Raw genomic sequence first — 144,179 nt, 5'->3', positions numbered from 1 at the left:
AAAATATTCCCCTCTTCATCTAACCTGTGTTGGCACTGTACCAAAGCGGTCGGTACACAGCTCCATATCTGGTGGGACTGCGACTTAATACAACCCTTCTGGCGACAGATCTTTGCTATTTATGATGAGATTTATGGCAAATCCCTGACCCCCTCGCCAGAAATTGCCCTCCTCTCTATCCTACCAGGCTCACTGGCTACCCAGAAGAAAAGCTTGTTGCGCTTCTTCCTATTCGCGGCCCGCCAATTGATACCCCTCTTCTGGAAATTGACGACCCCCCCTCCTCTCCCCCATGGGTTTTGGTGCTTAATGATACCATGTGTATGGAGGAAATGCTGGCATTTGCCAATAACACTTATGATAAACACAAGCTATTGTGGTCAGCCTGGCTCCATCTCTCCTCCTCACTTCTACGAGATTTGTGTGCCCCTGTAGCGCTTCAAAGGAGTCATACTCAACTCTCCCTGGAGCACGCCCTGATACGGCTCTATAGCCCGCTCTGGGGCGGCAACCAGGGGGACCACACTGATAGAATGCTGTCAATAGGTCACCGTGTAAGCTCTTGATACCATGCCTGTCAACCGACCCCCCCCTCTATTCCCTTCTCCCCCCCCCCCCAATACCTTTACACACAGTGTCTCCCCCCCCCCCTTTTTTTTTTTCTCTCTCTCTCTTGCTCTGCTCTCTTTGCCTTCTCTCCTTCTCGCCCTTCTTTCATCTTTCTCTTCTTTTCCCGCTCTCTCCCTCTCATCTCCTTTATTCCCTGTATGGGTTTTTCGTTTAGACTTTAAGGAATTATTGTATTATCCCCTGCTTGGGGATGTCTCCTTTATAACTATGGTGGGATTTGTATTCCACCACTCCACAGATCACTCTAATTCCTATTTTGTTGTTTAATCCCGCCCATGCCATTGTTGAGGTTCTTACAATTTTTTTTGCTTTGTACTGTTCGATTTAATGCAAAACCTAATAAAGACAAATTTGCCTTTATGGACCTTGCTTTGTGCACTGGTGTGCAGTCATGTTGGGACAGGAAGGGACCATCCCCAAAATGTTCCCACAAAGTTTGGAGCATGAAATTGTCCAAAATGTCTTGGTATGCTGGCGCCTTAGGAGTTCCCTTCACTGGAAATAAGGGGTCAAGCCCAACCCCTGAAAAACAACCCCACACCATAATCCCCCCTCCACCAAACTTTACACTTGGCACAATGCAGTCAGGCAAGTACTGTTCTGGCAACTGCCAAACCTAGACACGTCCATCGGATTGCCAGACAGAGAAGCGTGATTCGTCACTCCAGAGAACACGTCTCCACTGCTCTAGAGACCAGTGGTGGTGTGCTTTACACCATTGCATCCTACGCTTTGCATTGCACTTGGAGATGTAAGGCTTGGATGCAGCTGCTCGGCCATGGAAACCCAGTCCATGAAGCTCTCTATGCACTGTTGTTGTGCTAATCTGAAGGCCACATGAAGTTTGGAGGTCTTTAGTTATTGACTCTACAGACAGTTGGCGACTTTTGCACACTGTGTGCTGCAGCATGTGCTGACCCCGCTCTATCATTTTACGGGGTCTACCACTTCGTGGCTGAGTTGCTGTTTCCAGTTGCTGCCACTTTGTTCTAATACTACTAACAACAGTTGACCATGGAATATTTAGAAGCAAGGAAATTTCATGGATGGACAAATTGCACAGGTGGCAACCTATCACGGTACCACGCTTGAATTCACTGAGCTCCTGAGAGTGATCCATTCTTTCACAAATGTTTGTAGAAGCAGTCTGCATGCTTAGGTGCTTGATTTTATACACCTGTGGCCATGGAAGTGATTGGAACACCTGTATCCAATGTCCCAATACTTTTGGCAATATAGTTTATATTAATAGAAAGAGCAATTTCTTTTTCGTTTATATTTTCTATTTGGCCTCATTCACACAGACATACTTAAGTGTACACCCAGACAGGGCTGCCAATAAAGCAGTATAGCAGGTCCTTCTGTTTGGAGCCCAGGCAGGAGGGCTGGCAGTACAGCCCTATCACTGAAATCAATCCCCTGTGGCTCTCCCTGCAACACAGTTAGCTTTTCCACCACTCCCTCCTGCCAGCTGTGCTGTAGGGGGAGTCACAGAGCTCGGTTCCAGATCAGGGGTCTGTTTAGACCCCGATATTTCACCAAGGCACCCCCAACAGTGCAGATAAAAAAATTAAAACAATTTGTAAAAAAAATAATAAAAGGATAATTGAGGGCTCATTCACATGTGCTTTGCTTTCTGAAGAGCAATCCAAACACCAATTTGACAGGTGGTGAGTAGGCGTTATATTGTCTCCTCACAACCTGCTTTAACCTCTACAGCCCCACACTAGCATGCCACAACACCACGCATTGCACGTGTTTACGGGGTGCTTCCATCATTCACTTGAATGGGTTGTGTTTGAGAAGGGGTATATTTCTTGCTGTGGCTAGGAAACAAAGCATTGTGTACACCCTCACCTGCTGCCTCTGCAGGTAAAACAGATAGCATTCCTGCAGTAAAATTCCTGCCTGTTCGGCCTTTTGTAATTATTTACTTAACCCCTTGAAGCTGAAGTAACACAAATATGCGGCCTCACAGAACTTGGCTTTTTTCTGTGGGGCCACATATTTGCATACCTGTCTTTGTGCTGGGAGTGCGCCACACAGCGCGCTCCCAGCACAAAGACTGGGGTGTAACTGAGAGCCCTGAGTCCAGTTCTAACAATCGGGACCCGGGACTCCTGAATCTGGGTCACATGATCGCTGTGATAGCCTCTGATAGTTACTGTACAGCCCGGCCCCCTTGGTTTATTTTTCTCTCTACGAATGGAAGAGAGAGATACTGCGGCAAAGCGGCCCCTGTGCGCAGGATCACGTTTATAAACGTCATCCTGTTTACAAAGTAGGGGGCGAGCGCAAGGCGCACTACCGCCCTACCTGCGGCACTGATCGCGGCTGCGGGAGATTCCCCCCCGGGAGGCCGGGGATTTCCGGCAAACACTGACAGGGAGCACAGCTGCATTGTTTTCAATGCAGCTCTCCTCCTTGTCAGTTTTCAGCACACTGTTCCAGATTGCTGAGTTCAGATTTCCAGAACAGTGTGTAACAGTGAAGTACACACCCCCTTGCCCCCTAGTAAAACACTCCCATCACACAGTTAACCCTTTGATTGCCTTTTAATGATAACCCCTTCCTCCCCAGTACCATTAATACAGTGTCAGTGCTTTTTTTTTTTTACACTGATGTCAGTGACCCCAAGTCAGTTCCCCTACAGTGTCAGAATGTCCACCGCAGTCCCGACATAAAGTCGATCACTGCCATAAGTCGCTGATCACCGCTGTTATACCAGAGTTCACATTAGTATAGCATCCCCAAAAATGCAGCATTAAGCGAGATCAGCCCGGCACCTGCCAGCACCTGCATTTAGCCCCTATGCTTGGCCCCCCCTTCACCCCCAGCAAGTGCAGTGTCAGTAGGTCACTGTCACTTGATACATTGCACACAAAACCGCAGTGTTCGCAGAATCAGGCCTGATCTCTGTTAGCACTTGCCGGTAAATTTTGATGACTCTCATATGCAGCAGAGTCCCAGTACTAGTGCCACGATACCTTTTGTTGAACTGGCAAGCACCAGTGGCCTAGTACATCCTGGTTTTTCACATACCAGCACTGCAGTATCACTTGGTGACGTGGCGAGTCCCATAAGTGCAATACAAACTGGTGTGGTGGCGAGCACAAGTATTGTCCCGCAACCACCAAGAATTCACACACAGGCCTGTAGAGCCCATGGTATTCTTCCGGATGTGCCTTCAAATCCCGATTGGCAGCCCACAAATTCGGCAGCTCCAGTACTTCCCCTATTCACTGCCCAACCCGGAATTCAGGTGGAAACAACAAATTTAACTACTCCCCTTGATTTTTGGAGCGGTTTTTCACAGAAGATCTGTATGCATTGATTGTGGATCAAAGCAATTTATATGCACAACAATTTATCGCTGCCAACCCAAATTCAAACCTTGCCAGACCATTCGCATGGAAACCCATTACGGTATCCGAATTTACATTTTTTTTGGACCTAACCCTCGACATGGGCATTACTAAAAAAAATTAATTGCTGTTGTATTGGTCCACAGACCTCATTCATCATATGCCTGTGTTCTGTGCTGTCATGGCCAGGCATAGATATGAGAGTATAATGCGATTTACGCATTTCAAAGACTAAACTGTTGTCCTTGGGGTGACCCTAAATTTGACCAGCTCCACAAATTCAGCCCCTCATAAATCGCCTTAAGCAAAAATTTGCAGATGTCTGTACTCCCCAGAAAAACATCTGTGTTGATGAGTCCCTCATTCGTTTTTTTGGCCGCCTTGCATTCAAACAATTTATCCCCAGCAAGTGTGCCAGATATGGGGTCAAGATGTAGAAGACCTGTGAGAAGGCAGCAGGCTATACATATAAGTTGTTGATTTACGAGGCAAAAGTTAGTCACGTGGAGCCCCCCGGATGCCCAGACTACATGGGAAGCAGTGGCAAGATAGTTTGGGACTTGGTGTCATCCTTTTTCCATATGGGGTACCACTTATACATGGACAATTTTTATTCAAGCATGCCACTATACCGCATTACAAATTATTATGCAAATTCTATATAACCATTTGCCGCCCGGCCAATGGCTGTTTGGCGGCTTCAAATGTGTTGCTGCATTCCGGGTGCACGCCATTTGGCGTGCTCCCGCACATGCGCAGTTTGCGCTAATGCAGAGCGGCGCAGCAGCGCGATCTGTCACCGGCCGTGTACCTCGGACACGGCCGATGACAGATCCGAGTACCGGCTCCCGTTGCTGGTACCATGTGACCTGCTGTGACCAATCACAGCAGGTCACATGACAGTTGTATACAATGTATGGCTTCATTCATGCCATCCATTGTATACTAGTGCCTAGCTGTGAATGGTCACAGCTAATCACATGCACATGTCATGTGATTAGCTGTGACCAAATCACAAAAAAAAAAAAAAAAAAGCTGAATGAATCGATTTCATTCAGGTAAATGCTTGCTTATAGCAAAGTAATTCTTTGCTATAAGCAAATTGTGTAAAAAAAAAATCACTTCCCCAAAGTAGTACAATGTTACTATGGTAACATTGTACTACTTTGGTCATAGTAAAATATGAAAAAAAAAATCTTAAAAAAAATAAAAAAAAATGTAATAAAAAATAAAAAAAAAATATATATATAATTTTTTTCATACTGTCACCAGTCAGTGTCTCTGTTCACCGCCATGCCAGTTATATGATGATGCTGTACTGCACTGGTGACAGTATGTAAAAAAAAAAAAAATAGTGAAAATAATTTTTTTAATTTTTTCATTTTCCGAAAAATTATGACAAAAAAAATACAACTTCAAAAAACTCGCCATGCCTCTTATGAAGTACGTCGGACTGTCTACTCTGCAAAAAGGGGTCATTTGGGGATATCTGTACTATTCTGACATTCTTGGACCTCAAGAAATTAGATTGGCCGTCAGTACTTCAGGATTGATCAATATTCAGATCTATACCATAGTTTGTGAACTCTATAACTTTCCTACAAACTAAATAATACATCCTAATTTGGGTTATTTTCACCAAAGACATGTAGCAGAATACATCTAGGCCTAAATTTATGAAGAACAATTATTTATTTGTAAACTTTTATAACAGAAACAAAAGAAAAATGTGGTTTTTTTTCAAAATTTTCGGTCTTTTTTTGTTAATTTAGCAAAAAATAAAAACCCCAGCGGTGATTAAATACCACCAAAAGAAAGCTCTAGTTGTGTGAAGAAAATGATAAAATTTTAGTTTGGGTACAGTGTTGTATGACCGCGCAATTGTCATTCAAAGTGTGAGGGCGCTGAAACCTGAAAAATGGCCTGGGCAGGAAGGTGTAAAATTGCATGGTATTGAAATGGTTAAGTGTCACAAAGATTAAATATTTTGTTTTTTAGTTTTACTCATGGATGGCATTGTGTGTCAGGGCTCTTTTGATCACTGAAAACAATCTTGGACACCTATGATAATTAGATTGGCCGGTGAGCCCAATTTAAGGAAAAACTACTAAAGGAGGGTGTTCCACATTATTAAGCAGAGCACCATTTTCAAGCAATATGGGGCAGAAAAAGGATCTCTCTGCTCCGAAAAGAGTGAAATAGTTTAATGCCTTGGACGAGGTATGAAAACATTAGATATTTCATGAAAACTTAAGTGTGATCATCGCACTATTAAGAGATTTGTGGCTGATTCAGAGCACAGACGGGTTTGTGCAGATAAAGGCACATTGAGGAAGATTTCTGCCAGATCCATGCATCAGATCAAGAGAGCAGCTGCTAAAATACGATTACATAGCAGCAAACAGATATTTGAAGCTGCTGGTGCCTCTGGAGTCCCACGGACATCAAGGTGTAGAGTCCTCCAGAGTCTTGCAACTGTGCATAAACCTTCTATTCGGCCACCAATAACCAATGCTCACAAGCAGAAACGGCTGCATTGGGCAGAAAAATACACGAAGACTAATTTTCAAACAGTCCTGTTCACTGGTGAGTGCCGTGCAACCCTGGATGGTCCAGATGGATAGAGTAGTGGATGGTTGGTGGACAGCCACCGTTCCAACAAGGCTGCGACGTCAGCAAGGCGGTGGTGGAGTCATGTTTTGGCCTGGAATCATGGGAACAGAGCTGGTCGGCCCCTTTAGGGTCCCCGAAGGTGTAAAGATGACCTCTGCAAAGTATGTGGAGTTTATGACTGACCACTTTCTTCCCTGGTACAGAAGGAAGAACTATGCTTTCCGTAATAAAATCATCTTCATGCATGACAATGCACCGTCTCATGCTGCAAATAATACCTCTGCATCAATGGCTGTTATTGGGATAAAAGGAGAGAAAGTCATGGTGTGGCCTCCATCCTCCCCTGACCTCAATCCTATTGAGAACCTTTGGAGCATCCTCAAGCAAAAGATCTATGAGGGTGGGAGGCAGTTTACATCCAAACAGCAGCTCTGGGAGGCTATTCTGACATCTTGCAAACAAATTCAAGCAGAAACTGTCCAAAAACTCACAAGTTCAATGGATGCAAGACTTGTGAAGCTGCTATCAAATAAGGGGTCCTATATTACAATGTAACGTAACCTGTTAAAATTTTTAAAAAGTTAAAATGTTGTTAAAAGTTTGATTGAAATAGCTTTTGATTTCAGTAAATATGCTGCAAACACAACAAATGACAATTTTTAGTTCTTTACAACCTATAAAGTGTTTTGAAACTTACTGGGCGTAATAATTTAGATCAGTGCATTGTAAGTTTTTTATGTTTAACAAAAATACTGTTATCATTAGGAGGTTTGTTCAATCAAATTTGAATTGTACTCTTAATAGTTGATAACATGAGAATTATGCTGACTGTTATTTACATCAATTATTTAGGTAAATGAGAAAAATATAATTTGCATAATAATTTGGAACACGGTGTATTTAGACGTTTGTACAATCTTGGAACTGGCGCATGTGGCACAGTGCGACCTAATGTGTGCCCACCATTAGAAGTGGGTGGATGCAGGACGGTATATTCTAATGGTGGGAATACCACACACTTTTTCTGGCAGAGATTTCTTCTCTTTTTTCATTCAGCTCACAGGCTGCATACAAAAAAAAAAGAAAAACGAACATATATACCCAATAAGGACCAGCGACGTACTGGTACACCACTGAACTTTTGTTATACCAGGATGATGCCTACAGCTGCAGGCATCATCCTGGTATTGTTTTTTTTAGTCGGCGATCGGCTTTCATGGAAAAGCAATCCTAGTGGCTAATTAGCTGCAGGATTGTTTTCACAAGCAGCAGGAGATGATGACCCCCACCCCCTGCTGCCTTCCATGGCCTTCTTGGGCAGTCCTGTGCCATCGGGGGAACCTGAGAATGCAGGCAGTGTTTCTGTCAGCTGACCATAGAGCTGATTGCAGACCAGAATGGTGCCACTCATCTCTATAGCCTAAGAAATCAGAAGCTACAAGCATTTCATCACTTCAGTTTCACAGGATATAAACAGAGCCATTTGTAATTTGGGAAAGCATCTGATCACACTGATTTTGGTTTGATTAGATAATGTAAGGGCAGAGGGGATATCTAGAGTCTGATAGACCCCAGATTTCTCAAAAAAGAATATATGACAATGCCCAATGAAATTATAGGGGATATTTGCATTCCCTGTTATAGCATTAAAAGTGATAAAAAAAATGAAAGAAATAGTTTAAAAATAATAACAAAAAAAAATCAGAAAAAAAAATCACCCCCTGCGCGCGAGCGTTGACCCTGTGTCGGTATGTAAATAGAGGTTTCACCATGCATGTGAGGTATTGCCGTGAACGTCAGATTAAGGGCAGTAATTCTAACACTAGACCTCCTCTGTAAATCTAAAATGGTAGTTTGTAAAGGCTTTTAAAACGTTGCCTATGGATATTAAAAACGTATGCAGTTTGTCACCATTGCACGAGGCATGCACAGTTTTAAAGCATGTCATGTTTGGTATCTATTTACTCAGCATACTATCATCTTTTATATTTTACCAAATAGTTGGCTAATATATTGTGTTTCTGTGCATTAAAAGTAAAAAAGTGTATTTTAAAAAAAACCCAAAACATTACGTTTGAAAAATCGCTGCGCGAATACTATGTGACATAAAAAATTGCAGCACCTACCATTTTATTCACTAGGGTGTTTGCTTTAAAAAAAAGTATAATGTTTGGGGGTTTAAATGAATTTCCTAGCAAAAAAATACAGATTTTTTTCATGTGGACAAAAACTGTCAGAAAAAGCTTGATCTTCAGGTGGTTAGAAGAGTGATATGTGGCATAAATTTCTAATGCTGAGCATAAAATGGCCCCACCCCCCAAAACGACCCCTTTTTGGAAAATAGACACCCCAAACTATTTGCTGAGAGGCATGTTGAATCAATAGAAGAATTTATTTTTTTACCACAAGTTTTTGGAAAATGAGAAAAAAAAAGTATTTTTTTTGTTTTTTTTACACAAAATTGTCACTTCAATGATTTATTGCTCACACATGCCATGAGTATATGTGGAATTACTCCCCAAAATACATTTTGCTACATCTCCCGAGAATGAGGGTACCACATGTGAGAGACGTTTTGGCAGTCTAGCCAAGTACAGGACCCCAAAATCCAATAAGCACCTTCAGGCTTTTAAAGGGCTTTATTTCCTCATTACACTTCCCGACTATCACAGTTTTGGAGGCCCCAAAATGCCAGGATAGCACCAAAACCCCCAAATTACCTCTTTTTGGAAAGTAGACACCCCAAGGAATTTGATAAGAAGCATGGTGAGTATTTTTCAGATCTCGTTTGTTGCCAAAAGTTTTTGGAAAATGAAGAAAAAAAACAAAAACATATTTTTTTTCTTTTTTTATATTTCAAAACCTTGTGAGAAAAAATGCAAAATACTCACCATGCCTCTTTTTAAATTCCTTGGGGTGTCTACTTTCCAAAAAGGATTCACTTGGGGGGGTTTAGTGCTATCCTGGCATTTCAGGGCCTTTGAAACTGTGATAGGTAGTGAGGAAGTGAAATGAGGAGGTTACGCAACTTCAGGCTTTCAAAGTGGTCATTGGAATTCAGGCTCCTGTATGTGGCTAGGCTCCCAAAAAGTCTCACACATGTGGTATCCCCATACTCGGTAGAAGTAGCAGAATGTATTTTGGGGTGTAATTCCACATATACCCATGACTTGTGTGAGAAAAATATTTAAATGAAAACTTTGTGTATAAAAAAAATGTTTGCCATTTTCCAGAAAGTTGTGGAAAAAAATAAATCTTCCATGGACTCAATATGCCTCTCAGCAGATAGCTTAGGGTGTCTACTTTCCGAAAAGTGGTCATTTGGGGGTGTTTGTGCTATCCTGGTATTTTAGCACCTCAAGAAATGTGATGGGCAGTCAGAACGTAAAAGCTGTGTAAATTCCATTATCTATACCATAGTTTGTAGACACTATAACTTTCACACAAAGCAATAAATATACACTTATTGGGATTTTTTTAACCAAAAACATGTAGCAGAATAAATTTCTCAAAACTTTTTTCGTTTATAGCGCCAAAAATAAAAAGCGCACAGGTGATCAAATACCACCAAAAGAAAGCTCTATTTGTGTGAAAAAAAGGACATAAATGTAATAAATGTAATTTATGTCCGCGTAATTGTCAGTTGAACTAGTGCAGTACTGTATAGCAAAAAAATGGCGGAAATTGCAGTAGCTATACCATAGTTTGTAGACGCTATAACTTTCACACAAAGCAATCAATATACAGTCAGGTCCATAAATATTGGGACATCGACACAATTCTAACATTTTTGGCTCTATAAACCACCACCATGGATTTGAAATGAAACGAACAAGAAGTGCTTTAACTGCAGACTGTCAGCTTTAATTTGAGGGTATTTACATCCAAATCAGGTGAACGGTGTAGGAATTACAACAGTTTGCATATGTGCCTCCCACTTGTTAAGGGACCAAAAGTAATGGGACAGAATGATAATCATAAATCAAACTTTCACTTTTTAATACTTGGTTGCAAATCCTTTGCAGTCAATTACAGCCTGAAGTCTGGAACGAATAGACATGACCAGACGCTAGGTTTCATCCCTGGTGATGCTCTGCCAGGCCTCTACTGCAACTGTCTTCAGTTCCTGCTTGTTCTTGGGGCATTTTCCCTTCAGTTTTGTCTTCAGCAAGTGAAATGCATGCTCAATCGGATTCAGGTCAGGTGATTGACTTGGCCATTGCATAACATTCCACTTCTTTCCCTTAAAAAACTCTTTGGTTGCTTTTGCAGTATGCTTTGGGTCATCGTCCATCTGCACTGTGAAGCGGCGTCCAATGAGTTCTGAAGCATTTGACTGATTATGAGCAGATAATATTGCCCGAAACACTTTAGAATTCATCCTGCTGCTTTTTTCAGCAGTCACATCATCAATAAATATACAGCCATACATGCCCACGCCATGACACTACCACCACCATGCTTCGTTGACGAGGTGGTATGCTTAGGATCATGAGCAGTTCCTTTCCTTCTCCATACTCTTCTCTTCCCATCACTCTGGTACAAGTTGATCTTGGTCTCATCTGTCCATAGGATGTTGTTCCAGAACTGTGAAGGCTTTTTTAGATGTCGTTTGGCAAACTCTAATCTGGCCTTCCCGTTTTTGAGGCTTACCAATGATTTACATCTTGTGGTAAACCCTCTGTATTCACTCTGGTGAAGTCTTCTCTTGATTATTGACTTTGACACACATACACCTACCTCCTGGAGAGTGTTCTTGATCTGGCCAACTGTTGTGAAGGGTGTTTTCTTCACCAGGGAAAGAATTCTTTGGTCACCCACCACAGTGTTTTTCCGTGGTCTTCCGGGTCTTTTGGTGTTGCAGAGCTCACCGGTGCGTTCCTTCTTTTTAAGAATGTTCCAAACAGTTGTTTTGGCCACGCGTAATGTTTTTGCTATCTCTCTGATGGGTTTGTTTTGTTTTTTCAGCCTAATGATGGCTTGCTTCACTGATAGTGACAGCTCTTTGGATCTCATCTTGAGAGTTGACAGCAACAGATTCCAAATGCAAAAAGCACACTTGAAATGAACTCTGGACCTTGTATCGGCTCATTGTAATTGGGATAATGAGGGAATAACACACACCTGGCCATGGAACAGCTGAGAAGTCAATTGTCCCATTACTTTTGGTCCCTTAACAAGTGGGAGGCACATATGCAAACTGTTGTAATTCCTACACCGTTCACCTGATTTGGATGTAAATACCCTCAAATTAAAGCTGACAGTCTGCAGTTAAAGCACATCTTGTTCGTTTCATTTCAAATCCATTGTGGTGGTGTATAGAGCCAAAAATGTTAGAATTGTGTCGATGTCCCAATATTTATGGACCTGACTGTACACTTATTAGGATTTTTTTTTCACCAAAAACATGTAGCAGAATACATTTTGGCCTAAATTACTAACTAAATAACTAACTTTGAATTTACTATATATATTACTATATATTATAGCCGAAAGTAAAAAATATCGATTTTCTTCAAAATTTTCGTTCTTTTTTTGTTTATAGTGTGAAAAATAAAAAGCGCACTGGTGATCAAATACCACCAAAAGAAAGTTCTATTTGTGTGAAAAAAAGGACATAAATTTTGTTTGGGTACAGCATTGCATGACCGCGCAATTATCAGTTGAATTAGTGCAGCGCCGAGTAGCAAAAAGAGGCCTGGTCATCAAGGGGGGTAAATCTTCTGGAGGGCAAGTGATTAAACAAATAAATATTTAAAAAAAGAAAGAAAGAAAAAATACCTAGATCAAGGTTTGATCTAGTTTAGTGCCAGGGTGTTTGGGTCAAGCTCAGGGTTAAAGGTCAAAAGATCAGGGCCAAAGGTCAGGATTTTTTTTCAATTGGTATCAGTGTGTTTTAGGTAAAACAAAAAACAAAATGCCAACTATTGTTTCTGGGATGTACTACGGGTACAAACAACAAATATCATACACATATATGGTATCGCTGCGATTGTCAAGAGCTGGAAAATGTATTTTGAGTTGTTCTTTGGTGGTAGGTTATGGTAGTAACAAGAAACACACAGCTAAATTTTTAAAAAATATATTTTTTTTTACTATTCTGGGCCAGTTTTCCTTTGACAATAAAAATAAATAAATAAATAAATAATCGGGAGATATCCATTACCATTTACCACCAAATGAAAGCCCAATTTGTCCTGAAAAAAACAAGATATAATTCACCTGGATATACAAAGCAGTTGTGATGATATATATGGTTTTACTAACACATGTCAACATTGCAAAACTGTGCTTAGGCATTAAGATTTGTCTTACCTTTAGAAGTGAAGGGGTTAAAGGTACTTTAAGTACATCTGTGTAAATGAGGCCTTAGTGAGGAAACTGGTTTCCTCCTACTGTTACACTAACCACCGTAAGGCTAGGTTCACATCTATGCAGTTTGTGTTTGAGCAGTTTCTGCATTGCGTTTTTTTTTTTTCATTTTTTTTGTTGCTAGGCAGATTTAACAATGCAAAAGCATCCAAAGCACTGCAAAAACGCAGCAAAAACGCACTACATGCATTTCTGCAGCATTTCCATTGAAGTTGATAGAACAAAGAACACAACTTTTTGCGTTTTAAAAAAAATTCCCTGACCCTTTCCAAAAAACACGCTGGGTGAAAACATTGAGATGTGAAAGTGTCCCATAGGAAATCATGTTAAATGGCCTGTACTGCGTTTCTGCAAAATGCTGTGGAAAATGCTTAGGTGTAAACCTAGGGTAAGACTTCAGATGGGCGATTACGAATGGACAGAGAATTCTTGCGGCAAGAATTAGCGGATTCTTGTGGTATTAACCACAGGTGTATGTACACTGCTGCAGCAGGAAGCATGTACAAATGAATGACAGGCTGACAGAGGTGACATCTGTTGCCGCTGTCAAAATAAATTCACACAGATGCAGCTGCTGTCAGCCTGTCATTCATTTGTATAGACTTCCTCACTGCAGCTGTTTACATATACAGGTGTACCTTGGTTTACAAACGCCTCGGTTAATGTAATTTTCGGTATACGAATGAAAATCCATTGAAAATAATGCCTTGGTTTACAAATTTTTTTCACAATATGAAGTGTATGTCAGTGCCGATTTTTAAATGCAATTGCTGCCTTTTTTTTTCTTCACTATAGCTTACAGGATTAGCTGTCACTTTCCCCAGAGTTAAAGGAAACTTTGTTTCTTTTAACAATAAACTAAAAGGAAATAAGTATAAATATAAAGTGCAGCGCTCTCCCTAAAACTGATTGCAATAAATTAAATTAATAGAATAGTGCACACTTAACTAAAATATTCTACATAAAATACACACTACTGAACATATGTAAAAAGATAGTGCATATACACATATGCACATAAACTAAGATAGTGCAAACCATGTGCTTCAAAGTGAAAATAAAGTGCAATTGGAGATAAAAATAAAGTGCAATGAAATCACTCCAATCATCTATTATGCATAATAAAAAATAAATGAATAAAATAAAATAAAAAATAAAAATAAAAAAAGTGTCCAAATGCATCAAAAACTAGCAATCTTCATGCATGTGTCACACGTGTCCACACTGTGTGAATCCAAACTTTGGCCGTGATGGCTCCTCACCTCCTTGCCCAGACCCCACAGGGTCAGCTCGCTCAACAACAGGACACCCTTTAGATGACTCGCCAGGTCCTTCCTCGCCTCTTACACTCTAATAACGATCTCCTCCTCAGTTAATATGCAAATGAAAACTCACATAGTGTAATCATTTAGAATCGTCTTGTAACAAGCCTTCAGTACCCCATCTGGTATCCGAACCAGACCAGGCCACATGCCCTCAACATGGGGGGGTGGGTTGGGGCAGGGGGGCTCCCCTCCCAAAGCACCTTGTCCCCATGTTGATGGGGACAAGGGCCTCTTCCCCACAACCCCCTTGTTAAAGGGGGCTTCCAGATTCTGATAAGCCCCCTGCCTGCAGACCCCCACAACCACCGGCCAGGGTTGTGTGGAGGAGGCCCTTGTCTCCATGAAAATAAGGACAAGGTGCTTTGAGGGGGAGCCCCCCCGCCCCAAAGCACTCCCCCATGTTGAGGGCATGTGGCCTGGTATGGTTCAGGAAGGGGGGGGAGCTTGGTTGTCCTCCCCCCTTTCCTGACCTGCTGGGCTGCATGCTTGATTAACCATTAGCCGCCCGGCCAATGGCCGTTTGGCGGCTTCAGATGTGCCTCTTCATTCCGGGTGCACGCCATTTGGCGTGCTCCCGCACATGCGCCGTTTGCGGTAATGCAGAGCGGCGCAGCAGCGGGATCTGTCACCGGCCGTGTACCTCGGACACGGCCGATGACAGATCCGAGTACCGGCTCCCGTTGCTGGTACCATGTGACCTGCTGTGACCAATCACAGCAGGTCACATGACAGTTGTATACAATGGATGGCTTCATTCATGATGCCATCCATTGTATACTAGTGCCTAGCTGTGAATGGTCACAGCTAATCACATGCACATGTCATGTGATGTGATTAGCTGTGACCAAATCACAGCTAAGCACAAAAAAAAAAAAAAAAAAAAAAAAAAAAGCTGAATGAATCGATTTCATTCAGGTAAATTCTTGCTTATAGCAAAGTAATTCTTTGCTATAAGCAAATTGTGTAAAAAAAAAAGAAAAAAAATACTGATCACTTCCCCAAAGTAGTACAGTGTTACTATGGTAACATTGTACTACTTTGGTCATAGTAAAATATGAAAAAAAATCTTAAAAAAAAATAAAAAAAAATGTAATAAAAAATTAAATATAATAAAAAAATAAAAAAAATATATATATTTTTTTTTTCATACTGTCACCAGTCAGTGTCCCTGTTAACCGCCATGCCAGTTATATGATGACGCTGTACTGCACTGGTGACAGTATGTAAAAAAAAAAAATAGTGAAAATAATTTTTTTAATTTTGCGAAAAATTATGACATAAAAATACAACTTCAAAAAACTCGCCATGCCTCTTATGAAGTACGTCGGACTGTCTACTCTGCAAAAAGGGGTCATTTGTGGGATATCTGTACTGTCCTGACATTCTTGGACCTCAAGAAATTAGATTGGCTGTCAGTACTTCAGGATTGATCAATTTTCAGATCTATACCATAGTTTGTGAACTCTATAACTTTCCTACAAACTAAAAAATACATCCTAATTTGGGTTATTTTCACCAAAGACATGTAGCAGAATACATCTCGGCCTAAATTTATGAAGAACAATTATTTATTTGTAAACTTTTATAACAGAAACAAAGAAAAATGTGTTTTTTTTTCAAAATTTTTGGTCTTTTTTTGTTAATTTAGCAAAAAATAAAAACCCCAGCGGTGATTAAATACCACCAAAAGAAAGCTCTAGTTGTGTGAAGAAAATGATAAAATTTTAGTTTGGGTACAGTGTTGTATGACCGCGCAATTGTCAAAGTGTGAGAGCGCTGAAACCTGAAAAATGGCCTGGGCAGGAAGGTGTAAAATTGCACGGTATTGAAATGGTTAAGGGTTTGGTATGGATTTTGGGGGCGACCCCCCTCCACGCCATTTTTTTTTACATTTTGGCTTGGGAGTTCCCCTCAAAATCCATACCATACCCAAAGGGCTTGGTATGGATGTGAGGGGGGACCCCACGCCATTTTTTAAATTAATTTTTAATTGCCGGCAATTCTTTCTTTTACATTCAACTTTCAGTGGGGAACCACGCCATGATCAGTGCATCACAGTTGCAACAGGCTTCTGCACTGTTTACATCCCAGCCCCAGATCTGTATAGAGGTACAGATCTGTATTGGGCTGGAGGAAGTAATCAATAGACTACAAGTACGGTGACATCACAACACTTGGATCTGTAAATGGATTACATGACTATGCAGGTACAGCCAGCTAATTTCAAACAACAGGATGATCCTGGGAGAAGCGAATCAGGCTATATTCAGTCAATGATGTCACAAATATCCCCGCCCCTTTGTTACCTGCAGCTGCAAGGTGGGGAATCGACCGCCTGAAGTTCATTGGACTGGTGGGAATGCCATCATGTTACAGCTTTCCGCGGGTTCAGGAGACTGGGTTTGGACCAAGTTCAGATCCAAACCCAGCTCATTCCTAATGCAGATTTCCACACAGCCCTGCATCACACTTGCCATCTGCATTCTAATGTGAACAGGGCACATGAAAAATAATTGTTTTTTTGTGTACCCTTGCAGACACCAGCGTTATTCTAGTACAGAAAAACACCAGCCTCACTCAACTGTGAAGCAGTCCTAACAGTAAGTTGTTTGTAAAGGAGGAGGAGGAGGCCCAGACAATGTAAGTGGACCTCCATTTTCATGGAAGGTTCACTTTAAATGGTTTGTCCTAACTCCCCCCCCCCCCCCACAAATCAGGGAAGGCCTGCTTTAAATGGTTTGTCCCAACCCTTATCCTAACTGCTGCTTCTACTGGACAACTTGGTCTATGATAAGCAGTTGACACATAACAGAATTACCGGCTGACTGAACAGGTAATACAGCTATGTTACATGGTAGACTGCTGTGTTACTACTACAGACAGACTGCATTTTCCTGTGTCATTTTTATTTTACCCAGAGATCTACATTTATTCTACATGGTCTGCATAGCTGGTGTGTATTCTCTGTCAGAAGATTGCATCTATCTTTCCCATATCAGATGGATGGGAGGTATTTCCTAGTAGACAATATGGGGGATATATGACACATATGCAGTTGGTCATTCTGTCTGACAGCTTGTCAGAGCCTGGAATCAAACCTAGGCCTTCTGCGGCGAGAGACAGTGTTTCTTCTCGCTGAGCCACCTGGAATGCTGGACAGCTCCCTTGACAATTCTTTGGATGATCCTGCCTTTGCCCTGTTTTGTCTTGAACCTTTAACTCCTTGCTCCTCCCATGAACTTCCTATAAAAGCCATGTCTCTGCACTTCCTGGTTGCCAGATTATTGTGCCTTACCAGCCAATATACCGCTTACTGTTCCTGCTGCTGTCTTCCTCTATGTTACCGACCTTTGGCTTGCTACTGACTACGATTCTGCCTCATCCTATCTACTACCATTGGTGACCGACCCTTGGCTTGTGACCGACTCCGCTTCTGTTTGATCCCTGAACTGTTTGATCCGCTTTTGGTTTCCAGCCTACTCATTCCCTGGTGGGGTGATCCTGAGATCTGCGACCTGGCATTCACACGCAGCCAAATCCATCTCCACCATTAGGAGCTCTGGGGAAGACCGGTGGATGCTTAGACCCCGCACCTCAGGTGAGCCTGCGTCATTCCCAGGGTGGGCCGCTGGTGTACCAATCCTGCTGGTTTCAGGTAAGCCTTACAACTGCTGTAGCAACTGGTGTCTGAACCTGACCCAGATCGTGACACAGCTTCATATCCATTTTTTGTACAACCCAACATGGTCAACCTTCTGAATGGACATTTTAATGCAGAACTAAACTCAACTATTTGCCATGCTGTCTCTACCCCCTCCCTCCTACACAAATGCGAACATAATGTATTTTATTTTTTACCGCTTACTTGATTTTTGTGTTGCAAAACAGCATTTCCTGGTGTCTATCCTAGGCTGGGCCCGCTGCCTCCTAGATTGCTACGGCACAGTTACCTCAGCAGACAGTGGGCTACTAAGCTGCAAGTTTGCAGCGCATTTCCGCACATCCACACAAATGCTGCTGGGCACTATATTGGCCATCTACCAAAAGGTGGTGGCATGCGTGAATGCACAGTCGGTCCCTTCCAGCTCCAAAATGTGTGGAAGGGGGTGGAGTGGTGGTGTTAATTCAGGAGCGGTTTAATTCCACTTTAACCACTTGCTGACCGCAGATAGCCGAATGACGGCTTCACTGCGGCCGGCCAGTTCTGGGAGGGCGTCATATGACGTCCTCCCAGAACGCGCCCTCCAGCGCACCCCCCCCCCCCGGCGATCTCCGCGATCGCTGTGTCGTACGGACACAGCTGATCACGTGATGTGGTAAAAGGACAATCACAGCAGCCTTTTATCACGCGATCAGCCGTGTCCAATGACACATTAGATCACCGGTAAATGCAGTTGACGGTTATCGGCTGCACTTTTCTCACACTGTCACAGCGTGATGAAAGTACTGCCGATAACCGGCAATTGTCAAAAGGAATCAGTGCCCAGCAATGCCACCTACCAGTGCTGCCCACCTGTGCCCAGCAGTGCCACCCACAAGTGTCCAGTGTCACCCACCTGTGTCCATCAGTGCCTAGTAGTGCCACCCACCAGTGCCGCCCAGCAGTGCCACCCATCAGGGCCCAGCAGTGCCACCCATCAGTGCTGCTGTCACGCACCTGATAGGGGACTGAATTGATGAGGTCGGCCTCACTTGTGTCACTAGCCCTGACCCCGCTGAGGTTGGAACAGAGGGAGTCTAGGGATCAGGGGGACAAGAGTGCCAGTGGTTGTTGCTTGTGGCTCTTGCAGACGATGACCTTGGTAGGCAGAGTATCCTCTGATTTGGGTACCGTAGTAGCAGACAGAGCAGGTTCTGGGTAATGCCCGATGTGCAGCAGAGCAATGTAGGTAGCCAGGACACAGGACAGGAGCAGGGTCATAGGATAGCCAGGGTCATCAACAGTCGGGCAGCGCGGTACAGAATCAGTAGGAAAAGCCAAAGTCAGGAGCAGAGCCGAAGTCAGGAACCAGGAGCAGGAGAGTAATCAGAGCCGGGTCAGCAACAAAGGAATCGTACAGGAGTAAGCAGGGCACAGGGGGGAGCTGAAGACCAGTTAGCACTGAACCAGAACAAAGACCCTCTTTAAATAGCCCATCTGGCACCAATCTTCGCTGTGCGTGCATGTGCGCAACCGCGCATTCCTGCGCGCATGCGCATAACCGGCAGCTCTTCTGTGGAATCTCTTTCGCGCATGCGCGTTCCCAATTCTCTTTGCCGGAAATCCCTTACATTGCCCCCCCTTAGGGGCAGCCTCCGAATGCCCACTAGGGCTCGTTTCTCAGGGTGAAGACGGAGATAGGCTTGAACTATCCGAGGAGCATGAACATTAGTGGATGGTTCCCAAGAGTTATCCTCTGGTCCATAACCTTTCCATTTCATGAAGAACTGGGTCTGTCCGCCTTTTTTTCTACAATTCAGGATAGCCTCAACCTCATACTCTTCATTCCCTTTGACCAGCAATGGCGCAGGCGCTTCCGAATTCTGGTTGGGAAACCCACTTGGGATGTGAGGTTTCAACAAGGAGCAATGGAATACTGGGGGAATCTTCAAGTTCTTGGGTAATTCTAATTCAAGGGCTACGGGGTTCACCTTTCTCTTGATATTAAATGGTCCCAGATATCTTGGACCAAGCTTCCTTGATGGACAACTTAATTTCAGATTGGCCGCGGACAGCCAGACTTTATCCCATTGTTTCAGTTCCAAGTTACCCCTTCTCTTCCTAGCAAAAAATGTTTTGTTGCTCGTCTGAGCTTCAGAGATTGTTCTTTGTAAAGGTTCCTGAGGAACTCCATCCTTTCTTGTACTGCCGGGACAGCGGCCTCCACCGGTATTTCTGAGAGAAAGGTGGGATGATATCCGTAGTTAGCGAAGAAAGGAGATTGCTTGGTAGCGGAATGAATGGAATTATTATAGGGGAATTCCGCTAATGGAAGGAGCGATGCCCAGTCATCTTGAGAGTATGAGGAGAAGCATCGGAGGTATTGCTCCAGAGTTTGGTTTGTCCTGTCTGTCCATTTGTTTGTGGGTGGTAAGCAGATGAGAAGCGTAACCCGATCTCTAATGCCTCACACAGAGCTCTCTAGAATTTGGATGTAAACTGCACTCCCCGATCCAACACATTATTCAGGGGCACGCCATGTAATCTTATTTCCTTGATGAAAACAGAGGCAGTTTCTGTGGCAGAAGGAGTCCCTTTCAGGGGGATGAAGTGAGCCATCTTGGACAGGCGATCGATCACTACGAAGATAGTGGTAAATCCTTCAGATGGTGGAAGTTTGACGATAAAATACATGGAGATCATGCTCCAAGGTTCTTCCAGTACGGGCAAGGATTCCAACAGGCCCCAGGTCTTAGCTTTATCAGATTTATTTCTCAGGCAGACTGTGCAAGATCTCACATAGTCCTGGCAATCTTTTACTGTGTTTGGCCACCAGAAAGAGCAAGAAACCAACTCAGAAGTCTTGTGAATCCCAAAATGACCTGCTAATGGATGGTCATGACATCTCTGGAGCATAAGAGTCCGGAGTTCTTCGGGCACGAAGATCTGTTCCTTGTGGAAATACAGACCGTCCCTTAGTTGCAGGTGCAAATTCATGGGAGGTGGATGACTATCCACGGCTTCTTTTATTTGTGTTACAAGGTCTGTCTGGAGGAGTAAGAAGTTTTTGGCCAGCAGGATTGTGTCGGGTTCAGACTGCACAACTGGGTTGGGAAACATATGGGAGAGTGCGTCAGGTTTACCATTCTTAGATCCAGGACGGTATGTCAGATGGAAGATGAAGCAAGAGAAAAATAGTGCCCATCTAGCTTGTCGTGGTCTGAGACATTTTGCCATTTTTAGGTACTCGAGATTCTTATGATCTGTGTAGATGAAAATGGGATGAGATGCTCCTTCCAGTAAATAGCGCCATTCTTCCAATGCTGCCTTAATGGCTAGTAACTCTGTCTCCCACATCATAGTTCTTTTCAGACACACTCAATTTCAGGGAGAAAAATGCGACGGGGTGCAGAAAGGATTTGAGTCCCTGTCTTTGGGATAATATGGCTCCAACCGCATTTTCCGAAGTGTCCACTTCAAGGACGAAGGAGAGAGCAGGATCCAGATGTTTCAGGATAGGTGCAGATGTGAACATAGCCTTTAATTGTTCAAAGGCTACTTGGGCTTTAGGAGTCCACTTAAAGGGGGTATGCTGTTGGGTAAGCTGTGTAACTGGTGCGATGATTCCAGAGAAGTTCTTGTTAAATTTCCTGTAGAAATTAGCAAAACCTATAAAGTGCTGCACTGCTTTCCTGTCTTCTGGGATGGGCCATTCTAAGATGGCGGACACCTTTTGGGGGTCCATAGAGATGCCCTCAGAAGTGATCACAAGCCCAATGAACTGGATGGATTGCCTCTCAAATTCGCATTTCTCGGCTTTTGCGTACAGGCGATGCTCGCGTAGTCTATCCAGAGTTTTCTTTACGTGGTCCCGATGGCTTTCTATGGAACTAGAGAAAACCAGGATGTTGTCTAGATAGACGATAAGGAATAGGTCCAGATAGTCTCGAAAGATATCATTCACTAGGTGTTAAAGCTGCTGGGGCATTACAGAGGCCAAAGGGCATTACCAGATATTCAAAGTGTCCGAATCGGGTTCGGAAGGCCGTCTTCCACTTATCACCTTCCCGAATTCTCACTATGTTGTAAGCGCCCCTTAGATCCAGTTTTGAGAAGAAGCATGCTCCTCGCAGCCTTTGAAATAATTTGGGGATCAGTGGAAGGGGGTAGCGATTCTTTACCGTTATTTTGTTTAGGTCACAGTAGTCGATACAGGGTCTGAGAGTGTGATCCTTCTTTTCCACAAAGAAGATACCGGCTCCTGCTGGCGATGTAGAAGGCCGAATAAAGCCTTTTTCCAAACTCTCATTTATATATTCCCGGAGGACCTCCAATTCGGCTTCGGATAAGGGATAGATTCTACCGAAAGGAATTTCAGCACCGGGCAGGAGCTCAATAGGACAGTCGTATGAGCGATAAGGAGGAAGGCAGTTGGCACTTTTCTTATTGAAGACATCCAGATATTCGTGATATACTGCAGGAACAAGTTTCATGGTTTCAGGATCAGAGTGAATGCCGAGAAGAGTAGTTGTCTCAATTGTCCATTTAGGGATACAGTGAGTCAGACAGTATTCTGAAGCAAAGAAGATTTCTCCAGACAACCAATTGATGGTTGGGTTGTGGGCTCTTAGCCAAGGCATGCCGAGAATAACTGGAAAAATCGGGGAAGTAATCATGTCTAAACATAGAAATTCCTGTTGTCCCGAAGGAGAGTAGCAGAATATTGGCACAGTTTCCTGTGTTACAGGGCCAGAACTGATACCAGATCCGTCTGCCAGATGAACTGCAAGTCTTTGTGCCTTGGTACAGAGTGGAATCTGGTTTTGCGTAGCGAAACGAACATCCATGAAGCAGCTACAGGCACCTGAGTCTATGATGGCTGGGACCGAGATTTTCCTTTCGGCCAGCTGTATCTGCAGATGAAAAGAGAGATGCGCCCGACTTGCACCTTGAGGGTGCATCATGTAGAAACAGCTGGGAGAGGACTTATGAGATTTGGCCGGGCAGGTGGCCACGAAATGACCTGCATCTCCGCAGTAAAGGCAGAGATTGGACCTCTGCCGGCGAAGGCGTTCCGCTGCGGATAACTGCGGTCTCCAGAAACTTCTCCTAGTTGGGTTGGTGGGCGATGCTGATAATGCCACATTTGTAGAGGGCCCTATTTCAGAGCATATCAAAATCTTCCCGTTAACCCTCTCGCTCTGCCTTTCCCGACTCCGACGGTCGATCTGAATCGCTAGGTCTATCAGACTCTACAACCTAGTTGGCACCCCCACTCGGGCCAGCTCGTCCTTCGGGTTCTCGGAAAGACCCAGGCGGAACTGATGGTGGAGGGCAGACTCGTTCCACTGGGTATCAGGGCTCCAGATGCAAAAATCAGCGACATAGTCTTCCACAGGTCTCTGGCCTTGCTGTAGCTTATTGAGCATTGTTTCAGCGGTTTGGCGCCGGAAGGGATCATCATAGATTTGTGCCATCGCTGTAAAGAATAAATCCACAGAGGCTAAGGCCGGATCATGTAACTCCCGGAGATGGTAGGCCCAGGACTGGGGTTCATTTCTGAGGAGTGTGATAATAAATTCCACTTTAATGTTAGATGACAAGAAGGTCCTGGGGAGCAGGGAAAAATATAACTCACAGGAGTTACGAAAAGTCCTGAACTTCCTGCGGTCCTCTGTAAAGAACTCAGGCGTAGGCACCCGGGGCTCCGGCAGAGCAAAGGCTTCAATGATCATACTGGTCTCTGTTTGAGTGACCGCATCAAAGGTAGTCATGAGATCTGTGTCTAGGAGGACATTAGAGTTGGTTCGCAGTTTACTCTCCAGGTGATCAAAGTTTTTCTGTAACTCATGTATCACGTTGAACAGGGTAGATACTGCTTCGCGAATGTCCCCCAGTTGTGAGGCCTCCCTTTCAGACTCCATCCCAGGCTGACTGGTACTGTCACGTACCTGATAGGAGACTGAATTGACGAGGTCGGCCTCACTTGTGTCACTAGCCCTGACCCCGCTGGAGGTTGGAACAGAGGGAGTCTAGGGATCAGGGGGACAAGAGCGCCAGTGGTTGTTGCTTGTGGCTCTTGCAGATGATGACCTTGGTAGGCTGAGTATCCTCCGATTTGGGTACCGTAGTAGCAGACAGAGCAGGTTCTGGGTAATGCCCGATGTGCAGCAGAGCAATGTAGGTAGCCAGGACACAGGACAGGAGCAGGGTCACAGGATAGCCAGGGTCATCAACAGTCGGGCAGCGCGGTACAGAATCAGTAGGAAAAGCCAAAGTCAGGAGCAGAGCCGAAGTCAGGGACCAGGAGCAGGAGAGTAATCGGAGTCGGGTCAGGAACAAGCCGGGTCAGCAACAAAGGAATCGTACAGGAGTAAGCAGGGCACAGGGGGGAGCTGAAGACCAGTCAGCATTGAACCAAAGCAGAGACCCTCTTTAAATAGCACATCTGGTACCAATCTTCACCATGCGTGTGCACGTGCGCGATCGCGCATTCCTGCGCGCATGCGCATAACCGGCAGCTCTTCTGTGGAATCTCTTTCGCACATGCGCGTTCCCGATCGTGATTCTCTTTGCCGGAAATCCCTTACAGCTGCCTTTCAGTGCCCATCATTGTTGCATATCAGTGCCAGCCTATCAGTGCCCATCAGTGCTGCCTATCCGTGCCGCCTCATCAACGCACATCAGTAAAGGAGAAAAATTTAAGTTTTACACTATGGGATGTCTGGTTTTGTTGTGATTTATGCTGAAAATATGAAATACTGCCTGTGGAGGAGAAGAGTTGCCTAACATTGATGCAGGTCTAGTGGAAAGTTATTGGTTACCACCAGCAACCACGGTTATAAGGGTAAAGAAATATCGGCCATCAGGACCGGATTGCATACTGGGATAGTCCCAAAAAGCGAGTGTGACTTACCTAGAGATAGGTAGTCATGAAATGATGGTGAGCTTACATCTATGTTCGGCACCAATGTGAACACAGTGAAGCACTTGTCATTTCAGTATGCAATACCACAGTTAAAGATACAGTACCGTTGCACCAATTATTCACATGTTGGGACTGAATATTAATATTTTATTTGTATTTTGCTCAGTGTTATCATTTTAAAGATTGCACAGTTTATTTTGTCAATTTGTGACCTTAGCACGGTCCAATTTTGAAATATATAAGATTTTGTGTTTAGAAATTCACATTTAGGACTGCTGCTATATAGATTTCTTATATATAGTTAATTCTTTCACATATACCGTATTTTCCGGCGTATAAGACGACTTTTTACCCCTTGAAAATCTTCTCAAAAGTCGGGGGTCGTCTTATACGCCGGTATATGGCATGCTGACACTTTTTATGGGGGCAGCACGCCGCCCCCCCTTCCAACGGAAGGGACGCTAAGTACAGGGGTGGGCAGGGGCTGCTGTTTCTTACCTGGCTCCGGTCCCACAACGATCAGTCCAGGAAGCGCGTCTGCTCCTTCATTCAGTTCGGCCACTGGATGTTCGCGCGGCTGCTCGGCTCACCGGTGATTGGCCGCCAGAACTGTAGCTCAGGAAAGGCACACAGGCGGCCATTCACCGGCGAGGAGGCGGAGCCGAGCGACCCCGCGAAAATCGAGTGAAGGAGCGGACGGTAAGTGTGCCGTGCAGAGGTGCTGCTGCAACCACATATGCTGGCTGCAGCAGCACCATACTGGAACAGGGGTCAGCAAGTGTCATTGGTGTCAGTGGGAGGAATAGTGCCCCATCATTGGTGTCACTGATACCAATAATGGGGCATTATTCCTCCCACTGACACCAACGATGGGGCACTATTCCCCCCCCCACTGACAACAACGATGGGGCACTATTCCACCCCCCACTGACACCAATGACGGAACACTATTCCACCCCCCCACTGACACCAATGATGGGATACTATTCCTCCCACTGACACCAATGTTGGGACACTATTCCTCCCACTGACACCAATGACGGGACACTATTCCTCCCACTGACACCAATGACGGGGCACTATTCCTCCCACTGACACCAATGACGGGGCACTATTCCTCCCACTGACACCAATGACGGGGCACTATTCCTCCCACTGACACCAATGACGGGGCACTATTCCTCCCACTGACACCAATGACGGGGCACTATTCCTCCCACTGACACCAATGACGGGGCACTATTCCTCCCACTGACACCAATGACGGGGCACTATTCCTCCCACTGACACCAATGACGGGGCACTATTCCTCCCACTGACACCAATGATGGGGCACGATTCCTCCCACTGACACCAATGATGGGGCGCTATTCCTCCCACTGACACCAATGATGGGGCACGATTCGTCGCTCTGACACCAATGATGGGGCCCTATTCCTCCCACTAATACCAATGTTGGGGCACTATTCCTCCCACTGACACCAATGATGGGGCACTATTCCTCCCACTGACACCAATGATGGGGCACTATTCCTCCCACTGACACCAATGATGGGGCACTATTCCTCCCACTGACACCAATGATGGGGCACTATTCCTCCCACTGACACCAATGATGGGGCACTATTCCTCCCACTGACACCAATGATGGGGCACTATTCCTCCCACTAATACCAATGATGGGGCACTATTCTTCCCACTAATACCAATGATGGGGCACTATTCCTCCCACTGACACCAATGATGGGGCACTATTCCTCCCACTAATACCAATGATGGGGCACTATTCCTCCCACTGACACCAATGATGGGGCACGATTCTTCCCACTGGTGTGCATTGGAAGAGGGGTAGTCTTATACGGCGAGTATAGCCCAAACACTATAGTTTAACAGGAAAAGTAGGGGGTCGTCTTATACGCCCAGTCGTCTTATACGCCGGAAAATACGGTATATACATTTTTTTCCTAGGTGCAACAGCACCCCTTTTTTCTTTCAAACATATACATATAAATGTTCTCTTATCTCATGAAGAGGATGAATGAAAGTTAACTAGATACTCCTTGGTTTGTTTATGGCAAAACTGCTCTCTTCACCATAAACAAGTACACTATAAATATTTAAAGACCCTTCCCAATCTAATCAGGATTTTACAATGCAGGTTGATTTGCACATAACCAGCCCTGAAACTCCCTCAGACTCTTCACATATTTACCCCAAAACAGGTTAACCCAACATAACAAAGGTAAGGTAATTACCTTGTGCATAAATTAACATAGTATCCTTTTAGTCACCTGGAGCCCCCCCAGAAGCACAGACTACCTGGCTAGATAGTTTTGGAGTTGGTGTTATCCTCCTTATCCCATATGGAGTATCATTTATACCTGAACAATATTTATTCAACCGTGCCACTATGTAGACATTTGTACAATCTTGGAAACGGCGACCTAATCGCCGGGGCTTCGCCCAATGGCTTGTAACCCAGCTTAGAAAGGGGGAAAAAGCCTGCTTGAGAACTCATGAATTGCTCACAGTGAAGTGCAAGGACAAACAGGATGTTTTCGTCCTGTCTTCCATTCATGCAGACAGGACCATCCAAATTGCCATGGCAGCTGGTGTTGTAGAGAAGTCCCTCTGTGTTCAGGACTATAACCTTAACATGGAAGGGGTGGACTTCAATGACCAGATGATGAAGCCAAACTTAGTTTCCCAAAAAGTCAGATGCTGGTACAAAAAAAGTGTCTGTTTATTCCAGTTGGCTCTATACAACGCTTTTGTGCTTTACAAAGCAACTGGGAGGTAGTGGATCCCTCCTAAAATTCCAGGAAGAGATCATCACCGCCCTTTTGTATCCAAAAAGTGCTGGTCAGGAATGGATTCACCATTGGCGGTGGGACTCACCTGCCGTGTGGGCTGTAGTACCAGGGCTGGCCAGCGGGTGCTCTCAGCAGCCAGAAGCTCACTCCTGCAATCAAGCCATCACCTGAGGCTGATTGCAGGAGGTGTATTTAAGGAATGGCCAGGCCTGCAGTCAGTGCCTTGGTGTATTGTTCCCATGAGCCCCTGTACCTGCATCCTGTCTGCTTCCTGCCTTATCCTGACTCTGCTTGAACTCTGCCTGCACCGACCTCGGCTACTCCTGACCAATCTTCTGCCTACTCCTTGTAACTTGTCTGCCCGTTAGCTACTGACTCGGCCCGCCTGACTACGTTGTGCTCCATATATATATATATATATATATATATATATATATATATATATATATAATCAGTTTAGGTTTGGGTTTGTTTCACCTTGTTGTATGTATTTGTGTTAGCTTTGGGTTTGGTTTGTTGCACTGCGTTTATGTTTGTGTTGTCCTTAATAAATTATCTTGTTTACATGCTATAGCTGAAGTCTGTGTTTCCCTGTGTCGGTCCACACGCCTCTGGTCATTCCCAAAGCCCTGACAGTGCTATGGCCCAAACCCCCAACCCAGATGCAGTTAGCCAGCTGCATGAGATTCATTTTCCCGATGCCATTCCCGGTACCCCAACCCAAAGGACACCCCAAAAAAGATGTCATGTCTGTAGCTGACCCAGAATTGGGCGTGACTTGCTTTTTTTGTCCCTCTGTCCTGGCCAACCTGGTCTCTGCCTCAAGGACTGCTTCCGTCACTACCATACACTAGTGGACTATTAGTATAGGGCACGGCACAGTTCAGGGCACATATTTGCACAGGGTCTTGAAAGATGTTAGGTAGTCAGGAAACTAGCTATCGCATTTTGAGAGACCCTACAATCTGATTAAGGTTAAACACTTCACAACCGCGCTATAGCCAAATGACGGCTACAGCGTGGTTGTCCAGTTCTGGGAGGGCATCATATGATGTCCTCCCAGAATGTGCCCTCCCTTTTTGGAAAGTAGACACCCCAAATTATTTGCTGAGAGGCATGTTGAGTCAATAGAAGAATTAATTTTTTTACCACAAGTTTTTGGAAAATGACTAAAAAAAATTTTTTTAACATAAAATTGTGAGAGACCCCAAAATCCAATAAGCACGTTCAGGCTTTTACAGAGCTTTATTTCCTCACTACACTTCCTGACTACCTATCACAGCTTCAGAGGCTCTGAAATGCCAGGATAGCACCCCCCCCCCAAATGACCCATTTTTGGAAAGTGGACACCCCAAGGAATTTGATAAGACGCATGGTGAGAATTTTGCAGATCTTGTTTGTTGCCACAAGTTTTTGGAAAATGAAGAAAGAAAACAAAAACGCATTTTTTTCCAAACCTTTTGAGAAAAAATTAGATGTGCAAAATACTCACCATGCCTCTTATTAAATTCCTTGGGGTGTCTACTTTCCAAAAAGGAGTCATTTGAGGGGGTTTGGTGCTATCCTGGTATCTCAGGGCCTCTAAAACTGTGATAGGTAATGAGGAAGTTACGCACCTTCAGGCTTTCAAAGTGGTCATTGGATTTTAGGCTCCTGTATGTGGCTAGGCTTCCAGAAAGTCTCACATAAGTGGTATCCCCATACTTGGTAGAAGTAGCAGCATGTATTTTGGTGTGTATACCCATGGCATGTGTGATTAATATATCATTTAAGAGACAACTTTGTGTAAAAAAAAATAGTTTAGGGTGTCTACTTTCCGAATAGGGGTCATTTGGGGGTGTTTGTACTGCCCTGGTATTTTAGTACCTCAAGAAATGTGATAAGTAGTCAGGAAGTAAACATTGTGTAAATTCCAGTATCTATACCACAGTTTGTAGATGCTAGAACTTTCACACAAACCAATGAATATGCAGTTATTGGGATTTTTTTCACCAAAGACATGTAGCAAAGTATATTTTGGCCTAAAGTTATGATGAAATTTGAGTTTATTGGATATTTTTTGACAGAAATTAGAAAATATTGTTTTTTTTTTTCCAAAATGTTCAGTCTTTTTTTGTTTATAATGCAAAAAAAACCCCCAAAAACCCAGAGGTGATCAAATACCACCAAAAGAAAGCTCAATTTGTGGGAAAAAGGACATAAATTTCATTTATGTACAGCATTGCATGACCGCACAATTGTCAAACTAGTGCAGCGCTGTATAGCAAAAAATGGCGTAAATTCCAATATCTATACCATAGTTTGTAGAAGCTATAACTTTCACACAAAACAATTAATTTACATGTATTGGGATTTTTTTTAGCAGAATACATTTTGGCCTACATTTATGACTACCTTTGAGTTTACTATATATTTTTTATAGCCAAAAGTAAAAAAATCTTTTTTTTTCAAAATTTTCTGTCTTTTTTTGTTTATAGTGCAAAAAATAAAAAGTGCACAGGTGATCAAATACCATTGAAAGAAAGCTCTATTTGTTGGAAAAAAAGGACATAAATTTCATTTATGTATAGTGTTGCATGACAGCACAGTTGGCAGTTAACGCAGCGCCGTAAAAAAAAAAATGGCCTGGTCAGGAAGGGGGGGGGGGGGGTAAATCCTCTGGAGGGCAAGTGGTTAAAACTGAATGCTGTCCTATAGGTCATTTATGTACCTCATGAAGCCTGACTGGAATACTCCCAAGACATTGCTAAAAGAGGCCTAGCCATTACTGCTCACCTCCACCATCACAGGGGTGAGTTTCCAGACACTGAGCTCAAAGCTACTGCATCAGGGGAGAGAGAGAGCATGTGAGGGAGTCTGATTCAGAGAAAAAGCTCACTCCTGTGAAGGTGGAGGTGAGCAGTAATGCCTAGGCCTCCCTTAGTAACATCCTGGGAGTATGCCAGTCAGTGAGGGAGGATGTAAAAGGCCTACACCAATAGCAAGGCCATTATTCAACTTTAGTCAGAGCTGCACAGTTTTTTTTATATCTACAGACATTACTTACCTGCATAGGTATTGTTTTTGCAAAGGTGAAGGTATTGTTAATAGCAATATAGCCCCAAGAATTTAAAGTAGAATTGAAAGCAAAATTTTTTTTTAAGTTTTTGGGCAAAGTAGGGTTATAACCCCCACTGAGGGGACGTCCCTTCACTTCCTGTCCCATAGCCAAAACCGGAAGTGAGAGAAAATCCCTCTGAAGACAGATAACCCCTGATCACCAGTACTAGTGTCCCCATTGGAAGATTTCCCCTCTATTTATGTTTGGGTGACCACGTAAAACTTGGACTTTTCATTTACTTTCAGTGAGAACATTCACCAGGTCCAATACAAAAGGCGAATCTCCCGAATGGGGACACAAGCAGCAATGAAATCAGGGCTTCTAGTCCCTCTATCAAAAACTAATACAGATTTGCCTTAGGTCATACCTCACATCTCCACTAACGATGCAATTACTGAATAAACGTGTCAGCCCTTTCCTCAGACATTAGCTTTGTATATACACCGCGCATAGGCAACCACCTGACACAGCTCTTACCCTGTGACTGGAATACACAGCCCACAACAAAAAGGACCGTCTCGGCTAACCTGCCCTTAGATGGGCGGATCCACTTCCTCCGCGCCTCCCGCCGTCAGCCTACCATTCCTACGCAGCGTGCTGACGAACGGTGGGCGTAGCTGAGACAGGAAGAAGCGTGTGTAAATTCGGAAGTCGGAGTCCAGCTGCAGGAGAGAGAGGATTATCCTTGGGAGGAACGGTAAGCGGTGATCAGCTGTGAGTATGGCAGTGGCGGTACATGTCTGGGACCCCAAATAATGTGTGTGATGGGCTGGAAGCGGTGTAGTTTATATTGGCTGTGATCATACATGTCCACAATAAATACATAACACAGGCATTGCTGGGTAACAAGGCACTGTGGTGTGGAGGGGCAGTCATTACATGTTAGGGGTGCTTAGCCTGTGGCCTCAAGCTATGTGATGGTGGGTTGACAAGCCCAGATCGCGGGGTGCCGCACCCGACTGCACCCCGCAGTCCTAGAGCATCAGAATGCATGGAGTCGGCAGTGGAGGAAACGAGTCGCCCAAGCCTATGCTTTCTTTGTAGCGCCGCCTCGTGTCCCAGATGGAGTGATACCAAGTGTACTTTGCTTAGGATGGTGGTGGGGAACCTATGGCACGTGTGTCCACAGATCCCTCTCTGTTGGCAACACGAGCCAAGTTGCCCCAGCAGCCGAGCATGGGCAAACCGCACACATAGGAGCCATGCGCATGCTCAGAAAGGAGTAGCGGTGCCAGACTCCTTAGCTCAGGGGTGGGCAAACTTTTTGACTTGAGGGCCGCAATGGGTTCATATAGTGGACCCCGGGGGCCGGACCAAGAGTAGATGAATGATGTGTATGTGTCATCCATAGTAAGTATAGTAATATTCCCCCATAGTAAGCATAGTAATTCATCCCCCACATAGTAATTCATCCCCCACATAGTAATTCATCCCCCACATAGTAATTCATCCCGCACATAGTAATTCATCCCCCACATAGTAATTCATCCCGCACATAGTAATTCATCCCGCACATAGTAATTCATCCCGCACATAGTAATTCATCCCCCACATAGTAATTCATCCCCCACATAGTAATTCATCCCCCATATTAAGTCCCCAAGTCCCCCCTGTGTCAATTCACTTACCTTTGCTCCGCGCGTTCCTTTCGCCGTTCCGGTGTAGCATGAAAATCTGTCCACTATGAGGATCTGTCCCCCTCGACGTATCTGCGCATGTGCCAGTTTCAGGCATTAGCAGCCGATCGGCGATCTCCGGCACATGCACAGATATGTCGAGGGGGACAGGTTTTCATGCTACACTGATCTTCAGGGCGGACTCTGAGAGGAGCCTAGCGGGAGCCTAGCTCCGCGGGCCGGATTAAAAGGTCCGCCGGGCCGTAGTTTGCCCATTGCTGCCTTAGCTGCTGCTCTTTCGAGCTTTCGCATTGCTGGTCGGTGTGCTGCCAAGGATATATATATATATATTGGACTGGCTGTGAGTTTTACTACATTCACTCTTATTAGCACAAGATTTTTAGCTTGTGGTCAGTGGAGGTTTGCCCCCCTCTGTGTGCTGGTGGTCGGTGAAGGTTTGCCCCCCCCCCCTCTGTGTGCTGGTGGTCGGTGGAGGTTTGCCCCCCCCCTCTGTGTGTGCTGGTGGTCGGTGGAGGTTTGCCCCCTCTGTGTGTGCTGGTGGTCGGTGGAGGTTTGCCCCCCCCCCCCTCTGTGTGTGCTGGTGGTCGGTGGAGGTTTGCCCCCCCCCCTCTGTGTGTGCTGGTGGTCGGTGGAGGTTTGCCCCCCCCCCTCTGTGTGTGCTGGTGGTCGGTGGAGGTTTGCCCCCCCCCCTCTGTGTGTGCTGGTGGTCGGTGGAGGTTTGCCCCCCCCCCCTCTGTGTGTGCTGGTGGTCGGTGGAGGTTTGCCCCCCCCTCTGTGTGTGCTGGTGGTCGGTGGAGGTTTGCCCCCCCCTCTGTGTGTGCTGGTGGTCGGTGGAGGTTTGCCCCCCCCCTCTGTGTGTGCTGGTGGTCGGTGGAGGTTTGCCCCCCCCCCCTCTGTGTGTGCTGGTGGTCGGTGAAGGTTTGCCCCCCCCCCTCTGTGTGTGCTGGTGGTCGGTGAAGGTTTGCCCCCCCCCCTCTGTGTGTGCTGGTGGTCGGTGAAGGTTTGCCCCCCCCCCTCTGTGTGTGCTGGTGGTCGGTGAAGGTTTGCCCCCCCCCCTCTGTGTGTGCTGGTGGTCGGTGAAGGTTTGCCCCCCCCCCCTGTGTGTGCTGGTGGTCGGTGAAGGTTTGCCCCCCCCCCCCTCTGTGTGTGCTGGTGGTCGGTGAAGGTTTGCCCCCCCCCCCCTCTGTGTGTGCTGGTGGTCGGTGAAGGTTTGCCCCCCCCCCCCTCTGTGTGTGCTGGTGGTCGGTGAAGGTTTGCCCCCCCCCCCTCTGTGTGTGCTGGTGGTCGGTGAAGGTTTGCCCCCCCCCCCTCTGTGTGTGCTGGTGGTCGGTGAAGGTTTGCCCCCCCCCCCCTGTGTGTGCTGGTGGTCGGTGAAGGTTTGCCCCCCCCCCCCTCTGTGTGTGCTGGTGGTCGGTGAAGGTTTGCCCCCCCCCCCCCCTCTGTGTGTGCTGGTGGTCGGTGAAGGTTTGCCCCCCCCCCCTCTGTGTGTGCTGGTGGTCGGTGAAGGTCTGCCCCCCCCCCTCTGTGTGTGCTGGTGGTCGGTGAAGGTTTGCCCCCCCCCCCCCTCTGTGTGTGCTGGTGGTCGGTGAAGGTTTGCCCCCCCCCCCCTCTGTGTGTGCTGGTGGTCGGTGAAGGTTTGCCCCCCCCCCCCTCTGTGTGTGCTGGTGGTCGGTGAAGGTTTGCCCCCCCCCCCCCTCTGTGTGTGCTGGTGGTCGGTGAAGGTTTGCCCCCCCCCTCTGTGTGTGCTGGTGGTCGGTGAAGGTTTGCCCCCCCCCCTCTGTGTGTGCTGGTGGTCGGTGAAGGTTTGCCCCCCCCCTCTGTGTGTGCTGGTGGTCGGTGAAGGTTTGCCCCCCCCTCTGTGTGTGCTGGTGGTCGGTGAAGGTTTGCCCCCCCCCTCTGTGTGTGCTGGTGGTCGGTGAAAGTTTGCCCCCCCCCTCTGTGTGTGCTGGTGGTCGGTGAAGGTTTGCCCCCCCCCTCTGTGTGTGCTGGTGGTCGGTGAAGGTTTGCCCCCCCCCTCTGTGTGTGCTGGTGGTCGGTGAAGGTTTGCCCCCCCCCTCTGTGTGTGCTGGTGGTCGGTGAAGGTTTGCCCCCCCCTCTGTGTGTGCTGGTGGTCGGTGAAGGTTTGCCCCCCCCCCTCTGTGTGTGCTGGTGGTCGGTGAAGGTTTGCCCCCCCCCCCTCTGTGTGTGCTGGTGGTCGGTGAAGGTTTGCCCCCCCCCTCTGTGTGTGCTGGTGGTCGGTGAAGGTTTGCCCCCCCCCCTCTGTGTGTGCTGGTGGTCGGTGAAGGTTTGCCCCCCCCCTCTGTGTGTGCTGGTGGTCGGTGAAGGTTTGCCCCCCCCCCCTCTGTGTGTGCTGGTGGTCGGTGAAGGTTTGCCCCCCCCCCCCTCTGTGCGTGCTGGTGGTCGGTGGAGGTTTGCCCCCCTCTGTGCGTGCTGGTGGTCGGTGGAGGTTTGCCCCCCTCTGTGCGTGCTGGTGGTCGGTGGAGGTTTGCCCCCCCCTCTGTGTGTGCTGGTGGTCGGTGAAGGTTTGCCCCCCCCTCTGTGTGTGCTGGTGGTCGGTGAAGGTTTGCCCCCCCCCCCTCTGTGTGTGCTGGTGGTCGGTGAAGGTTTGCCCCCCCCCCCTCTGTGTGTGCTGGTGGTCGGTGAAGGTTTGCCCCCCCCTCTGTGTGTGCTGTTGGTCGGTGAAGGTTTGCCCCCCCCTCTGTGTGTGCTGTTGGTCGGTGAAGGTTTGCCCCCCCCTCTGTGTGTGCTGGTGGTCGGTGAAGGTTTGCCCCCCCTCTGTGTGTGCTGGTGGTCGGTGAAGGTTTGCCCCCCCCCCCCTCTGTGTGTGCTGTTGGTCGGTGAAGGTTTGCCCCCCCCTCTGTGTGTGCTGTTGGTCGGTGAAGGTTTGCCCCCCCCTCTGTGTGTGCTGTTGGTCGGTGAAGGTTTGCCCCCCCCTCTGTGTGTGCTGTTGGTCGGTGAAGGTTTGCCCCCCCCTCTGTGTGTGCTGTTGGTCGGTGAAGGTTTGCCCTCCTCTGTGTGTGCTGGTGGTCGGTGGAGGTTTGCCCCCCTCTGTGCGTGCTGGTGGTCGGTGAAGGTTTGCCCCCCCCCTCTGTGCGTGCTGGTGGTCGGTGAAGGTTTGCCCCCCCCCTCTGTGTGTGCTGGTGGTCGGTGAAGGTTTGCCCCCCCCCCCCTCTGTGTGTGCTGGTGGTCGGTGAAGGTTTGCCCCCCCCCCCCCTCTGTGTGTGCTGGTGGTCGGTGAAGGTTTGCCCCCCCCCTCTGTGTGTGCTGGTGGTCGGTGAAGGTTTGCCCCCCCCCTCTGTGTGTGCTGGTGGTCGGTGAAGGTTTGCCCCCCCCCTCTGTGTGTGCTGGTGGTCGGTGAAGGTTTGCCCCCCCCCTCTGTGTGTGCTGGTGGTCGGTGAAGGTTTGCCCCCCCCCTCTGTGTGTGCTGGTGGTCGGTGAAGGTTTGCCCCCCCCCTCTGTGTGTGCTGGTGGTCGGTGAAGGTTTGCCCCCCCCCCTCTGTGTGTGCTGGTGGTCGGTGAAGGTTTGCCCCCCCCCCTCTGTGTGTGCTGGTGGTCGGTGAAGGTTTGCCCCCCCCCCTCTGTGTGTGCTGGTGGTCGGTGAAGGTTTGCCCCCCCCCCTCTGTGTGTGCTGGTGGTCGGTGAAGGTTTGCCCCCCCCCCTCTGTGTGTGCTGGTGGTCGGTGAAGGTTTGCCCCCCCCCCCTCTGTGTGTGCTGGTGGTCGGTGAAGGTTTGCCCCCCCCCCTCTGTGTGTGCTGGTGGTCGGTGAAGGTTTGCCCCCCCCCCTCTGTGTGTGCTGGTGGTCGGTGAAGGTTTGCCCCCCCCCCTCTGTGTGTGCTGGTGGTCGGTGAAGGTTTGCCCCCCCCCCTCTGTGTGTGCTGGTGGTCGGTGAAGGTTTGCCCCCCCCCTCTGTGTGTGCTGGTGGTCGGTGAAGGTTTGCCCCCCCCCCCTCTGTGTGTGCTGGTGGTCGGTGAAGGTTTGCCCCCCCTCTGTGTGTGCTGGTGGTCGGTGAAGGTTTGCCCCCCCTCTGTGTGTGCTGGTGGTCGGTGAAGGTTTGCCCCCCCTCTGTGCGTGCTGGTGGTCGGTGAAGGTTTGCCCCCCCTCTGTGCGTGCTGGTGGTCGGTGAAGGTTTGCCCCCCCTCTGTGCGTGCTGGTGGTCGGTGAAGGTTTGCCCCCCCCTCTGTGCGTGCTGTTGGTCTGTGAAGGTTTGCCCCCCCTCTGTGCGTGCTGGTGGTCGGTGGAGGTTTGCCCCCCTCTGTGCGTGCTGGTGGTCGGTGGAGGTTTGCCCCCCTCTGTGCGTGCTGGTGGTCGGTGGAGGTTTGCCCCCCTCTGTGCGTGCTGGTGGTCGGTGGAGGTTTGCCCCCCCCCTCTGTGCGTGCTGGTGGTCGGTGAAGGTTTGCCCCCCCCTCTGTGCGTGCTGGTGGTCGGTGAAGGTTTGCCCCCCTCTGTGTGTGCTGGTGGTCGGTGAAGGTTTGCCCCCCCCTCTGTGTGTGCTGGTGGTCGGTGAAGGTTTGCCCCCCCCCCTCTGTGTGTGCTGTTGGTCGGTGAAGGTTTGCCCCCCCTCTGTGTGTGCTGGTGGTCTGTGAAGGTTTGCCCCCCCCCCCTCTGTGTGTGCTGGTGGTCGGTGGAGGTTTGCCCTCCTCTGTGCGTGCTGGTGGTCGGTGGAGGTTTGCCCCCCTCTGTGCGTGCTGGTGGTCGGTGGAGGTTTGCCCCCCTCTGTGCGTGCTGGTGGTCGGTGGAGGTTTGCCCCCCTCTGTGCGTGCTGGTGGTCGGTGGAGGTTTGCCCCCCTCTGTGCGTGCTGGTGGTCGGTGGAGGTTTGCCCCCCTCTGTGCGTGCTGGTGGTCGGTGGAGGTTTGCCCCCCTCTGTGCGTGCTGGTGGTCGGTGGAGGTTTGCCCCCCTCTGTGCGTGCTGGTGGTCGGTGGAGGTTTGCCCCCCCCCTCTGTGCGTGCTGGTGGTCGGTGGAGGTTTGCCCCCCCCTCTGTGCGTGCTGGTGGTCGGTGGAGGTTTGCCCCCCCCTCTGTGCGTGCTGGTGGTCGGTGGAGGTTTGCCCCCCCCTCTGTGCGTGCTGGTGGTCGGTGGAGGTTTGCCCCCCCCTCTGTGCGTGCTGGTGGTCGGTGGAGGTTTGCCCCCCCCTCTGTGTGTGCTGGTGGTCAGTGGAATTTCTGTTATTGTGTTTTTCTTTTAAGACAAATGTTAACGTATGGGTTATTTTTTCTAAACTAATACCTCAGTATTCCGGTTTAATTGCAGTGTTGGCACTTTGCGATTAAATAAGTGGGTTTTGGGTTGGTTTAGGCACTCGGTCTCTAAAAGGTTCGTCATCACTGGCCTAGGACCTTTCTATCAGCCTAGTGATGCCTGCAGAAGCTAGAATAGAAAAAGGTCAGTTTGTTAAAGTGACATTAACCACTTGCCCTCCAGAGGATTTACCCCCGTTAATGACCAGGCCTCTTTTTTGCTACTCGGTGCTGCACTAATTCAACTGATAATTGTGTGGTCATGCAATGCTGTACCCAAAGGAAATTTTCATCCTTTTTTTTTTTTCACACAAATAGAGCTTTCTTTCGGTGGTATTTGATCACCTGTGCACCTTTTTAGTTTTCCCACTATAAACAAAAATAATACCGAATATTTTGAAGCAAAACAATATTTTTTACTTTCGGCTATAAAAAATATATAGTAACCTCAAAGTTGGTTATAAATTTAGGCCAAAATGTATTCTGCTACATGTTTTTGGTAAAAAAAAATCCCAATAAGTGTATATTGATTGCTTTTGTGTGAAAGTTATAGCGTCTACAAACAATGGTATAGATAATGGAATTTACACAGCTTTTACTTTCTGACTGCTCATCACATTTCTTGAGGTGCTAAAATACCAGAATAGTACAAACACCCCCAAATGACCCCTTTTCGGAAAGTACACACCCTAAGCTATCTGCTCAGAGGCATATTGAGTCCATGGAAGATTTTTTTTTTTTTTTCTCCCACAAGTTTCTGGAAAATGACAAAAAAAAAAAAATATATATAATTATTTTTTTACTCAAAGTTGTAATTTAAATGATATATATATTTTTTTTTCCTTCAAACACAATTAATAAAAAAAATGTTTTATTTCTTTAAAGCACAAAAACACAATATATTGGCCAATTATTTTGTAAAATATGAAAGATGATGGTATGCCAAGTAAATAGATACCAAACATGACATGCTTTAAAACTTTGCATGCCCCATGCAATGGCGACAAACTGCATACGTTTTTAATATCCATAGGCAACATTTTAAAAGCCTTTACAAGCTACCATTTTAGATTTACAGAGAAAGTCTAGTGTTAGAATTAGTGCCCTTGATTTGATGTTCACGGCGGTACCTCACATGCATGGTGCAGCCGCTGTTTACATACCGATATAGGGTCAATCTTGCGTACACAGGTGTGCGCGGGGCGGGCACAAGGGTGATTTTTTTTTTTTTTATCACTTTTAATGCTATCACAGGGAACGCAAATATTCCCTATAACTTCATCAGGCATTGTCATGTATTCTTTTTTGAGAAATCTGGGGTCTATCAGACTCTAGCTATCTCTTCTGCCCTTACATTATCTAATCAAGCCAAGATCGGTGCAATCAGATGCTTTCCCAATTTACAAATGGTGCTGTTTATATGCTGCGAAACTGAAGTGATGAAATGCTCGTAGCTTCCGATTTCTTAGGCTATAGAGATGATTGGCACCATTCTGGTCTCCAATCAGCTCTATGGTCAGCTGGCAGAAACACTGGCTGCATTCTCAGGTTCCCCCGATGGCACGGGACTGCCCGAGAAGTACCGTGGAAGGCAGCGGGGGGAGGGGGGGCATAATCTCCCACTGCTTGTAAAAGCAATCCTGAAGCTAATTAGCCACTAAGATTGCTTTTACATGAAAGAGGATCGCTGGCTGAAAAAAACTACACCAGAATGATGCTTGCAGCTGTAGGCATAATCCTGGTATAAGCATTCGAAGTCCAGTGATGTACCAGTACGTCGCTGGTCTTTGCTGGGTATATATGCTATGTTTTGTTTTTTTTTTTTTTTTTTTATGCAGCCTGTGTGCTGAATGGGGGAAAAAAAAGAGGGAAACTGTGCGGGATTCCCACCATTAGAATATACAAACCTTCATCCACCCACTTATGGTGGGCACACATTAGGTTGCACGGTGCCACATGCGCCAGTTCCAAGATTGTACAAATGTCTAAATAGTGGCACACTGCAAGCACATCTGGAAGGATATTAGGGGCTCTACAGGCCTGTGTGTGAATTCTTGGTGGTTGCGGGACACTTGTGCTCGCCTTCGCACCAGCTTGTACTGCACTTATGGACTCGCTATGTCACCAAGTGATACTGCAGTGCTGGTATGTGAAAGACCAGGATGTACTAGGCCGCTGGTGATCACCAGTTCACTGAAAGGTAGCGTGGCACTAGTACTGGCACTCTACTGCATATGAGAGTCATCAAAATTTACCGGCAAGTGCTAACAGAGATCAGGCCTGATTCTGCGAACACTGCGATTTTGTGTGCAATGTATAAAGTGACAGTGACCTACTGACACTGCACTTGTTGGGGGAGAAGGGGAGAGGGGTAAGCGTAGGGGATAAATGCAGGTGCTGGGATCAATCCTGCTAACACTGCATTTTTGGGGACACTATACTAATGTGAGCACTGGTATAGTGCTGATCTGATCAAAGATATTGATCCGTTCGGGTTAAATGTGATTACTGGTGTACTGGAGGGCAATATGACACTATCTGGGATGGGTGTGAAATCCAAGGGAGCGTGAATAAAGTATATATACGTGATATTGCGCACCCGTGCCGCCCTGTAGCAGTATTTCTGCTATAGGGCGCTCATAAAGCGGTTACAGAAGCGGTTTGTGTTACGGCGGTGCGTTATTTTAACTGACAATTAGCTGCACCAAAATTAAATTTACGTCTTTTTTTTTTTTTTTTTTTTTTCCCCTATGAATTGAGCTTTCTTTCAGTGGAATTTGATTGCCTGTTCTGTGTGGTGTGCTTTTTTTTTTTTTTTTGTCTTTTTTCTTTGCGCTATACAATAAAAGACCGACAATTTAGAGAAACAATATTTTGGACTTTTTGCTATAAAACATGTCCAGTATAAATCAAATTTAGGCCAACATGTTTTTTGCGACATGTCTTTTGCTAAAAAAAAATCCCAATACATGTAAATTAATTGGTTTACATGAAAGTTATAGCATCTACAAATGGTGGTATATATACTGGAATTATTTTTTTATACTAATGGCGTCGATCAGCAACTTGTGGCGGGACTGCAGTGGACATTCTGACACTGGGGGGAACTGACTTGGGGTCACTGACGTCCCCAGTGACACCAATACAGTGATCAGTGCAAAAAAAAAACACTGACTCTGTACTAATGGCACTGGGGAGGTATGGGTTAAGGCTGAGCTCATCCATCCGGATCAGTGTGCTCAAACTGACAGGGAGGAGAGCTGCATTGAAAACAATTGCCGGTCTCCTGCGGGTAATCACCAGCTGGGACTTGGTGATTGACACCCACAGTTGCGATTGGTGGCGCGGGTAGGGCGCTCGCGCACTCCCTCTACCTGAAATGCAAAATCACGTATATATATATACTGTGGCTGGTCTGCAAGCAGTTTGTTATTTTATTTTAAAAAAAAATGTCTAACATGTCATACTTGATCTGTGCATTGGTTTTGCACAGAGTAGCCCCGATCCTCCTCTTCCTGGGTAACCTGCTGGTGCTCTTGGCCCCTGCCTCCAAATCAAGCTACTTGCTATGGGGGCACCCAAGCAGGCTCGTTCCTGAGCCTCTGATCTGTGTGTTCACAAACAGTGTGGCTCAGCCGTGCCCCCCACTCTATCCCTATTGGCTCACTGGCTGTGATTGACAGCAGTGGGAGCCAATGGCAATAAGGAGGGACTGTCCCCGGAGAGCTGAGGCTCTTGTGCACATCACTGAATCGAGATGGGTATTGGGGGGGCTGGGGGGCAGCTGCACATGGATGGTCAGCGGGCTCAATTCACTACAAAACGCCGCACAAGAATAGAGTGAGAACAGCTGATGCAGTATTTTCCAAAAATGTTATGAATACTATAGTGTAAAAAAAAAAAAAAATCCACTAAATACAGCATGCACTTTTTTGAAGTGGTACAGTATTTTAGAATATAAATATACTATATTGCCAAAAGTATTGGGCTAGCCCTCCAAATCATTAGATTCAGGTGTTCCAATCACCTCCATGGCCATAGGTGTATAAAATTAAGCACCTAGGCGTGCAGACTGCTTCTACAAACATTTGTGAAAGAATGGGTCGCTCTCAGGAGCTCAGTGAATTCAAGCTTGGTACTGTAATAGGTTGCCACCTGTGCAATAGGTTCATCTGTGAAAATTCCTTGCTACTAAATTTTCCACAGCCAACTATTAGTGGTATTATAACAAAGTGGAAGCAACTGGGAACAAAAGCAACTCGGCCACGAAGTAGTAGGCCACGTAACATGACAGAGTGGGGTCAGCGCATGCTGAAAAGCACAGTGTGCAGAAGTGACCAATTGTCTGCAGAGTCAGTAGCTAAAGACCTCCAAACTTCTTGTTGCCTTCAGATAAGCACAACCACACTGCGTAGAAAGCTTCATGGAATGGGTTTCCATGGCCGAGCTGCTGCATCCAAGCCTTACATCACCAAGTGCAATGGTGTAAAGCATGCTGCCACTGGACTCTAGAGCAGTGCAGATGTGTTCTCTGGAGTGAAGAATCGTGCTTCTCTGTCTTGCAGTCCGATGGATGTGTCTGGGTTTGGCGGTTTCCAGAATGGTACTTGCCTGACTGCATTGTGTAACGTTTGGAGGGGGGATTATGGTGTGTGGTTGTTTTTCAGGGGTTGGGCTTGGCCCCTTAGTTCCAGTGAAGGAAACTCTTAAGGCGCCAGCATACCAAAACGTTTTGGACAATTTCATGTTTCCAACTTTGTGGGAACAATTTGATGGCCCCTTCCTGTTCCAATGTGACTGCATACCAGTGCACAAAGCAAAGTCCATTGAAGACATGGATGAGAGAGTTTGGGGTGGAGGAACTTGACTGGCCTGCATAGAGTCCTGACCTCAACCCGATAGAACACCTTTGGGGTGAATTAGAGCGGAGACTGCGAGTCAGGCCTTCTCGTCCAACATCTGTGCCTGACCTCACAAATGTGCTTCTGGAAGAATGGTCAAACATTCCCATAGACACACTCCTAATCCTTGAGAACAGCCTTCCCTGAAGAGTTGAAGCTGTTATAGCAGCAGAGGGTGGACCAACTCATTATTGAAACCTATGGACTAAGACTGAGATGCCATTAAAGTTCATGTGGGTGTAAAGGAAGGCATCCCAATACTTTTGGCAGTATAGTGTATGTGACTTTCTTTGCAATTTATAGCTATATGGTTATTAACCACTTGCCAACCACGCTATAGCTGAATGACAGCTACAGCATGGTTGTCCAGTTCTGGGAGGGCATCATATGACTTCCTTCCGCACACCTTTGGCGATCTCAGTGATAGCTGTGTCCTACAGACACAGCTGATCACGTGATGTGGTAAAAGGCCAATCACAGTGACCTTTTACCACGTGATCAGCTGTGTCCAACGACACCGCAGATCAGCGGGTAAATACAGTTGCCGGTTTTCAGCTGTACTTTCCTCACACTGATCATCAGTGCCTATCCATCCTCTGACAATTGCAGTGCCGCCCACAATTGCCTAGTAGTGCCTCCTATCAGTGCCCATCGTTGCATATCAGTGCAGCATCGTCAGTGCAGCCTCATCAACGCACATCAGTGAAGGAGAAAAATTACCTGTTTATCCATCACACTAACGACCTACTCAACGCCAAAGCCAAGGGCGACTACTCTGTCCTCCTTCTCCTGGACCTCTCTGCGGCCTTCGACACAGTTGACCACCCCCTCCTCCTTAATAAACTACTCTCCCTTGGCATCGGAGATACTGCTCTCTCTTGGTTCTCATCCTACCTATCCCGACGCTCCTTCAGTGTCACCTACAATGGTGCCACCTCCCCCTCCCTCCCCCTCTCTGTTGGGGTCCCCCAAGGCTCTGTCCTTGGACCCCTTCTCTTCTCCATCTACACCTCCTCCCTGGGCAAACTCATACAATCTCACGGCTTCAACTATCACCTCTATGCTGACAACACCCAAATCTACCTCTCCACCCCTCACCTCACCCCCACTATCTCCGCCCGCATCACTCACCTCCTAAATGACATCTCAGACTGGATGTCGCTACACTTCCTCAAGCTCAACCTCTCCAAAACCGAGCTTCTCGTCTTTCCCCCTGCCAACACCCCCCCCCATCCTATCCATCATCACCAACAACTCCACTATCACTTCCGCCCCGCAAGCCAAAGTCCTTGGCGTCATTCTTGACGCGAACCTCTCCCTCCAACCGCATGTCAAATCACTCACAAACACATGCAGGCTCCATCTTCGCAACATTGCCAAGATACGCTCCTTCCTCACCCCAGACACCACCAAACTTCTAGTACACTCCCTCATCATCTCACGCCTTGACTACTGCAACTCCCTCCTCACTGGCCTACCCAAGTGCAGGCTCTCCCCGCTCCAGACCATCCTGAACTCAGCTGCCAGACTCATCCACCTCACCACCCGCTCCACCTCTGCCACCCCCCTCTGCCTCTCCCTCCACTGGCTCCCGATTGCCCAACGCATCAAATTTAAACTCCTAACCCTGACCTACAAAGCCGTTCACAACACTGCCCCTGACTACCTCACCAACCTTATCACCAAGTACCACCCTACCCGTACCCTTCGCTCCTCACAGGACCTCCTTCTATCCTGCTCCCTGGTCTCCTCCTCCCATGCACGACTGCAGGACTTCTCCAGGTCCTCCCCCATCCTCTGGAACTCACTGCCCCAATCCATCAGACTGTCGCCTTCCCTATTCACATTCAGGCGCTCCCTCAAAACCCATCTCTTCAGGGAAGCCTACCCCACCCTCACCTAACGGCCATCCTCCCTCATTCCTCCCACCACTTCATCCCCCTCAGCCACTTCCTACTGTACCTTTTACCCCCTCCCTCCTAGATTGTAAGCTCGTAAGAGTAGGGCCCTCTTACCCCTCGTACATTGTTTGTTGTTGTTGTACTGTGCCATGTATTGTCCCCCCTATTGTACAGCGCTGAGCAAACCCTTTGGCGCTATATAAACTCGTAGTAATAATAATAATAATAGAAACAAAGACACTTTTTTGTGGGGTTTTTTTTTTTTTTTTGCTATTTTTTTTGTTTATAGCACAAAAAATAAAACACCCAGTGGCAAGTAAATACCACCAAAAGAAAGCTCTATTTGTGTGAGAATAATGCTAAAAATTTCATATGGGCAGTGTTGCATGACCGCACAATTGTCATTCGAAGTGCAACAACTCTGCATTCCCCGCTGACAGCAGAATGTAAACAAAACCAAAGTAAGTCCCCCAAAATCCAGCCCAAACCTGGAACCTAGAGGATTAGCTTGCACAACCAAACCATACATTTGCATACTGTTATGGCCTATTCACATCTGTAGGTATTCATTAAGTGTCCACTGGTCTGGTCTGCGCTGTTTTTTTACAATTTTGTTTTCTTAACTTCGTTGATATGTAACAAAAGGACATTTAATTTATACTCTACAGTGCATGTTGATGCCCTGTAGTGTGTTGCAGCATGCTGAATACAATAGCTGGCAGGGGAGATTCATCCACCCAGGCTGTTAAGTGTGTATGGGGAATCTACTGGGTTCTATTCTACAGAGGGCTGTAGGTACAGATTCACTTATAATTTTGTGCTGCAACACATTTCAATAGGCGGTCATAGTTCTGCTTTAATAATTAAAAAAGCTTTAAACAATCCCTCACTGATCTCTCTACTGTAATTCCGTGCTGTGTAAAGTAGTTTTTCCTCAAAGATTATAACAAAGAAGTTGAAGTAAAACTATAGGCAAAACTTTTTTCATTTTGGATAGAGTAAGGAAGGATTATAACCACTATCAGATTATTATTTTTTTTTTTTTTTTGCCATCTGTGTCCAATTGGGGAGATATACAGTCACTACTTGTCCCATAGCCAAAACCGGAAGTGAAAAAATCTCAACAGATTAAGGGAATTCCCTGGAGCCCTCCACGTCACCAGAAATATAGTCCCCATTGGAGAGTTACCTCACTATTACTTTTCTGGGGGCAACCCAAAATTTGGGGTTTCTATTACTTTCACTTTCGAAGATGATGGTAAATAGGACAGCTTGAAAATCTCCCCAACGTGGGCACAGATGGCAATAAAAGCTGAAAAGTGTTTTAATCCCTCTCCACTCTATTTAAAAAAAAAAAATGCTTTTAGTTATACTTTTCTGTTTTCAGTCTGTTTCTATTCCACCTAAATACACCTGTTTGTGTACAGTAGGAGCCAAATTTCTGCTCTCCATAGAAAATAAAAGGACAGAATATGATTTTACTGCCTCTGTTGTGAACTTTGAAGCTGACTGTACCCATAATGCCTATAGATCCAGAGATTAATGTTCTAAAGTGTTTTATTACCACTTGTTTAAAATTTACTTTATACCTTATAAGTAACTCATTCAGATAGCAGAGGAATGACAGAACAGACAGATATCAAACTTGGTGCTTTGGATAGGTGCAAGTACACACTATGGAAGTGTATGCTTTGTTCATTTTTCATTTCAGAGGTTTACATTCACTTTAATATATATGCCCAGTCAGAGAACGTGTAGATGGAGCTGAGGGTTACCCTGTGAAGTACACAGATTTTTAGGTTCAGTTATAATGTTCAGAACTTGCATTTATGTCGAAACTGGGGCAGTTTGTCAATTTAGAGACACATCTTTTAATTGTGTTAGTCAACAATGCCACTCATCGATGCAACCACCCAATAACATGCAGATTTAGAGCTGCACATGTCTAACCATAGAAGTGTTGCTGTGTTTGGTTTTTGCACAATTAACCCGTATAATGCCTCCTTTATTTGCTGATGCTATGCAGGTCTCCTCCTGACCTGTCAAAATATCTGCTTGCCGTAGGGCATGTCCGAGCAAGCAGATATTCTGACAGGAAGCTTCAATGAACTAGCACAACACTGCACAGTGCTGTGGTAGTTCATTGATAACTACAAGCCCACAGCCGCTAAGGCTGTCGGGACTTGCAGCTCATTCACGGAAGTCCGTGAATGAATGATGCGGCCGTGTGGGCAAAGCCTCGCACGGCTGCACGGTTTTCAAATTTGACAGTACTGAGAGAAGTCTCCCTGTACTATATGTCAGAGGGAAGGAGGGGGCTGCGGCAGGTGGCGGCTGTGGCTATGGGAACATGTTACATGTTCCACCCTAAAACTGGGTGGAACATGTAACTTGTTCCAACGGGTGAACTTATCCTTTAAGCTCCTAAAGTCGCTCCTGATATGTTTATCATTCAGGTCTTTCACCACTGTTTTTTGTTGCACATTTCTGGACTCGTTCTACCTTAACAATATATTTTTGTAAGTGAGGTCTCCAGAACTCCTATTCTAAATTAGGTCTAATTGAAGATCTATATATAGAAATCAGGACCACCTCTTTTCTACTGGTAACCCCTCTAGTGATGCATCCTAAAATAGTATTTGCTTTCCCCACTGCCTGGTCACACGGTTTGCTTATTTTGAAATAAGTACCCCCAAAATGTATTTCCTCTGTAGTGCTGGCCAACACTGTACCCCGAATGTTGTACTCTATCAAGGGGCTTAATTTTGCTTGGGTGCATTATTTTACATTTAGAAACCTTGAACTGCAGTTTCCACTGCTCTGACCAATCTTCTGGCAATGCAAAATCATGTTCCATGTTACAGACACCTCCAGAGATATCAACCCTATTGCACACTTTGTGTCGTCAGTAAAAATACATACTTCAGTTTAATTGTTTTGTAAGAGATAACTAAACAGGGCCTAGTACAGAGCTTTGTGGTACACCACTAGTGACTGGACTTTTTTATGAATTAATCCCATTAACAACCATGCTTCAGTATCTATCCTTTAGCCAACTGCATAACCAATTAACCACCTAAGGGTTAAAGTGGAACTACACTGCATCTGAGCATCACAAACTAAAAAATGCTACTTAATTTTTACTATTCAGAGCTTGCCCACCCACCCATCCATCCATTTTTTTTTTTTTCTTTTTTTGCTGAGAAATCATTGAAAAACACCCCCTAAAACTTCTTTCCATGGCCATCTTGAGTAAGGGCAGATGATTCATGTGGCATTTACTTCATGGAATCCACCTTCCCTTAGCTCAGGCGTGCGGTGTGCTTAGCTGAGAAAACCCCTCCAGAAGACTCCTGGGATGCATGACATTTGCCTAGGCAAAAAAAAAAAAATGGGAAGTCACTGAAGAAATGTAAATGAAAAGGTTAAAAGTAGTAAATCTATCATTTTCTATTTACTAATGCTAGCAGCATAAGGATTAAAAATATTTAAGTTCCAGCTTGTACAACATTATTTTTATCAGATCATTATGAGGAACAGCATCAAATGCTTTGCTGAAATCAAGATATGCTATGGCCACAGCACTTCCCTGGTCCAAAACATTAGTGATGTAGTAAAAAAAATTCAGTCAGATTAGTCTGACATGATCTGCCCTCAGTAAAGCCATGCTGCTTTGGGTCCAGCAAGTTGTGTGTTTTTAAGTGATCACTTATCCTTCTTTTTAGGAGGGATTCAATTTTTGCTACAACAGATGGTAAACTCATTGGTCTGCAATTCCCATCTTCTGTCTTGCTACCGTTCTTGTAGATGGGTACAATATTAGCTGTTCAGTCATGAGGAGCTTCTCCTGTTTAGAAGGGATTGAGTAAAAAGATCAGTTAATGGTCCAACAACTATATCTCCATTGATGTGTTTTTGTTTCCTTATATGTGAGTAATAAACTATTCTGAACAGTGGCATTAATATGTAAAATATTGTTTTACAGGAAGAAGACACGACTGCCTTCCAGGCTGACTTAGATTCCTGTGTTATGGTAAGGATGATCGCATGGGCTAGGCTTGCTTACAGTTTAATGGTACCTCTCTTGCAGCCTTACCATGTATTCTATTAATCATCTAAGTACATTATATCTAACCCAGTGGTTCTTAACCTTGTTGGAGGTACTGAACCCCACCAGTTTCATATGCGCATTCACCGAACCCTTCTTAATTGGTAAAATAAAATATGATTTTTAAAATTCAAAACATAGGTATATATTTAGGTATATATTTATACATAGGTGCACAAAATGAACAAAACCGTTAAGAACAAAACCATTAAAACATGATTTTCACACAAAACATAATAATGAATATTTACTGTACGAATCATATGAGTCGGGTGTGGGTCTTCACCTCCGCCGAACCCGCAAGACTGACTCACCGAACCCCTGGGGTTCGATCGAACCCAGGTTAAGAACCACTGATCTAACCATTCAGCATGATGTTACTTTTGCATGTGATCTCCATAATAACGAGACCTGTTCATGATTCAGTTTAAAGAACTTTTATCACTGAATAAGTTACATACTTAAAGTGGAGTTGCATCTGAGTACCACAAACCAAAAATGCTATATAATTCATTTTTAATATTCAAAACAAGCTCCTCTATCCATCTATGTCTCCATGATTTATTTTGCCGAGAAATCATTTTGAAAAACACTTCCTGGCATTTCTAGCAATGGTCATCTTGAGCAAGGGCAGGTGGTTCATGTAGCAGTTACTTGAATCCATCTGTCCTTTGCTCAGGCAGTGCATGAGCTGAGAACCCTCCCTCCCCTCCTGAAGACTCCTGGGATGTATGACATCGTTTGCCTAGGCATGGAAACCAGGAAGTAATTGAAGGAATGCAAAATAGAGTAATATATACTTTCCTGTCTGTTACTAATGCTAGCAGCTTAAGGATTAGAAATGGTCCATGTTGATTAAAAGAATAAAGTGTTACTAAACCCAGGATCCTGCATTCACTATACCTGGTCTTCCACAATACACAGAACATTGAAATGCAATTATTTTAGTAAATATAAACAGCTAATCACGTTTTCTCATCATAAGTTAGAACAGTCTTGTGACTTTTATCAGTGCCCAGCAGAGCACTGGTTTAAAGCTTGTAGGAGGAGTTTTCATTCTCCCTTGATTGTCCTATGAGGCTGCAGGACCCCTGACCCTCTGTCTGGACAGTGCTGATTGGCCCTTTGCTGATCACATGCACTCTCCCAAAGGGGGGGAAAAAAACTATGTAGCAGTACACACCAAACTAAACATGTGCAGCTTGCTCCAAGGCTCTGTTCTGTCAGCAGGTGGATTGGGGACTGTGGAAGAAGGGGATGATCAGAGAAGACAGGATCAAAGATCCTTTTTACACAATGTGGAGGATTAACTCCTTAGGTTCCACATTGAGTATAACCAGCATGCTTTACTGCCTATACAGACTGATTTTATTGCTGTGGGTTTAGTAACCCTTTAAAGTCCAACTGAAGGTGCTATGAGTGACTGCAGTGAAGGCAGTCTGCATACCCAGTAATAAGCTGCCCTTTCAGGTTTTGTTTTTTTTTTTTTTCTCCGGCTGTACTTTTCTGCTCTGATCGCCTAGGCAAATGATGTAGTGTTTGCTCCCAATGACTCTTGGGATATCATTGTCAGAAATCACAGGAATCTTTAGGCAGGTTTTTTTTTCTCTACTTGGAGCTCTGTGCTTGAGTTGGTGGAGGAGGGCGGAGAGATGTGCCCAGAGGGCGGAGAGATGTGCCCAGAGGGCGGGAATAAATGCTTCAGTGAAGAAGAGGGGGAGGGCGGGAGGCGTGTCTAGGGGCTTAGGATCAATGCTTGAGAGTGTGGAGGAGGGCAGAGAGGCATGTCCAGAGGCTCCTGTACACGGATGGAAGAGCAAGCTGGAACTTTCTTCCAATGATTAGCATCCACAGAGCACAGTGAGGAGGATTCAACTGGCACATCTACTGGCAAGGTGTGTGTCTGTGCTTGTGTGCGCGCATGTGTGTCTGTCTGTCTCTCTCTTTGGTAATATGGATGAGACACACTCATACAGACAGACACAAAGAAACCGGTGCTGCCTTCATCTGCCCATACATAAAATGGCTGCCCACACAGCACAGATGAATGCTGTACTAATAAATCATTCCGTAACAAAATACAGCTTCTTGTTAAAAAAACTCCCTAAAAGTAGTTGTAAAGGCTCAAGGTTTTTTTACCCCTATGCATGAAGGTAAAAAAACCTGTGTGCAGCAGCCCCCGTAATACTTATCTGAGCTCCATCATGATCCAGCATGTGTGCAAGAGCTTCAGCTCTCCAGGGACTCTCCCTCAATGGATGAGACAACAGCAGGAGCAATTTGTTCTTGCTTCTGTCAATCACAGCCAGTGAGCCAATGAGGGGGGCGGGGCCAAGCCACAGTTACATGTGTGAATACACAGAGCAGTTGCTCAAGATCGAGCCTGCTTTGGTGCCCCCATAGAAATCTGCTGCTCTGAGAGCATTTGGCAGGAGGGGAGGGGTCAGGAGCACCTGCGGGGAGACCCGAGAAAAGGAGGATTGGGGCTGTTCTGTGTAAAACCACTGCACAGAGAAGGTAAGTATAAGATGTTTGTTATTTAAAAAAAAAAAAAAAAAATCAGCCTTTGATATCGCTTAAATCTCATCAATAATATCTCTGGCTGCTGCTGGTTTGGTTTTTTTTTTTTTATTTTTATTTTTTCCTTTGGTTGAAGTTCCTCTTTAAGTGCTGCAGCAAAAGTTAAAATACCATGTGGTGACAGCATACTGAAGAGCCAGACCGCTGCTCTTGCACACAATGCAGTCAGGATCCCCAGTAGTCTGACATTCTCCCTGCACAGTGCCCCAATCATCTGCACTTCTCAGGGAGCAGGAACACTGTTGAACTGTGCAGAACTGTGGGGGATTTTGACTAATGTATATTATTGTTGACTGATGTGTGGGGCTATACTGAGCCTCTGAGAAACTGATGTGTATGGTTCTTCCAGGCTTCTGTGGTAGATCTGAAGTCCAAAGAGGAGAAGGATGCTGAGCTGGACCGAAAGATTGAAGCCCTGCGCAAGAAGAATGAAGCCTTGGTGAAGAGACATAAGGTAGATGATTAAGAGTTGCCGAACAAGTGTTGGGTGTGTACACATCCATTATTCATTACAATAATTCTTGCCATTGTGATTTTTATAGGCTTAGTTATTTAAAAGTGTTTTACGTATATGTGTGTCTGTATTTGTATGTATAATGTAAACACACTATATTGTAAAAAGTATTGGGACACTCCTCCAAATCATTGGATTCAGATATTCCAATCACCTTCATGGCAACAGATGTATAAAATCAAGCACCTAGGCATGCAGACTGCTTCTACAAACATTTGTGAAAGAATGGGTCGCTCTCAGGAGCTCAGTGAATTCAAGTGTGGTACCGTGATAGGTTGCCACCTGTGTAATAAGTTCATTGTGAAATTTCCTTGCTGCTAAATATTCCACTGTCAGCTGTTAGTGGTATTATAACAAGGTGGAAGCAACTGGGAACAACAGCAACTCCCATGTAAAATTACATTGGTCAAATGCGGGGTCAGTGCATGCTGAAGCACACAGTGCGCAGAAGTCGCCAACTGTCTGCAGAGTCAAACTTTGTGCGACCTTCAGTTTAGCACAACAGTGCATAGACTGCGTCAAGGAATGGGTTTCCATGGCCGAGCAACTGCATCCAAGCCTTACATCACCAAGTGCAATGCAAAGCATCGGATGCAGTGGTGTAGTTTTTCCAGGTATTTACCAAAACATATTCAAGCTATAGTTATATAATGGATATGGACTGAAAGTGAACACTCTCAGGTTTAATTTGAGGGTATGTGTATATTCAAATTGGAGGAAGAGTTAGGAATTACAGCTCTTAAGAGTAGCCACCCCCCCCTTTTTCAAGGGACCAAAAGTAATTGGACAATTGACTATAATCATAAATAAAGTGTTCATTTTTAATATTTTGTTGAGAATCCTTTACTGGCAATGACTGCCTGAAGTCTGGAACCCATGGACATTACCAAAGACTGGGTTTCCTCCTTTATGATGCTTTGCCAGGCTCTAACTGCAGTTGTTCTCTGTGGGTCTTTCTGCCTTTTAGTTTTGCCTTCAAGTGAAATGCATGCTCAATTGGGTTGAGATCAGGTGATTGACTCGGCCATTGCAGAATATTCCACTTCTTTTCCTTCAAAAGCTCCTGGGTTGCTTTTGCGGTGTGTTTTGAATCATTGACCATTGACCCAGTGCCACTGGAAGCCATGCATGCCCATGCCATCACACTGCCTCCACCATGTTTTACAGATTGTGTGCTTTGGATGATGGGCTGTTCAAAGCCTTCTCCACACTTTTTTCTTCCTGTTATTCTGGTATAGATTATTATTAGTTTCATCCGTACAAAGAATGCTTTTCCAGAACTGGTCTGGCTTTTCTAGATGTTTTTTGGCAAAGTCTAATCTGGCTATTCTATTCTTCAGGCTTATGAAGTATGCAAAATATGCACAATATATTATAAGTATAGCAAACTATGGCAGCAACCTCCCAGGCGACCCAAATTCTTGAAATTAACCTGGAAGTTTAATTTTACTTTAAACCATATTTTTCACTCCATAAGATGCACGTGACCAAGATGCACCTAGATTTTAGAGGACGAAAACAAGAAAAAAATATTCTGAACCAATGGACTGCGGACATAGTACAGGGGATGACCAGAGACTGCAAACCTGGGGGGGGGTACCCGCTCCCACTTTCGCGGAGTTATCCTCCTCCTCCCTCCTCGTAGTCTTCTGGGACACGCTACAGGTCCCAGAAGAATACAGGTGATCATTCACAAAGCGCAGTGCTTCTCGCGCATGCTCAATGGGCACCCAGCTGTGAAGCCGTGAATTGTCAGCCAGGTGCTCACAATGAAGATGCCGGGAAGAGAAGACAGCCAGTGAAAGCGGAACACTGCTGGACTGAGAAACGGGTAGGACCGAGGAGCAGGTTCTTTTGCACAGTAGAGCCGAGTGGCTGGCACGGTGTTTTAACATGGCGGTGGGAATACCGGGTCGGCCGCTCCATATTCGCTCCTTAAGACACAAACTTTTTCCCCCATTTTTTTTTTTTTTGGGGGGGGAAGAGTGTGCCTTATGGAGCGAAAAATACGATACATCTGAGTTGCGTACTGCTATTTAGGATTTGAATAAGAGAAGCTGAGAAACATCCGATTTAAAAGTGCTGTAAGGTCTCATTCACACCATAACATGCGGAAAAACTGCAAATGAAACCTACGTGCCAGTTTCCATCAGTGACATCCGTTTTCATGCAAGCCCCAGTGAGTTTTATATATACGTTGCAGATTCTTGTGCAGAAAAAATCCGCACATGATACCAGTGTTGCGTTGTGAACAGAACACATAGCGAAACATATTTATTCATTTTCTTTTTTGTGTCCTTGCAGAACATGTCCAGAAAAACTGGCATTTCTGCACCATGGTGCTATTTGCGGCCTTGGCTGTCAATCACCGGTGCATGGCTGGTGATTACTCGCCGGCACACGGTGATCGTCGAGCATTAACGTTGGAAGGAGAGAACTCTATGTAAACAATACAGTTCTCTCCCCTGTCAGCTCCTGCACACTGCTTTGTATGGCTGTGCATAGCAGTAAACCGCACACGGTTAACCCTTTGATTGCCCCACATGTTAACCCCTTCCTTCCCAGTGCCATTAGTACAGTGTCAGTGTTTTTTATTAGCCCTGATCACTGTATTGGTGTCACTGGGGATGTCAGTGACACCAAGTCACTTCTCCCTAGTGTCAGAATGCCCGCTGCAGTCCCGCTATAAGTCACTGACCACCGCCATTACTAGTAAAAAAAAAAAAAAAAAAAATCCCAGTGTATATACCGCCATTTGTGAACGCTATAACGTTCACATAAATCAATTAATTTACACGTATTGGGATTTTTTTTTTTTTTTTTTTTAGAAAACACATGTAGCAGAATACATTTTAGCCTAAATTTATGCCGAGATTTGAATTTAAATCTCTTTACTGGACATGTTTTGATAGCAAAAATTAAAAAATATTATTTTTAATAGTGCAAAAAATTAACGCAAAGGCGCTCAAATAGCACCGAAGGAAAGCTCTATTCGTGAGGGGAAACCCCCCCCCCCCCCCATAAATTTCATTTCGGTGCAGAGTTTCATGACTATGCAATTTTCAGTTAAAGTAACGCAAAAAATGACCTGGTCAGGAAGGGGGGTAAACCCTCTGGAGGGCAAGTGGTTAACACCCTTTTATAATCAACTGTCTGCTGGACAACTGTTTAATGAATAATTAGACTTGCCTGTAGTTGAATTCTTGTTAATTATGATTTTGTTTAAAATTTTGCTTTGCTCCTGAGGTGTGACGGAGAGCAAAAATATATTTTATTTTTGTGCTATGTTCAACTCAACAGTGTGTCAAGCAGTCTGCTTAATTAAATCTAGGAGTTTCTCCTATGCTCCGCAGGGGGTGGGAGATGAGGTTGATCTCAGCGGGAGACACAGACAGCAAGGTATCCTGTGGCTTTGAAAAGCCAGACGTGTCTTCACTGGGTGTTTGAGGTTTGGTTGAATTGCAGGAACAATATTTTTTTTTTTTTTTTGTTCTCCCCTATCTGGCTGAAAGGTTCAGACCTTTTCTGAGTTTACTTCTGTGATGAACACACAGGAGTTGAGGGCTGCAAGTTGGAAGATAAGCAGAACTGCTGAGAAAGATAGTCTTGTATGGGTTTTGAACTGCTGGGACTTGTAGTTTCATATTGTTTATGTGGCTTCCTGGACACTGGGACTCTGCTCTTCTCGCTGCTTCTGCAACTGTTGGCTGTGTGGTCTTGAAGCTGCGGCCAGGACAACACAGCCCTCCGAGCACCTGTGATGAGTAGGTGAAGTCCCTGAATTGCTGCCCTGTGCCTTGGACTTTACTGTACCAGTCTGTGGCCTGCGACTTGCTGTGTCTGGATGGATTTTTGCTTTTGACTCTGGACTTAACCCTGCTGTGCTTGGACCTTTTTGCCCTGCGTGCTGGACTTAACTCTTTGTCTGCTGGAGTCCTGCAATCCCTGTAGTGTGTTCAGCCCTGTGTTCCATATTTACCCCTTTGCCTACTAGAACTCTGCTTTCCTTGCCTTTCAATAAAAGCCTTGTGTGTATTCCTGCTCTCCTTGGATGTTCTTTTCCACCCACACCTCCATCACCGCCAGCTACAAAGCGGTTACCTATTTCTGGGAGGGCGTCATGACGTCCTCCCTGAACATGCGCACCCAGCTCTGTCAGTGATAGCGGTGTCCTATGGACACAGCTGATCACATGACTAGGTAAGAGGCCAATCGCAGCTGACTTTTACCACGTGATCAGCTGTCTCCAATGACACAGCTGATCACAAAGTAAATACAGTTGCCGGTTTTCGGCAGCACTTTCCTCATGCTGTCTCATTCAAAGTGCAACAGCACTGAAAGCTGAAAATTGGCCTGGGCAGGAAGGGGATAAAAGTGCTCGGTAGGCAAGTGGTTAAACTTGTGCTGTTTTGGAGATACTCACATTGGCTAGAGACAAAAACGTCATTGGCTCATGCGCAGTACGCTCTGCATTCGTGGCACACAATAGTGACTCCTGTGCGCATGCGTGGGAGGGACGTTATTGCGGGCTGGCCGTTTAAATGGCCAGAGTGCATGGACCCAGAATGAAGATTGAGCGAAGATGAAAGTGTCGAACAGTGATACCTCAGTACTGGAGGTCTGCATTTGAAAAGCAAGTAAATATTTACATATTATGGTACAAACCTGCGGGGGACCCATTTAAAAAACGAACGCAAACTTTTTCTACAGTGTACTAACACTTTAATGGCACTACCGCTAGCTGTTTACGACTGCTTTTTTACATTTGCTTACTGGAGACACAACAGACCTGTCAGGGTATAAGGTATGTTATTGCCAAGTCTTAATACAATGTCCATATAACCTTTACAGACTGTAAATTTATACAGCTTTACTTTCATTGCTGCACTTAGCACCAAAGCGTGTGTGTGTGTGTGTGTGTGTGTGTGTGTGTGTGTTGCAGTTTTGAAATGCAATAATGTGATTGGCTTGTTTTTTTTTTTTTCTCCTAGTTGATTGAGGAGGACCGGAAGAGAGCAGAGCAAGAAGGCAATGCTGTGACCACGCCAAGAAAAGTCAAAATTCCAGATGACGAGCCAGACAAAGCACGGAAAGAAAAGGAGAATTTCTCCATAACACTTGATGTATCTGCTGGGGTGAGACTCTTTTCCTGCTTCTTGATGTATTTACAGTGGATATAAAAAGTCTACATACCCCTGTTAAAATGTCAGGTTTCTGTGATGTAAAAAAATGAGACAGATAAATAATTTCAGAACTTTTTCCACCTTTTTTGATGTGACCTATAAACTGTACAACTCAATTGAATAACAAACTGAAATCTTTCAGGTGGAGGGAAGTAAAATTACAAAAACCTAAAATATGGTTGCATAAGTGTGCACACCCTTAAACTAATACTTTGTTGAAGCACCTTTTGGTTTTATTAGAGCACTCAGACTCATACCCAAAAATACTATCAGCAACACTGCAAATCTGTCAGATTGTGAGGGCATCTCCTGTACACAGCCCTCTTCAGATCACCCCATCGATTTTGGATCGGTTTCAGGTCTGGGCTCTGGCTGGGCCGTTCCAAAACTTCAATCTTCTGCTGGGGAAGCCATTCCTTTGATTTGGATGTATGCTTTGGGTCGTTGTCATGCTGAAAGATGAAGTTCCTCTTCATGTTCAGCTTTCTAGCAGAAGCCTGAAGATTTAGTGACAATATTGACTGGTATTGGACCTGTTCATAATTCCCTCTACCTTGACTGAGGCCCCAGTTCCAGCTGAAGAAAAACAGCCCCAAAGCATGATGCTGCCACCACCATGATTCACTGTGTGTATGATGTTCTTTTGGTGGTGTGCAGTGTTTTTGCGCCAAACATGTCTTTTGGCATTATGGCCAAAAACTTCTACCTTGGTTTCATCAGACCTTAACAAATTTTCCCACATGCTTTTGGGAGACTTTAGATGGGTTTTTTGCAAAATTTAGCCAGGCTTGGATGTTCTTCTTCATAAGAAAATTGCTTCCGTCTTGGCATGCCTAAAAGTTCCTGAGAGATGTACTGTATGAAAAGGAAAAAGATAGCTACTCTGAACCCTAATTAAGTATAAACCAGGGGTGTGGACATTTTTGAAAAACTACTTGTCCCTCATGACAATCTACTTGTCCGGATATAAAAAAAAAAAAAAGTCTGGGGCTTTTAAAAACAAAAAAAGATTGCTTTATGGTGCCTTTTAAACCTTTAATGTTTTAACACTGCGCTGTTTATCTCCTACTCGCCTGCCTGTCTCCAGCACCTCACTCAGGGACTAGCAGGAAGGAGTCTGATTGCTTGCTCATCAGGAAAAGGAAGAGTAGGGCTCTCTTAATGCTCAGCAGAAGCACACCTGCTGAGTGAGTAAATGAGGCAGCAGCTCCCAATGAGAACGAAAAGGATTTTTCTTTCCTGCAATCACGGGTTGCAGGAAAGAAAATCACTCGCTTTCCCCCATCAACACAGTCAGTGCTGATGGGGTAAATCCCTTCCATGGAGTGGAATGTGTTTTTGGTATTCAGAAAAATGGCAATGTACCTTTTTTTTTTTTTTTTTTGTATTGTTTTAGCATACTTGTTTTTCAACATATTACAGGAGAAAAGAATAGTAAGTGATAGTAAATCCCCTCGAGGCTCACACACCCCTACTCGTACCGAAACATCTCCAAAAAGCCCCACCCAAAGGACAAGTGGACGAACAGGATCTCACACAGGAGGAAGAAGCCCACATTTTGACAGACCGGGAGACCCTTTCAAAATTGATGGTGACACCACCCACCCAGCTGAAAGGCCGGCAAGAGGTAGGAGGAGCCAAGGTGCTGAAGGGCCAAGAAGCAGTCCACGGGTAGCTAAAGAAGACCCCCCGGTAGACCAGTGGGGAGCAATTCCTAGAGGTGGAAGAAGTCGAGGACGAGGTGGAGGCACACCAGGAAGAGGAGGTAGTCACAATGGAGGTGGTCACAGTGGAAACGCAGAGGGAACTGACAGAAAGGTCAAGGTATACCAATTTAATTTGTCATCTATTTCATTTTAAAATTTATAACTAAATGGATTTTAATAGATTTTTTTTTTTTTTTTTTTTTTTTCTTTAAACAGGAATGGGAGGAGAAAAGAAAGCAGAATATAGAAAAGATGAACGAGGAGATGGAAAAAATTGCAGAGTATGAAAGGAACCAAAGGGTGTGTATTTAGAATAAAGTATTTCTAAAACAAAGAAAAAAATAAATAAAAATGCTCACACATTGATAAATGAAAAAAAATGCATTTATTACTTTCAGCATTAAGGCCCACAAAGCAGTGCAACTGCAATCAGTGTGTAATGGGTGGCATGTGTTAGCTCTTCCTCTAGCCCCAAGTTTGTATGGAGCTATGATTATGGTGTCACAAGTAAAAAAAAAAAAAAAAAAAAAATATAATCAACTGCTAGCTTATTTCATTTGATACAAGCCTCCACAGTCAAGCTAGGAGACCGTGTGTTACATCTTGTAGCTGACAGAAAAGTTAAGCTTAATAAAGAGTCAAGTAAACCTGTAGAATTATAGTGGAAATAAAAAGTCTACAAACCCCTGTAGAAATTCTAGGTTTTGAGATGTAAAAAAAAATCAGACCAAGATCACTTTGGAATTTTTTTCCACCTTCCATGCGAGTGCAAAACAGCGCTGTGGTGGTTCATTGAGAACTACAAGCCGACGGCCGCAAATGATGTTGGTACTTGTAGTTCGTTCACAGAACTCCGAATGAATGACGCAGCCGTGTGGACGAAGCCCCACGCAGCCATGCTCATTTCAGAAAGTGACAGCTGGTATGGGGAACCTCTCACCGCACTGCTGTCACACAGGCAGCTGATCGCTGAGCAGCTGCAGGAGTGGGAACATGTTATCTATTGTACACCCCTTAAGGGTTAGGGACTGATGTGAATGTACAATATATATGTAAAGCGCTGTGTAAATTTGACTGCGCTATATAAGTACCTGTAATAAACAATATATTCTACCCTAAAAACAGGTGGAATTGGAACATGTTCCTGAAGGGGAACTTGCGCTTTAAACAATCACATTGAAGCTGATGTTAACTAGTAATCTGTACACATCTGCCATCAAATGAAAGTTTCTCTGATTAAACACCTGGTCACATCAAACCCGATTTTGAAATCGTACGATCTGCCGATTTCAGTTGCAATCTGACACCGATGTCTGTGCAAATCGCAACAAAAGTAATGCATGCACCACTGTAGAAATCAGTGCGGCTCCGACCAAGTCGGAACTGCATCGATATGACTACTCTAATAGCGGACAATAGGGTGCGACTTGGCATACGATTTGCAAATTGCATGCCAAGTCGCACCTGATGTGCTAAGAGGCCTATAGCAAAAGTAAATGAGCTGTAGGTATTTCTGGCAAGTACTGGTTATGTACTGCTTGTGAACACAATCTCCCTTATTCTTCATATGTCTGGGCTGTGGGGTTGGGTGGCAAGATGGAAGCCTTTTCATACTAACAAAAAACATCCAAGCCCCTTAAGTAGCCCCAAGCTACTTTGCAAAAACCTATATAAAGTCTGCCAAAAACATGTGGGGAAATATTATGGTCTGATGAGACCAAGAATGAAGTATTTGGCCATAATTCCGAAAAAAGTATGTTTGGTGCAAAACCAGCATTCTGCTATAAAACACCATGTACACAGTGAAGCATAAGGGTGGCAGCATTATGCTTTGGGCCTGTTTTTCTTTGGGCTCATTTACTAGTGTGTCAATACAGTGTGTTTATTCAGCATTTTTAAAGCCTCAATCTGCATTCAATGCATGTCATGAATATTACAATGGCACCATACAGTGCTGTTCACACAGGAGCAGTAGTGTTGTTGAGTCCTGTTAAAATTTAAGAGGCTCGTTCCTTTCATGAGGCATTGATGCTTGTCAGCCAGCTCCATTGATTTCAGTGGTAATGCTGTCACCGCACCTTAACACACCTATAGCAGTTATGGTGTGTTAGTTGAGCATTTATAAAGTGTTACATGAGTACTAGAGGAGATATCGTGGAGGCTCTTGTATCCTAGAATGCTCTAGGAAATGATAGAGAACTAGGACAAAGCAGCTCTAGCTGCTTCCTGCTTGTACAGAGCCACCGTGTGATAACACTGTTTGCTTCTGTGCAGCAAAAGCATCAACCAGCCAGCGCTACTGACAGTGCCAGGCAGGAGCAGAGACGGTGAGCATTTATTGCCAGTGACAAAACTTTTTGTTTCAGCAATGCTGAACTGGACCAAGCCAAGTCTCAAAGACATCAAAATATACAAATATTTCTTGCAGAGAAATCACAAAAATGTCTGTCACGTCTCAATGTAAATTTCCTCTACATCTCGGGTGCTCAACCCATGGGCCACATGTGGCCCTTGAAATCAAACTGAATGCAGGCGTTTTGGTTCCCTTTCAGAAAGTACACCACACCAGCAAGATATAATAAAGTCTATGGCAAAGCGCAGCTAACCTTCAGGAAAGCCACAGGTGCACAGTGCTGCACTCATGGTGTGGTAAACATGCAGTACACCAGTGTGAAAGCAGCCTTATAGGAGGCTTAGGATAGTAAGGGCTCATTTACATTTGCTCTTGGGGGGGGCAGTAAAACCCTATAGTTAAGGCGTGTTTTTACCACTTAAGTGGCCCTTGCGCCTCAAAAGGTTAAGTGCACCTGCTCTGCTTCATAAATCAATTCCACTTTAAGCACTTCTCACTAGCAAAGCAACATTTTCATGGGCATTTAACAAGCATTCTGGTAACTTTTAACACTTGATAAACACACTGAAAACACATCATGAACACACCATAAATGCTATATGTGTTTTTAATAAGTATTGCTTCATTCTTCATAATAAACGCACAGATGAACGAGCCATTCCACTGGAATTGGGGCTTACTCAAGGTGGAGAGACATATGAACAGTTCCAAATATTAATTTTGGCGCAAAACTTGCAGGCCTCTAAGTATGACTACGACCCAAATCCTATGTCAACTGTATAGCATCAAGCCTGTATATAGTAATTCTTGCCTAAGCTCATTTATACATTCTAAAGGTAACTATTTTGGCACTGGGATGATCTACTGAATGCCTGTACACAATGCAGTAAAATGAATTATTGCTTCCATTGTACTTGCTCACAAAAAAACTCAAAGGAAAAATTTCATTTCAGTGCAGTCCAAAAATATTTGTCAGAATAATCACAGTTTTAGGAGTGTTGGTATATATATATTTTTTTTTATTCTGCTCCATTACTAGCTATTATATTTGTGACAGACATTTATTGTAGCGCTCACCATTTATGCAGTGTTTTACAAACTGCACATTCACATCAGTCCCTGTCCTCAAACTTACCATTTACGGTTCCCATCTCAAATACACCCACAAGTTCCAATTAACCTAGCATGTCTTTTGGAGTGTAGGAAAAAACTAAGTAACCAAAGGAAACCCACACAAGCACAGATAGATTATGCAAGTTCCATGCTGATAGTGTTGTGGCTTTTTTTCTATTCCCAGCCAGCTTACACCTTTTTGGTTTAATCATTTTTTATATTTCACCTAGGATGGCGTAAGAGAAAAAAATCCAATTCGCAACTTTCTTGATGACCCTAGGAGGACCGGTCCTATTGCAGAGGTTGACAGAAAGGAGGGTAGTCGCAGGCACAACAGAAACTGGGGAGGTCCTGATTTCGAGAAGGTGAAAACTGGTATGGACCGAGAGAAGGAAAGTCATGTAAGTAGCTGAGGTTAATAGTTACTGGTAGGAATCTTCTGTTGCTTGGGTATTTCTTTTTTTTATGTTTAGTAAATTGCATTTCTGAGCAAGTGAGATATAGCTTAGAGCTGTGGAAAGTCTTTCATGCATTGCATGTGCCTGTTGGTAAAGCGAAGTTATTTAGAGACAAAGGTGTATGTTGAGAGTAAATCACACATGCAAGAGGGAGTAAACTCCTTGTGCAGTATCGCATACAATGTATTAATTCCTCAAAGACAAGCGGATACTCACAAGCGATTTAAACATAGCAGACACATAACATGAATCATTCTGCCTTGGGCAGTACATCCCATCATGGAACCATCTGGTCAGAAAGCTAATGCATTTTGGGAGTCAACTCTTAAAATGGCCACGGAACTTCAGCTGCCCTCCTTTCAGCTAATGAGCCAGTGGGCAGGGCCTGATGGTAGACACCCCTTACAACCCAAATGCTGTCCTCAACATCCTAGTCAAAAATATGGTGCAGAGCTGATGACACAATAATTGGTGGGGAGGATACACAAATCAAAAGACTGACTGCCAAGTAGGATAATAATCAATATGTATACCACCAACGTTCCTGCAGCAGAACTTCTACTCTTCTGGCCTATGTTCTAATTGTTTCCTAATTAGCCAGTAGAGTGGAAGCTCTTCTGCAAGAATGTTGGTGGGATACATATTATCATATGATGGGGTGTACTCCTAAGGCTGAAGTATGTTATACGCCTGCTGTTTTTAATGGTTTGTGAGTATCCATTTGTCTTTGGGGATTTCATAAATTGTATGGTGGTAATGCACAAGGAGTTTGTTCCCTCTTGTGTGTGTTTTCTACAGTTGACTGGCAATTCCCAGTCTGTGGAGGGCTGCATCTGAGGAAGCATTGTGCACCTTGGTACCTTTTTTGGAGCACCTTGGATTGAGTGCTGGAGTGTTTTTTGGCTATTTTAGTAAGAGTAAATCAATTAAGAAGTGGTGTTTAAAATTGCTTCATGCTTTTTGTTTTTTATTCCGTCCTTGAGTCAGGGTTTAAAACGGTGTGTATTAAAGGTATAAAAGAAAGATAGAGGTTGCTATTCCTGACCTATCTCAAAAATACTAGATGCTTGGTTGGCTGTGTAAAAGTGTGTCTCTGGGACAGGAAGTGAACAGAAATCTCCCCAAGGAACTACGAAGTTATTCTCCCCTTCAGAGTCCCACCTACCAGATTACTAGTTACCCCCCCCAGCACAGACAGATATATAACAGTGAATATTTCACTTCTGGTGGTGAACCATACTGTACTCTTTAGGGAGAAGGTCATTGCAAGCAGTGTTGTGGTTTCTTTTGCTAGCCAAACTTGGGAACATATTTGAAAAAAAAAAACAAGCAAGCAAAAAAAGTTACTTAGGTTTTTTTTTTTTTTTTTTTTTTTTTCTAAATGATCATAAAATGCATGTTTGGGGGGTGGAGATAAGAAGGGAGAGCAGAGGGATGACCCTAATGAGTATGCTGCTCTTCTTGATTGCTCATCCATAGAATGAGGATGGGAAGGTGACTTGGCTATGCTGCATAATTGCAGCAGGAAATGGGTCACTTGGCTGTACTGTGTGGCTAGAAATAGGGGTCCTTTTCTGCAGGTAATACAATTCAGCTTTAGGTACAAAAGTTAGGCTTTGTTATAAGACCCTGTGGCCAACAATGACTTTTTTTTTTTTTTTCAAAAGGTGAGAAGACCTGGAGTAAAAAATCAAGTGGACATGACCATGTCAATGACCGGCAGAGAGCGAGCAGAATATGTGCGCTGGAAGCAAGAGCGTGAACAGATCGATCAAGAGAGACTGGCACGACATCGAAAGCCTACCGGCCAGTGGAGGAGAGAGTGGGATGCAGAGAAAACGGACTCTATGTATGGCGCAACACTTACTTGTTTTATATTTAGTTTTTAAATTTAATAATCTGTGTCCCTAGATGGGTAGTGTATCATTTTATAATTTATTATTATTCAGGATTTATATAGCGCCAACTATCTAAGAGGAAGGGTTGAGTAATACAAAAGGTAATAGCTGTGGGGGCGATTATTATTATTATACAGGATTTATATAGCGCCAACTGTTTGCGCAGCGCTTTACAAAATGGCCTGACATCCAAAGGTTTGACTAAAACACCATTTTCCATGTACCAGGTGTGGATTATATACAGTAAGACATAAACATCAAATATCTAAAATATCAATTTTTACTCCTGGTTTCATCTAAAATACATTATTTTTTTTTTTTTGCCTTACAACTTTAGTGACCTAACTTACCGGCACCTATAATGAAATATTTCCCACATTGTGCAGGCAGCTGTACGCAATGCGGGAATGCCCCATCCTCTTCCTATCTCTGAATGTACGGCTCAGAGGGGGTTAAAAGCTCCCTGAGTCCCTAGGCTGAGTTCAGTTCAAAGAAAAAAAGTTCATGATAGTGACCCATCCTCTCCTCTGCTTTCACTTCATGTAACACGGTCTGTGGATGAATTAGATTCTCCCCCATTCACTGATCGTTTTACAGGCAGTGAAAGCACTTTTCTTGATGGATGAGAGGGGAGGAGGGGGTGGGTTCCCATCAGCATTTTTTTTTTCCTTTTTGAATTTACCCTAGAGGCCCGAAGCTATTAGCTGCCTGCGTGCTAGAAGTTCAGAGACAGAAGGTAAACAGGGAATCCCCTGCAGTAAAGGTTTCTACAGGATCCAGCAGCCTGCAAGATGTAGGACATACTTCAGTATAGGTAAATTAGCTTAAGCTGTAGGATTGAAAATAAATTTTAGAGGTCAGTCCAAAAAAACAAAACTCCCAAAAGATGTAATAATGTGAAATCCTACAATGGTTTGAACAGAACATGTATGTTCCCATACATCTACCCTTTACCATCCTCTAAATTGTTTTTCCTTTTGATAGTGGAATTGTGGCAGTATTTTGACGTGATTGTAGAACCTGGCCTGCTTCTTCACTAGTTCTAACTTCATATTTTGTTTGGCAGGTTTAAAGATGGATCCGCCCCTCACATAGAGGATGAACCAATGGGCAAAAGAGGCAAGTATTTATTTTTTGTTTGCGTGCCATTAAGAGGGTTCCCAATTGGCAGTTCTCCCTTCCTCTTCTGTGATGACTCAGAAGTTAGGATTATGCAAAATTTTATGTCCTCTGACAGTGTCCTATTATAGCAATGCACATTAAAACTGGATTGTACAGTTGTTCAATTTTATCTCAAAGTAGATTAAAATATATTTAGGGATAAAAAGGTTTACTGCTGTCTGTTGGTTTGTGCAAAAAGGCATTTTTCATAAAAAAATATTTTTCTATTAGAAAATAGAATTATGAAATTTACCAAAGAAACTTTTAGATGCAACCCTTCTTAATTTGGGGTTACATTTGAATTATTTATTTCTTTATTGTCTGTTTAAAACCTATTCCTTTTTATAATTTTCATAACATATTTTATACATAATTTCTAAAGCACGATGAATGTGTGGCTTGCATTGTGTTATTTCTCCTACACTTATCAGAGTTCTGCTTGCCAACTGTGAACAGTGGCTTGTTTAACATTCAGTATCTTGTTTTTTACAGACTCGGGTAAGAAAGGTGCTCCAAAGCCTCCCACCATGGCAGAGTTTCTTCCGAAGAGCCTTCAAAGCCCGGGACAAAAGAGAGATCAGAAGAGAGGCCGAGGGAGAAACAAGCCATACAGGTGTGTGTTGGGAGGGACCGAAAGGCTTTTTTTTTTTTTTTTTTTTTTTTTTTCCTAGCAAATGTTTTTTTCTTTTAAGCCTTTTTGCTGGCAGAGCTGTTTTTTGCATTTTTTTTGCACGTTTGAAAATAATTTTAGACCTGAAAATTGCGTAAAACCCCCAAACATATATTTTCTGAAAGCTGACACCCTAGAGAATAAAATATTGGTAGTTCCAATTTTTTACATTGCACGATATTTGCACAAAGGTCTAAGAAATGCAAAAGTGTCATTAAAGTTTAATTTCAGGGCACACAAATTTCCCAATCAGGTTGTGCCGAGTAAATGGATCCCCAGCGTCTCAAAACTTAAAATCTGTGTGCACTTGTGAAACAGCGACAAGCTTTAGTACCCTATGTTTTCCATAGGAGACACTTTAAAAGCCCCTACAGGTCATCAGATTAGCGTTACATAAACACTCTTGTGCTAAAATGATTCTCATGCTTGCATGTGTGGTAATATGGTATGGGTATCACAATTATGGTTTCCATGTGTAGGCGGCCCTAACGTGCATTGAAGGCTAGTACACACCAGATGTAGTCCAGTACATTTTTTTTTTTTCTCTGCATCATAAATGCATCCACAGTGTTTTCCATGTATTCCAATGGCCCTAGTTCACACCGGTCCAGTCTGTTTCCGGTACAGAAAAGTAGAACATGCTGCACTTTATTTCTGCACAGATCCATACTGGAACATGGCAAACTGCACTGGAACGGAGTGTGGTGTGAGCTATAAGGAAAAATGTATCCAAAATGCATCTGGAGTGCTTTTTTTTTTTTTTTTTTTTTTTTTTTTTGTGGTGTGAACTGGCCCTCACAGTTGTACATGCATTGGGGGTGGGGGGAACCTTGCATTTTTTTGGCAGGGGTTTTATGCCATTGGGTGTAACTTTCATTTTTTTTAACTTTTTTTTTTCTTTCCTGAGATATGTTCTCTTTTACCACTTGCTGACCGCAGATAGCCGAATGACGGCTTCACTGCGGCTGGCCAGTTCTGGGAGGGCATCATATGACGCGGCACCCGGCGATCTCCATGATTGCTGTGTCCTACGGACACAGCTGATCACATGATGTGGTAAAAGGCCAATCACAGCGGTCTTTTACCATGTGATCAGCCATGTCCAATGACACAGCAGATCACTGGTAAATGCAGTTGACTGTTATCCGCTGCACTTTTTTCACGCTGTCCGTGTGAGGAAAGTACTGCCGATAACTGCCAATTGTCAGAGGAGAGATCGGCACCGATCATCAGGGCACTGATGATCAGTGCTGCCCAGCAGTGCCGCCTATCAGTGCCCATCATTGTTGCATATCAGTGCCAACTCGTCAGTACTGCCTATCAGTGCAGCCTCATCAACGAACATCAGTGAAGGAGAAAAATTACCTGTTTGCAAAGTTTTATAATCGATACAAAGAAAAACATTTTTGCTCTTTTTTTTTTGTTTTGTAGCGCAAAAAATAAAACACCCAGCATCGAGTACATACCACCAAAAAAAAGCTCTATTTGTGTGAAAAAAAATGATATAAATTTCATATGGGTCCGTTGTTGCATGACCGTTCAGTTGTCACTCAAAGTGCGACAGCGCTGAAAGCTGAAAATTGGCCTGGGCAGGAAGGAGGTATAAGTGCCTGGTAGGCAAGTGGTAATGAGACATCAGGGGACTAAAATACCCCCGATGTCTCACCTTTTCTCCAATTAATCTAATGTAGTGCACATCGTACTACATTAAAATCTTCCGCAGCCATATATTCAAGGAGAACTGACACAGGGACCCAGAAGTGACTTTCTTCACCCTTACTCCCTGAGTGTTGAATGGTAAAGACCCTGATGGGGAACTCTCATGCTGGAACAGAGTGAAGGAAGGAGATAGGGGCTTCCAGAGTTAAGCAGAATGGTGTTGATTTGCTAAAACGGGAGAGTGCAAACTTTGGTGCAGCTGTTCATGGTAGTCAGTCGTCTTCTAACCTCAGCTTCTTCAATTAGGCTTTGACAAAGAAAAACCTGGAAGCTGATTGGTTTCTATGAATAGCTCCACCAGATTTTGCACTTTCCGGTTTTAGTAAACAACCTGTTTCCTCGATCTATATATAAATATGTACACACAGTTAAGTGTCACAATGTGAGGATAGATAAAGCCAAAGTCAGCACAACCGGTTCTTCTTTTTTTGGCTTATTTTCTGCCAAACATATATATATATATATGGAGATGAAAATATATTTGTGTACAGATTACTGTTGTCAAATTATTGTGCTGTGACCATTTTACTAAGTGTACTTATATTGTGCCACATTTATCACCTCTTTAAAAATAAAAAAAACATGATTATTCTTAACCCTATTTGCCCTTCGTTCCAGCCTAACTCTGTAAACCTTACCTTCCACTTAAATCACAATACAATCCCTTCACTTCATTCTAACTTCTAAATGTTGCCCATAACCCTAAATATTACAGTGATAAGTACTGTACTATCACAGCAATAAATTCCTGTCACCAATTGGGCCGTTACCAACTTTACTAAAACTATTACATCAAACATTTCATGCAACAGTACAAATCTGTTATAATATTAGTCATACTTTGTTACTGATATGCAGTTAGCCAAAAATCAACATCACAAACCCCTCCTCTAAAATGTCTTGGTCCATATTAATGTGTTATTGTCGCAATTACCCAAGGCAGTTCCCTGCAACGAAAGAAATGTAGTTTTTACAGCAACTGCCTTCTGTCTAAACAGAGGGGCTCTCAATTGTGTGTCTATGAACTGAACAGTCTGTGCTGTCAATAGCTGTCTTTTACCTTCCACTGTACTGATTTTGATCCTTCAAACAGGATTTAGAGCTATCATTACAGTTTTTGTACAGTGTTCTACCTCCCCATGGGGATTACACATATATATTACTTTGTTACATGTAGCTATGTGCTTCCTAAGTCTAGTTGTGAAGTCTAACCTCCCTCCCCTCTGTGTTGCAAATATGACAACAGCTTGAAAGGAAAACAATCCATTTTGACTCTCTGCAAGAGGAATGCAGAGAGACAGGAGGCTGACACCTACCCGCTGTATTCCTCTTGTCTCGGGAAAGTGCTCTGTAACTATGGATCCATCTTATTCCAAGCTGTTGGAGTTTCCGCATAGGGAGTGCGGGCTAGTTTGACTTCATAACTAGACGTAGGAAGCACCTAGCTACGTGAGTACTTCATGTACTTTGCCATATGGGAGGCGGGTGGGGGGTGGAGGGGTCAGAACAATATAGAAAATGTTGCATAATTGCTCTTTTCATGATCTTATTTTAGGCCAGTGTTTCTCAACTCCAGTCCTCATGGACCCCCAACAGGTCATGTTTTCAGGATTTCCCTCAGATGAAACAGCTGTGGTAATTACTAAGGCAGTGAAACTGATCAAATCACCTGTGCAAAATAATGGAAATCCTGAAAACATGACTTGTTGGGGGTCCATGAGGACTGGAGTTGAGAAACACTGTTTTAGGCAAACCCTCTAAGCCCTGGTTCACACCAAATGCAATTTCAAAGTGGTGTGATTTGGTCCCATTTAAAGCATGACTTCAAAGTAGCGCTGATATAGACACAGGCGCAATTTCAGTGCCATTTACCTTATACTCGGAGTTAAATCGCACTGAGGTGGTCCAAAAGTAATGCAGGAACTATTTTTCCAATCGCGCTACCTGAAATCACACCTATTAGGACCGTGCCATAGAAATACATTATATGCAACTTCAGGTACGGTTCGTAAATCACATGTCGCAGCTGAAGTCGCAGCAGTGTGACCTTTGCCTACATACTTTGTGCTATAAGGTGCCCCTCTTTCCTATGGCAGAAAGTTGGTTTCTCCAGAGGAGGGGCTCAGAAATTCAGGGTAATCCTTGTTACCCAACTCTGTATGAATCCAACGTGAAACTCTGTACAAGTCAGATTACTATGGGTAAAGTGTCTGCTATTTTAATATTCATAGTAGTGCGCAAGTTTTTTTTATTCACATTTGTATGTACTATTTTTAAATGTGGGGAAAAAAAAGAAAGTTCTGCTTTACATCCACCCATGTATGGATTTTCTCCAGTGCCTGTTGTTGCAAGGTTATATTGTACAAGTCAGTCTGCTGCAGAGAATAAATTACATTCCTGATATTTTGTAATAGCATGCATGACAGTCGTTGGGAAGAAGATGAGGAGGAAGAAGTAAACGAAAAAGACAAAACCTTGCCTTTGGAGGAAAAAGAGAAGGAGACATGTGTGGAGAAAACGGTAAGAATCCTTGTGGCACTCCAACCAAAATCCTTAGCCTTTAACAAAACCTAGTCTAAGTTCACCTTTTTAAAATCAATGCACATGATTTTGTAGGTAAAGAAATGTGCATTTGTTTATTTTTTTTTGTTGTTTTACAGGAGCCTAAAAAGCATTCCAATATCAGGCTCCTGTTTAATAGTAACATGTTACACCCTAAACGCATGTGTACCATGTTACTAAATGTGAACTTATCCTTTTTAAATGTTTGGGCCTCCATCCGGAAGATTTTCTCTCAACATGCAGGATAAAAGGAAGAGAGCCTATCACATGTTTTTGTCTTGTGTGGTTTTTTTTGTTTTTTTTTCCTTCAGTATGTGTACCACTTGCAAAGTTCTCATCCCACTTCCTGTCCAAATCAGAATAGTCTTTGAGACAGAAAGAGAAAGCTTTCTCTCTCTCCCTTAGCAGATGTAGCCCACTCTCCCAGCTAGATGCTTACCTAGATTTCTATGTAAACTTTTAAACAATGTTTACATCCCTCTGCCTGCTTCTTCACCCGATGTCTGCACATGTACAGTTTACCTCTATAGAATTCTATCGGGACGGGAGTTGGATCAGCTCTTATCCATCTTCCAACCCAAAAATTTTTACCCTTTAAGTCAGACATATCTAGCCAACTATCATTTTCAAAAGGAAGACAACTATGCCAGCCCCCATACTTCTCTTGTGACCTAGTGTAGATAATGATACAATCCAAAGATATCCTGGGTCCTCTAATATAAACTATGGACTTTATTCAAACCTTGTGTTCTATGTTAATGTATTTTACATTTCCCAAGGTTTGATATCCCTTGATGCTCTTATTACTGATAAATCACAGTGGTAATGGATCAAGGGATCATGCATCTGGGTGTGCATTGGAATGGCCATGATGGCATGACCATCTGGAGGCATTAATAATTCCAAGTAAGCATCTCGATTAAAGCATTTGTCAAGGCAAAAATTAAATTAACACATGCTGTACATCACTGCAATACATGCACATTTTTCAGTGTTTCATATTTGTAATATATCCTGCAAGTCCCGTTGAGGGCTGACCATATGCAGCATTTTTGTGTGTCGAGTAGTTCCAGCCTTGCCCAGTTTTCTTTTGCTAAACTACCTAGGCCCAACTACTCTCCCATCTCCACAACAGACTCCTCTTTTTTTTTTTTTTTTTCAATGCAGGAAGTGGTGTACACAAGATAAGGCAGCTCTGAATATCTGATCTAACAAAACACCTTCAATGTTTTCCAGACCAAATGGAAGCAAATAGATGTTCATGGTTAGGGTTTTCATATGCTTTAAAATATGTACTCTTGTTTAATTTGAGTCTGAGGTTGCTTTATAGAGGACAGTGCTCAGCACAAATTGGCTTTCATGTGAATCCAGTGGCTTAGGTATTTTGGTCACTGATGAGGAAAAAGTTTGTAGGTTTAGAAGCTCTCACTTGCATCTGACTTTACTTTCCTGATAAGTATGCTTTTTCTAGGTCACTGACTTAGTCATATTGCTAGCATTTTTATGCAGTAGACCACCAATGGCAGCCTCTTTGTTTCTTTCAGTACACGGTTTTTTTTAATTGAAGAGTTTCAGCCATTACATTCTAACATGACTGTATAGAAAGTCCTGTTCAACTTCTCAGCATTGAGATTTCACCCAAATTGGAGTTTTCAGGTCTAAGCCTGTCATCTTATCCAGAAGAGACTCTTTTTAGTAAGTAAGCCTGACGAAATCTAGTGATCTTGAAAACCTTCTGTATTACAGGAAGAAAAGAAAGTTGAGGGTCCACAGAAAATCTGTGAAGCCCAAAAACCCACAATGGATGAAAAGCGAGATGAATTTAAACATGAAAAGGAAGAAGAGGAATGTGAAGAAGAGGAGGATGAGGAGGAGGATGATGAAGAATGGACTGACGCTAGTGGTGACGAAGTAGATGAAGATGGCTCAGAAGTTGAGGAGGACTCCATCGAAGAGGCTACCAAAGCTTCTCCAGCATCTCCAAAGGAGCAAAGACTACCTAAACAGATGGATACCCCCAAACTGACAATGCCTCCACCCAATGCGACCACTGATGAAGAAGCTGTGGAGTCCAAACCCACCAGCCCATTCTCACCAGAAGGGCACAGGCCAGTGACTGACTGGGGAGAGGAAATGGAACTGCTGTCCCCTCCAGGAAGCAGCAATGAGGACAGTCCTCCTCAAACCGGTAATAGGAAGGTGTTCAGCATGGACTCGAGATCTCACTCAGGTCAGTGATAGTTTGAGTGATGCACTGACAATAGCCTTTATGCACACACACACACACACGCACAAACATGCATGTCACCCCATGTTGGTGTATCTGCTGGTGATGGTCCACTGCACAAATGTTTTTTTGTGAGAAGGCTGTCCTTTTTGAAGGTGTTCGCTGGACTGCAAAGAATTATGTATTTCCATTCAAAGATATGTATGATGGAATGGTAAATCACTCTTCTGTATTGATGGGGACACTACTGAGAATGAGTGCCTTATGATAAGGCTGTACCAGCTCTTTGGTTTTTTCTTTTTTTTTTTTTTTTTTTTTTTTTTTTTTTTTTTTTCTTTCTTTTTGTATCTGATTGATTTTTGTTTCTCTGTTAATGTGAATGAACTGAAGTTTCTGTTCTTCCCAAACCAACAGGATATAAGAGGAGACAGCGCTAAGTCAGCTATTAACCCTTCCGCTTCCTGCCAGGTTCTTCCCGCTGACCCTTGTGATTGGATAGTGAATGATTTGACCTTATGATCCGAATGGAGAGCAACACTCATCTTGTTTATATACCAACACATCTGGTTTTGCTGCTAAGATAGCATCTGAATTTGACAAGGCCACTTCAGAGTAGTAACAATGCCATTTGCAGGTACTTCAGCTTTAGAAACTAGATGTGGCCAAGTATGTTATAGTTGACAAATTTCTTGCCTTTTGCTTTGACAAAGAATTGGTAATGCAGCCCATGCAGGCTTAAAGTGATATTGAGGACTTCTATTTTTTCCCTAAAATAAAAAAAAAGTTATATTTACCTGCTCTGTGCCAAAGATATGGCACAGAGCAGTCCCTTATCTCCTCTTCTGGGGTCCACTGCCAGTGCTGTCTGCTTCTCCTCCTATGTGTTCCCACATAGCAAGTTGTGTGCTATAGGGGCACACATGCAAATGCACTCCCAAGCTTGGCTGTGTGCGTTCATAGGCACACAGCATGGCTCGGCCATACCACCTGCTCTCTCCTCACTGGATTTGACTGACAGCCATTGGCTCCCACTGCTCTGTTTGTCCTGTGACAGCAGGAAGAGAGGCCAGCGCTGCTGCAGTCGGCCAGAGTGCTGGATTGAGAGAGGTGACAAGTAAACATGTAGGTGGGAAAGAGCAGCTAGTGGATTTTTTTATTTTTTTTTTTTTACCTAGATGCAGGGAATGCATTAAGGTAAAAACCTTTTGGACTTTAAAGCTACTTTTAGAGGAAGTAAAAGTCTGCTTTGGAATGCTTCAACTGTACTGTTCTGTGTTGCAGAGTCTATAGCAGGTGTGTGCCACTTGTCAGCCACCTTCTTAACATATCTTGCAACAGCCTTAAAGGCTAGGTTCACCTTTGAAAATAGTAAATGAACATGTTTTTGCAGGAAAGGTCCATATATATTTGGACACAGGCACAATTTTCATACTTTTTGGTTCTGTATGCCACTAGAAAAAATTAAATCAAAACAATCCAAATTAATTTGAAGCGCAGACTTTCAGCTTTAATTCAAGGGGTTGAACATGCATATCAAGTACAAATTTTAGGAACTGCAACCATTTTTATACACCGTCCCTCCATTTTCAGGGGCTCAAATGTAATTAGACAAATATAGTCATAAATAAAATGTTAATTTTTAATATTTTGTTGACAATCCTTTACTGGCAATGACTGCCTGAATTCTGGAACCTATGGACATTACCAAAGACTGGGTTTCCTCCTTTCTGATGCTTTGCCAGGCTTTAACTGCAGCTGTCTTTAGTTCTTTGTTTGTGGGTCTTTTTGCCTTTTAGTTTTGCCTTCAGTAAGTGAAATGCATGCTCAATTGGGTTGAGATCAGATGATTGACTCGGCCATTGCAGAATATTCCACTTCTTTTTCCTTCAAAAGCTCCTGGGTTGCTTTTGCAGTGTGTTTTTGGGTCATTGTTCATCTGTACTGTGAAGCACCATCCACTCAACTTTACTGCATTTGGCTGAATCTGGGCTGACAGTAGATCTCTAAACACTGCAGAATTCATCCGGCTGCTTCTGTCACATCAATATACACCAAAGCCCCAGTGCCACTGGATGCCATGCATGCACATGCCATCACACTGCCTGCACCATGTTTTACAGATTATGTTGTGTGCTTTGGATCATGAGCTGTTCCAAGCCTTCTCCACACTTTTTTTTTTTTTTTTCTTCCCGTCATTCTGGAACAGATTAAACTTGGTTTCATCCGTCCAAAGAATGCTTTTCCAGAACTGGTCTGGCTTTTTTAGTTGTTTTTTTTTTTTTTTTTTTTTGGCAAAGTCTGATCTGTCTTTTCTATTCTTCAGGCTTATGAATGGTTTGCACCTTGTGGTGAACCCTCTGTATTTGCTCTTGTGAAGTCTTCTCTTGATTGTAGACTTTGACAATGATACGCCCACCTCCTGGAGAGTGTCCTTCACTTGTCTGGATGTTGTGAATGGGTTTTTCTTTACCATAGAGAGGATCCTGTGATCATCCACCACTGTTGTCTTCCATGGACGTCTATGCCTTTTTTATGTTGCTGAGCTCACCAGCGCGTTCTTTCCTCAGAATGTCCCAGCCTGTTGATTTGGCGACTCTTAATGTTGCTGCTATCTCTCTGATGGATTTTTTTTTTAGTTTTTGAAGCCTTACAATGGCCTGTGTCACATGGACAGCTCTTTTTGAATGCATGATGTATGTTCACAGCAATAGATTCCAAATGTAAATACCACACTTAGAATCAATTCCAGAAATTTTACCTGCTTAATTGATAGATAACGAAAGAGTAGCCCACACCTGGCCATGAAACCATTTTTGATTCAATTGTCTAATTACTTTTGGTCCCTTGAAAAAGGGGGATGGGTACTCTTAAGACCTGTAATTCCTAAACCCTTCCTCCAATTTGGATGTACATACCTTCAAATTAAACATGAGTGTGCACTTTCATCCCATATCCATTATATAACAAAGCTTGAATATGTTTAGGTAAATACCTGAAAAAAAAACTAAAACTAAAATTGTGCCGGTGTACAAACTATAAACATCCCCATGATATGATAAATGGATGAACGGGTAAAAGTTTAGGCTCCAGCTCTCTAACCCTACCTCTGTACAGGCTTTTTGTTGGAAAGCTGGTGGAAGATTCACTGGACTATGAGTGTATTGTTTACCACACTCCTAGTCCAGTGAGAACTACACGTCTGTCTGCTGTTGCGGCAGACGGGACTTGCAGTTCATTCATTTACAGATCCCTGCAATAAATGTCGTGGCTGTGCAAGCTGAGCCCTGGCTGCGAGGTAGAAGAATGGACTTAACATGTAGCATGGTGCAAAAGATTAATTTAGACTTTAATCGCCTGTAGCAGAAAAAGCTCTGAAAAAAGGGCTTGTATAAAAGACCAATGGTGAACACTTAACCTTAGTCGTGATTAGAATACGTACCTCTTGAAACAAATCCAATTTTTTTTATTTTTTTTATTTTATGTAAACTTTTACATAAAATAAAAATGTGTTTTATAACTAAATCTTGCATGTTATGAGCGGTTGAGTTGGCCATTTTCCAGACCAAAGACATGACTGTCTTTTTTTTTTTTTTTTTTTTTCTTTTTCTGGCTATTGAAATTAACGGACACCTGTAAAAGCTTTAGACCTTTTTGCAAGCGTCAGGCATTTTTTTTTTTTTTTTTTTTCTGCAAAAACACTGCTGGCTTCTAGGAGAGTGAAGTAAACATTTTGTGTGCAGGAGTCCTAAAAATAAACTTTGTTCTTGTCTTTCTGCTGAAGCTTTTTCCCTCTTCTGTGGGTAAACTATAGTCATAGTTACAGGAAGTGAAGGAAAATCTCTCTAAAGCTGGCCATTTTGGTACAATTTTCCTTTTTAGATTTACAAAAAAGCCATATAATATGAGGTCAGAACTAAACACTTTCAATTTGTATCGAATCGGGCAGGCCCTTGCACTACATAGTTGAAGGTAAATCTAAAGGCATAAGAAAATTGCATAATGTATGGCTAGCTCAATGGAACCCCTGAATAGCTGTAAAAACCCAACAAGGGATCCAATCCTTCCCTCTATCCCAAACAAAAATACTCAACATAGACTTTGAGTATTCTGGAGGGATAAAGCTGAACCTGTATTCAGGACTTGGGCAATTTGGGAGAATGCATAGTTTTCATCAATCACTATATTAATCACTATATTTACTATATTAATCAATATATTAACTGGGCAGTTCAGGGGTCAATGCTGTTGTGCTTTTATATCATTTGTTAGGTCTTCATGCCTCTCTGTGTTTAAAAAAAAAAAAAAAAAAAAAAAAACTGTATCCACTGTGACTCATGACTGTCTCTCTTGAATATGATCAGGTATTTAAACTGTGTAATATTTTTAAGGTCTATTGGTGTAATGAAACCCCCCTCTAATGACATGGACTTTGAATTAAATTATCTTTTTTTTTTTTTTTTATCTGTATTTTATTATGCTTATCCAATTTTATGTACAAGAACAAATGTATTTAAATAAGGAAACACTGCTGTTTTGAAAACAACTTTTAAGTATTTCTTGGTGCTAATAAACTCCTTTCCAGTAAATTCCTGAAAAAAGTGTCTGATAAAAGGATCTACCTTGTGTTCTGCCCATTCCAATATTTTGTAAGAAGTGTGTGTGTGTGTGTGTGTGTGTGTGTGTGTGTGTGTGTGTGTGTCAGTCATGGAGCCACACTGGTGCATTAAGGACCCACTGCATTGTATTGCCACTAACTCTAGTCTAATAGAGTTCCCAGCATTTATAGTCCTTGGTCTGTATATTGCTAAAGATGAAGGACTTCTTTTACTGCTGTAAAACTTTGGCTAATGCAGGGAATGCTTACATTTATACTTCTACCTATTTGTTCACTTCTGGGATAACAATTCCACCAGTTGAAACAAAAGAATTCTGAAACTGTCCCATTTATAGAGTACTCTGTAGAAATACTAAATTTGACATTTTTGCTGAGGCAGATTTAAGCTGTCCTTGCACTGTACAGATTTTGGCTGATTCCTGATAAACTGATTGAAATGGGTGGGTGGCATTATCTCCACTCTCCCACCTGACATCCTTTTGAATAACATAATCAAAGAATCTGGCAGAAATTTGTTGGCTGAACCTGTTTAGGTATTTTGACAGCCAGTGGGGCCAGCAGTCAAACTCCATTAGCCAAAGTAGGAGAATCATCCATCTGCACAAGCTAAACAATGATTTCCAATCCCAGAGGATGCCAGTTTTGGAGAAACACGTTGGGCGAAGTCTTCTGTGACATCACCACGTTCCTGTGGCGGAATGACACCGCGGTTGATTGAATTTTTACACTGCCTTTATGCACCTTATCTATGTAAGTGCAATATTTTATTGAATACATTTGAGTTTTCGGGTTGCACTATGAAGTCTCTTCTGTTTTAATCCTTCTATACATTGTATGGAGAGTGGTTTGATGTGAGAAATTCGTCTGGGTGAGCCTGCAGCTGTCCATATCCTTCGATTTTGTTAGCACCGGTGTCAGTGTGGAATCTGGACACAAGCTGCTCGTTTGATCTCTTGATTGGGGATCAAATTGGTTCGGTAAGAGGCTGATTTTGTTTGGTGTGGCGAGCACTTGTGGACACCCTAGCACTTTGGAGATTATATTCAACACGTAGCACTTTCACATTGGATTTGGGACTTGTTGATTATTTTTATAATGGACATGTATTTATAGCACTTTAGATGAATTGTTTTTGCACATTTGTATATGTTAATTTGTGGTCTATTTTTGATCTATTATGTTTAGTCATTGTCAGGTTTAATTGGTGTACAGTGCACTCATTTATTTTTTTAAACACAATATATGCAGTATCTCACAGAATGAGTACACCACTCACATATTTGTAAATATTTTATTATCTTTTCATGTGACAACACTGAAGAAATGACACTTTGCTAAAATGTAAAGTAGTGAGTGTACAGCTTGTATAACAGTGTAAATTTGCTGTCCCCTTAAAATAATTCCACACACAGCCACTAATGTCTAAACCGCTGGCAACAAAAGTGGGTAAGTGAAAATGTCCAAATTGGGCCCAATCAGCCATTTTTCCTCCCTGGTGTCATGTGACTCGATAGTGTTACAAGATCTCAGATTGCCAAGACCCTGAAACTGAGCTGCAGCACGGTGGCCAAGACCATACAGTGGTTTTATCAGGACAGGTTTCACTCAGAACAGGCCTCGCCATGGTCAACCAAAGAAGTTGAGTGCGCATACTCATAGTCATATCCAGAGGTTGTCTTTGGGAAATAGATGTAAAAGTGCTGCCAGCATTGCTGCAGAGGTGAAGGGATGGGTCAGCCTGTCAGTGCTCAGACCATACACTGCATCAAATTGGTCTGCATGGCTGTTGTCCCAGAAGGAAGTCTCTTCTAAAGATAATGCACAAGAAAGCCCGCAAACAGTTCGCTGAAGACAAGCAGACTAAGGACATGGATTACTGGAACAATGTCCTGTGGTCTGATGAGACCAAGATAAACTTATTTAGTTCAGATGGTGTCAAGCGTGTATAGCGGCAACCAGGTGAAGAGTACAAAGACAAGTGTGTCTTGCCTACAGTCAAGCATGGTGAGAGTGTCATGGTCTGGGGCTGCATGAGTGCTGCCGGCACTGGGGAGCTACAGTTCATTGAGGGAACCATGAATGCCAACATGTACTGTGACATACTGAAATAGAGCATGATCTCCTTCCCTTTGGAGACTGGGCCACAGGGCAGTATTCCAACATAATGACCCCAAACACACCTCTAAGATGATCATTGCCTTGCTAAAGAAGCTGAGGGTAAAGGTGATGGACTGGCCAAGCATGTCTCCAGACTTAAACCCTATTGAGCATCTGTGGGACATCCTCAAACAGATGGTGGAGGAGCGCAAGGTCACGAACATCCATCAGCTCCGTGATGTCGTCATGGAGGAGTGGAAGAAGACTCCAGTGGCAACCTGTGAAGCTCTGGTGAACTCCATGCCCAAGAGGGTTAAGGCAGTGCTGGAAAATAATGGTGGCCACACAAAATATTGACACTTTGGGCCCAATTTGGACATTTTCACTTAGGAGTGTACTCACTTTTGTTTTCAGCAGTTTAGACATTAATGGCTGTGTGTTGAGTTATTTTGAGGGGACAGTAAATATACACTGTTATACAAGCTGTACACTCACATTACATTGTAGCAAAGTGTAATTTCTTCAGTGTTGTCACATGAAAAGATGTAATAAAATATTTACAAAAATGTGAGGGGTCTACTCCCTTCTGTGAGAGAGTGTATATATGTGTATGACCAGTTTAAGAAATGGAGCACATGGGTTTCTCAGGGCAGACAGCTTGGCATGTGAGCCATGTGTTTCCTTAGCCTTTCTAGACAACAATTTAGCATTTCTTAAAGATGCACCTTCAATAAGGTGCTTGTCTGAGAGCATTTTCCACAGCGCCTTTTTTTCCAGATTTCTTAAAGAAATCCTGCTTTCACAAGGAATACAGGAGCTGTCTGTGTTGACATTTTTCTAAATACCAAACAGGAAAAAAAAAGCAATAAAAACCTGACAGAGGTTCCGACCTTTCCCAATTCTACCAAAGTTTTTGTGTGCTTCTATTGGAGAGATTTCCAATTACTACCTATTCCTCTGATCCCCTAGACCAAGAGCGGGACATGTGGGGAAATCTCCCAAACAGTGCAAAAAATACTTGACAGATATTCCTTTCCCACTCCGAGACCATATCAATGTTGTTGGGTTTACATATTCTTTATGCTGGTCATACACTGAGCAAAATTTGATTAAGTTGGTGGCCCTGCCAACACCACTCAACATTTTCATTCAAAGGAGCTAGATGGAGATTGTTTTCTAAACAGCATTTGCATTAGATGCATGCACTGCTCATGTTTTCTAACAACCACTGGTGCACAGTGGAAGATTAATCCATCTGCGATGTTTAGCAAGGATGGAAGAATCCTAATAAATTTCTTTCATTTCCTCCTTGCTGAATGAAACAAATCTATATGTGTACATCCAGTTTTAGGGTACATTCGCATAAGTGTTTTTGCCTCTGTACAAATCCCAGCAGCAGGAATCTGATTCCTGTTGCTTGGTTTGATAGCTGTGAGAGGGTAGCTGCGGCTGTAAAGCCTTTACAAAGTGCGTCCAGCTGTGATCACTGTAGGAAATTGCTGGCTGTGCAAATAGCCATGAATAGCTGCAGCCACTGACAGCCTGTCATTACAGTTTACGGGCTCAGTGGCTGCAGCTAGCCACTTGCAACTGTCAAACCAAGCATCGGTAATCCTTAGATTCCTGCTGCTGGATTGCACTGTGGCCAAATGCTTGTGTGCATATACCTTTTTATTATGGGTTAGTGACTTAAAATTACAATTTGGAGATTATCATGTGTTTAAGAGAAGTCAGCAGTGGCTGGCTCCATGTTTCTCTGGATAGCTAACCAGTAAGTGAGGTGTTTATGTACTATACCAATGGTCGGCAAGCCGCGGCTCGTGAGCCACATGCGGCTCTTTACCCACTCTAATGCGGCTCTTCTGTGTGCCGAGCGCCTGCTCCCCTCCCTCCTCTCGGTCGGCCGCTCCCCTGCCTCCTCTCGGTTGGCAGCCCCAAAAGTCCACGCGGACCTTTTAATCCGGCCCGCAGATGTGGCTGTCAGGATGTGTGTAGGCGGGGCAGCGTGCCGAACGTGAGGGGAGGGGAGCTAGGCTCCTCTCACAGTCCGCCCTGAAGACCCGAACGGCGCGGGAAGACAGCGAGAGGAACGCAAAAGGTAAGTGAATTGACACGGGGGACTTGGCTTACTAGAAGGGGGGGGGGGATAGTACTGTGGGGGATGAAATACTATATGAGGGATGAATTGCTTTATGAGGGATGAATTACTATATGGGGGGATGAAATACTATATGAGGGATGAATTACTTTATGAGGGATGAATTACTATATGGGGGATGAATTACTATATGGGGGATGAATTACTATATGGGGGATGAATTACTATATGGGGGGATGAATTACTATATGGGGGGATGAAATACTATATGGGGGGATGAATTACTATATGGGGGATGAATTACTATATGAGGGATGAATTACTATATGAGGGATGAAATACTATGAGGGATGAAATACTATGAGGGATGAAATACTATATGAGGGATGAAATACTATATGAGGGATGAAATACTATATGAGGGATGAAATACTATATGAGGGATGAATTACTATATGAGGGATGAAATACTATATGAGGGATGAAATACTATATGAGGGATGAATTACTATATGGGGGATGAAATACTATATGGGGGATGAATTACTATATGAGGGATGAAATACTATATGAGGGATGAAATACTATATGAGGGATGAAATACTATATGGGGGGATGAAATACTATATGAGGGATGAAATACTATATGGGGGGATGAATTACTATATGGGGGGATGAAATACTATATGGGGGATGAATTACTATATGAGGGATGAAATACTATATGAGGGATGAAATACTATATGAGGGATGAAATACTATATGGGGGGATGAAATACTATATGGGGGATGAATTACTATATGGGGGATGAAATACTATACGAGGGATGAAATACTATACGGGGGATGAAATACTATACGGGGGATGAAATACTATACGGGGGATGAAATACTATACGGGGGATGAATTACTATACGGGGGATGAATTACTATACGGGGGATGAATTACTATATGGGGGATGAATTACTATATGGAGGATGAATTACTATATGGGGGATGAATTACACTATGGGGGATGAATTACACTATGGGGGATGAATTACTATGGGGGATGAATTACTATATGGGAGATGTATTTTCAGTTTTAAAAATGTGGCTCTCAAAATAAATTTCAATCATGGTTTTGGCGAGATTTGGCTCAGTTGAAAAAAAAGGTTGCCCACCACTGTACTATACAAACGCTAGTACAGCGAACAGTAGATGGTGCTGTGTGCATTCCTAAGAATAAGGTGACAGATGATTTGGCTTTATGTTCCTTTGACATATTTATAAGAGGATATATTAAAAAAAAAAAACAAAATGCTGAATCAGAGTTGCTGGTTTTCCATGAGTTTATAAAGCAGACTTATGGTTCAGGGTCAATATGTCAACTAAGTGTAGGTTCATCGCGTAATAAATGCCAGTGATTACTCAAAATATTTTTTACCAAAATTGTTTGTTGGTCATTATATTTCATGATAGGCCTGATTGATGACTGTCCACTTGTCGGCACCTCACCTTGAAAAAGGAGTAAAGCCCGTGGGCTCTTGTCAGCTTCACTATATGCTTTCTTTAAAGACCTATTACTATAGCCACAATCCTTAAATTTTTTGTAAAGATTATCTGCTTGTTTTTTGTTATCTGATTTGTCACTGCAATTACATTTAGCTCTCAGATATTGGACCATAGGTAATGAATTTTTTAGATGAGCAGGATGAGCGCTCCTAAAATGGAGTGAATTTCCTGTTGTGCTTTTACGATATACGTCCATCACAATTAACCCATCAGGTTTTTTTCGGATGCATAAATCCAAAAAAGGCAAACATTCATGATCCCAATTTAGTGTGAAGATAAATTTAAAATTGTTTTGATTACCGTATTTTTCGCTCCATAAGACGCACCTGACCATAAGACGCACCTAGGTTTTAGAGGTGAAAAACAAGAAAAAAAAATATTCTGAACCAATGGACTGCAGACACAGTACAGGGGATGACCAGAGACTGCGGACACAGTGCAGGGGATGACCAGAGACTGCGGACACAGTGCAGGGGATGACCGGAGACTGCGGACACAGTGCAGGGGATGACCGGAGACTGCGGACACAGTGCAGGGGATGACCGGAGACTGCGGACACAGTGCAGGGGATGACCGGAGACTGCGGACACAGTGCAGGGGATGACCGGAGACTGCGGACACAGTGCAGGGGATGACCGGAGACTGCGGACACAGTGCAGGGGATGACCGGAGACTGCTGACCTTTGAGGAGGGAGGGGGAGCGGGTACCTGAATTTGACAGGTACCCGCTCCCACTTCCGCGGAGTTGTCCTTCCCTCTTCTTCCCGGGCCGGCTTCTGTGACAGCCGGGTGCCCACTGCGCATGTGCGAGAAGCGCTGCTCTTTGTGAATGGCCCGGCGCCTTCTGGGACCTTTCATGTGTCCCAGAAGACACCGGATCATTCACAAAGCGCAGCACATGCGCAGTGGGCACCCGGCTGTCACAGAAGCCAGCGCAGGAAGACTGTGTAGCGCTGGAGCGAGGAACAGGTAAGGCCCTGCAGGAGAGAACAGCTGAGCGGCCGGCCCGGTATTCTGACATGGTGGCCGCAAAAATACCTGACCGGCCGCTTTATATTCGCTCCATAAGACGCACTGAGATTTTCCCCCCTTTTTTTTGGGGAAAAAAGTGCGTCTTATGGAGTGAAAAGTACGGTAAGTTCATCCACAAAATGCCTCAATAAATCGCTGGGAGCCATCCAAAAAATGACAATGTCATTGATTTATATCTGCGCAGAAGCAGACTGACAATTCATCACATGAAAAAATGACGCTAACCCAAACCCCACACCGGTTAAGGTTGGCATCATTCACAAAGCGCAGCACATGCGCAGTGGGCACCCGGCTGTCACAGAAGCCAGCGCAGGAAGACTGTGTAGCGCTGGAGCGAGGAACAGCTGAGCGGCCGGCCCGGTATTCTGACATGGTGGCCGCAAAAATACCTGACCGGCCGCTTTATATTCGCTCCATAAGACGCACTGAGATTTTCCCCCCTTTTTTTTGGGGAAAAAAGTGCGTCTTATGGAGCGAAAAATACGGTAAGTTCATCCACAAAATGCCTCAATAAATCACTGGGAGCCATCCAAAAAATGACAATGTCATTGATTTATATCTGCGCAGAAGCAGACTGACAATTCATCACATGAAAAAATGACGCTAACCCAAACCCCACACCGGTTAAGGTTGGCATCCGGTGGGGCATATGTCGTTCCCATCGCCACCCCCAGCATTTGGAGGTAGTGGGAACTGTCAAAGTTGAAAGCATCGTATGTCAAAATAAAAGACAACATATCCACAATGACTGATGAAAATGGAAAATTCAGTGGGCTTTAAAGTTCAGCTAAAGGCTTCTTTGTACAGTGGCTCCCACTTGTTGTCTCAGCCAATGACGAGGTATATACCCTGAACAGCCGAGGCTATCATTCACATCGCTAGATCATGATGAGGCTCAGGTAAGTATTGAGGGAGCTGTGGGCACTTATTAAACCCTCAGCATTTTTTAACTTGATGCTTTCCCTGCACACAACCCAACATTTGCCTCTCTAGATCCAGTGCCGTACCCGGCTGCAACTCTTCTCTCCCCTCTTCCTAGTCTCACAGGACACTCAAGCAACATTGGAAGCCCATGGCTCCCGCTGATGTTAGTCAAAACCTGTGAGAAGAGAGCAGAGGTTGAGGCCACATCACGCTGTGTGTGCCTATGGGTACACACAGCCCAGCTCGGGAATGTACCTACACATGTGCCCCCAAAGCACAGATTGCTATGAGGGAGCATGCAGGAGAGGAGAAGCAGACCGCGTCAGTGGGGGACTCCAGAAGAGGGGGTAAGGTGCTGCTCTGTCCAATGTCATTGCACAGAATAGGTAAGTACACTGCTCATAAAAATTAAAGGAACACTATGAAAACTCATCTGATCTCAATGGGGAAAAATATCATGCTGGATATCTATACTGATATGGACTGGGTAATGTGTTAGGATTGTAAGGATGCCCCATGGTTTGATGGAAATGAAAATTATCAACCTACAGAGGACTGAATTCAAAGACCCTGAAAAAGTGAAAAAAATAATGCAGCAAGCTAGTCCATTTTGCTGAAATTTAATTGCAGCAATTCAAAATGGTATTCAGTAGTTCGTATGGTCCCCACATGCTTATATGCATGCCTGACCACGTCGGGGCATGCTCCTACTGAGACAAGATGCTGGACAGTCTGAGGTGCAACCTGGCGGCATTGGATGGACCGAATCATGATATCCTAGAGGTATTCTATTGGATTTAGGTCAGGCGATCGTGGGGGCCATTCAATGGTATCAATTCCTTCATCCTCCAGGAACTGCTTGCATGCTCTCTCCACAAGGCCGGGCATTGTTGTGTACCTATTCAAAAAAGGGGGGAGGTGCAGCGCTATACAAAACAACAGACACTAATGAAATTATAAGTCAAACATATAATGGATAGTGACTGTGTGCAAATAAAATAAAGCCACTAGATGGTGGCTATAAAGTGAGAGGTGCAAAATAAATAAATAGAGTCCAATGAAGGGGTGCTCTTAAGATCCAGGATGATCCTCAGACGATGATCCTTTTTTTGGAAAAAGGATACGACGAATTATGTCTCACCCGCACTATGCATGAGATAGGAAATATGGATAGAGAATCCTTGCTTGCTGACAATATCTCACAAAAGCCACAAAAAATCTGTCCCTTTTGTGACTACCTTTTCTAGACAATATAAGACCATTTCTAGGATCATTAATCAGAATTGGAAAATTCTGAAAGCGGATCCAGTGCTGACCAAAATTCTTCCCGATAAGCCTGAGATCACCTATAGAAGAGCTCAATCTCTGAGAAATTTAATAGCCCCAAATATTATCAACCCCCCTAAGAGCATTTCCTTTTTAGACAATACTGTCGGTTTTTTCCCGTGCAACAAGTGCATTATTTGCACCTGTAATGGTAGAAGGAAAAAGAGAGTTGATAATTTCATATCCACCAGTACTGGCACGACATTCAAAATCAATAACTTCATATCATGTTACAGTAAATATGTTGTCTATCTTTTGCAATGTCCGTGCAAAAAACAGTACATTGGGCGCACCACGAGGAGACTTGGGGACAGGCTTCGTGAACACGTCAATAACATCAAAAAGGGCTTTAAAGACCATTCATTATCATTACACTATAGGACCCATCACAATAGAGATCCGTCTTCCTTGCATTTTGCGGGAATTGACATAGTACAAGCCCACTGGAGAGGCATAAATAAAAAAAGAGCAGTCTCGCGAATGGAAACAAAATGGATATTCCAGATGGACTGTATGCGACCGAAGGGACTTAATATAGAACTGGATATCAATAGTTTTATTGATAATAGCTGACTTTGACTATCTGGATACCTTTTCTATATTGATCTTAGTATATATGTATATTTTTTTTTCTGATATTACATGGTTTCTTCCTTTTGATATCATGGCGGTAATTTCTCCTTGTTATCCAGGCGATTTTAATACTGATTATTTTAATATTTGCATGCACTAATGTTTTTTTAGGTGTATGTGATACTTTATATTTTCATTATCATGTTAATGTTGGTTAAATTGTTATTGTGTATGTTCCTGTTTTTTATTCTTGGTTTTTACCTATATTAATTTTTAGGTGTATAATTTTTAGGTGGATTATTTATATATCTAAACAATTCATTAATTGTCACTTATCCATGCTTATTTATGTGTGACAGATTACATATTTTTGATACCCATTTATATACTCTTTGATTCTTATATGCATGATCACCAGGTGCATTTTTTAAATTAATTTTTGTAATCATTTTTAATTAATTTTTTTAGTGATTTTATTTGCATTTTATTCCCGTGTGAATAATAATTGTATATTCATATATAGCATTTAATGATTAATTATGGTAATTGATATCATGGCAAAAATGAGTTATTTAACATTCTGGATTGGTTTACTAATATTCATATTTGACCGTGTCCATATTAATACTATCCATCTATGATCTTACATAGTGGATTTACATTGCCATATTATTGATCTGATCTGTCCCTGGTGTTCATAGCATTGCTGCTGCTGTTGGTCTCCGTGCACCCGATAATGGTGTCTGCGCATGCGCCATCAGGTTGGGCTACAACAAAATGGCACCCGTCGCGGAGACATACGGCACACGGAAGATGGCGCGCGGCATACCGCGCATGCGCCGTCTTCCGTATTTAAACAGTGTCACCAGCGTCCACCACTGTAAGCTGCACCCCTATGAGTACGAGCCTTTGCTCGAAACGCGTCAGAGCGCTACAGTAGGTTGGACGCCACGCCGCCGGCGCCACGAGGGGCCCCGGCGGCCATCTTTGTTTACATCTGGGTCAGTAATTTTTATGATTGAGTTGTTTCTGCTACCCTGTGCCTGTATACTAAATAAAATACCTCAAGGATATTACACTATGTGGCCTTCTCTGTTTATTTGAGCTCTGGTGAAAACCAGCCAGATCTACAGAGCAGCCGCATCTATCCGAGTGCCAGGCAGCAAGAGCCATATGACCAGATCTGACCAGACCAATTTGATGACAGCAGAGGTCCAGTGATTTGATGTACAAATGCGCATAAAGATTGCGTATCTGGTGAGTGCGCAATCCTTATAATATTTATCACCTGGCTGTTCCAATCATTGGACGTCTGAGGATCATCCTGGATCTTAAGAGCACCCCTTCATTGGACTCTTATTTATTTATTTTGCACCTCTTTCACTTTATAGCCACCATCTAGTGGCTTTATTTTATTTGCACACAGTCACTATCCATTATATGTTTGACTTTTAATTTCATTAGTGTCTGTTGTTTTGTATAGCGCTGCACCTCCCCCCTTTTTTGAATATTTTACGTTTCAGAAGGTTGTATATGGTGCCTTTTTTGGTGTACAGCTGCTGTGTATTTGTTCAAGCGCTCACTAAACTCTGCTTTTTTGATTGTTGTGTACCTGGAGGAACCCAGGACCCACTGCATCAGTGTAGGGTCTGACAATGGGTCCAAGGATTTCATCCCGATACCTAATGGCAGTCAGGGTACCATTGTCTAGCCTGTAGAGGTCTGTGCGTCCCTCCAAGGATATCCCTCCCCAGACTATCACTGACCCACCACCAAAAAGGTCTCGCTGAACGATGTTACAGGCAGCATAACGTTCTCCATGGCTTCTCCAGACCCCTTCATGTCTGTCACGTGCTTGGGGTGAACCTATTCTGGTGTTCAATGGCAAATGCTGAGCTTTATGGTGCCAGGCGGTGAGCACAGGGCCCACTAGAGGATGTCGGGCTCTCAGGCCACCCTCATGAAGTCTGTTGTTGATTGGTCAGATATTCACACCAGTGGCCTGCTGGAGGTCATTTTTGTAGGGCTCTGGCAGTGCTCATCCTGTTCCTCCTTGCACAGAGGAGCAGATACTGGTCGTCCTGATGGGATAAGGACCTTCTACGGCTCTGTCCAGCTCTCCTAGAGTAACTGCCTATCTCCTGGAATCGCCTCCATGCTCTTGAAACTGCGGGGAGTCACAGCAAACCTTCTGGCAATGGCACATATTGATGTGCCATCCTGGAGGAGTTGGACTGCCTGTGGAACCTCTGTTGGGTCCAGGTAACGCCTCATGCTACCAGTAGTGACACTGACCCTAGCCAAATGCAAAACTAGTGAAAAACAGTCAGAAAAGATGAGTAAGGAAAAAAATGTCAGTGGCCTTACTTGTAAAACCATTCCTGTTTTTGGGAGTCATCTCATTGTTGCCCATCTAGTGCACCTGTTGTTAATCAGTTGCAGCTGCTTTGGTGTTAATGAAATTAACAACCCCCTCGGCTACTTAACTGACCAGATCAATATCCCATGAGTTTAATTGACTTAATGCTATACTCTGATTAAAAAGTGTTCCTTTAATTTTTTCGAGCAGTGTATAAACCTCTTTTAAAATTTTAACTAACAAAAATAAGGCATTACAATCACTTTAAACATGGAGCACAATACAATAAACGTTCCCAGTAAACTATTTGTTAAAATCCTTATTCCAGCACTTGCAGTTTATAATGTGCAGTACTGTCATTTTAAATTTTTATATGTAAAATTTCATATATGAAATTATAACCATCCATAAATATGAAAATCCACCAATGAATAACCATATGAATAAAAAAACACAAGTGTATAAAGAGCATGAATTATTCAAATAAATTGTCACAATTGTCCTTCAGTCAATTTCTTAGGACAAATGGCCAAAGATCCACCTAGAGAAAAAAAGAGAATCCACCATGAAGAGAGAGAAAATGTGTGTCAATACGCCAGCTTTGTACACAAACCACCAATTATCCACACTGCTGCTTACCAGAATGTTCTACCTCGGGCACAAAGAGGTCTAACAGCACTTTATTGCCAGTTCACATATATGTGGATTGGATGCGGTTTGAACCGCATCCAAACTGCATGACATGCAAAACAACATTGCTTCCTATGGTGCATGTTCACATATGTCTGGTGCACTGGTGGTGTGGATTCAGTGCAGTTTAAAAAAAGAGTCCTGTCCTATTACTGAGCACTGCGGTCCAGTTCAAGTGCGGATTACAGTAAATTGACATCTATGGGAACCATTTCTAAACTAGATCACTGGTGCCATACAAGTCTCCTGCAGATCTGTCAATATATCTGCTTGCCCATATGGGATGTACGGACAGGAAGACTCAATAGACTACCACAGTGCTCCACAGCACCGTGGTAGTTCATTGAGAACTACAAGCCAACAGCCACTAAGGTTGCTGGGACTTGTAGTTTCTCATGCACAGAAAACCGTGAATGAGTGACGCAGCTAGGCGGGCAGAGCCCTGCACGGCCACGGTTTTTTTAAAATTTGACAGCTAGCGAGGGGGGTGCTGTCAAAGCAGGGGAGCGGGAGCCGATCATAACATGTTACAACGTGAATATGGGTGTAACATGCAACATGTTATGAAAGGTGAACTTATCTTTTAAAAAAAAAAAAAATGCTAGTGTGCAGGGACCCTAAATAAAAGACTGCAGTTTTTGCATTTTACACATACTTCTACTTTAAGCTTATACTAAATAAACCCCCAAAAAAGTAGATCCCTGGATGAATGTCTAACAGTAATGAATATTTTCAGTGGTTTCTTACCAGTTTTTGGTTTTTCCTGTAGCAGCTGGGGAAGTACTAGATCATGGAATATTATACAGTACCTTCTTACTGTAAAGGAAAAACACATTGCTTGTAGAAATTACTTGCAAATGATGCTTTTCTAATGCGAAACTGGGAACAAGGTTTTGTCAAATTTCTAATTTTCAAGATGCATTATTTAAGGATGGACATGCAGACTTCTTTATGTAGGCTGATGTTCATTAATCCAGGAAATATATAGTATTAGCTGCTGAAATGGCAAGTGTAGCAGTAACCAATTGTGGTTTCTGCTTTTTATTCAGACATCTACATACTTTCCTTCATTTTGCCTTAAATGTATGTAAGCCATAATTGTCCATCTAAAAGCAAACTGGATGTGGGCACATCAACCGAAATGTGTTTACACATTACAGGAAACGTTTCACAGTCACGCCACGCACCTTCTGTTAATAGGATGGCAGTTCTTACAGAACTTACAAAGAATTTTTGAACTAAGTAAGGCACCAGCCAGCTAGCAGCCTCATCAGATTTACCAACAACCATGTAGTCCAACGAGCAACCCAAACAATTTATTCAATTTATATCAGATCATTTCTTGCAGTTTTTAGTAAATCTCTCTAAGGCTCCTTTTCACACGAAGGGGTCCGATCAGGTCTGCCTATCAGTTTTTTTGGACAGTCTGTTCACCCCTACCCTCTGGACTAGCTGGCGTAAATGGACTTGTGTTCATTTATACCTGCCTACCTCCAATCTAATCCAATCTGGTCCGCTAAGAAAAAAAAAAATGGAAAAGGCTCTATTCTCATCTGTCTAGGTGGATTGGATTGGAGGGCTGTCGATTTACACCCAGCTGTCCATAGAGCAAAGTGGGCTCTATATGTGTCCATTCTGTATAAACTGAGAGGACACAGACCTGTAATTTGCCCACTCTGATCAGCAGGGCATGAGCAGACAGATCCACTGCTGATAAAAACAGTCGGCCCCATGTGAAAGGGGCCTAAAGGAGTTTGTAGGATTAGATTGGATTTTACTACCAGCTTCAGGCTTAGAGAGTGATCTACAGTAAGTCTTGATTTACACTTGCAGCAGGGGCACACCTTTCCAGCATGTTTCTGTGCATCGTGTATGGGGCAACCCATTCATTGCAAACTGCTGCCCTATGTGTGAAAAATGCAGAAAAGTCCCTGTCTCTTTACCAAAAATGCTCCACACCAAACATCATGGTACTGCAGGACTATGCGGATTGGGGCATGTGAAAATGTGTTTGCAGATGTGTGGGGGGGTGCCATAACAATTAACGGCACTGCCGCATATCTGCTAAAGAACAGCATGCGTCTTTGCGTGTTGGGAAAGTTCACGACTTTGTGCATGTTTGGACATGCAAAGATCTGAACCTAGCCTAAGTGATAGCAGAAACATGGTTACTGCTAAAAGATATATATATATATATATATATATATATATATATATATAGATATATATAGAGAGAGAGAGAGAGAGAGAGAGAGAGAGAGAGAGAGAGAGAGAGAGAGAGAGAGAGAGAGAGAGAGAGAGAGAGAGAGAGAGAGAGAGAGAGAGAGAGAGACACACCCCCTTACCTCCTCTTCTGGCAGTACCCTGCTGGTGCTGCCTGCTCCTCCATCCTCCGAGTTTGAGAGGGGGAACCTGTGAGACACAAGGAGCATCTGGATGAGTCTGAGAAGATATAGGAAGTTTTTTGTTTACTTTCTGATTTGGAGCACAGCATAAAACCTGGGAACTTGGGATTTTTGCCCTATAGAATGGGTTACAAAAGGAGCAGAAGAATAACAACATTCAGGTTGCGCATAATAAAACAGACATATGCTTACACACACAACAGGTATGCATGTGGTCCACTCTTCACCCTCTCAGAAGATGGTACCATAGCGCAATGTAGTGTAGCATAAACAATACATAGACCTGTGTTTTAAAAGAGATGTGAGATTTCAAGCAGTTAAAAATAGCTACTCGCCTAGGTCTGGTTCATCACCAGGAGAGGACTGACAACTCATGGGCAATAGGGAATCATGGGGCCCCTGTGTCCTTGCCCAAACTAAAAAAAGCCTATGAAAAAGGTACCAGGGGCATCTCATGGGGCCCCCTACTGACCCCGGGCCCTCAGGCAGTGCCCGAGTTTCCAAATGGTCAGTCTGCCCCTGTTCATCACTTACGCTGAACTCCACGGTTTTTGACTGTACCACTTCCTTCCTTTCCCTGGTCAAAGTGTTTGATACAGATTCATGAAAAAAAATTCTAAAGTCAGTGTCTGCCTGGGTTTGTAGTTTGTTTTTTTTTTTTTTTTTTTCTTCACAGCAAACTTCATCAGTTTACAATCAAATGTAAATGAAAGAGCATAGAAGTATTGAGAATCTTAAGATATGTAAGGGGTGGGGGCAAGTATGGAAAGCTTGCATTTTGTAAGGTCTGCTGTAATTACCATTATAAAACAAAAAACTTGTGGCATAAGGATTCGTCTAAATAATCATTGGTGCAGCCACATGACTTCCATAATTTCAAATATTTCTTCCTCTTTTGCCCTGGTGCAGAACTGTATAAATAAATATAAGCTTTATTATTACTGCACGAAGGTCTACATCCATCTATCAGATTTACATCAGTTATTGTAAATGCTAGTACAAAGGAACAGTAAAGGTGAAAAAACTCTAGTGAGTGTAAATATTCTTTGATCATGACTTTAGTTTGTCATGGACCCTGTGATCGGGGGGTGTGACAGGGGTGCGTTCTTTGCTAAAATATTTTCTGCTAAAATATATTCCTCATTCCCAGCTAATAAAGCTGGGAGGGGAATGCAGGGGGTGCAGTCCCCCGTCCGACTATAAAAGCACAATGGAAAAGATCCCTACATCACAGTGACTCATTCCTGCTGTCAATAGGCATGTAAGCGAAAGAACTGGACCACAGAGCAATAGAAGGTGGCCTGGTCCGATGAATCATGGTTTCTTTTACATCTTGTGGATGGCCAGGTGCGTGTGAATTTCTTACTTGGGGAAAAAAGATGATACCAGGATGTAGTATGGGAAGGAGGCAAGCTGGCGGAGGCAGTGTGATGCTTTGGGCAATGTTCTGCTGGAAAACATTGGCTCCTGCCATTCATGTGGATGATACCTAAACATTGTTGCTGACCAAGTACACCCCTTCATGGAAATGACATTCCGTGTGGCAGTGGTCACTTTCAGCAAGATAATGCACCCTGCCACACTGCAAATATGATTCAAGAATGGTTTGAGGAACACTAGTTTGGAGTGTTGATGTGGCCTCCAAATTCTCCAGATCTCAGTCGAATTATGCATATGTGGCATGCATGCTTTAATGGGACAAGGTTGTTTTGGGGACAAAAGGGGGACCTAGTGTGTGTGTGTGTGTGTGTGTGTATATATATATATTGTGAGGCACTAGACAGCAGGACTGTGGGCACTGTATATGTCACCTAAGTTTCTCACTTGCACATGTTGCAGGGCACCAGGATCTATGACTGCTGTGGAGGATTTGTTCTTTCAGATCTTAATTAGTTCTGGTCTGGGTCCTGGAGCCTGAAGGCTACATTGCGCACAGCCAGCGATTAGCTGCAGTGATCGATGCTGAACACACTTTGTGGGCATCCAGCAGCAATTACTGCAGGTAAATGCTGGCTGTGCAGATAGCTGCTCGCAGCAGCAGGAATCAAAAGATTTTCAACTGCTGCAATTCACACTGGCCTAAATTGTCGATGTGAATGTAGCCTAAAACTGTCAGTCCTAGGTCCAGGTCTTAACTGTTAGCGGAACCTTTAAGTTGTCATAGCTGTCCACAGGCCTTTTTATATGTGAGCTGACCAATGATCAGGACGCTTTCTTTCATTCTCTCTTTAGTTTTATTCTATGGACTTGCTATACAAAGCCCTCCTGCATTGAAACTGTTTTCTGTTTTGCTGGAAGGAAGAATTACATAATTGCTGAAAAAAGATAGTTACTTCCATTTTTCCCATGTGGCATGGGATAGTAAAAAGAAGACTAAAGCTCTTTGAAGTTGGGGATGAGCAAATCTGCCTTGGTTTTTCAAAGCTTAATTGAAATTCGCAAACTTTGTGACTAACTTCAATGAAATATGGGGGGTGGGGGAAATCTTGTTGTTCAATTCTGAGCTAATAATCAAGCTATTATCAAACAAAAGGCTTGGAAAAGTGGGAATGGGTTCCCAATGCCAAAATAATAATTAAAAAAAATACATTCAATAAAAAGTATCTCTCGTTACACAACTGTCCCTAACATACTGTATGATGACTTCCAACTGCTGTATAGCAGATTTACTGCTACAGGGCGAACTTTCTGGGCAAAATCATATATAAAAACATGATTTTGCACTTCTGCCACTAAAGGGGGAGGGGCACACGCCTACCGCTGAAGCGCCTCTTCTGCTGTGTTTGGACACAGCAGAAGCCAATCAACAGGTGCCACCTAATGGATTTGTGCCGCCACCCGTTGATTGCTGAGGAGACTGACAAGGCAGAGCTCTGTTCTGTCAGCGGCGATCTGCAAGATTGCGATGATATGTACAGTTTTACTAATGCATGTCAAAGTTGCAAAATTGGGTCTGGGTGTTAAGGTGTGTTTTTACCCTTGGTCATGAAGGGGTTAACATGTATAATAATGAATGGATCAGAAGTGATCCTAAAATGCCACTAAATAACCTAACGTGTATACACAGAAAAACTTTATCTGTTCCAAAAAAAAGAGGAGCATGTGACACCATTGACAACCTAATAAATTTTCATTACTTTTTGTTGTTCCAAGTATATTACTAAAATACAAGAAGAGGTCATAGTCAATGGCGGAGTTCCTTCCACTTTTAAGCTCGTTGCACTGATTATTTCCACTTCCTCAGGACAAAACAGTATCACACTAAATGTAATCGAGGAACTCTTAGAGATATCCAGTAATATTTGTTTCAGCAGTTATACATATACCAGTAAAGGGGACATACTGCCTGAAAAGTGGCATTACTGTTTTATTGAATTCCCCAGATTGTGTTTCTTACTGCACAAGGTTGATTGTGCCCTGTCTTAATCTTTATCTCTCCTTCATAGAAACGGCTGTGAGCAAACGTTTTCAGAATGACTCAAATATCAATTTTCACAAAGGCTGCAGCCTCCGTTTTTATGATGGCCATTTGCACATACTCCAGAAAGTTATGAAGAGTGATCAGATGAATTGCAATTATTGCAAAGTCCCTCTTTGCGATGAAAATGAACTAAAGCTTGGCCATACACTAAATTGACTGCATACACTTAATGTAATTGTCAATAAAAGCCTTTGACACTTATGAAATGCTTGTAATTATACTTCAGTATATCATAGTAACATCTGACAAAAAGATCTAAAAACACTGAAGCAGCAGACTTTGTGACAATTATTATTTGTGTCATTCTCAAAACTTTTGGCCACTGCTGTACTTTATAGTGAGCAAGTGTTTTTTCAACTTAGCACAGGAAGTGAGTTTTTGCTAGACTCTTAGCCCTGGTTTACACTGAAGCAGTGCGGTTTCTAAGTGTGATTTCAGGAGTAGTTGCTTCTGCAGCAATTCTGCTGCAATTTTACACTGCTGCGATTTCTGTTCTGGGTAATTTTGTGACATTAGAAATAGGTGTATCTCACACTGAAATCACATGTCCTTTAAATACCTATGCATTTTCTTTTTACTGCTGTTTCCATTCAAGTCTATGGGGCTCAAAAACGCACTGCATCGCGCCTAACATACAGGACTCTTTTGGAAATTGCAACGCTTCTGGAATGCATAGGTGTGAACAGCTTTTATAGAAAGCCATGTTATCTCCCTTGACAAGCTAATCTATGCGTTCTGGAATGCATCAGAACCGCATTAGATTCACATCAGTGTGAACCAGGGGTCAAGGTGAAAATAAACAATGCAGTAACTAGAGTGCAAAATATTACATTTTTGTACTTGGTTTTAGATGCACTAAAATATATTTCAGAAGGCTGTGATGCTAAACCCTAACCAGTTAAGACACCTTTTGTTTCTGTGTTTGCTTGTTTGAGCGCTGTACAAGGTTAGGTTGTTATAGAGTTAAGCTAGCCACTGTTGGATTGAAATTTGGCTGGTTCAGCAGGTACCAGCTAAATTTCAATCCGTGTGTGTGTTCCTGTTCAACAGAAGTTTGTTCTGTACAGAACAGGAATGTTGGGAAACTTTTGTCGATCAGCAGATGATGATCAGTGTATTCTGACAGCGGAGAGTCTCAATGTCAGAATACAATGTCCCAGTTTGGGAAGGTGGAGTGTCCCCCATCCACCATGGTTCTGTGAATGGAGGAATCTGCTCATATTTTTTTTTTTAAAAACTATGGCCAGCATTAGATGTTACTTGAAATGACTTAAAAAAAAAAAAAAAAAAAAAAAAAAAATGCTCACTACACTTTTCAGATATGAATTTGTAAAAAAATTCAAACATTTATTTTCCTTCCACCTCACAATTATGTGCCACTTTGTGTTGGTCTATCACATGAAATACCAATAAAACACATTTACATTTTTGGTTGTAACATCACAAAATGTGGAAAATTTCAAGGGATATGAATACTTTTTCAAGGCACTGTACTTGGTGTAGTAACCCTTGTTGGCAAACAAGACATTTCTTGTAGTTGGTTACCAGGTTCCATTTTAATCTTATCACTAGTATTTATGCCATTACTCCTGATTTTAGTTATAAGAGCTAGCACATAAGGAATTATTCCTTCTTATATACTGCTGGCGGTAATCGTGACTTCTTAGAAATATAATACCATACACGGGTTGATGACTACTGCACCGTGAGCACCTTAGATATGTCAAGGATGAATTAGTGTCATTTTTACATTATCCAATATATGTGGTGAACACGTTTAATCACCACATAGTAACACATGTATACTCTTGTATTAATTGGAGGTGCGTAGCATGCACAACCTATATATATATCTCTGGTAATGAGTTGGTGTCTCTAAAGACAGGATCAATCATTGAGTAGGACATTAGATATTCTAGACATTACCCCTAGCTGAGTTTTATCTATTTCTATTTTTATGTTATTTTATTTGGTTTATTTGATTATAAGCCATTTTATTCAATTTACCATTCTATAATTATAAGCTATCTATTTATTTCTTTGTGTATGGAAATGATATGTCACTCATATGTATATATTTGAATATGTCTAATGGTATACAAATTATTTTGCACCTGGACCATCTATATTTGCCATATATTAATGCCAATTTAACCTTTACCTTAAACTGGTGAAGAATTATTAATTAAGAGATGCATCTTGATCTGGCATAATAATGGCGTCTCTAGATACAAATATACTGACCAATAGCGGTGGAGAACTATTCTCTGACAGACCGTCAATTACTTGCATGTAATGAGGTTCGGATTATTGTCAATGTCTGTAACCTGGGCACTCGGAGCGCTTTTTTCATAATATGGGTCCATTCACATCACCCCCTTATTGTGTCACCTTAACTATGGTGAACTAATCAATGAGGCACCGTTGCCGTTTTATTGGGATACAAACTAAAAGATCTTGCTGGTCTACTCCCCTGGGTACTCTGAGCCATATGCTTTAGGCTCAATTGCGCTGTATATGCGTCCTGTCAGCATGGCTAGTTATCCCACTGCTGACAGTTCTATATATCTATGGCAAAATGGCGCTTCGATGTGCGCGCATGCGCAGTGGTATGGTCCTCCGGAAAATGGCGGCGATCTATTGCGCATGCGCGAATCCCGCATTCTCTCTACATATTCATTTGGCGTCGGTCACAGAGCTGTCAGCATCCCCTCTGAAGATGTGCCTTAGCACGAAAGGCCTCAGGAGGAACTGACAGCCTGTGACGCCTCTTTATCACCCAGACCACGAGGAGGTCTGGGTGCTTGCTCTTAAAGGGTCAGTAACTTACTTCTTCACTTTTGTATATGTGTTATATGGCACATTGCCAGTGACATTACTGACCTAGCTTTTAATCACTTCTATCAATAAATATTTGACATACTACACCATGAGTATTTTCCCACTTCTTAAACCCCACTGAGGGGTAGGCAGACACAGATACATATCATCCAGAGGAGGAACACCTGTACCTGGAAGGAACATGTGCCTGTGATTGATCCATCAGCCCAGCAGATCGATTGAGGACATCTCTCTCTGTGGGATATCTACATTCGTTTTGATTGGATACACGTATACGCGCATTTCCTATGTGCGGTCGGTGAGTGCGCATTCTTGCCATTTCCCGGACCAGATTTCCAGCTGTGTTCACATATTGCCTATTTTGATCATATGAACATTTAAACGTGTGTCTTTAGATCGATCCTTGGTCGAACTTTTGAGGTCGAACTTTTTAAACCTGTTTTAAAGCGCTGCACTTTGTTTATTTGGTTACCAGGTTTGCACACATCTCAAGAGGTATTTTGATCCACTCTTCTTTACAGATCTTCTTTAAATCCTTAAGGTTTCTTGAATGTTGCTTGGTAACTCAGTTTCAGCTCCTTCCATACATTTTCTATAGGATTAAGCTCTGGAGACTGCCTAGGGCGCTCCATGACCTTATTGTACTTATTCTTGAGCCACTCCTTTGTTGCCTTGGTGGTATGTTTTGGGTCATTGTCATGCTGGAAGACCCATCCACAACCCATCTTCAGTTTTCTGGCTGAAGGAAGAAGGTTCTCATCCAAGATTTTACAATACATGGCCCCGTCCTTTGGCCCCTCAATGCGGCAAAGTCGCCCTAAACCTTTAGCAGAGAAATAGCCCCAAAGCATAAGTTTTCCACTTCCATGCTTGGCTGTAGGGATGGTGTTCTTAGGGTCATAGTCAGCATTTTTCTTCATCCAAACATGGCGAGTTGAGTTAATGCCAAAGAGCTAAATTTTGGTCCCATCAGACAATAGCACTTCCTCTCAATCTATCTCTGAATCATTTAGATGTTCATTGGCAAACTTCAGACGGGCCTGTGCGTGTGCCTTCTTGAGGAGGGGGACCTTGTGGAAGCTGCAGGATTTCATTCCATGGTGGCGTGTTGTGTTCTGTTCCATGTAGTTCTGGGCTGATCCCTCACTTTTCTCATGATCATCCTTACCCCATGAGGTGAAATCTTGCATGGAGCTCCAGACCGAGGGCGATTGATGATTATTTTATATTTCTTCCATTTGCAAATAAGCTCTTCAACAGTTGTCTTCTTCTCACCAAGCTTCTTGCTGATGGTCTTGTAGTCCATTCCAACCTTGTGCAGGTCTACAATCTTGTCCCTGACGCCCTTTGACAGCTCTTTGGTCTTGCCCATGGTGAAGCCCAAGAAAGAGATTCTGTGGACAGGTGTCTTTTATACACATAATGAGTTGTTGTTATGAGCACCTTCTTAAATTGACAGGCCTAATCTGTGTACCACATGAGCACATAGTCAGTCTGTGGGAGTCAGAATCATTGTTGGTTGGTAAGGGATCAAATACATATTTTACTCACTGAATTGCAACACGTTTGTATTGTGTGTTTTTTATGAATTTCTGGTTGGTATTCTGTCTCTATCATTTAAAATACACCTATGATAAAACATGTAGACCTTTGCAGCTTTTGTAAGTTTGCTCACTGAAAAGAATTTAGAGGATCAAATAATTATTTTCCCCACTGAATGTCAGCAGGCAGCAAACTTCATCTTCTCTAAAATACACTAAAACATTTATTACTGAAAGGACATTACACTCTGTCTCCCAATAATCTCTTCTTTAAAGCATCACTAAGCTTAATCAACAGAGCAGCCAAATTTATCCTTACCTTGATACTGACTAGTACATCATGACCACTGTTACCTTCCAGTGAATTACTAGACTTTACACACTTTTTGTTACATAATTAGAAAATATATATTATTAAAGATCCTCTACACCAGGGTTGTCCAACTTGCGACCCACGGGCCGCATTCTGCCCAAGATAGCTATGATTGCGGCTCAACACAAAATTGTAAACTTATTTTAAAAATGTTGATTTAAAAAACAAAAATTCTGAATATGCATTTATGCAAACACATGCGGTTGGAGAAACATTTGACAGTGTCTGTTTACTGGACTTTATAAGTGTTTTTTTTTTTTTATCTTCCCAAAGAAAAATCTCCCATTATTCACAATCACGCCTTATTTATGTCATCAGTTTTCAGCAGCACCTATATTTGTGAGCAACTATTTTCAAGGATGAAGCACACAAAGGGCAAAATTAGAACCAAAATATCTGATGAGCACCTTGAGAATTCATTGAGAATTGCTGCTACATCCATCAAACCAGATATTGACACAATTTATCAAAAACTGTCAAATATCACACTAGTTTATGTTGCCCTTTTATACCTTTTTAGAATAAAAAATATTGCGTTTTTTTTTTACTCACAGGTACACTATCGATATCAGTGACCATTAATGTGTGAACTGTCCTACATTTTCTGCTCATCAGCTATCCTTATTGTTAGTGTATTCAGTCATCAGCCACCAGGGCTGATGTAAGATCCCCCTGGTGGCTGATGACTGAATACCTGGAGATGGGCTATCCCCCTTGGACGCATATTACCTGGATGCTGCTGGCCTGATGACCTTTCATGTTGCAGTGCTCCAGATCCAGATGACCAGGAGTAGGTCTTATTTACTCCAAAAGATTGCGCTATCTGGTTAGTGCAATCAACATTTATTCTCTAAGCCACAGAAGTCACGGATTGTTTCACCATTTCTCTACCACCGGATAGATTGACTTTGTCACCAATGTCACTATATGCACCTTTTTCCTGTGATATACCATATTGACTCACATCATTGGTTTCAGTGCCAAATAACTTTGCTCATTTGCACACGTTTATTATGTACGCTTTAATATTCATTTTGTATCATCAATTCTTTTAGCGCTACATATTTTGTCTATATAGACTATTCACTTTGCAAGGAAAGTTTCTGTAGATCTTAGTGAATGAGTCGAAGCTCTGTTGACATCCATCAGCCAAACATGCAGCAAAAACTTTTTTTATTTTTTTTTTTTTTATTTTCCTTGAACATGATTTAGGTATTTTTTGCAAAGTGGATTTTCACCACACTCACTAAGCTCTGAGGAAACTTCCCATGAACAGCCTATTTGCCTTTAGTAAATCAACTCCACTGCTTAAAACACTTTGTATTTTAATCCTTGGGTTAGTCTGAGAAGCCAAAAATTCAACTTCTCCATGGGCACTTCTTTCGGATAGCAATTGGTACACTACTGCAGGAAAAACAATTGAAATATATGGTTCAGGCTCAGTGGAATTGGTTTAGCTGTGATGAATTTACTGTTCAGAAGAGCTAGACAAGATTTATCTATCTTTGAGTGGCAGTCATCTCTCAGAAAGCTAGCTATAGGGTACACAAATATAAGACTGCTGTGTTTTCTAGAAAGCAGCTAAATTTTACTCTGGTCTTGGCCAGGCCTGTATGTAGCATAATAGTACTTATGGGCCAGTGCCTAGGCCAGGAGGACAAAGGGCAGCACTAAGTTTCCATTCAAACTATAACCTTTTCCCTATTTTGTTTTCCTACTCTATCTATAGTCATTTATGGCATGATTAAGCAAGAGAACTGTAGGATTAACTAGATGCCTGGGATTTTGAGAGCCATTGCAATGCTCTATACAGTTCAGGAAGTGTGAAATTCTCTATCCTTCTCCTTGTTTAGTGAACTATACAGTTAAAAAGTAGTTTTTACAAATGATTATCAATCCGTTGTGCCTACAGTTCTAAACATACCCCTGGTCTTGATACAGCTTGACCTTCTGTGCCAATACTCAACTTTTATACTAAGTAAATCCTGTGTTTGTAATTCCACAGACAGCACTCAAAACCCCAGTCTGGATCAAGAAGGAGTCGTGGCATCCAGTATAGAATCCAGTTCATTGCAATCCCCTGAGGTTCAGGCAGACCAAAAACAGAAACCTGTTAAAGAGTCCCCAGGAGGTGAGCCATTGGTGGGTGCCTTAACACTTCCTCTGGAAAGAGATCCTGACAGCAGTACAAATCAAGGTAATCTGTTCTCTCAATATCATATTATGGCAATTTCGCTTATGGATAGTGATCCTATGAAGCCATTTGTTATCACAAAGTTGTTTGGTTTCTTTATAAGTCACAATAACAGAAATCACCCAAATGGTCCTGATCAAAAGTTTACATACTCTGGAATATTTGGCCTTGGTACAGATACACAAGGTGACACACACTGGTTAAAATGGCAGTTAAGGGTTAATTTCCCACATCTGTGGCTTTTTAAATTGCATTCAGTGTCTGTGTATAAATAGTCAATGAGTTTGTTAGCTCTCACATGAATGCACTGAGCAGGCTAGATACTGATTCATGGGGAGCAGAGAACAACTGTCAAAAGACTAGCGTAACAAGATATTGGAAGTTTATAAAGATGGAAAATGATATAAAAAAATATCAAAGCCTTGAATATGCCAGTCAGTACTGTTCAATCAATTATTAAGAAGTGAAAAATTTGGGGATCTCTTGATACCAAGCCATGGTCAGGTAGACCAAGAGACTGCAGCCTCAACTGCCAGAAGAATTGTTTGGGATACAAAGAAAAACCCACAGCTCAGGAGAAATACAGGCTGCTTTAGAAAAAGAAAGTATGGTTGTTTCAAGGAGCACAGTACGACAATACTTGAACAAAAATGAGCTGCATGGTTGAGTTGCCAGAAAGAAGCCTTTACTGCGTCAATGTCACAAAAAATTTGGTTTACAATATGCCTGAAAACACCTTGACACACCTCAGTTTCTGGCATACTGTAATCTGGAGTGACAAGACCAAAATTGAGCTTTATGGTCTCTACTATAAGCACTGTGTTTTGAGAGGGGTCAACAATGCCTACAGTGACAAGAATGCCATCCTCACTGTGACGCATGGTGGTGGCTCAATGATAATTTGTATTCTTCTGCACAAAAGATGCGCATGGGACGCTCTTGGACTTTCCAGCACGACAATGACCCTAAGCACAGGGCCAAGTTGATCCTCCAGTGGAAGTTGATCCTCCAAAAGTTTGAAGGTTTTGGAGTAGCCATAACAGTCTTGTTACCTTAATATTATTGAGCCACTCTGGGGAGATCTCAGATGTGTAGTTCATGCAAGACAACCAAAGACTTTGCATGTTCTGGAGGCATTTTCCCAAGATGAATGAGCAGCTATACCACCTGCAAGAATTTGGGGCCTCATAGACAACTATTACAAAAGACTGCAAGTTGTCATTGATGCTAAAGGGGGTAATACACAGGATTAAGAACTAGGAATATGCAGACTTTTGGAAAGGGGACATTTTGTTTGCAATGTTTTGTTTTATGGCTGTTCCATTCTGTTATGACCTACAGTTGAATATGAATCCCATTTCCTGCTGCCCTATAGCAGAAATACTGCTAAAGGGCGACGGGTGCACAAAATCATATGTGTATATATACGTAATTTTGCATTTCCGGGTAGGGGTCGCGGCCTCTGCTGTCAATCACAGGATCCCGACCAGTGATTACTCGCCGACACCCGGTGATTGCCGAGCATTACTGACGGGGGGGAGAGAACTGTATGTAAACATTACAGTTCTCTCCCCTGTTGGCTCCTGCACACTGCTTTTGTATGGTTCTGCATAACAGAGCCATACAAAGCAGTGTGCTTACAGTTGAAAACACACAGCCTACAGTAAAACAGCACACAGTTAACCCTTGATCACCCCACATGTTAACCCCTTTCCTGCCCAGTGCCATTAGTACAGTGTCAGTGTTTTTTATTAGCACTGATCACTGTATTGGTGTCACTGGGGATGTTATTGATGCCAAGTCAGTTCCCCCCATTGTCAAAATGCCTGCCTCTGTCCCACTATAAGTCGCTGATCGCCACCCTTACTAGTAAAAAAAAAAAATAAAAAATCCCAGTATATATACTGCCATTTGTAAACGCTATAACTTTCACGTAAACCATTAAATTTACACGTATTGGGATTTTTTTTTTTTTTTAGCAAAGATATGTAGCAGAATACATTTTGGCCTAAATTTATGATGAAGTTAGATTTTTTAAATTACTGGACATGTTTAATAGCAAAAAGTCAAATTTTGTCTTTTTTTTTTTTTTTTTTTTTTTTTTTATAGCAAAAAAAAACCCACCAGACAGTCAAACACCACCCTGCGCTAAAGCTCTATTTGTGAGAAAAAAAGGACGTAAATTTAATTTGGGTGCAGCATTGCATGACCACGCAATTGTCAGTTAAAGTAACGCAGCGCCGTAATGCAAAAAAATGGCCCGGTCAGGAAGAGGGGTAAATCCTCTAGAGGGCAAGTGGTTAAAGAAACAAAATGCTGCAGAGAATGCTTTCTCTTTATGTTCAATTTTTTTTTATTGTCAAGCGAAAAAAACCCTGTGAAAAATTTACTGTTGTAGGTTAACAGGTGAATATGATAGTATTTTAGATACTGAGGAACTTGTAGTGATCCAAAAGCCATAATAAAAGAAAGCCAACGTACGCAGACAGGAGCCCGTGATACAGTTTAGATGCAGAATATTGTTAGTGAACACTTTTTTCTTTACAACAAAGAAATCTGTCACAGAGATAATAAACCTTAATGTACTAAGAGTGAAGAAAAGTAGAAACAGAAAAGAAAAAAAAAGGAAAGACATCTTAAAGGACCATAAAGTCCCCCTCGTCACATGACCAGACTTATCTAGAATGGAGAGTGATACATTCACATATTGGGAATCCTGACCTTCTCAAACGGCTTCTCGATATCATTCACAGTACTAGCAATCTGTTCATGTACCATAATCCATGACATTTGTTGCTTAGCATCGGACACGGACACTTTGGGCTTCTTCCATGATCTGGCAATAGCAATTTTGGCTGCCAAAAGCATAAAAATAATTGCTGATTATTAGGAATGGTTGCAACAGGATCACCCAAGTAATGCAATTTGTGGAGACTGCTATACAGAAACCCCAGTGACCCTTTGCATCAAAGCAAAAATGCCATTCAAAATCCCCTAATCCTAGGGCCCTTCCACAAAATATGATAAATAGTACCTAAATAACCACATCCCCTAAAGCACAAAGGAGATAAATTAGTATATAATTTTGATAGGCGGTACAAATGCTTTCTCTTTTTAAATGCCCAATTTCTTCTTCCATTCTGTGCAAATTACATGGCTGTTAAAAACCAATGGTCACAAGGGGGTTTATTTACTAAAGCTGGAGAGTCCCAAATCAGACTCCCTTCTGCATAGAAACCAATCAGCTTCCAGGTTTCATTGCCAAAGCTTCATTGAACAAGCTGAGGTTAGAAGCTGATTGGTTTCTATGCAGAAGGGAGTCTGATTTTGGACTCTCCAGCTTTAGTAAATAAACCCCAAGGTGTCTGCCTAAGAAGGGCAAAGTTTTCAGACAGATCTGCTCACTGGCTGTTTCTTGTTCATTATGACTGATAGTCATCCACACACTCCCAACTCCTCTCATTCAGCTGCGACCACATGACCAGTACCAAAAAAATGACAAGACAAAAAAAATTCCAGGATTCAAGGTGGAAGGTGGAGCTGCAATCAAAAGTTATTTTTAATGTAGGGAAAGGTTAGAAAACAAACCTTCCTTACAAAACAAAAACAAAATACCCCTTACTTTCTATCAATGAAGATGGCTGACAAGGGTTGTAACCTGTCTATCTCCTTTCCTATAGAAAAACAAAATCGGATCAAACAGGTTGATTAGAGGCTTATTTCTGAAGTGGTTCTAAAGACTATTGGCTTCTGCTGTTGTCAATCAAATCTTGTGAGGATGGAGCCGATATGAGTCATGCTGTTTGTGGCAGTAGACTCACAGAGCTCGGCTAGGGATTAGGCCCGCCCAAGTGCTCCCATAGTATGTGTCTTGCTATGTAGGCAGTGGGAAGGGAGGAGGAGCCGAGAGTGCAGCCAGGGGACAACAAAAGAGGAGGTTTGGGGCCGCTCTGTGCAAAACCATTGGTTCTAAAGGCTATTGGCTCCTGCTGTTGTCAATCAAATCTTGTGAGGATGGAGCTGATATGAGTCATGCTGTTGGTGTCAGTAGACTCACAGAGCTCGGCTAGGGATTAGGCCTGCCCAAGTGCTCCCATAGTATGTGGCTTGCTATGTAGGCAGTGGGAAGGGAGGAGGAGCTGAGCGTGCAGCCAGGGGACAACAAAAGGGGAGGTTTGGGGCCGCTCTGTGCAAAACCATTGCACAGAGCAGATACAGTGCATCCAGAAAGTATTCACAGCACTTAACGTTTGCCACATTTTGTTATGTTACAGTCTTATTCCAAAATGAATTAAATTCATTTTATTTCTCAACATTCTACTAACAATATCCCATAATGACAACAGGAAAGAGGTTTGTTCTGAAATCTTTGCAATTTATTAAAAATAGAAAATTTGCAGTACCTCTCAAGCTCCGTCAGGTTCTATGGGGAGCGTCGGTGCACAGCCATTTTCAGATCTCTCCAGAGATGTTTAATCAGGTTCAAGTCTGGGCTCTGGCTGGGCCACACCAGGACATGCACAGAGTAGGCCGTAGCCACTCCTTTGTTATGTGGACCGTGTGCTTAGGATTGTTCTGTTGATAGATGAACCGTCGCCCTAGTCTACGGTCCAGAGTGCTCTGGAACAGGTTATCATCAATGATGTCTCTGTACATTGCTGCATTCAACTTTCCTTTGATCCTATATGTAAAAAAAATGCAGCGTTAAAATGATATAAAGTGACTGACGTGAGCGCTTGATTCTGCTGAAAGTGATATCATGAATATAAATATAAAGTGTACCGTCATATGTTGACGTATAAATAGGTGAATAAATATATAAGAAAAAAGTGACTTTCATGTATGATGAAATATTATGACGTATAATTAGCAACATCAAATATAGTCCAAAAGTAATCTGTGGAATCCTTGCTTGTGATATCTGTAATAGGAACCGGTAACATGATTGCACTCACCAGAAGCGCAATATTAAAGCACATGTATCTATATTATCCTCTGTGGTCATCTTGGTATGGGTAAGAATAGTGGAATCATCTGGCACACAATCGGTATACAAGGCAACTCCAGACATCTCTTACAGGACCCTCTCAGCATCCAGGAACAGCTCCATGATACTCCATCATCACCTGATAATACAGCTCAAAACAAGGATATCGCTACCTTTTTGGAGGCTCGTTATTAAGCCAGAAACAATAAGGTGCTTTCAGAAACAATGGATTGGCTTGTGTGTACTCTTTGAGCTTCACCTGACCCTGCTGTATATGGCTTTCAATCTGCTGCGTTACTCTGGAATCAATTGTCTCTCAGTATCGTACAGACTTCCTCCTTCTCATTATTATTATTATTATTATTATTATTATACAGGATTTATATAGCGCCAACCGTTTGCTCAGTGCTTTACAATATAAAGGGAGACAATACAGCTCAATACAAGAGGGATAGGAGGGCTGTGCTCCTTGGAGCTTACAATCTAGGAGGGAGGGGCTAGTGCTACAAAAGGTAGTAACTGTGGGGGATGGACTGGTATGAACAGTAGAAGATTCCATTATTAGCTGAGGGCAAGATAGGCTTCCCTGAAGAGAGAGGTTTTCAGAGATCACCTAAAAGTGAGCAGAGTAGGCAATCGTCTGATACATTGGGATGGAGAGTTCCAGAGGATGGGGGAAGCTCTGGAGAAGTCTTGGAGACAAGCATGGGAGGAGGAGACAAGGGAGCTAGAGAGCAGGAGGTCGTGCAAGGAGCGGAGAGTACAGTTTGGGTGATATTTGGAGACAAGATTGGTGATGTAATTTGGTGCAGAGTTATAAATGGCTTTATATGTTGTTAATGTTTTGAATTTTATCCGTTGGGCAATGGGAAGCCAGTGAAGGGATTGGCAGAGAGGGGTGGCTGATACAGGATGGTTAGTAAAGTGGATGAGTCTTGCAGCAGCATTCATGATAAACTGAAGAGGGGATAGACTGCGATGAGGTAGGCCAATGAGGAGGGAGTTACAATAGTCAAGGCGAGAGATAACCAGGGAGTGAATAAGTTGCTTAGTAGTTTCCAAGGTTAAGAACGGGTGTATCTTGGAGATGTTGCGGAGGTGAAGTTTACAAGATTTGGACAGTGATTGGATTTGGGGCTGAAAGGACAGATGGGAGTCTAGGATTACACCTAGTACCCTGGCATGAGGGGAGGAACTGATGGTTGTGTTATTGATCTTGATGGAGAAGTCAGGGGAGGGGGCATGGGCTGGAGGGAATACTAAGAGCTCCATTTTGGAAAGATTGAGTTTGAGGAAGTGGAGTGACATCCATTAGTAGGTTAGTAATGCGAGAGGAGACCTGAAGGGGTGAGGTCAGGGGTAGAAAGATAGATTTGTGTGTCATCCGCATAGAGATGGTACTTAACGCCATGGGAGTTTATCAAGTGACCAAGGGAGGAGGTGTAGATGGAGAAGAGTAGGGGTCCAAGGACGGAACCTTGAGGGACCCCTACAGAGGGAGTGGAGAGGAGGAGCCAGAGTTATAGGTAATGCTGAAGGAGCGCTGCGATAGGTAGGAGAACCAGGAGAGAGCAGAGTCTTGGAGGCCAAGAGAGTGGAATTTTTTGAGGAGGAGGGGATGGTCAACTGTATCAAAAGCCGCAGAGAGGTAAAGTAGTAAGAGTACAGAGTAGTGTCCATTGGTTTTAGCAGTTAGTAGATCATTCGGAAGTTTTAGTAGGGCAGTTTCAGTGGAGTGGAGTGAGCGAAATCCAGACTGTAAAGGGTCAAGAAGGTTGTTGTCAGTGAGGTAGGAGCACAGGCGATTGTAGCCTAGGCGTTCTAAGAGTTTAGAGGTAAATGGGAGCAGGGAGATGGGTCTTAAGTTGTTCAGGTTGGTGGGGTCCAGGGAGGGCTTTTTAATTATGGGAGTGATGTGTGCATGCTTTAGAGGGGAGGGGAAGGCACCATGGTCAGAAAACCAGCTGCTGTCTTTACTGGTGCCTTGAGGCAAACCATGAAGATCCACCAGAACAGCAATGTTCCCACACTTCTTGCTGCAGTCCTGTTCCTGATCCCTTCTGATGTGTTTGTCTGTGCTCATCTTTGTAATGGAGATGACAAGTTATATGTAGTCCAAATTGGAAGAGCAGTCTAGGGAAATGACAATGCTACTCCTCTATAGATGCAGTGAATGAGTGTTTGGCACTCTAGGACTGAGTGTGATACTGGAATCACAGAATGCAATGATTTGCAACTCTCAAACCCATATTTTTTTTTTTTGTTTTCTGAAGGTGAGAGATTGGAAGAAATGTCAACAGTCCTAGTCGAGACCTCATTAGCTGTAGAAGAGGCTTCTCAAGTCCAAGAACTGAGCTCCCCAGCCACAGAACAGGCCCTGCCAGTGAAAGAAGAGCCCGTCCCCGTGACAGAAGACCTGGAGGGAACTGTAAAAGCAGTGCATATTGCTGACTTTGAAACGGTTTGTTTCAGAAAGATCACTCGCTGAATCATGGGCTATGCATGTCTCCTTTCTCCATCCTCCCATCATCTCTTCCTTCTTATGGCACATTTAACATTTTGCATCTGCAACCTCCATATTGCTGAACTGCTACACTAATACCCTACAGCTGTCTGTCTGCATGGCTGCTTTATAAAGATTTGGACTGGGGAGGGGGGATCTGAGTGATATTTGCTAATTCAATATCAGTATTGTAATATAATTCTACATGGTACAAGTGGTTTTCCATTTTTAGTAAGAAAGCAGACAGCCCCTATATCATTTCTGTAGCAGTATTGTATTGTTTTATGGGTATTCTAATATAATTCCTGGATCTATTTATTTCTGTAGGACACAGTGGATTAGATCAGCCTGGTAGGAAATCGGTGTGACTGGTCTTTAGAAACGCAGAGAGCATACCTTCCTCCTAATATTGTCACATTAAAGGACTCTATGAAGATGGTTGGGTCTATGCAGCTTACAAATCAATGGGGCATTTATTTTACACTTGGAGCTGACTCCCAAGGAATCTGTAGGGGCATGCTCTGGGTTATTAGAGAAAGGCTACTCGTCCTTTATATGGACTGATGACTACCATTTTTAAATCATGACTATTTGCCATATCCTACAATCAACACCTAACGGACTTCTATAAATTTACATGGACTGCTAGCCACCTTTGCACCTGCCACTCACACTCTTTGAACTGATACTTCACCACTACATCTATAACTGGATCGATTACAACTAAAAAACCTTCACAGTCATAAAGCAAGTTTCACAGTTCTAGAAGGGTGACTACATAAACACTTGATTTTCTTCACGGAAAGGTGGCCAGTTGGACTGACAGCCACCTGACATTCTAGTCCCTTTTCCCTTGGAACATAAGTCACTTCCTAAAACCAGTGACAAAATGGGTCAGTCTCTTCTAGGATCAAAGCCTAATAATGACAGTGTCCTGATAATGAATCAGTCTCACCTAGGATCAGAGTGTAACAATGACAGTGACATGATAATGGGTCAGTCCTTCCTAAAACCAGAGCGTAATTATTATTACAGGTCCTTTATATAGCGCCATCAATTTACGCAGCGCTTTTACATATATATTGTACATTCACATCAGTCCCTAACCCACAAGGGGTGTACAATCTGAGGTCCCTAACTTACATTCATACATATACATACTAGGTCCAATTTAGACAGAATCCAATGAACCTACCAGCATGTCTTCGAAGTGTGGGAGGAAACCGGAGTACCAAGAGTAAACCCACGCAGGCACAGGGAGAACTTGCAAACTCCAGGCTGGTGGTGCCATGGTTTGGATTTGAAGCAACGGCCCTAGTACTGCCAGGCAGAAGTGCTGACCATTTAGTCACTGTGCTGCCCATTACATGATCAGTTACATGATAATGGATTAGTTCCTCCTAGGACCAGAGTGTAATAATGACATGAGTGATCAGAGGTCGATCCCAGGACCAGACATTTACTTTAAATGACCAATCTTTCTAGGACAGTGTTAAATGAATAATATTATGTTAATCATATGCTGTTCCCAAATGAGACCAAATTATTATCAGTACACAGTTCAATGATATTTATAATAATATTTAGTGAAAATAAGCTGTTTGTTCAATAGTAAGTCCACCCAAAAAAGAAATTCTTATCTGGATGTTGATGGGTTGGTTTGTCCTCTGATGCTTCTAATACATACAGGGGAAATAATCCTTGCTTGACCAATGTCCTATTATGCTGCAGTCTCCATTATTCTTCCATTATTAGTATAAGGTAGAACAAAGATCATCCTACCCAAGGTCACCTTTCTACAGTGTACAAGTCATATAAGAAACCAATGTTTAATCTGCCATGTCAACTTAAAATACAGGTACAGTACTTTTATACTAATTGCCATGAAAAGGTTTTCACACCCCTTCTATTTAATAAACCCCAAGACAGGCTTCCGCTGCACAGACCCACTATACACTCCCTCGTTCTCTCTGCTGTGCCAGGCACTGTATATACCCGATATTTCCCCTGGTGCGGTGTGGAGGTGCAGCTGCAAACTGGAGAGAGAAATAGGAGATTCAGCTCTCCCATTCATCTCTATAGAACAGTAGAGAGAGCCAGGCAGTGTAAAGTGGGTCCACGTTGCAGCTGAGATTTGTCTTTGGGTGCAACAAAAATCAGGAGGCTCATGGAATTTCTACAGTTTTTTAGTGTAAAAGCACAACTGCACTTTAAATAACTGATATATGGTTTCTGGTTGGCTTTCTTCTTTAGAAGGGTATAAAATGTACACAAAGTCAATTGGCCAGTTAGTGCTTCAAATATATACTTCTATGTAAACCTACGCAGACATGCAATTGTCTATTATTTTCTAGTTAATAATTCAATTATCTGTCATTTTTATGAGACCAAGCTGGTAAACTGTGTCAGGCCATGTAATTTACTGGCATGTTCATGTAAACGTCAACAGGAATTTGGATGGATGACAAAACTTTTAGGCAGTAATAAAATATGCATTCTGACTGTGGTAATGACTGTAAATAAATAATGTAGTACGTATTTACTTGACTGAAGCACGGTGCAGCCTTATTACATAACCCTTTTTAGTATGCTAGTCTATTGTAGTACATTAGCTGTTCCCAGTGTTAATCCCTGTAGATAGCTAGTACCTTCTATTCCATAATAAAGTGGAAGAGAAGATGAACTATATCTATTCTTAAAAATGCCCACCCCTCCCCTTCCTACTACCTATCCTGTAATGTTATCTACATACTTACCTATTTTTGATCTGTTCTGTTAACTGATCTCACAGCTCCAACTCCCCTGTGTCAGTGAACAGCTGCTGCAGGGGAGAGGAGGGAGCACCAACAACGGCTGGGCTATGGGAACCTATAGGTGGCATCATGGCTACCGGAATTCAGAACGGCTATCAACACTTCCTTTCACAGAGCTGCAGGATTACATGACCAGATCAGTGTGCACAATAAATAGACAAGTATACAGGTTAGGCAAGATTAGGTGGAGAGGGAATATTTTATTAGATATATGTATGGGTTTTCTTACACTTTAAAGCACAATGTGACTCTCTAGGTATAAAGGAACATATCCCAGCATGCTTTTTTTCATCCCAGCTGTGGAGCCAGTAGCTGTATTTGCCCTGTCTAATACAAGGAACTCTAGCACACTAAAGCCAATATTATATTAGTGCTCCCATCACCTACAACTCGATCGCTATATAGGGCTAAACAGGATGGAGAAATACTTGTCTCCATTAGTTGCTCCCTTGCTGACTGGATTAGAGAGACACCATTCCCTCTCTGGTCACTTACATTCTGCAGCCTTTACCTAAGTGACTTCTCACCAGTGACAGGGTCTCTACAGTAACATGGCAGTAACTTACCTCACTGCTTTTTATGCATTAGCATCCTTGTTCCACAATCTGTGCAGTGTATCCCTTGTTCTACCCAATGTACTACAGTACTATAAGTATTACACACATTGTACTGCACTGTATTAGCTGTAGGGGATTTTATTGCACACTCTTATCAAACCCCCCAACTTGACCAAATGGAAAACAGTGACAATGTTTAGCTCATATTTTATAGCAGGGTTTTTCCACCTTGTTGGTCATGGCACCCTTTAAAAGTATGCAAAATCTTGCGTTACCCCATTGTAAAAGAGGGTCCCCCATCAGAAACCCCTCCTTTCACATCAGTGTCCCTCATTCACATCAGATTCTTTACCCTCTCCCCCTTACAGCCCTCAGTTCCTCTTATTTAAATAAGGTGCCTGGTCCCCGACCCCCTTCACATCAGAATCACCAGTTGTCCATCTTTTAAATAAGTCTTCATTCCCCCACTTTCACATCAGAGTCCTTACAACCAGCCGGCCCATCTGCACCATGCATATCCCTGTGCAAAAATACAGGAAACAGACTCATCACCCCGATGAGTCCAGAAGGCAACCCAGTTGGGAAATGCTGGTCTACAGGCAGAGGTCACACCTTCACCATCCCCACTACATGGACCATATAGAATGCAGAATTTATGAAACAAAATGGATAGTTAAATCCACGTGTTCTTTTTTCACCATTACTCCTCCTTTTATATATTACTGTTTCAAAATAACAAATTCAATCAAATGGACAAAAGGCTTATAAAAAATAACATTATTACAGAGGCTTATACAAGAGACCCCAAGTAGGGACCTCTTGAGAAGAAAGTGGGGAGTGGGGGATTTGATTGCAAGAGATACAGTTTGTTCACATGAGGTACAAGTGGGCACATTTTGTGCACATTTTCATGTATTTTTATCCATGCATTAAGTGAGTTTTCATTGTCATCAATAAGCCTTATGATGCACATGGATAGTTACTGCCCTCTCTCTGGACAGTGCTGATTGGCCTTGTGCCACATGCACCCTCCTAAAGAGAAGTAAAAAACTCTCTAGCCATACACACTAAACTGAGCATGTGCAGAGTGACTCCTAGAGCTCTGTATTATCAGCAGATGGATTGAGGACAGTAGAAGAAAGGGAGGATCAGAAAAGATAGGATGAAACAGCCTTTTTACACAATTTGGAGGATTAACCCCTTAGGTTCCACAGTGAGTATAACAAGCATGCATTACAGCATATACAGACTGATTTTACTGTTGTAGGTTTAGTAACACTTTAAGCTGAACTTTTTAAAAACATAGTAGCTGCCTAACTGTTTTGCCGATCCAAAGGCTTCAATACTTTCTTATACTTTCTCATCATGTATCTAAAACAAGTATTCAGATCAGGAGTTTTGACAATCCTTTGACTTCACTAGCTGTGTGCTTGTGCTAGGGTTGTATGTAAGTTGCATTAAGGAAACCCACATTGTCGGAAGTAGATGTCAGCAACAGTATCCTCTGTATTTCACTCAGTACAGGTTTCGTCAATCTGAAGATTGCTGAACTGAACGGAAACACAATTTCTCTAATTAGTGAACTGCTGCATGTCCAAGCAGATATCTTTCGAATCCCTTTGCCTTGAGTACCTACTTGCGTGATACACAATAATTAATCTCTGGCTGTGAGGGAGGTCTCCATGGCGACTAAGTAATATGTCCTGACAACCAGAAAATTGTCCTACTACTTGACAGCCAGTTTGTAGACAATTAAAACAGACCATTTGTGATTGCAGATCACATAAACAACCATGGGGCTGGTTCATGTAACCCAGTGAATAGAAAATGAGAAACAAAATTGGAGATATTGGCCATAACAACCAATGTTTGATTTTTCAATTAAATGAAAGGTGAAACCTGGGTGTTGCTTTGGGCAACAGCTCCAAATTCGTTCTAATTTTTTTTTCTTCAGTTTTTATATACAGTATATATATTATTTGGTGGAATGTCATCTGTTTGATGTTCCCTAACCACTGCATTCACTCCACAATTTCGGTTATGTGAAATACCTGCTCCCCCACTACAGTACATGCTGTGGTTTCTCTAGTGGACTCATATATCCTGTAGTGATACATCAGCTGGCTGGAAGAAATCACAACGTGTAATAGGGAAGCGGGTATTTCACATAGTCACAAGTGTGGAATACATGCAATGCAGTGGCCAAGGAGCAGCAGAGGGTGTTTCAATAAACCGACCTCTGAAAAGGCGAGTATAATTACTCTTCATTTAGTAGGTATGTAAATATTTGTGCTGACAAGGTCCCTTTATGCCAGCCAAAACCTTTAATTCGAGTTTTTTTGGAGTCTGTGTCCCCATTGAAGAGTTTTTGTTAAATGGGACATTAAAGTGGAATTCCAGTCATAACCTAACTAAGCCTAAATCTACCGACACCTCAATTCTAAGACTAGAAAATGTCTATATTTACCTACTCTGAAGTCTCTCTGGTCAGGTCATATGATTAGGTTCCAGCTCTGGATTCAGTGTAGAGGAGAGGCAGTAACAATTTTTTTTACTGGACGTGTTTATTAGCAAAAAGCCCAAAAATTTTTTTTCTCTCAAAATTATTGGTCTTTTTTTGTTTATAGCACAAAAAATAAATGCACGCAGAGATGATCAAATATCGAAACAAAGCCCTATTTGTGGGGGAAAAAATGACATAAGTATCATTTATGTACAGTGCTGCATGACCGCACAATTGTCAGTTAAAGTAATGCTGCGCCGTATCGCAAAAAATGGCCGGGTCAGAAAGGGGGGTAAATCCTCTGGAGGGCAAGTGGTTAAAGAGGAAGTGAACTCCTGGAACCTGTGCCCATAATGAGGCAGGCAGAGGGCAAAGAAGCAGTCACCAGTACTGCCTATAGTCTCCCTGCAGCTGATCTTATCTCATTACGTCTTGCATTGTCTTGTTTTGTACTGTGTCTCTGTATAGAGGTGGCCATTTTGGTAAAGGCAGGGCTATGCTTCCTCGTGTCAGAGCATCCAGCAAGGAGAGCAGTGAGCAGAATAATAGTGACAGCACCAAATCTCACTCCAGTTTTCCTGAGACTAAAGCTGGCCATAGATGATTTGAATCTTCAGCAGGGACCGGCCGAGATTTGATCCATCTATGAGCAAGCTGATTGTACCCAAGTCAATCCATTGATCAACTTTAGATACAACCAGCATGTTGGATTTCTAGCATGCAATTATTGCCAACAGCTATAGCTGCTAGCAGTAATCATGTTCTCCCATCAAAAAAGCCCCCCCCTTTCCCTGCCGAGAGAACAATAGCTCTGTAGGAGGGATTCTCCCATCAACACTGAATGCTTAACAGTCAAATACAGCAGTGCCTGAGATCTCACACTGTAAATATACAGCAATGTGGCTGTAGGTACAGGAGTGCCTAGGCACACTCACATGCCAGGAAATGTACTTCTATCTTTTAGGAGGAATTCCAGAGAGAAGGGTACATGCAGAGTACTGCTTAGGTACAATTAATATTTCTAGATATTTCTATTCCTAGATATTCTCTATAACACAGCAAATCTTCATTTTTTAGAGTTCAGTTCCACCTTACATGAGAGAAAAAAATCACTTCAACAGAGACACAGACAGCAATGAAGTGCTGACTGATTCTGTATCATCTTTACCCTATTACAAAAAGTTTTGGTTAATTGTTTGTATCTATGTTGGAAAGGGTTCCTTTCACTTCCTCTATTGGTGACCAGGGAACAGAAACTGAGGGGAAATCTCTACAGTTACATTCACACTTAGTGTCTATAACAGGGGTATTGAATAAAAATTCACAGAGTCAGCCAGAACATAGCTAACAATCCTGTAAACCTAGCCTCAGATCCTTCAAGTCACGATCCCGTTATTACAACCGTGTTCTCAGACCCCTCCATGACCAGGAACACCCCAACCCCCCCCCCTTTACATCACAATTCCATAACCTTTACATCAAGAAAACCCCCTTTACATCACAGTCCCCCCTTCACAGCATTGTCTTCAACCCCCCGTTCACATCACTCCCCCTATTAATATCACCTCACTTTCACATTCCTGTCCTTTGCCTCCTTTATATCAGCTGCCCCCTTCACATTACTGTCCTCAGCCCGCTTCATATCACCTCCTTCACATCCCTGTCTTCACCCCCCCATCTCTTCTTTCAGATTTCTGTCCGCTGCCCCCTTTTATTTCAGCCTCCTCCTTTAAATTCCTGTCCTCAGCTCTTCCCCTTTATATCACCCCCTCCTCCAGATTCCTGTGCTCTGCCCCCTTTCACATTATCCTCGGCTTCCCCCAAATTGTTCACAGTAATGACTGCAGTTCCCTTTCATCTCCTACCTACAAAGGGTAGAAGGTGGGAGCCACATGACTATACTACTCGGATGCAGGACAGGTTCAGATGGACGGTTGGAGGCAAATCAGTCTAGAGCGGACATTGGAGGCAGGACAGCGCCAGATGGACGGTGGGAGGCACATCAGTCTAGAGCGGACATTAGAGGCAGGACAGCTCCAGATGGACGGTGGGAGGCACATCAGTCTAGAGCGGACATTAGAGGCAGGACAGCTCCAGATGGACGGTGGGAGGCACATCAGTTTAGAGCGGATACTAGAGGCAGGACAGCTCCAGATGGATGGTGGGAGGCACATCAGTCTAGAGCGGACATTAGAGGCAGGACAGGACAGCTCCAGATGGATGGTGGGAGGAACATCAGTCTAGAGTGGACATTAGAGGCAGGACAGGACAGCTCCAGATGGACGGTGGGAGGCACATCAGTGTAGAGCAGATATTAGAGGCAGGACAGTTCAAGATTGAAGGTTCGAGCTGCACAACTTTTCCTGGTAACCAGCAGGTGATTGGTTGCTTGCAACCAATCATCTGCTGTTTAAAGTGAAATGTTAACATGACCGTTCCTGCCCTCCATCCGGAGCCTCCAATGTCCGCTCTTGATAGATGTGCCTCCCGCCATCCATCTAGAGCTGTTCTGCCTCTGATGTCAGCTGTACATTGATGTGCCTCCCGCCGTCCACCCGGAGTTTTCCTGCCTCTGATGTCAGCTGGATAAGGATGACAGCAGTCATCAGTAAATGGCAGGACTGCGGACCGCCCTGGATGGGACAGTAACCCAGTCCGGATCTGGACCGCGGTCCACTATTTAGTGATGTCTGGTCTATAACACAGTTTCAAATTCATAAAAGGATAACTTTACCAGCAGTTCACTTCCCCTTTTTTAAGCTGAACTCCAGGCAAGAAAACATTTGTTTAAATGTATTCTTCAGTAGCCACAAATAATGTAAATCCATGTTGTGTGCACAAAATATCTTTTACAAAACCCAGATGTAACCTTGTAAAAGTAGCTGTGAAATAATCACTGTGCTGTACAGAGAGCAGAGCTGTTGGAGGAACCAAGCAGCTCTCCCCACTACTGCAGGGAATTACAGGAAAGATCAGACTAGTCACTGGAAACAAAGAGAGGGAGCAGCAGTGACTGGCCTTTGTTGCAGGTAACTCCTGCACGGAGGCAAAGTGTTAGGTTGGATTACGGCACAGGTCTGGAAGAAATACTGTACACAAAGTACAACAAGAATCAAGTAAGAATACACAGGACTCTTTTATTCAGACGTTATTTGCTTATCTCAAAGTTCAGCTTTAAGAGTTGCAGCTCCGTGCTCTAAGTGTACGCTTTAAAAAAACAGCATGTATACAAGATGGTAATGAAATAATACATTTCTGGTTTCAACTCTTCACTCTCTTCCATTCACTTTATCTCCGTATAGCACTTAGCAAGGATTGTACTTAAATACTCTCAGGATGGATTATTACATGAAACTTTAGGCCTGCAACAGAGCCTAACCATGTTAAAATGAAGACTTCATGCACACTGGGCATTTAGCCGTGGTGTATGGGGATCTGGTGTTTAGCTGCAGGAGGAAAGCAAAGGTGCCCTTGTCCAGCCATGCTGCCAGTAGCCTGTCAAACCCTACGAAAGGCTGATAGTTGCTGGATGGTGCACTTAGGGGTACCTATGTTTAGGATAGTATGTGCACAGGGATGGAGGCCGAGAACACAGGCTTCTCGTGCTCCAGGCATTTACTAAACGTTACTATTACTTGGTGCACCATCCAGCCCCTGTCTGGCTGGGGCAGCTGTTAGACATTTAGTCCCACTGCAGGCAACCTGTCAAACTCTAGACTAATGTGCATGGGGCCTAAATCTACTTACAAACATTAGACAATGGCCAGCTGTGACAGAATCAGCCGCCACGGATCTTGCAAGTTTGCCTGTGATGAGGCTGAAGGGGATACCTGAGGTCTCAGGATAAACAAACCAGTAAAGTCTATCTCAACCATTCATTTTCTCCTGAGCAGACTCTGATTGGGACAGTTAGGATTAAACATACAAATATGGGCAGATGGATTAGGTAAACATTCTGTAGGTGCATACACTGGGGTAAAGTACAGTGTTCCTTCAATTATCTTTTAATATTCTTGTGTGTTAGTGACACTATTGATGCTGTAAAAAGTTTTAAAATAGAAGTAACAGTTTGGATTTTTTTTAATCCCCAATTATACTTACCGGTACCTAGGTGGATGCTGCACCTGTCCCCTGCCGGTTCTATGTGTGAGAACTTGGTGATCACATGACCACTGATCGCTTAGTTCTCACAGCCGCTCTAAGCAGAGAGCGGTGACTGTCGGTCACCGCTCTTTGCTTGCCCCCCTCCACAGCCCAGTGGCTGGCTCAGGCTCTCAGTGGCTCGCTGAGAGGCTGAGACAGGTGCCACTTCAGACTCTGGGGTGGATCCCAACTTTAAAGTCGGGATCTTTTCCTAGCCTGGTTCAGCTGAGTGACGGCAGCTACAGCCCGCTGTCAGCTGAAAACGGGTCACAGGAGTGCAAAACAATCTGCACTCCTAATCCACAGGAAAAGAGCTTTGTCTGTACTTCTCCTTTTAAGTGAAAATACTACATGTTAGGCCCCATTTACACCTGAGTGATTTGAAGCTTTACCAAAAGTGCTTCAAGACTAGGATTTCTATTGATACCCATTGACACCAGAGTGCAGCGTCGCTGGAAAAAGTTCATGGGCTACATTTGGGGCAGAGTTGCACATTACACGAGTCACATGGGGAAGGGGGGGGGGGTCTACACTCATTCTTGTGTGGTAAGCAGGAGGGTCTATTTTCCTGCTTCCTGACTGGTAAGTAGGAGAGTTTACCTATCTTCCTTTTGTGTAGTAAGTGGGGGGGGTCTACACTCCTTCTTCCTGACTAGTAAGGGAGAGGGTCTACGATCCTTAGTAGGAGGGTCTCTTCTTGCTTTCTGTGTGATAGGTGGGAGAGCCTCCCTTCCTTCTTCCTGTGTGGTAAGTGGGAGGGTCTACTTTCCTTCTATCTATGTGGTAGGTGGAAGGGTCTACACTCCTTCCTGACTAGTAATGGAGAGTCTCTATAATCCTTAGTAGGAGAGTCTATCTTCCATCTTTCTGTGTGATAAGTGGGATGGCCTCCCTTCCTTATTCCTGTGTGGTAGGTGGGAGGGTCTACACTCCTTTTTACTAATTGGCAAGTGGGAGGGCCTCCCTTCCTTATTCCTGTGTGGTAGGGTCTACACTCTTTCTTACTAATTGGCAAGTGGGAGGGCCTCCCTTCCTTATTCCTGTGTGGTAGGTGGTAGGGTCTACACTCTTTCTTACTAATTGGCAAGTGGGAGGGCCTCCCTTCCTTATTCCTGTGTGGTAGGTGGTAGGGTCTACACTCCTTCTTACTAATTGGCAAGTGGGAGGGCCTCCCTTCCTTATTCCTGTGTGGGAGGGTCTACACTCCTTCTTACTAATTAGCAAGTGGGAGGGTGTAACTTCCTTTTTCCTGTGTGGTAAGTTGGAAGGTCTATAGTCCATCTTCTTGATTGGCAGGTGTGAAGGTCTACCTTTCTTCTTCCTTTATGGTAAGTGGGAGGGTCTACAATCCTTCTTCCTGACTAGTAAGGGAGAGGGTCTACAATCCTGAGTAGGGGGGTCTATATTCTTGCTTTCTGTGTAATAATTGGGAGGGTCTCCCTTCCTTTTTCCTGTGTGGTAAGTGGGAGGGTCTATTTTCCTTCTGTTTGTGTGGTAAGTGGGAGGGTCTATACGCCTTCTTACAAATTGGCAAGTGGGAGGGTTTACGTTCCTTCCATCTGTATGGTATGTGGGAGGGTCTACACTTCTTACAAATTGGCAAGTGGGAGAGTTTGTTTCTTTTTCCTGTGTGGTAAGTTGGAGGGTCTACAGTTCATCTTCCTTATTGGTAATTGGGAAAGTCTACCTTTAAATCCTTCCTTTATGGTAAGTGGGAAGGTCTACAATTCTACTTCCTGACTAGTAAGGGAGAATGTCTACAATCCTTTGTAGGAGGGTCTATCTTCTTTCTATCTGTGTGATAAGTGGGAGGGTCTCCCTTCCCTCTTCTTGTGTGATAAGAGGGAGGGTCTACAATCCTTCCTGATTGGTAGCGGGAAGGTCTATCATCCTTCTTTCTGTGTGAGAGGGTCTGCTCTCCTGATTTGGTAAGTGGGAGGGTCTGAACTCTTTCCTGATTGGTAAATGGGAGGGACTACCTGCCTCCTTCCTGTGTGGTAAGCAGGGGGGTCTACCTTCCTTCTATCTGTGTGATAGGTGGGAAAGTCTACAGTCCTTCTTTCTGATTGGTTAGTGGGAGTGTCTACTTTCTTTCTTCCTATGTGGTAAGTGGAAGGGTCTACTTTCTTTCTTTCTATTTGTAAAGTGGGAGGGTCTACTTTCTTTCTTCCTATGTTTGAAGTGGGAGGGTCTACTTTCTTTCTTCCTATGTGGTAAGTGGGGGGTCTACTTTCTATGGTCAGCTGATAAATTCTCATGTTGTAATAATTGACCATCTGCTAGGAAAAGCAGTGACCTAATATGTATGGAAGTCAAGGCTTTCATCACCATTCTTAAAACCTTTATATCTGTATTGTCTCCAAAGCATCTGGTGCACTTAGCAGTCAGACTAGAATGTAAAGGGTTACCTCCTGTCCAAGGGATGACATTTCCACATAATGTATGATTTTTCCCGGTTTCTTAAAAGCTGTTTAGTGCGAGTCCGGCATCAATATTATATGAGCTTTCCTTTATCATTCATCATTTTATGGTGCATTAAGCTGCTTTCCATGTAGCTGTGTGATCTTCTTTGCTCATTGACGCCTGTTGTGGCGGTTCAGCCCAAAGTACCATGCATGTTTCTCTAGTATTGTTTCCCTGGAAATGGCTAATGTGCACAATAATTGTTGGAAATTACAGAGAGGAATTTAAATGCAAGCTTAGTTTTCTGATAAATTAGGTGTGGTGAGACGGGACAGTGAAATCATCAGCTTTGTATAGGGGCCATTGTCTGATTTGTTCCCTTATTACTGTGTAGGTCTCCTCTTCAATATTCAGTGGAGGATAGAGTCACTCATGATTTTTCTATTCCATTCCTGTAATTTGTTCTTTAATTGTGAAAAATTAAAGCTGAAAGTATTTGTATTTTTGTCCATCCAGTCCTGAGATTTACACAGATCTGCCACTCAGCTGAGCCAGGGGAATGGCACCACTGTCTCTTTTTGACCATTTTCATATGGGCATAGTTGCTGATTTGCAATTTGTGGTGGGATGCTTTGTCAGCAGCAGCTTGCCCCGCAGGTTAGCAGGTGATCAGGGAGCTATATGCCACCACTCACACTGCTGTTTGCACACTGAAATCTCTCCTCACCACAGCCAAACTGTGTCCACTGGATGCAGTTGGGGTGCAGCTCCATTACTACTATGGGGTACATTGGTAGGCAGAATCGCTTGCCTATTGCCATATCCTCTACATTTTTTGCCACGTCATGAAGCAAAATGTTGCAGCTGCGACATTGTAGATGGCCCATCCAAGGGCCATTGCCAGGTCATGACAGGCAGTTCAATCACATTAAAAACACAACACTGGATTTACCGTACCAATATGCCCTTGTGAAAGGGGCCTTACTATTAAAGACTGTTGAAGGAATACAGCAGTGCCCTCTCTCCACCCCTATCCTGCTGACTAGATAGTGAAAGAGCAGCTGGAGATTGCTGAGGTCACCTCTCTGCTTTCTCCTCTAAATAGCATGCTACTTGTCAGTACGTTTGCATGCAGTACTCCTGACTGGCTGTCAGTCCTGACCTTCCCTGTCATACTCTGAGTGCTACTGTATATGGGATTGCAAGATAAGTTTGTGGCACTTAAAATATTTGCCCAAAATATATGGAATGACTTATTAATTTATTTGTTGTCTCATATGCTGAGAATACATGATTGTGATGGTTACTGTAATCCTTGGGCATAACTGTGAAAAGTATATTTTGCATAGGAAATGGAATCATTCTGCCCTTTGTGTCCAGCTGGATATGCTTAAAAATTAATTTACAGTTGTTGGCGGAGCAGCATACTGGCTCTCTTTGAATATTCCATAGACAACTTTAGATTATTCTTTTATAAATTACTCCCAGCGATAAGATTGTTTCGATCTGTGGTTAAACCATCAGATCTGCAGGGTGTGGTGGGCTTGAACTTTATTACATTTGTTCCAATGACGATAAAGAAAACATTAACAAATTCTTCTTTCCTTTTCTTTTCTATAGCAAACTACGGAGATTCCACAGTCATCCTGACCACCATGACCAGTTGTTTTCAGTGGACGTTTCTCTCTGTACGAGATGTCGTCATACAACAAGCTTGAACAACATGTTCCATTTTGCTACAGTGTTAACTGCTTCAGATGCTTGTCTATATGGTGGTATTTCTAGGAGACAGGTTCTCTTGCTGTTTGGATCTGATACTACTGCATCTCTGCACTACAAATATTCTGTCCTGCCTTGCAAGAAAACAGCATCCATTAATATTGAGGACAATTCATCTTGAAAAAAACAGCTCTGTTTTGGGGAACAGATGTACTTCTTTAAAAGAGGTAGTTCATCCAAAATGAATATTTCAGTTTTTGCTGGATGCTGGCACATCAAATCACCCATTGGCTATATATATCCTTGGACATTGGTAACAAGAACTGTGCCCAGTTCTGGCTTACGTCCCTTGTATTCCAAGTAGGTGTCTTTGTCGCTACTAAAATGTTCATTTATTTATTTCACTTTAAGTGATAATTTCTTGATGAAGCTTGAGTACTGAGACTATATGGACACAAACTGGAAACCGCGCAAAAAAAGGAGGCATTTAAAAGTGGTCATGCACTGGTGCAACACATTACAGTGTACCTTTGTAGGAGTCTCTGTGCCTCCTCCTATATGGAGTGTTGGTTGTGGTGAGACAGATACAGGGGGGGGGAGGGGTGTTTTTACTAAAACTGTATGATGCAAAATCTGGTGTATCAACCAATCATCTTTCAGGTTCTATTGTCAAGGTTTAATTGAGCAAGCTGAAGTTAGAAGCTAATTGTCTACCATGCACAGCTGCACCAGATTCTGTAAGGGCTCTTTTAGGCTTGGCTCATATATGTGCGGGTGGTGTGGCTGTGGATCCGCTTGAAATTCCGTGCAGCCGCACTACCCACACAGAGGAATGCGGACCCGCGGGCGGTTGCCATTATTTCTAATGGCACGCCTCCCGCACTGGAAAACGCAACCGTATTTGGAACCAAGGTTCCTGTGCGGGCTGAATTTTCAGAAGTGCAGGGACTTTTTCCCTGTGTGTCATGGGGCACGGGAGTCCATTCAAATGAATGGGCTGTTGTGCCTGTGCAAAACACGACCCGCACGGCTGCATATATGTGAACCAGGGGTCAGACGAACGTTCCAATTGGGTCCACTTACCCTTTTTTGAGGCGGACCTGATCAGAATCTCCATTCTCTATGGAGCGGCAGGTGTGTCCGTTTACACCCGCAGACATCCGATCTGCCTAAAAGGGACGAATGGGGATCCAATTCCCCTTCCGTCCATCGGATTGGATCAGATGAAAATGGACAGGCGGTCCGTTTTCATCTGACCTCCCATTGAGGAGAGCGAGCAGCTCTGTGTCTGCCGTGCAGCAGCCGAGGGAACACAGCTGTCATCCACTTGCTCAGCAGGGATCAGCAGAGAGATCCCCCGCTGAGCAAGAGGATTCGCTAAACAGGTCCATCCCATGTGAAAGAGCCCTTTAGTAAATCTCCTCAAGTGAGTACATCAGAGACCAAACATGTGTAATAATAAAATAATTAGAGTCATTCATCCTGTGAAACTGTATGTACTGTACATTTGCAAATTAGGCCAAAATGGAATGCTGTTTTCTCTCCAGATGGAGTGGCTCGGGAAAATACTGCATAATGCTCATGACGGAGCTCATGATCATAGGAAAAAAAATACTTAATTCCTATAATCATTATCTCAATTAACTGGCTATAATGCAATATTTTACTAATTCACTCTATACTATAGAAATTACTAACATTCAACCTGAAAAAAAATTTGCCTTATAACATACAGGAGTTGATTTTCTAAAACTGGAGTGCAAAATCTGGTGCAGCTGTGCATGGTAGCTGATCAGCATCTAACTTCAGCTTGTTCAGTTAGCCCTGGTTCAAATATGTGCGTTCCTGCGGTCTGCATTTTGCATGGGCACGAGAGCCCATTCATTTGGACTCCCATGCCCCGTGACACGCAGGGAAGAAGTCCCTGCATTTCTTCTGTAAACTCAGCCCGCACGGGGACCTCGGTTCCCAGTACGGTTATGATTTCCAGTGCGGGCGGCGTGCCATTAGAATTAATGGTACCCGCATGCGGGTCCGCATTCTTCTGTGCAGGTGGATTTTGGTGCGGATCCGCAGCGGCACCACCCGCACATATGTGAACCTAGCCTTAAGGTTTGACAAAAAAAAAACAAAAATGGAAGCTGATTGGTTTCTATGCAGAGCTGCACCAGATTTTGCACTCTCCAGTTTCAGTAAACCAACCTCTTAATTCTCAAAGAAGGAATGTACAAGCATGTTCACAGAACGGATAACTCTGCAAAGGTTTTTCTAATATATTTCCTCATTAGTGTCAAATCATAAAGGATCAGGGTTAGAGGCACAAGCTGTCCTGTTACCAGCAGGTCTAAAGAGATATCAACAGGGGGATTTAGCAGACTGACATCCGCTTTCACTGAAAAATTAGTTTGAGGTGAGCTTTTAACTCTGTCACATGCAGCACTATCTGATTGTACAATCTCCTCTATATTTAAGAATCTTTATAGTGCAAGGGACTGTCCTGGCTGGGTATAAATTACCCATCACTACATTGCTGTAGGAAAATCTATTGCTAGCCTTAAAAGGATCGATCTGATGATTTTATAAAATAATTGTATTGCCATTCTGATTGAAACAATCTTTTTTTAATTAGCGTTTCCTTGGCTGTCCACCAATTTTGCAGTATCAAAGGTGAAGGCAATCAGACAGGCTGAATAATTCCAACTCGTGGTGTATGGAGCGATGAATGGATTCAGAAATTTCCCCTTTGATTTTCAATAACTTTTTCTAACAATGTTTTGAATTGTGTTTACTATTTTTGTTGAATTATATTATTGCTTTAAAACCAAGTCAATTAAAACGATCAGATCGAATGGTGAATTGCAAAAAAATAACCCATGATTGGCCAGCATGAAGGTGATTGTACAATCAGATCATATTGTAATATGGGTTGATACCTTTAAACCTATGCCTGAGAAACTCATAGACAGTATTCAAAATTTGTAATCTATGTGCATCTTATATAGACGGGGCAGTATGTAAAATGTGGACATTTTGCACACAGCACTCAGTTTATTATTTTTTTCCCATCTAAATATTTAAACTCTGAACCCACGGCTATTATGAATCTTTTAAGACACAAGCCATGAAGTTCTGTTTACAGAGAGCAGTACAATGGAATCAATTTAGCTTTTATTTTTATTGTCTGCTAAAAACTGACAGCTGGACATGATGCTATGGGCAACAAGGATTTTTTTTCTCATTTCACTCAAAGCTTTAACGTGAACTCATGCTTTGTCTAAGCATCACAAAGTGACAAGTTCACTTATTTTCCCTCCCCTTCCCACTTTCACTTTGCACTCCCCCTCCATTCTGTCCAACTACTTGAAGAAAGTAGAAAAAAGCTACTAGTTGGTATGATTGGAGCTTATACACACCAAAGGACTTTGCCCTCATCCCATGTGATCATCATCTGGCCTTCTTAGCCTCATACACACAGGGCGATTTTGCAGCCACTTTTAGGGATGTCAGGCATTTTTTTTTTTTTTACTGCTTCTAAACGGCCCTCTATGTTATCCTATGTGTCCCCGCACACATAGACTTTTAGAAGCTTTTAATAGCAGTAGCATTTTCCAGCAGGAAAAAAAACCCAGGGCCAGAGCAGTAGCGTTATGGCAGAAAAAAACTCTTGGCACGGTTAAACGAGCCTAAACATGTCTAAACGCTCGTCGTGTTTTGCGCTTGAGTGTTAATTCATTTCAGTGGCTAGAATAAATTCTTACTCTGGCCAAGGAAATGTTTGATGCTTGTAAATGCGCCTAAATGCTTGTAAAAGCGTTAGATACTTTTACAAGCATCAGGTGTTTTTCTGCAAAAACACAGCTTATGGGAGATTTTTTTTTTAACGTCCTGTGTGCAGGAGGACTTATAGGCCGCTCAGGCACTCGGTGCTGCATTGTTGGCAGAAAGAGAGAGACACATGCTCTCCCATACATGGGAGTAATTCACTTTGCTCACCAAGAGGGTGTACAGAGCAGCAGGGGATAGACTGAAAGTTGCAGTACATGGCCAAAGTAAAGGACTGATTTTGTTTTTGGCCTCCAAAAATAAAGTCTGTCCTATTAACAGTGAATTACGTAGCCTATACATACATAGCAAACCTATGAGATCAGATACAGTTGCGGTTTGCTCTACAATCTTTTAAAAAAATCTTTCATATCTGTGCGAGTTCACATACAAGCATAGACATTTTCCGATGTAAACTGCCACCAGAGACACAATCTGCTGGCTGATCAGCCCTCGTTTTTATTTTGTGCGTATCTTTCGTAGCTATTTAAAGCTGAACTCTAGGCAGATATAAAATGCACACATGATTGCAAATTTGTATTAATCAACATATCATTAAATGTACAGTGGGGAAAATAATTATTTGATCCCCTGCAGATTTTGTAAGTTTTCCCACTTACAAAGAAATGAAGGGTCTAAAATTTTTATAGGTGTATTTTAAATGATAGAGACAGAATGTCAACCAATAATCCTGAAAAACACATGATACAAATGTTATAAATTGAGTTGCAGTTCAGTGAGTAAAATAAGTATTTGATCCTCTACCAACCAATAATAGTTCTGGCTTCCACAGACTGGCTATGTGCTCATGTGGTACAAAGAGTAGTCCTGACAATTTAAGAAGGTGTTCCTAACAACAACTTATTGTGTGTATAAAAGACATCTGTCCACAGAATCTCTTTCTTCCATTCAAACCTCCCCACTATGGGCAAGACCAAAGAGCTGTCCAAGGACGTCAGGGACAAAATTATGGACCTGCACAAGGCTGGAATGGTCTACAAGACCATCAGCAAGAAGCTTGGTGAGAACACAACTGTTGGAGCGATTATTTACAAATGGAAGAAATACAAAATAACCATCAATTGCCCTCAGTCTGGAGCTCCATGCAAGATTTCACCTCATGGGGTAAGGATGATCATGAGAAAAGTGTGGAATCAACCCAGAACTACACAGGAGAAGCTTGTGAATGATCTCAAAGCAGTTGGGACCACAGTCACCAAACAAACCATTGGTAACACAATATGCAGTGCATGGACTGAAATCCTGCAGCGCACACAAGGTCCCCCTCCTCAAGAAGGCATGTGTACAGGCCTGTCCGAAGTTTGCCAATGAACATCTAAATGATTCAGAGAAGAATTGAGAGAAAGTGCTGTGGTCAGATGAGACCAAAATTGAGCTCTTTGGGATTAACTCGATTTACCTTGTTAGGAGGAAGAAAAAGGCTGACTATGACCTTAAGAACATCATCCCTACAGTCAAGCATGGAGGTGGAAACATTATGCTTTGGGGCTGTTTCTCTGCTACATCATTTAAAATACACCTATGATAAAAATCATAGACCCTTAATTTCTTTGTAAGTGGACAAACTTACAAAATCTGCAGGGGCTAAAATAATTAATTTCCCCACTGTATGTTTATATATGCAAGCACTGTCAGTACCTGAATTTGATTTGGAATCAGCCTCTTGCAATCTCCTGTACAGCAGAGGTCAGAGAGGTTGCAGGGAAGCAGTACAAGAAGCCAGTCAGGTGTGCTGCAGTGCAAGGTGCACATTGATAGAAGGAGAGAACAGTGTGATAAAGAGATTAGCAAATTAGAGCTCTGCTTCTTCTGTTATGGCCCAATCACAGTTTGGGGCAGGGATAATATCTGTAAGTGTTCCTTAACCGCAGCAGAAAAAAATCAGGTCTTCTCCCCCACCAGGCGGGCTGTGCAGTGGGCAGTGCTGTGTGAATCCCAGTGTTTGATGTACACAAATGCAAATCTATTAGTACACAAACCAGGATCCAATATATGTATTTTATCAGTGTATTTAGCTACTTGCCTGGAGTTCCTCTTTAACCCAAGGGCCAAACACCCATAGTTACCATTTATTTATAGCTTCTTAATGGCCCCAAATATGAGACTACAATAATTCACCTCAGTGTGTTTGGTGTTTAGGGGTTACAGGCACCAATTAAGCCCTCCCTAGGCACACTGGAGTATGAAGGGGGTGGGGTTACATGGCAGAAGATCATGTGACAAGAGACTGCTATCCTACCCAGATATAGTGAACAATCGGATTTGTTTGGTTTCAGGAGATCATATCAGACGCAATTGGAGGCAAACTGGCTTTATCACAGTAATATTTTCTGAATAGCATTGGCAGTTGACTGCTAGATTTTCCATGTTGTTCCTTAAAAAGCATAGAATTTAGGGAATATAGGGCAATGCAGCAGTCATTGATGAATGCTTAACCAAAGGAACATAGTGATGTTGCACATACAGTATTATCTAATTAAGTGTTTTATTTTATTATGCCTACACTACAGAAATGTCACCTCCATTCTTGTTGGAAAACCAATGAATAGCCTTGATACTTGATCCCTGTTATATATTGTGTGCATTTTCCAGAATTGTCTCTTAAAACTAAAGATCTCTACTCCACCACAGATGTAGTTCCAAAATGTCGCCTCTTGAAATGGATACATATCATAATGTTTTTGTTTTTTTTTACCTGTTTCGTTTATTGCATACTGACTAACAGGCACTGTGGGAAAAACACAGATATTGGGTAAGTTTTTAAAAATAAAATAATAAGCAATTTAAAGCCTAAGTTTAGGTAAAAAAAAATCAGCACAAAGGACATTATTTTCAATCAATGTGTTCCTTGTGATGCTGGCTGGTTGCTTTAGTTGACTTGTTCCTTCCTCTGATGCCCATCCCCCCCCTTACCCCCACTGCTGTAGTTTTCTGGTGCAGTATGGGGTTAATAGAGCTGTGGGATTGCATATGCATTCATCGAGAGTACTGACTATGCCCGCCATTTCTACCTACCTCCTTCATTCACAGAAGCCATACTATAGCTTCTATGAAGGAAAAGTGCTCTATGAATAGAGGAGCCAGACCTTTAATTCATCCACCCGTCCTGCATTCATAGATTGTTTTTCATTGATCAAAGCTATAGTATGTCATTTATGAATGGAGGAGGTGGGCAGAATGGGTGAGCATAGTTATCACTCTTGATGAATGCCTATGACAGGTCTGTCACCTAAATGAACCCTTGACACACTGTAAAATTACAGCAAACAAGGGTGGGGGGGGGGGGGTCATCGGAAGAGAGAAGATTTTAACTATAGCACCAGAGCAACAGAAGGAACACAATGCAAGGATTATAAGTAATGTCCTTTGTGCTGATTTTTTTTTTTTTTGTATATTTGATTAAACTTAGGCTTTAAGGAAGCTAAGGCCAAACCAATTTCTAATGACAATTTAAAAAAGTCAGTAAAAGCATTACTTTTAGGCACACTGGTTGACCGGCTTTCATATATTTGCCTACGTATAGACAAATAAAACATTAACAAAGTCATTCAGTATTTTTAATTGTGACCATAGCCCTACACGAAAACACTTATTTCATGATGCTTAGATCTCTTGTGATTCACTTCTTCATTTTTACTATAGCAGTGGAACAGTTGTGCTCCAACTATTCTTTATTTGTATTTACAGTTTTATTTATTTTGCATTTATTTATAGTTGTTTGTGGTCTTCCTGTAGTATGCAATTCATTTTCAAAAACTAGATTAGCACAGAGCCCTCCATAATTTTCATGCAAGCTGGGTTTTCATATGTAAAGAGAACTAAAAAACACTGTTTACAATGTATGCAAACTCAACAATGATATTCCTGAGAGAGAAATCGTAAGTAGAAAACAGATTTCCTAATGGGGATCCCTTCAAACCAGTGAGTTTATATGTTAAAGATGAATAGAGGACATCCTGTTGTTCATCTCCCCCTTGTCCATTCAGAGAAAGCCTTATATTCAGTAAAAAGAATACAAAACATTTTCTGAATGAAAGAGTTCAAGAGCGAGCGACTCGCTATCATCACTGTGTGAGCAGGGGATCTCGCAGCAGCTGAGCTGGAATATGCTGAAATGCAGCATAATACAACAAAGATTTTTAGCATCCTTAGCAAACCCTCTGGATGTAGTATACCAGGAATTAAAGGTAACTAAACTGGACCTAACGCATGGCCAAAATTGAAACTCCAGTCAAAGCTGAAAAAAGATCTGAAGCTACAAAAACTGTAACTGTTGACTTTTAAAAAAACAGCCACTCACCTGTCCCATGTTTTCACTGGCCATCCTCTCTCCCCGACACCAGCATTTTAAGTGTGGGCACCTGGCTGTGACAGTTTTCAGCCTCACAACTGGGTGCCCACTAGGGTTGTCACCTCATCCTTTTAAAACCGAACACATTAATTACACAGGTTCTGTGGATGATTAAGGTGGTAATTAAACTCATCTAGTGCCTTATCTGCATTAAATTAGCCGCAGAACCTGTGTAATTTAATATGTGTTCGGGTTTAAAGGGATGAGGTGGTAACCCTAGTGCCCATTGTGCATGTGCGAGTAGCGCTGCGCTTTGTGAATGGTCCCGTCATCTTCTGGGACCTGTCACGTGTCCCAGTAGACTGCGGGGACAGAGGGGGGAGGACAACTTCTGTTTCTGATTGCCTTGGCAGTCGGAGCGGAAATGGCTGAGGAGACCTGTCAAAATTGGGTACCTGCTGCCCCTCTCCCACTCCCAAAAGGTGCCATTTCCTTACGGGGAGCAGGAGACCAGTACTTAAGGTGGAACTTCCCCTTTTGGGTCTTTTTTCATAAAGTAGACTTAAAGTGGTAGTAAACTCGATTTTTTACATTTTACCTACAGGTAAGCTTATATAAAAGCTTACCAGTAGGTAAAATGAATATCTCCTAAACATGCACCGTTTAGGACAGGGCTCTCCAAACTTTCTAAAGTAAGGGCCAGTTTACTGTCTCCCAGACTTTAGGGGGTGCTGGACTGTGCCCAGTGGGAGTAATCCTACTTCTGGATTACAGGAATAGGGAGTCAGCTTTGCCTCTCTCCTAGTAATAATTTGTAATCAGGCAGCAGGATTGACAGCACTCATTTACTGACACTACTTCTGAAACTCTGCCCACTAGTGTGGCGTTGTATGTTCATTACTATAAGAGAGAAGGAGCTCAATCCCTATGCCTGCAATCCAGCAACATAACTCTTGCCTTCCGACCTCTGCCTGCCTAATGTCACTATCTAGAAGATGGAGCAGTGACTGTGTCTACTTCATCCCCAGTACTGGTGGTGGCTGCTTTTTTGGGAAGGAGCAGTGCCAGGTTAGAGGGGTCACGCCAGGTTAGGGATGGGAAATAAGCAACCTAAGAGGCAACAGATTGCACATAGTTGTAGAACACCAGTATACTACAAACTCCAGCAGCAGCAGTCACGGATTGGTTAGTATGGTGTATAAGTCTAGCAGCAACATGTGTCAAAGCATGTTTCTAAGTGCACCGTAACACACTGTACAGTAGCAACCAATGTGCCCATATGGGCCAGAGACCACCGACTAACGCATTTCGCCGCATCTGGCTTTGTTCAGATCTCTACAACTAAGTACGAAGAGGTGAAACAAATTAGGGTGGGTGGTCTCGGGATGGGGACTTTGGCTTTGGTAAATCCTGATCTTTTGTAATTCATTGATGCAAAGCTGGTTTTCTTTTTTCTGTGAAGCGTTTCTATTGCATACATTTGCAACTACATGTAAAGCCACATTTCCTCCTCAAGGTCCCTCTGCAAATTGTGATCTCTGTCTGTAAACTTTGAACTGGCTTACTGGGAAGTAGCCCCATCTTTTTTTTAAAGGTACAGCACACACCAGAAGCTCAGACTCACGCAAGGCTGGAGACCCCCAGAATGTGTCTGCACCAAAACCAACAAAGCAGAAATGGCAGCTGCCCAGATCAGTTTGTAACTAGCAAAAGAAAATCATCAAGGGTCAACATCTACTTTCTAGACAGATGCTGGCTCAGAAATTACACAGTCATGTATATTCTGGTGCCTGTGCAGTTCTGGGCTTTGTTCACAAATGACTGATACAAATCAGCCCCTGCTGCAGCCTATCGACTTGCTACAAAGTTGCAATATTGAAGTCTAATCATTAGTGGAAAGGAGGCTGAGAAAATGCTTATTATTGCATACAGCACGTTACAGGCGTTGATGTGCTACTATGGCATTCATTGTGAATGGCACCCTAAAGCACCTCCAAAACAATGCATCACAGCATTGCACAACGCAGTGTCTCATGTATTGCATCGCTATAAAATGCAGCCTGCCTTATGTTTGCTTCTGAGAAAGAAAAAGAATCATCTGTTCCAAATGGAATGGCATTGAGTGAGTACTGCCATGGGCCAAAGTTTGTGTAAGGTATCAGGAACATATTTGCCAATAACACTTTTAAGCTAAGAACTCTTTGCATCTAAATTGGTCACAGGGCAACATCTCAATTTAGTTTCAGAAAGAAAAAAAACAATTACTATGATACCTTTGTATTGTGATCCATAATTGGCCCCCACAATAAAGCAGACGTCTCCCTCTCTAATGTTATATTAGTTGGGTGGGTGAATGGGAGTAGGCAAAAAACTTACTAGGATCTCAGAAATTAGACCACAAATTAGCGTGTCTAACTTTAGAACAAATAGCTACAAGTTCTTATTTACTTTCAGCATTTCCTCATTTGAAAGCAATATCCTGATTATTAATTAGACCAAACTTACCCGCAGTGTCAAACCACCATAAGGAAATCTATGGTCATAGCATACACTTTCATTTTACAACATCAATATTGTGATAACAATGCAAACAATATTTATATTTGACAATCCAATATGTTTACTTGAAAAATCTCCTTTAACACTGTGAGTTCTGCCTATCTACAGGTCATCTCTTTCCACAAATTCCTGGATTCCCTGCATACTTTGCAGTTTCTCCTTTTTGTAGTACTTTCAATTTCTAAAGACTACATAACCCATGGTACCTTGCTGCCTGCAAGCTGTGATTCTTGTACTGACTTTGCCTCCTAAAACTCCTCCTCTTATCACCTAGTTCAGAAGCAAGGACGCAGCAGTGACTACTCACAGGACATAGGTGTCCTTTTATGAAACTGAGATCAGCGGCGATTCTAAGGATCGTTGTTGATCTCCGATCATTAGTGGTTTAGGAAACAGAGATGATCAGTGGATAACATGTTCTCTGCTGATCATCTCAGCACACAGAGTATCTGTCAGAAATGACCAGTGTATGAAGGAGTGATCCCTTCACTGGTGATCTATGTGAAAATTCTCCCTCCAGATTCTCCAGCCCAGAGGTAGAGAATCAGGGGAGCTGCAAACAAAGCAGCGGTAATTTACTGCTTCTTAGTAAACTGTGTTTGACTGATCTCTTACCGTAATCTCTCGAGATTACAGTAACAGGAGCTGTTTTCTAGAGTTCAAATCGTTTGTAGATCGCTTCTCTCTTCATTAGGAGAAGCGATCCATACCGCTTCATGAACAGGCATTCAGAGGAGAACTGTCTCCTGAGAATGACAGAGAAGTAATTTACCGCTGCATGATAAAAGGACACCAATGTGAATAGGTGTCACAGAATTCAAGGAAGTAAATGTGTATGGATCTTCACAAAGCTAGTTGTTCAGAATAATAGGAGTAGGCTAGAAGTAATTGAAATTAAAATTGGAACTGAATCTATGTATTTACATTTTGAACATAGATACGCTTTAGGCTCCTTTCACACAGGGCAGACCTGTCAGTGGATCCGCTTGCTCAGTGGGGGATCTCTTCGCTGATCCCCGCTGAGCAAGCGGATGACAGGGCCGTGTCCGCTCCGCTGCTGCAGAGCAAACAGACACAGCCCCCTGTTTTCTATCCGTTTTCCCCAGACTGTCTTTGGATTCTATCCGCCGGATAGATGGGGAACAGATCCCCATCCATCTGTTTTTAGCATACAGGATCGAACACAATAGATGAAGATATGCTGGAAAGACAATGGAGTTGTGACTTCTTAGTATTATCAATGACTTATTATTTTTTTTTTTTTTTTACATGAAACATACAATGTGATATTTTTCAGAGGTTTAGAAAATGCATTCATCCTCCCACACAATCCACGTCCTTGCACTGTATCTCTGTATATAACTGATGTTTTCAGTATCTATAAATATTTATGTACATGATGTGTCTATATCCTTCAATACCCCCTTCTCCTGCAATGGATTTGCACTTTTTTTCTTGTAGTTTAAGTTGTTTAGCACCTTTTATTGATTGCTTCAATAAAACATAGTCACTGGCCTTGTACAATGATCTTCTGTGTATTTTGTCTGCGTATCTATGAAGCGTGTATTGATGGACAGACTCTTTGGAATCATGTGAATTACACTTCCTGTCATTGCTGAATTTCTTTTGGAGAAGCTTCATAACCAGCTGGCAGTCCTACTGTATGTACAGGCTTCTGCATGCCTCACAACTCTCTGAGATGACAAAAAAAGGACACCTTTTTATCAAACAAGTATATATACAAAAGCACAGACTCCGGCTGTGCCCCCTTTTGCACAGACCAAAAGAGTTAAAGTGGAACTGAACTCAAAAAAGTAAAGTTTGCTATGTTGTAGGGAAAATTTAGAAATGTTAATTGTGCCCAAGCATTACCTTGCAAAATGTAACTCTTTAGACACAGCCCCCATACCCATGTGAGATTAAAGTGGTTGTAAATCTCAAACATGAAATATGAACAAAGCACATCCCTCTATAGTGTGTACTTGTCTCAAATAAAGCACTTACAACCCGGTCACATCAAGCCCGACTTTGAAAGTCGGGTGATCTGCCGATTTCAGGTGCAATTTTCAAGACATCTGACACAGTCTATGTAAATCGCAGCAAAATTAGTGCATATACTACTTTAGAAATCGGTGTGGCTCCAACAAAGTTAGAACCGCACCGATATGACCGCTCTAATTGCGGACAATAGGGTGTGACATTGCATGCGATTTGCAAGTTGCATGGCATGCAAATCACACGCCAAGTTGCACCCAGTGCTACCGGGGTCTAAATATAATTTCTGTATGCTGCCTCATTCCTCTGATATCAGCATGATCACTTCTGACAAGTTTTACTGCCACTAAGAAAAAACTGGTGACGCAGAGGGAGCTCAAGCAGAGTGACAGCCTCAGCTCTGTTCCTGTGTGCTGTGTGTCTCTTCCCTCCTATCAGCTCTCAGTGCACTCCTGAGTGAGTGTAATTTCAGTTTTCTGCCTTTTTTTTTTCTGAACTCTCAGACAAGATTTTCAAATTCAGAACTTTGAACGGCTGTATAGAAAAGAATACTGCAGATAGATAGGTACAACTTATGTAGGAGGATTGGCTTCATCTCTGTGTATCACATGAGGGTATACAGTCAGGTCCATAAATATTGGGGCATCAACATAATTCTAACATTTTTGGCTCTATACACCACCACAATGGATTTGAAAGTAAACGAACATGTCATGGCATGGGCATGTATGACTGCCAATGGAACTGGTTCTCTTGTATTTATTGATTATGTGACTGCTGACAAAAGCAGCAGGATGAATTCTGAAGTGTTTCGGGCAATATCATCTGCTCATATTCAGCCAAATGCTTCAGAACTCATTGGCCGCCGCTTCACAGTGCAGATGGGCAATGACCCAAAGCATACTGCAAAAGCAACCCAAGAGTTTTTTAAGGGAAAGAAGTGGAATGTTATGCAATGGTCAAGTCAATCACCTGACCTGAATCCAATTGAGCATGCATTTCACTTGCTGAAGACAAAACTGAAGGGAAAATGCCCCAAGAACAAGCAGGAACTGAAGACAGTTGCAGTAGAGGCCTGGCAGAGCATCACCAGGGATGAAACCCAGCGTCTGGTGATGTCTATGCGTTACAGACTTCAGGCTGTAATTGACTGCAAAGGATTTGCAACCAAGTATTAAAAAGTGAAAGTTTGATTTATGATTATTATTCTGTCCCATTACTTTTGGTCCCTTAACAAGTGGGAGGCACATATGCAAACTGTTGTAATTCCTACACCGTTCACCTGATTTGGATGTAAATACCCTCAAATTAAAGCTGACAGTCTGCAGTTAAAGCACATCTTGTTCGTTTCATTTCAAATACATTGTGGTAGTGTATAGAGCCAAAAATGTTAGAATTGTGTCGATGTCTCAATATTTATGGACCTGACTGTATGTAAGGGTTTACAACCACTGTAAAGTGCTGTTATACTCATGTCCCCTCCAGGGATGTCTGTGAGCTTCTTTGCTGACATCATCTTTCCATACTCTTCTTTGGGGTTGGGGTTTTCTGCCATCTTGTTTGGCTGCACCAGGATGATGCAACTCCCATGGAGTTCCTTCATCCTGGTAGGTGCTAAAAGTATACAGTGTACATTGTTAAGGGAGAAGTGCAGGATATCAAAAACACAAACATACATGCTCACCTACATGGCTGCAGCATTGGTCTGATGCTGCACCTGTCCCCTACCAGCTCTAGGACCAAGAACTGAGTAACCAAATGATCGCTGATCACTCAATTCTTGGTCTTCACTGAGCAGAGAGAGGTGACTGTAAGCTGTCTATGCACTGTTGTTGTTGTTGTGCTAATCTGAAGGCCACATGAAGTTTGGAGGTCTTTAGCTATTGACTCTTCAGAAAGTTGGTGACACCTGCACACTCTGCATTTCAGCATGCACTGACCCCGCTCTGCCATTTTACGTGGCCTACCACTTCTTGGCTGAGTTTCTGTTCCCAGTTGCTTCCACTTTGTTATAATACCACTAACATTTGACCATGGAATATTTAGTAGCAAGGAAATTTCATTGATGGACATATTGCACAGGTGGCAACCTATCACTGTATCACGCTTTAATTCACTGAGCTCCTGAGAGCGACCCATTCCTTCACAAATGTTTGTAGAAGCAGTCTGCATGCTTAGGTGCTTGATTTTATACACCTGTGGTCATGGAGGTGATTGGAACACCTGAATCCAAGATTTGGAGGGGTGTCTCAATACCTTTCGCAATATAGTGTACAACCATCCAGAGCAGTGTGCCCAAGCCGACATGGAGGAGGACTGTTAGTAAACAAAGCAGTCCTTCCCATTGGAGATGCTCGGTAATCACCGGGCACCAGTGGGTAATCATGGGCCGGGACCTGGTGCTTGACAGCCGCGGCCGTGAATGGAGATGCGGGTAGTGTGCAAAAGGCTCATGTGCACGCCCTTACCCAGAAATACAAAATCACGTATATTTACATGATTTTGCACACTCATGCTGCCCTGTAGCAGTATATCTGCTATAGGGCGGTGAGGATGTGGTTAAAGATGAACTCCAGAAAAACAGATGAAATACATATATGGGATTAGTATTATCTGTCAAAGTTTTGAACTTCTGTCCATCCAGTCCTGAGATTTACACAGTTCTACTCTGTGTGGAAGGGGAGGAGACCTGATTTTTCTCTATTGCTGTTGAAGAACTTCACTCATTTTCTTAAAAATGAAGACATACTACACATACTGTAACTGCCGACTTTTAACAAACAGGTTCCTACCAGCCCAGGAGGCAAGCGATTGTCTTCCCCAGAGCAGCTTCTTTGCCAGGCTTCAGATCTCCGGTGTCACCATTTTGGCTGTGGCAGCTAGCTGTGACTTCCTGATGATATTCCAAGATTATGTAAAGAATTAAAAAAGTGGGAGTGGGCATCTGTCATAAAAGGTGCCCACTCCATTCCCCCCCCCCACCCCCACAAAAATAAGGGTTCATTGCAGTTATGCACTGGGGGAGGAAAACAATGAGAGGAACTTCAATTTTCAGCTGAAGTTCCACTTTATGTAACACTACAGCTCTTGTATCCCCCTGAAACTATTACTGGACAATGAAAGAAGAAGCAGCAGCCTGATGAGCTCATCTCTCTGTTACTCTGCTCTCTCCTCCTGTGAACATCCTGCTTGCACTGCAGCAAACCTAATTAGCTCTGTGTGCTGCTTCTCTCTCCCCCTTTTTGAGCTTTGTTGTATAGCAACTGCACATGGCTGACAAATTCAGGTAATTATATTGCTTAGATTTAAAAAGAACATTAAATTATTTATTCATGATTATGGAGCTGCATTCATTTTTGTCTTTTATACCTGTCTAAATTTCGACTTTAACAATTATTTATATTGAAGGAAAAGATGTATATGAGGCATAGTACACTTTTCTATGGGTACACATTTATCTGCAGGGTGGATTTTGAAGCCAATTTTTTGGTGCTGTTTCTGCATGCACATTTTTTCCTGACCCAAAATATATATTTTTTTGAACACTGAGGATCTTAAAGGTGATTGAACATGGTGATTCTTTAGTTCCCTGGCATTCATATATTTCTGCTGGTTTGTGTATCTGTCCTTGAAAATACAGCTGTCCGTTCTCACTACAGAGTTTGATTGCTGAACCGAACTGCTGTAAATGTATGTCCACTTTGCCCTGTGTATTTGTGTTTATGTACATTTGAGGACTAGAAAAACCTTAGGCTGATGATTTTTTTCACAAAGATTACCCCATTTCCCCATTTTGCAGAAACCATAATGATTTTCTATACGGGTTGCTAACAGTAAAACATTTTCTCACTTTGTCCCTCACCAATATAGATTCATCAGCGTTTTGGCTCGGCGACAAAATTGCTAGCGACCAATGCTTCTAATGCTTTTCTATGAAATATTGCAGCAATTGTCATGGTTAGCTACAAATTGCTGAAAAGAGAGCAAATTGTAGCAAAACACAACACAATGCTGCAGCAAATTTCCGGCCACTCTAGCAATTAAATCGTTAGCTGCAAATTTCTGTTAATTGCTGGCAATTAATCTCAGAGATAAAATGGCTCCTGTGTTATCAGTCTTATGCCTCGTACACATGATCAGAAAATCGTACAAAAAATTTTGCAGAACCACTGATCGAACGATTTTCTCTTCATTGATGAGCAAGATATTTTAACTGATAATGATATGGTGAACAAAAAAATACGGTTTAACAACAGTGAAACATTTTGTCATTTCGCATACGAACGACCGATTTTCTATGCGGTGGTATATCAAGCGCTATCACGCATGAGCGGAAACAGAAGATGACCTGGATGTTTATGTCCAAGGAATCTTCGTAAACACGAACGAAAAATCCGAATGTTAAAAGTAAATTGGCCTAATGAGATAATGAAACCAGAATTCTGCATGTTATATTTTTATGTATCACTATTTATGTATATAGACAATGTAATAAACTATATTATACTCATTGCTGTTAATTGTTGTGTATATCGCTCGTTCCGGCCGGAAGGGCATGGCTACAAGGTCACACGCACACTGCATCACTTCCACTTGTACGGAAGACGTCAACACTGCGTATTGCCCGATTAACTATTTTTTTAGATTGGTTAATGTGGGCCACAATTTCGACCAACAAAAAAATGCCTCTTGGTCATCGGATGACCGATCGGTCGATTTTATAATCGTGTATTCCCACCTTTAGGCTATGCTTACACCTATGGCTGGGTAAAAGCATGCGGTTGGGTTGTGTTTTACCACCCCCTCCCCAACCGCTCTCCCATAAACTGCAAAGGCAGCAAACAGCAGTGTACATATTGCTGTGGCAAAAAATTTCCCCTTGCCTAATGTGACACATTCAACTGTGTACTGCACTCAGATGTGGTGCAGTGGTGTGGGTTTTATGGACTAAAAAAGGTGGAAAGAAGATGACACAACGTCTCCGTGACGCCTGTCAAAGGCCTCTGAATAACAGTCTGCCGCAAGTTGCTCTTCCTAGGGTAAAACTTGTGTAAATGAATTCTTAATGCTGAATTCTAATAACCTCCATCACGTCTATGTAAAATGTATATTTTTGCTTTAAATGAAACACATATGTATGGAATAGACTTACACTGACAAACTGCCTTTTTAAATAAAAAAAAAACCCAAAAATTCATTTAGAATGCTGTATGGCAAGCTTAAATAAGAAGGAGGTCTTTTTTTTTTTTTTTTTTTTTTTTTTTTTTTACAAGCAGGAGTGCTTGATTTGAAATGCATAGGTATGAGCCTGATATTGAGATTGAATGGTGGTGATAAAGGTCATATATTGATAGGCATCCCAGGGTTCGCTCTGTTTATGACTCTACATGCACAGAGGCACTGTGTGGTGTGGGTGAGACCTTCCATCCTCTGACGTAAAAATGATTCCCACTCTGCTCCAGGGTACATCCAGAATAGACCAAGTACAGCTAGATCAGGGGGGGTGCCTGTGGCAAGCGTACACCGTTCATGTTTTATAGATGTGAGGATGATGCTGATGAAACAGAAGCCTCTCCCCAGGAATAGAGCAAAGTGCATCCATTCAGAGCCTGCTGCTGCACCGAGCTCTCATTGATATCCTATTATTCTTGCCTGTGTGAAGGGGGGTGCTGATGCTGCATATCTGCCTGGAATGTGATTCAGATAAACCAGTTTACTAAGCGTTTTTCCTGCACCGGACAGATAATGACACACAGGGATGTGGATGGAATTGCAATGCCAAGCCAGGAGCCCAATTTTTCAGGGGACAAGAAGTCAAAGACATCAGCACTGAACAACAAACAGTGGGTCAGGCTTGCTACCGTCTTAGCCTATTTCCTATGCGTTTCCCTTGGAGCCATTATTCTGGCTGTCATCTATGGTCTCATATGGACCCCCTCCACTAGAGTAAACAACTCATCTGTGGGACACACATCCAAGAACTCTGAAGGAGCCAATTCAGCCAACCTCATTCACCAACATCACACCAAAGACCCTGATTTGAGTGCCAGATCCAAAAGGGGATTCAAAGCAATTTTGATTCAGAATCCAGATTCGGAGACATCAAGCCCTCAGGTTCAACGTATCCGAAAAAGGGGACCAATAACTCACCTTGCCCCTGTTGAGGTGAAGCTTGGCCTGAGCTCAAGGAAAAAGGACAAGACTATAACAGCAAAATGTGGCTCAAGACGAATAGAGGTCATTAGCCTGCCTGGAGACACATCTGACGGAGGAAGTGGAGTGGACTGTGACAACTAATATTTCAGCTTGCCATCTCGCTGTGGCAGTTGATGGATTGTTGGTCGTCGTTGGATTACCCAGGTTCTAATCATGACTGTTGATTGGCTGTTTGTGATGAAGGTTTGACAAGCTTGGATCTAACAGTGACTTTTGATGCCTTTATTACCAAACAAGATGTGTTATCTCAGTGTGACCATAATGAGTCATAGATGTCAATAGGTGGGATCTAACTCTTCAGCTCAGGCTTACGCCCCTGGATCCATAAAACCCATCATTCAGGGGAGATGGACAGAAGCCCAGGTCTTTGTTCAGCCATAGGGTTACATGCTTTCTCAGTGGTGACATGTAATACGCATTAACAACGCTATCATATGTGAAGTGTCTGTATTTTTAAATGTTTGTGTTATTCCTTTGAATGTGCCAACCTACTTATAGCTAAATCTATCTTATGTTTGTGTAAAGAAATTACTTGTATAGATGGATAAATATATAAAAACATATAGCCATATATTTTATTATTGTATATGAAATATATGATATAAGAGATGTATGAATATAATGTGCCACGACAAAACCACAATGCTTAACTTTTAGTGATGCTAGTTTCATTTTATGTATGCACTATTGTAAATTACAGCTGAATTAAAGAACACTGTTAAACTGATTGATGCTTTATAACACATAAATAACAGTCGGGTAAGATACAGCTGTTTTATGTACATAAAAATATTGGAATCCTATATATATATATATATATATGCACAGT

The 144,179-nt window shown here is 43.1% G+C and overlaps 1 protein-coding gene across 1 annotated transcript; it reads left to right on the top strand.

Moving 5' to 3' along the window:
- The first annotated feature begins 31,403 nt into the window (after window positions 1-31,403).
- On the top strand, window positions 31,404-130,917 carry CCDC9 (coiled-coil domain containing 9). The gene is made up of 15 exons (XM_089652007.1): window positions 31,404-31,483; window positions 48,447-48,494; window positions 51,499-51,603; window positions 56,655-56,798; window positions 58,269-58,670; window positions 58,769-58,852; window positions 62,249-62,419; window positions 64,144-64,325; window positions 65,441-65,493; window positions 66,028-66,148; window positions 70,339-70,444; window positions 72,233-72,716; window positions 102,630-102,821; window positions 110,079-110,266; window positions 124,348-130,917. Exons 2-15 carry the CDS (start codon window positions 48,492-48,494, stop codon window positions 124,375-124,377), a joined length of 2,265 nt encoding a protein of 754 aa, XP_089508133.1. The 5' UTR covers window positions 31,404-31,483; window positions 48,447-48,491; the 3' UTR covers window positions 124,378-130,917.
- Window positions 130,918-144,179: the final 13,262 nt, after the last annotated feature.

The sequence above is a fragment of the Staurois parvus genome, unplaced genomic scaffold (assembly GCF_062004578.1).
Source record: "Staurois parvus isolate SC_StPar_1 unplaced genomic scaffold, SC_StPar_1.0 ptg000668l, whole genome shotgun sequence".
In the NCBI taxonomy this organism is placed as follows: Eukaryota; Metazoa; Chordata; class Amphibia; order Anura; family Ranidae; genus Staurois; species Staurois parvus.
The sequence above is the reverse complement of the archived record's forward strand: the minus strand, read 5'-3'. Positions and strand labels throughout refer to the sequence as shown.

Coding starts and splice junctions, on each gene's coding strand:
- CCDC9 (XM_089652007.1), top strand. Junction 72,717..102,629: donor GGACTCGAGATCTCACTCAG/GTCAGTGATAGT, acceptor GTAATTCCACAG/ACAGCACTCAAAACCCCAGT. Junction 102,822..110,078: donor TGACAGCAGTACAAATCAAG/GTAATCTGTTCT, acceptor TGTTTTCTGAAG/GTGAGAGATTGGAAGAAATG.